Genomic DNA, 143375 nt, shown 5'->3' with positions numbered 1-143375 from the left:
AATGACAACGCCCGATATTTTTGGTATCACCACAGTGACGGTGATACTTTAAATGTCCAAAACATAAATGACGTCATTCATTGTGCAGCCTTTTGGACGGCAGCATCTTACGTTATTGCTGATATTTCGAAAGATCTACCTCGAGATTAAATAGTTAATAAATTGTTTAAAAAAATATCTATATGTTTGTTAAAATAGTTCGCTTAGTGATAGAATTGAGATTCAAATAATGACAGGTTGCTAGTCCATCGCCTAAAAAAGAATCCCATGTCCTTTTCCTTTTTAGACAAGGGATACTGACTTATTTTAATAAATAAATTACAATATTTTATTTTTATCGTTATATTTGAAAATATATATCTACCTTTTTATAATATGTAGTGTAAACAAAGACAAGATTATCCTTGAAAAAAAATTTAAAGCAAATTTATGAGAATTACTTAACCTTTGCCCGTGTAAAAGGTTAAACGAAAGAGGTGACTTTTCTTTGTCGCTGGATATCAAACATAAAGCCCCCGGCCTCCTGTGTTTTGTGTCGCCAGTAAATAAATCGAGCTTTCACTATGCCACTTGAGATTTGAAATACAGAAGTTGCTCATTCCACACATTGAATCATTTATAGTTGTTGTATTATTTTAACTACCTAAATTCAGACATTTTTAAATGATAAGTTAATTTTAATTGTGTACATTAATGAAGATAGAGATTTATTTGTAAAACATTTGATAAAGTAACAATACAAAACAAGTGCTTTTATAGTGCCGTGTGGTTCCCGGCACCAATACAAAAAAGAATAGGACCACTCCATCTCTTTCCCATGGATGTCGTTAAAGGCGACTAAGGGATAGGCTTACAAACTTGAGATTCTTTTTTAGGCGATGGGCTAGCAACCTGTCACTATTTGAATCTCAATTCTATCATTAAGCCAAATAGCTGAACGTGGCCATTCAGTCCTTTCAAGACTGTTGGCTCTGTCTACCCCGCAAGGGATATAGACGTGAACATATGTATGTATGTATGTCTGTCCTTTTATAATATATATTTTGTTTTATTTGACATACAAGATCTGAATGATTCCTGTTAATGTAGTTCTCTTTATCGATGGCAACAAACTTACTAAACTACACTAAAAGTGACCTTAAATGCTGTTCAATGACTTGCTAAATTTTATATGATCAATTGTCTGACCTGAATTAATCTTGGAAATGATATCTTAGCTTTTCCTTTGATGCATGAAAGGTGGCCATATCGCATTTTCACGCATTAGTGTCTGTTCTATAGTCGTCTACTACATTATGCACAGAATTGAATGGAATAATTCTATGTTCCTGATAACCAACTGTGCATATTTAACAAAAAGTAAAATTTTGTGAGATATCTGAAGCCCACAAAATTCCATTTATTATTCCTATAATTCGTTTATCGGAAAGTTTCCCCGTAATCCTTTCCATATTTATTATTCGCTGAAATTCGTAAATGTTATAAGACTGTTTCGCAGTTTGTCAATGTGTTCCCCTCTCAAGGTATAACTTAGTTTTCTGAGGGTTGTGGTTGTTTGAAGGAGTTTTTTTTACATATTTGGAGTAATATGTAAGTATATCACATCTTTATCCATTACGAGATGGATAGTACTAAAAAGGCTATGTTTACGCTTCGGCAGCATTGAGATCAACATTGAGATTTATATAGTGACAGTATGAACAGTATGAACCCTTTTGAACCCTAAAAATAAAATAGCCATTTTATAAGACTTTCACTTTACAAACCATGTCATGTAGGTATAATTTTTATAAAGTAGAATAGAATAGATTTATTTTCAAAATTGGATACTAGGTATCACTTATTGACGTCACATAACTTAAATCTAATAATAACTACTACAAGAAGCGGCGGAAAAAACTACGTCAATTTACAACTATAGATCTCTTAAATCTAAATCGTGGACGAATGCACATTGTCTACATTAAAAAACATGTATGAATGTAGAACTGATTATGTCAATACGAATATTTCGTCAAATAAAATAAATATAAAATAAAATATGTACATACTGTACAAATTATGTCAAGATCATGTCAAAAATACACAAGCATTTAAGAGGCCATTATGTCCAGCTCGGGCCACACATGTTTATCATTAATATAATCATCCGTGCTGTAATAGGCTTTCCTACAAAGCTCAACTTTAATATACTTTTTGAATTTTCTATCATTCATTTCAAGAACACTTTTTGGTAATTTATAAAGTGTATCTTCAACTTTAAAGTGAAAATACAAAATAAGAATGGGTAGAATTCTAAAGGGTGAAGGCAAATAAATAAGACGTTTAATTTCTCTGGCAAAGAATTATCTTTCTTTATGAGTAAATTGTATAAAAGTATTACATAACATAATTAGGAACACATAAACATTATCCGACAGTATCAAAACAACCACAACCTGGCCTGCGATCAAAATCCTCAGCAATGAATGAACGGCTTGAAGAAGACCTCCGAGTCAGTTTAACAAAGAATTTGAAGTTAGCAGTGATTTTTATTCGCTCCTGTTTGTCAGATGCGATCTGAATTGTAAATGCAGTGCAGACTTGGCTGCTTGCTCGACAAACAAGCTTTGTGCCGGCTCCTGGCGACTTGGCCTCCGCATTGCATCTCATGCATAATCATTTTTATTCAACTCCCATATTAAAAAAACTACAGAGCTATACCATATCCCATTTTATCAGGGGTCGCCCCATTAAACCAACGAGCTTGCATGAAGGGGTTAAGAATATGGATGTAGCCAAAGAAGTGTGCAGGAAGTAGCAAGTGTAGTCTTTGCCTACCCCTCCAGGTAAAAGGCATGTTTTTATGTATCTATATGGCCCCTGGCATGTAAGTTTTTGCCTCTTTCTCATTATAGTTGCAAAATTAATGTACACCCTATGTTTAATAGTCTTGACTACTATTTAAATGGAAGGCTTATTTTTTTTTTTTTTTGTTACGAATCTATTAAACCATGTTAAGTAATTATTCAAATTTAAGAAAACTAGTCCAGTAATAAATTACCTATTTTATTTTTATTACTTCAGTAAATGGAGCAATGAAAAAACTATCATATGTATCAAAAAATAAATCAAGAATCGCGAGACTAACCCAATCCTATTTTACACTCTCTACATTTTGTGATACTGACAATAAATTAATTACGACATTGTCCTAAAATGTTAATAAAATGTATTTGATTTAACAAAGCAATTATTGAGTAAAAATTAAAAAGAAAATTATATTGCATAGTTTTTCTTTTTAATACAATGATGTAAAAAATTACTTCTTGTAGGAATTGAACTAGCAAAGATACGCATACTTGTATGCAGCCAACGTAGTGAGCATATAATTTACTTCTACATGTAAGGTCGTTTAACGAGGATTTACACTTGTGTATAAAATATTACAATCTACGTCCCTAAGTCTCCAAGCAATTCCGCCGGAACCAAGATAGTACGAGTATTCGCCTTGGTCCTGTCGATTTGAAAGTTTTCAAATAAGGTTTGATTTTGTCGCTGCCCAGTGGGACGCGGCCATTTCTCTCTGCCAATCATCCTGCCACAGAGAGTAAAAATATTGGCAAGTGTGGCCGATCCATTTTTCATTTAACACGAAACACATAGGGAAAGAATTCTTAATGGTATGTGAATGTGATTGAAATGAAAAGTAAAAAAAAAAGAAAAAATATATCGTTACCAAACCAACTTTTCCTTTCCAATAGAATTTCGTTTGATAAGAAACCTGCGAAATAATTTTCTGCGGGGTAGACAAAGCCAGCAGTCTTGGAAAGACTAAAAGGCTACGTTCAGCTGTATGGCTTAATGATCACAACAGATTGCTAGCCTTTAACAGCTAGTTTATGAGCCTTTCACATTTAAAATTGTATATTTTTTATTTACTTTTTAAAAAAGCAAAACGTTTTCCATAATTTCATTGCGTCCTATAGATGTATGTGAAAGCCTGGGCTTTCAGACAACAAACATATAAACAATCGCATTCACTTTATTGTAATAGATTGAAAATGGGTTCCTATCTCTGTACTCTGAATCCACTTACACGTTCAATAGCTATAATGGTTATAAAATATCCGCAAAGTTTCTCTTAAATTCGAGGTTACGAGGATTGGTTGCCAATTCCGAAATTGCTCTTAAACTTAGAAGCATCTGTGTATCTTGAAACAACGTGTAGCTTGAAACTAAAGTAGTTGATGTATCTAAAAGCATTACACTTTGTCTACTTATAATTACAACTTTTTTGGAGAAAAATTTGGTTATTATATTCATTACATTCAAAATCATTTATGATTTATTACACGTAAAATATTATAAACAGCAATAATAAATTATTAGTTATGTAATCTCTTCTATATAGCCTTCTATATACTATTTATATATAGAAGGCTATATATATATATTCTCGTATATACTTCGTTAATACATATACGGATTTTCTTATAAAAATCAAAACAAAGTAAAAATATCGTCTTTATTTTAATGTAAGTGCAAACTTGTGAACTTGATGGTGTCTTATAAGAATTTGTATTGTTATCAACAATGCCTAGTTATTTGTTCAAGACAAAACAACATATCTTTCACTTTGTAATTTAATTAAGTTGAAAGCCTATTTAGTAGACTGCATGGTGTCTGGGCACATAAATCGGACGCCTGGTCCCTCACGGCCGGAAGATTAAAGATCTCGTGGAAGCCTTCTCTCGGTCTAATACTGGAGAAAAATTATCGTCGTTTTATTTAAGAAGTACTTTGAGAGAATGGCGTTATCTGCGAGATAATGAAAATTTAGAGCGCAATGTATCTTACTATAATGCTAAATGAATCTGATGCCAGTTTGTATAAATATACCTCAGTATTGTGCACAAGTACTTCGGTGAACGAATCGGTGAGGGCTGTTAAAATCTATTATGCGCAGGTTCAAATCCCACAGCGGTCCAATGACTATTCTCTTAGCCATTACTTTGAACAATAATCAATGCTCTTACGGTGAGGAAAAACATAGCGAGGAAACCTGCACATTCAGGCGACTGGATATGTTTACTAAGATCCAATACGTGTTTAGGTTACCCTGCAAAGGCTGCAGATGCCAGATGAGGGTAGCTCTTGACTCACTCAATCCAAGATTCACATGTTCCAACACCTATCCAGAGTGATGAAGAGATAAACGAGACTGTAGCCAGGAGCAAGAAGTATATAAAAAAAAATAGCAAGGAAGGTAAACTATTTCGGAAATTAAAATGTCAATTAATTAGTAATTTAAAAGCTTGGGTAATACACTGCATTGATGCCTCTGTGCCTGACATAATGTAACATACCCACTTTTAGTCGCTCCTACGAGTATGCGAATTCTTACAATTAAAATCACGCCTATTTCCTGGAAAAGTAGGCAGAGACAAAATCTTTCTACTTGTTACGTTAAATTGCAAATTAAAATATCGTTAATTATGTTATTACTATATTTTTTACATATATGCCAAAACCTTGTTAAAACACTGTCCTTATTTAATTATCCATTGAGAAAAAATAGTTAGGATACCTTAAAAAATACATTATGATCCAAATTCTGAGGAAACAATAAATGCGAAGCATTTAATAACACAAATTACTGCGTAAAGAAATTTGCATAAAATTGCATCAAAAGTTAATTGTAAAATAGAAATGCCCTTATGAATAAACAAGATGGGTTGGGAATGGGCATGAAAAAATGCCTCTTTGTGTAGTGTTAATAACGGTAAAAGCCGGTAGTAAAAGCTATAACGGCAAAGGTTGCTCACGTGGAGGACATACCCGATGGAGGGCACATGTGTGGTAGTTGTGAGCTACGTGGATTCCATTAGAAAAGGAGAGTACCAATGCACAGACTACTTATGCCATACTAGATTTCGCCCGCAGTTTCACTTGCGTCTACATACATACATACATATAATCACGTCTATATCCCTTGCCGGGTAGACAGAGCCAACAGTCCTGAGCGGACTGATAGGCCACGTTCAGCTATTTGGCTTTAAGATAGAATTGAGATTCGAATAGTGACAAGTTGCTAGCCTATCGCCTAAAAAAAGAATCTCAAGTTTGTAAGCCTATCCCTTAGTCGCCTTTTACGACATCCATGGGAAAGAGATGGAGTGGTCCTATTCTTTTTTGTATTGGTGCCGGGAACCACACGGCACTTGCGTCTAATGTACCCTATTTTCTTTTCCGTACTTCACACTACATGTACTACGTGTAATTTCATGGAAATCGGTTCAGTGGTTCGACGTGAAAGACGAATAAACAAACACGCTTGCAGTTTTATAGTTTTAGTATATTTATTCCTTGAATCTCTCTATTGAATATTATTTAAGATATCTTTCTGTGAAGATCGAAAGTAGAAGGATGATAGCGTCTCAGAGTCTAGTGAGGCCGTTAGAGTGACCGCTAAAATTATGTGAACCTATTTCGTAGATTAAAGATAAATGTGAAGTGAAACCTTTCACCACAAATCAATATCTAACCGTAGAATTTGCAGCTGAGAAACGTAATAAACGCATAGGTATACTACTACTTAACAAAGAGTTAAGAGAGAATTTTTTAAAATTAAAACAGCAAACGTAGGACAATCTCAACCAATACTGAGCACAAATTCCTCATTCATAAAATTCACTGATTTTTATGTAAAAATTGCTTATGCCTTCTCCAATGAGTAGTATACTCCAAGTGTGCTTTCCATTTTGCTGAGTAGCGCTCTAGCAACGGTCCATTGGAATTTTTGCGACCCACGTTCTCTGGAGCGTTTAGTTCGGGCTTTTATAAATGACTACACTCTTCTAAATTCTGCCCTCTTAATGTTGATAGAACCTCATCCCAAAACGTACGACGCAAATTGACACAACACAACCTTGAAGGTTGACGTCTACGCAACCTCCAAAAGAAATAAGTAACGTTTTTTTTTCAGGTATTTCCTTCTCTTTCACATTTGCCACCCCAGATTCAAAGCCTGGGACGGTACCGTATCACCTAAAAAAATTTCAGCGTACAAAAAAGTATTTTTGTTCTAAATAAACAGCACAAAATGGACTTATCCATAAATGGGATCTCTTCCAGTCAAGTTTTAGTCAGTATAGTGAAAGTGTGTTGTAATTTTGGCTAATTTCGGTTCCAAACTCCCAATATCAGTAATGGGGGCTAGCGTGCGTCCAGCACTTAGCCTTGACATCGCCTGTCAATGTCAACAGGCATTAACCGCACTAAATTCTATTTGATTTGCTTTGTTAAGGTGACAATCCATTGCTGGTTATGTGTTGTACGTTGTTAAATGCGATCTTTTCAGATTTGTCATTGGTTTTACAACTTGACACAACTCTTGCGAAGCAAGCCAGAAGCTTGGACCCCGGGCCCAGAAGCGTAGAAGTGAAGGGTGCAACCATAAACACACATATATGAGAGCGAGTCAGCGCCGGTGTCGTGTTAAATCCCAGAAGGTTGTACTTTTCTTTCATCGATTAATCTAGTATCTTCTTCTATTATCTTATTATTTCTATCGAACCGTCTCGTTGACGAACAATATGCAGTTTCTTAGCGTGAATAAGTAATATTTAATACAAGTAGGAAACACAGGTGTAACTGATCATACAAATCATAGGCGTACGTACATGTTATACACGACCATATGTTTAAGTAATATCTTTACTGTTTTATAGAGCACGTAAAAATATATAACTGTGGAACTGCTGCCTACATTCTATTTGATTTGTCTTATTACCGTAATGGCCGATCGAATGGCCGCCGTCGAAGCCTCAGATGGCTTGGCCGTGGTCTTCTTTATTTATGGGGTGTAATTAGGGCACTTCGAAAGCTTAATTAATTGGGGACATCTGCTGTGAATGGCTGAATTGGCTTGGTGAGATAAGGGCATTAATTTTCACCACATACGTTTTACATCGATGATACAAACATAAACCTTAGACCTATGTATACATGATCCTTTATCCTAGATACGTAAACTGAATCAACAACTTCTACAAACCTGGCATCCTACTTAGTTGGGTACTCCTCACCTTATATACAAGTTGTAAGTATCTTGCACGATGTATTTGTCTAATTACCAGTAACCTACCCGCCACTAACCTGATATACCATTTTCTGATCCACAAATTTTTTTGTTAACTAACTTTTTCTATTTAGCAGTTTCCTTTGACGTCTACATGAGTAAATAAATGGTTCATTAGGCACCAATAGAAAAAGAATAGGACCACTCCCTCTCTCTCCCATGGATGTCGTAAAAGGCGATCAAGGGGTAGGATTATAAACTTGGGATTCTTCTTTTAGGCTAGCAACTTGTCACTATTTGAATCTCAATTCTATCTTAAAGCCAAATAGCTGAACGTGACCTATTAGTCTTTTCAAAACTGTTGGCTCTGTCTACCCCGCAAGGGATATAGGCGTGATTATATGTATACGCCAACATCCAGAAGCCAGCCACCTAAAAATAAATTTTATCATAAGAATGTCTTTATTGAAATCGTATTAAAGCTTCGATGTTTATAAGCAATTTGACAAGTTATTAAGGGAGCTTTTGCCATAAATACGGCATTATTTTCTGGAGTGTTCTGCGGAGTGCCACTTAATGTGATGACGTCAAACTGTATGGGGTTAATATACAAGGGCCTGCTGAGATGATGACAAACAATAATAATATATTTATTTATTCCAAGTCTACTTAGTGACCGGTCTATGAACTTTGGATATTTTTGTTGTTACCTTCGATCGATTTAAGTTTTGGAATATTTTTCTTTTTCTGTTTTCTTTATCTTTCATATTTGTAACCGCAGTAGATCTTAATTTTTATAATAAAAAACTTATTAGACTAGGAAAATATCGTAAGGAAATCTACTCTGAATGTTGATACAAGCTGGCTCAGGTTTCTCGTAATTAAAATTTAATAGGTAAATGTAGAACTGAAAAATACTATAATCGAAAATAAATATAAACATGACTAATTTTTATCTATAATATAGATCGTTTGACATGATTACGTAACACTATCGCTCATTGCTAGAAACAAGTAGTAACGAAGAGGTCTTAATGCACAAACATTAAGACCTCGTAAACTTCTTAATAACTTTAACTTTTTGATGCTCCGATAGAACACGACGGACAAATAGGATTTAGCTTTCTAAATAATTTCGGCTAGCAAAACAAACAATGGGGTTTTATCTGCAGCAACGCTATACTACCTAGTAAGTCATTTGTTGCTAGAGTAAGTATTAATAGTACAAAGTTTTGACTTCCTTTGCTTTATCCACATTCAGGAATCTTTTCATGCATGATCGTATTTTTAGGTTATTTACTGCTGAATTTACCTATCACCAGCGTGTCCCTAATTTGATCAATATACGTTCGTCTTGCTCTGTGGTACTGACCATCAATATTCATTCGCTACTTTCATTCATCTTCTCAACATGACGAAACCATCATACATTTCCTTTTAAATCGCTGTTACTATATTATTTCTATTCCTATATTGCCTTTGGGAAAGGCGCGTGTTTAATCAATGTTACCACTTTACTGTAAAATAATATATAGAAATACCAATGTACAAGGTTGTACATAGGTATTTCTTTCTATTATCTAAAAAAAGTCCGGTACATAGGTATGTACTCTATAAAATCTCGGACTTTCTTTGTGGCTATCTCAATCTGTGTTCAATAACCGGCGTAATTATGAGATTTCAATTGTTTCCGAAGGAAAACAGTAAATACTACATGCATTCGATGGCAAGAGTGAAGGCAGAAAATTGAATAACCCGAGATTGAGAGCACGTCGCGCCCAGCGTTGTCTTAGAAGGCGCTTGCTTGATGTATATCGGAGTTCGTTTACTTAGATATTTCGAACACAGCATTATACAGAAATCTTATAAGTATTTTCAATAACTTCAATAAAGAATTCTCAGTTCCCTATATACATACATACATAAAATCGCGCCTCTTTTCCAGAGAGGTAGGCACAGACTACATTTTTCCACTTGCCATTGCCACTCTGCGTACTTCTTTTGCGTCATCCACATTCATAACTCTTCATGCAAGTTCGTCAGTTTTTTTTTTGTTTATACGAACATTTAAATTGAAATGGTTTAATTATGTACTTATATACCTACTTTACCCTAATTTCTGTTATTCGTTAAAATAAGTGATACCAGAAACTTCGTGTATTTACCAATGAAGGCAGGTAGATAAGGAACGATGTAAAGAACAACGCAGAGAACACATTTGCGTTATAATTATCCATTTGTGTATTATGCTAAAGTAGAAACCTCTGTACCTACTCCATGATTTCACCCGCCCCAAGCAGCACTTTTCGCTGCAAATTAGTTATTGTGGTTTGTTTAACCGGTACCAACTAGAATTAACTGCTTTTATCCAACACTTTCCTGATAAAACCGCTTAGCGAATTGCGTTCACATTAAATATACATTTTCCTGTTCATCCCCGCCCGTTATTTGATATTGTATATGACATGTATGGAAACCTTATACGATTTCAATTTGGAGGACGCGTGAAGCTTTTATTTTTTATCGAAAAATAAGAAAGACCCTTTTTATGATTTTATATTTTTCTTATCATAACGCTTTTGTACAAGGAAACCATAGTAAAAATATTGTTCAAATATAGAAGGTTAATCAAAAATTAAGAATAACAAACTTAAATTATTCAGGAGACGCACGAGAAACTTTCTTTGTTTAAAGCTTAAAATCTGTGTGATAGACAAAAATGAAGGTACCTACCTACATTTTACATACATAGAATTGATGAAACTAAAAATTTCTTTCTAACTAAGGTTGACTCTTGGATTAATTTTTAAATCAATTCTATTATATATAAAAATATTTTTTACGCAAAGTCACAGATATTTTTTTATTGTTTCAAAGTAGTTTCTTACGGTAAGTTCTTATTTACAGCAACGTAAATTTCATCTTTAAAAAAATATCTATCAGATTCACAAGGTCCGCAGTTTCTTTGTTCGCTTTACTTTTCCACTGAATTGCTTTTTAGTTACGTCGTACATCATCCTTAATCATTATACGGAACTTTGAAAAAGCGAAGCTTAAAGTTGGCTACGAAAGCCTGATATAAGGCGGAAGTTAACATTGGCTTTTAAGCCAATTACCGCCACCTCGGTGGAGATCTGGAGTAAAGCTGCAGAGGAAATATTGTTGCTACACTAATATAATTACTGATGTTTTGTTAAGAATTTGTCTGAAAAGAGCAAAATTTAGATGAAATTCAACACTTACCGACTAAATTGACGTGCGTAATGGTGTCGTAATGGTAGAGTTACACGTTAAATTTAGGTATATACTCTTATCATTTGTTTTTTTATAATTAATTTCTAAAATAACTCATATTTATATATTTATTCGGATGACGAGCGAAGATGCATCTACGCATTTTCTTTTTATGGGAGTTGAAACATATTTTTTATATTACTTATTCTCTGGGCTTATAAATCTAGATCTCGCCCGCGGCCCAGCCCGCGTAAAACTATTCTCATTCTCACTAGTGTTTTAAGTCGCGACTCAGCAGTTCGGGCTATGCGTTGATATATCAGCATGTCAGTCAGACATTCACTTTCTTCTTTTATATATTTCACATCAACGATAGATATACTCGTATTAAGCGATTCAAAGAAATAGTTCAAATCAATTAGCAAACTTTAACCTGGTAAACGTACTTAACCTTTAATTTGCATTCCAGATTGTGTCAATATAACACGTGAATTTAGCTCCCACAGGAAACATTAACAGTCCATCTAACAGCGAGTAACGGGTTAACAATTGAGATCTTGCACTACCCAGTAAGGAGTTCCAAACTAAGTGCTGACTGTGGTTTAGACAGGTGAATGTTAGGTAAAACATTTCTTTAATTTCGGCTTTTTATGAATATTTAATAGCTTGGCAATAAAAAAGGGACATGTCATATTTCATGTGACAGAATATGTTTATGTAAAATAGCTATTTATACGAGTATGTAATGACGTTCGCCTATTTTGAACTTCAGAATTATCACTATAAATCTTTATTGTCTCACCATAATCACAAAAAAGTTTACAAAAAAACTTACAAAAATAACTTAATTGGTAGGTATTACGAAAGAGGATTATGGTGGGTTGATACCTAAACTAGGAAGTATCCTGTATCTTAGGATATCAACCCTCACCTAAGACACTACAATAAATTTAGTACCTATTTTTCTAAATTTCTTATAAATGGTACGTATTTACTCTCAGTTTTCAGTCAGCCAAACATAATAGTGCAAAATAATGTTCCAGATTTTTATTTTACTTTCTTTTTCTTCTGTTACGTATAGTAATTAATTGGTCTAATATCTTCTATTGATTATTGAGAGTATGTTAACCGATAAATATATTTATCACTCTTATAATAATGAAAACGACAAAATTGTTTACATTTGCAAACGCTACTAGCAACTCTAGATGGAAGCCGGAACCAGCAACTCCATAAGCCGCTTAATAAATCATCGAGACCGAGACTTATTATTATATTTCGTAACTTAGATTTATTGTTTAATTTAATCCAGAACGCGGCACTATGTATAGATAGTTTAATACATACATACATAAAATCACGCCTCTTTCCCGGAGGGGTAGGCAGAGACTACCTCTTTCCACTTGCCACGATGCCTGCATACTTCCTTTGCTTCATCCACATTCATAACTCTCTTCATGCAAGCTCGGCGGTTTCGGGTACTTTTGACCTGACCCTTTACCAGGACGTCCTTAATTTGATCAAGATAGTTTAAACAAGTTATTATTATTTCTTCGTACCGTAGCGACGTTGAAATTTCTAGAAAAAATGCACTTGTTACCTTAAAAAAAATCGTTTAAGACTATTGTAATATTTATTCTACGTGTTTTTGCTTCATTTTCCAAAAGTTTTTTGGATGATAACTATATCTATCTTATTGTTATTGGTTTCTGCACTAAAAGATTAAGAGTTAACTATAGTATAATAAAAGTACATCTGGAGAAATTGGAAAAAATAGTAAAATTACTTACATACATGGTATGGAGTCGTTACGAGTCGATATAAGATGAACAATGTTTGAGCATGCTGTCATGTTTATCGGCAGGTGACTGTACTTTATACGTATGAAGAAGTGGTGTCGCTTAGTTCACGGCTTTGCCTAAAGCTACCGGCGTTAAGATTTTCATTAAACTGTATCGTTACCGCGCCGCTAACGGGCGAAGCGGCCAGTAAGACCCATCCGACCATGAATATTCAAAGCCTATAATACTGTATTATCCAGACTTTGGGACAGTAAGCCGCATTTATCCACAAAATGTAGACATATCACATAATAAAGTCTGAATATAGGAGTAGTTTTGAAACCGAAATTTTGACTCATATAAAATACGCATTTACAAGTTTGAACCAGCTTTGTCAATAAAAGATAGTGAAGTAACAGTGGCAAGTACAGAAATCCGAACAATATGAGACCATTTGTTGAAAGTGGAAAGATGTAGTCTCTACCCACCCCTCTAGGCAAGAGGTATGATTTAATGTATATACGAGTAATAACCATTTCTATGTATCCATAATATTTTTTGAATATTACAAAAAAAAAAACAAATTATCCATCGAAGTGAAATTCATTCCTTTCATTTTTCATTCATTCCAATTTATCATCGACGAAATGACCAATCGTAGATTGAAAGAGCGGCCATTTTGTTGGATTGAACTCTATGCCGTAACGTATCATGTTTTCATTAGGGTAAGTGACGGATGCCTGCCTTAATGTAGTGAGAACCAGGACAATACTACGCATCAGCAACAGGATTACGTGGGATAATCTTGTGCACAGGAAATTACGGCTGACTAATATACTAATATAATCTTGTACAGGGAAACATAGTGTGTGCGATAAGGAAACAAAAGCAAACCTCATTATTAACATAGGCGAGATTTCTTCGTAAGAACGCACTATTAAGCTCTGTACTCGGCGTTCTTTGATTTGTGCGTGATATATAAAAGATTGTCTATTTTACTCTTATATACTCCATACTCCATAATTTTACTTATATGTACTCCATAATTATTTATATGTCAATAGTTTAAGTCATAATTAATTGTATTTTTTTAAATTGCATAAAAATATCATTGTGTATTCATGTGATTTATAATTTATCATTTATGTAATCATATATAATTTAATTGATTCTTTTTATTAAAAGTAATTTCAGTTTTTTGAGGAATAATTTGTAATTGTCTTCGTCTTTTAGTTCTTTAGGCAGTTAATTGTTAATTTTAATAAACAATTAAATCACTATTTGAATTTAATTGGAGTTTGCAATTATAATAAAATAATAATAAATTATAATCAGTAATTATAAATTATTTTTATTTTCATGTGTACCTAAACATTAAAAAATCAGCTGCATATGTATAAAAAGTACACCAAAAATTTATTATTATTATAGTCTTGAAATCTTGCACACAAAATAATTAATTTGTCAGAGGTATCTACAAATAATTTTAGTAAAAGCCTTAGCCTCTGGCAAACCTTAATATATACGTAATATTTCTGTTTCTCCTCTTAGATTTCACGGGTCTATACACCCCGGATTTTTGAGAGGCTTGCGTGGGGATATAAATCCAACACGTAGAGGCCCTTTGGAGAAGTTGATGTTATGTTGTTCTCCTGCCAAAACCCGTTCTCGGGCATATCAATAGATGATATGTCCATGAACAGGTCTCGGCAGGAGGTAAAGCTATTACAAAATAAGGAAAAGGATTATGGGTTATGGAGTTGACATTTGGATGGATTTAAACTGGGCTATTGCTGAAGAAGTTCGGACACCTGCCATAATCATGAATACGTGACTATTACGACGGCCTCTGTGGCTCAGCGGTACTACGCTTGTCTGTGACACCGGAGGTCCCGGGTTCGAATCCCGGTCAAGGCATGATGAGAAAAGAACTTTTTCTGATTGTCCTGGGTCTTGGATGTTTATCTATATAAGTATTTATTATAAAATATAGTATCGTTGAGTTAGTATCTCGTAACACAAGTTTCGAACTTACTTCGAGGCTAACTCAATCAGTGTAATTTGTCCCGTATATATTTATTTATTATGTGGCAGGTGGTGACTCGCCACTCACTAAATGGGCCCCTCAAATCAGTCACCATAATTGGCAACAAAGGGGCAACATCGGCGTGGGTGGCTAAGGATGTCGAGAGGTGAGACTGCGGGGCGTGAAATCGTGGTGATCCAGTCAGGCACCCCCGGCGTTATGACATTTTACACTTCCATCCTTCGAGTGTATAGCTCTCGCGACTCCACTCTGACCGGCCGGTTATGGCAAGCCAGAGGTAGGGGTCCTATCCCTCATCGGTTTCCACTCCGACCTTGGCGAAGGAAGATCGGAGGCGAGGAACAGGGGCCTCCCCTGGGAGCACTCAGGTCCGTGGGGTCGCTACTCCCCAACAGCTCGCCACAAGCTGCCCTGCGGAGATATTTCTGTTATTATTAAGATAATCCAATTATTTTCTTCTGTAGTTTCTACTACAGAAGACACAATACAACTAACAACTCATGTATAACAATAGTTCCTAGCCACAAACTCCAACATTTTCTTAATAAAGTGTGCCTCAGCTGTATTGGATAAACTTTTTCTAAGTAAAAGTGGTTAGGAAAGATTACTTCATGTTCAAGACTCGTTCACAACTTTAGGTATTTACCAAGTTCGACAATACTTACTATAATTGCATAGAAGAAACTACAGCTTTAATGAAATCTCTGATAACCGGCGAGACGTATTATTCACTTAATTTAAGTGAAGATATTATAAACAATAAATGATATAATATGACAACATACATACATACATATCATCACGTCTATATCCTTTGCGGGCTAAACAGAGCCAACAGTCTTGAAATCAATGTGACAAAGATTCGAAAAAAGAATGATCATATTTATACATATGACATCTATTACAGAGATAAGGCTATATTTTACACAGAGAACTTGCTTGCAGTTCACAAGACTACCATTAGTATTTAGAACTTAAATTCTTAGCCATCAATACGAAGTATTTGAATATAGCTAATGCATTAAAATACGTAACCAACTGTAAGTTCCTCGTAGCTCGTAGCGCTGTCGTAGCAAGTCTACGAGTTCAAGGCTTCGAATGCTCTAGGAAAGTTTTGATGTAAGTTTGGTTGAGCTTATTCTTAGTCATATGGCCTTAATTTATATATTTTCAAAGTAGTCTTCTTCTTGCGTCGTATTCCTCATTACTGAGGGTCGTGAACTCCCCGGAGACAAGTCAGTTTAGAGCGCACTACGTCTCTCCACCTTGCCCGGTCCTTAGCGGTGTGGAGCGCCTCATGTAGGTCCTTATCCAGCGTCGAACGTATCTGGTCAGTCCATCTAAGTTCAAAGTAGTATATGTATTTGCATATAGCGATAGTTTCTCGCGCGATACAAACGGCGTCGCACTTTCCATGCTACGGGGGCAGAATCAGAATAAATAATAGTGGTGATTGAGCATAGAAAATGTATATTGAACGTTTTTTATTTATAGTATTAAACCCCGATAAACCCGAGTTGGAGAGATACTCTTTTGTGACGTCATGAGTAAGTAACCCTATTTCAGTCTCTTTAAAATCTTGGAGGATAAGCCACCTTATTCGTTCCTTTTCATGGGTTTATCAGCTTAGTCGGTGTTAGGCCGAATGTGGGATGGAGCCATCAACCGACGCCTCCGTCAGATTTGCTCCTTACCCATTATCGGCTAGAAAATAGGATCCCGAATCGAATACGTGGAAGTGAAAAGATCAATACGGTGTATGATAATATACGCGAGATAACAATCAATTCAAATTTTCATCGGCTCGTGTATTTGACGTCATTACGAGTACATGCGTATATTTTATATACATCGGGATTAGTCGTATTCGTAGGATTAGTCATAGACAAAGAAAATAGGTCCTCTTCGTTAACAAAGAAGGCGATATCCCCAGATTGCAAAAGTAGGGGTAGGCAATTCTAGTAGTGGATTTCCGAAATAAGTGATGCTAATCAAATATAGAATGTCTATATCACCCTTAAGCGGTAGACAGAGCCACTATCAGCTGGGTTATAGTTGGAATTGATATTGAAATACTGAAAATTGCTAGCCTAAACCAAGTTCATTAGCTGAAACATTCAAATGAAACATACTCCGCAATCAAGTTAAACGACTAAGGGATATTTTTTTTTTTCAAAAATATTGCATACTTGACTTCTGAGAAGTTGATTGCTACCAAACTCTGGCCCACCTACACTCTGCGATCCAAGAGCTATAGAACTTAAACGTGATTTAATGAAACTTGTCAGGAACACGTCCTTGCTTGCGTCGCCGACAGGATTTCATGCTATGATTAATGGAGCCTCCGTGGAGTTCGCGATTTGTATGCATATTATGTGTATATATGTTAAGTGATAGTACTCGTGAACGCATACGCTCATTTACATAACAAAGATCCGAATTTGAATACCGGAATCCCGACTATTATTGTATTCTAGGGAAAGAGTATGTAACGGACATTAATCTTGTAATTTAAGATATCTGGGTACACTGTGTTAGTGGGACTTTTTTATTTATTATCTTTATTTTTTAAAGGTCAGTGAATCCCATAACTCGATAAGTTTTTCAACGGTAACAACCCAGAATGTATTCTCTTTTTTCTTTCTTTTTTATAACTAGTTTTAGCTTTAGTTTTAATTTGAGTTCATTTTAATTATTAATTGTTATGATTACTTGATTAATACAAAATTTAAGCAATAAATGTATCTACAAACTTATTTGGGTTATAATATAAACGATTTTATTCCTTAAAACAATATAATAGAGCTACTGTAACATGAGCCACATGTGACATGCATACATAAAATCACGTCAATATCACTTGCGGGTTAGACAAAGTCAACAGTCTTGATAAGACTGTAAGGACGCGTTTAGCTGTATGGCTCAATGACAGAATCGAGATTCAAATAGGTAGTAGGTAGCAAATAGCGTACAAGAAGAATCCCAAGTTTATTAGCCATTCCCTTAGTCCCCTTTTACAACATATATATGAATCATTCGGAATGGCCCTATTCTAAAGCCCCGGGAACCATACGGATATTATACCTGTATACCGGATTTATTATGTCGGGAAGATAGCTAATGTTCCACATTTTGAAATAATTGTCCTTATCATCAATCTTCGTCTAGCAAGTAATAAAAAAAACAAAGGGAATTCAGATTTCTGTTCTAGAAGGAAAACATCATAAATTTTAATGTGGCCTTAAGAGATTAATTTCAATATCTGAATACTTTTACCCCAACTTTGATATAAAACATTAGGAGTAACTTGGACAAAACGGGTGCTTTCTGAAAGTTATACAATCCTTATCGTTTGGTCCCAGATGAAACGCTAAAATTATTATTTTAGTTATTCGTGGGATTAGCATTTTCCTCCTAAGTGAAATTAAAGTAAGGAAATAAAATGCAAAATGTATGCTGAGATTAATATTCAAACATATTACCACTATAATGCCGGTCATGTAGAAATAAAGGTGCCATGTGGTTCCCGGCACCTATAAAAAAGAATAGGACCACTCCGTTTCGTTCCCGTGGATGTCGTAAAAGGCGACTGAGGGATTTAAACATGGGATTTTTCTTTAAGGCGATGGGCTGATAAGTAACCTGTCACTATTTGAATCTCAATTCCATCATAGAACAATACAGCTGAACGTGGTTTTCAGTCTTTTCAAGACTATTGGCTCTGCCTACCCTGCAAGGGATTTAGACGTGACTATATGTATGTATAAATTATATTTTACAGTCACTGTGCATTTAAAGTTTTTCCACTACGAAATATATAATTTTACAGTCACTGTATTATAGGTACTTAACCATTTACTTTTGGACGAAACCACTATGATTTTCAATTTATTAATTTCATTATTGAATGAAAAAAAAAACGATTTAATTAATAAATTTAATAATTTATACATTTCTACTATTCTGACCAATTGCTAGTAAAAATCTGAGACTTTAAATGAACGGGAACGGCGCCAATCTCATATTCCTGGGAGAAAGCGGGTGTTTATGGAACTAATTTACAAAATGGAATAAAAAATAACTTGGCCGAGGATGCCCTTCACAACTGCTAAGCATCAATTACGCCATCTTGTGCGATTAATGAGAAGTTGTTTAGAAACAGCATTTAAACTGCACAAATGTCTTCGTCTTCAAATTATCATAAACTTTCTCAGGTTTAAAGATTTAGGATAAAACAGCGATTCTGGTGGCAGACCCCTGGGTAATCTGTGCCTGTGTATCGGTAAAACGATAATCTGGGTAAATTTTTTATCGTTCGTATTTCCCAACTAAGTTAAATGTTCATACTTCATTGTTCATCACGTTTTTGAAGATTTCCATTAAATACAAGCATATACTAATAATCAGAGGTAAACATGTTTTACTTATAAAGCTGCGTACACACCGGGCCAACGAAAGTTGGCAGGTCCTCTCGAATGTAGGCATTCGCGTTCGCCAAAACTTTCGGACAGAACCAACAAAAGATTAGCGAAACCCATTCGTCGATCTTCCTTGATATACGGTGTGAACTCGGCTTAACACTAGCATCACAAAACTTACTCCAAATCCATTGTAATATTAGTCGTTCAGCCGAAATCAGACGTCGGCTCAGTGGAGCCCGGAGGCATTATGCAAATGCGATTAATAAATTAAAGAAAAGTTTCAAAGTAATTTAAACTTTGATTCCTTCTCTCAGGTGCCGTTGAATGGAGCTGATATTACAATAAATACCCTTGTTATAGTGTAGCCACTCACTGAGAGAATTTTGCCGTCCTTTTTTTCGATTCTTTACTCGTTTTAAGGTAGGAAGTTGAAAAGGAAACTTTGAAATTACCTAGTCCATCTATGTGACTTTCCGTTCACGCCTAAGCTTAGAAACACATGATACCTGTAATTAGGCATAAATAAAAATATTTATACCGTTAAAACATATTTGGTTAGCATATATTTTTTTAAAAGCATGGGGAGGTACTCCTACACGCTCTCAGTTAAAGTCTCAACCCAATCTTGTCATTTGAAAACTTCTTCAGAATACAGTTTTCCCAAAAATATATATTTGGTCAGTTGGAAGCAGCCTGCTTCCATCGACTTCCCACCAACTACAGTCAATTCGAGTATCCAACTACATGTTAATTTGTCATAAGCCACCCTCGACAATGCGTACTTAATTGGGTCATCATTTTAAAATTCCTCAAACTAAACTCGACCTAAATTACCTGTAAAGTAGAATTTCGGATGGCCTGGAATTCTTAATTACTGGAAAATTCCACAAACGTTCTTTAATTAAGAAATATCCGAAATCCTATGACTTTCGATTCAGAGGTGACCAGCCAAACATTAAGCCGAAACAGGGTGTCAAAATGTCTCCGATGAGTTGCCGCGCTGGAGAAGGAAAACTAGGTCCAACTACTATTTGGAAAAGAAAAATTAGGACGATAATGTGCTTACATACATAAACATATAATTTATCCCTTACGGGGTAAACAGAGTCAACAGTTTTATAAAGACTGAAAGTCTACGTTCAACTGTATGCCTTAATAGTAGTTTAACGTTCAATTGCCGTGTGGCTCCCGGCACCAATACATTGCCGTGTGGCTCCCAGCACCAATACAAAAAAAATAGGCCCACTCCATCTCTTTCCCATGGATGTCGTAAAAGGCGACCAAGGGATAGGCTTACAAACTTGGGATTCTTTTTTAGGCGATAGGCTAGCAACCTGTCACTAGTTGAATCTCAATTCTATCGTTAAGCCAAATAGCTGAACGTGGCCATTCAGTCTTTTTAAGACTGTTGGCTCTGTCTACCCCGCAAGGGATATAGACGTGACCATATGTATGTATGTATGTTTAACATTCAAATAGAGACAGGTGGCTATCTTTTGCAATGTGCACGGGAATATAAGCAGTTGGCACACATTTTTTCGTCGCTGCCAGACCTGAATGGAAAAGGGAGGTTTTGAAGTATAACCCCGCTTTGAGCAATATTAACAAGGAACTGAGCTCTGTCCCGATATTTCAAGTATTTGCGATCAAGAGCACAATACCGTTCTCAATATCTTATATTACGTTGTAATATGATATTTTCCTCCCGTTCAAGGGAGGAGGAATTTTAATAGTCATTGGTTTGAGTGAATATTTTCTGTTCGACAATAACGTTTATTTATTTTTTCTTCTATCAACATTTTTGCATATGATTAGAAAAGAATTTGTAAATATACCGCCTCATGTAAGAAAATACTCTAATTAAAATTTCCGAAATATGCACGTTTGTACCCATTTTCGTAGGTCTTTGAAGATAGCCCAGAGCCGCTTCACTCGAGGAAATTAACAGATTCGTTATTTGTTGTTGTTATTTCACTGCGGGAATCTTAAAACATACATACATATAATAGAACTATATCCCTTGCATGGTCGTCAGTGCCAACACTCTTAAAAAGACTGAAAGGCCGCGTTCACCTGTATGGCTTAGTGATGGAATTGAAGTTCAAAAGTGACAGTTCGCAATTGCCTACGAGAGGAATCCCAAGTTTATATGCTTCTCTCTTAGTTCCGGGAACAGTACGGCACAGAATCGTAAAAATGGATGAAAATTATTAGCATAATCCAATGTGAACCTAACCCTGACAAATGCATACGAATGTGCAGCGAATACATGTGGGTCTGACTCGCTTGATTAAATGCAAATAATATGAACCCAGATACCAAAGCTAGTGTGGCCATAATAGTCCAGAACATTCTATGTGGAATCTCTGTCTACACCGTAGGATGAAGACGTGGTATTCATGTGTAAACATTATTTAATGATTAAAATCACTTACTATTCACATTTCGCGTATAAAATAGGTAACAATTTATTTTCTGAGACTCGCGCTTTTACAATTATTCGTATTGTATAAGTAAATATTTTATGACAAGAAAAGGAAATTTTTAATAAACAAACGAATATTTCAGTCTTAATAACATTAATAATGGGACGTTGAATTAGACTATTTAGGTTTCCCATGGACATTTATTCCCATGTCAATTTCGAAATATCTTTTCTTTAGCGAATGCCTATATAAATCTGTTTCAATCTGTATTTTATAAGATCAGTTAATATAACTTACCAGTAAGATTCCAATACGTACTCGTAAAAGATGTTTCATAATCCCATACTACGCATTTTACTAGTTTCTCAGTTCAAACAAAACGCATGGTAACCCTACTATATTATGACGATGAGAATGCATACAAGAGCTGTTTCTGAACTCATTTCTTTTTTATATTGAAATGCCATTTTACTCACATGAGGCTCTTATACTATCAAACGAATATATTAAACATGGAAAGATCTGTCTCTGCCTACCACCTAGAAAGACGCGTGATTTAATATATGTACAATATACAACCGGTATTAAACAATTGTGTCGAGCTGTACCTGACTAATCTCTGGATCCGGGGACTGACTTCGCTAACCTGGTGGATAGCCCGTGTAAATAGGGCCTATCCTGCGGGGAGCGTAACCGAAAAGAAAAGTATGAGAAAAAGGAAATGGAAAAATATGATATTATCCAAGGCTAGACGACCGTAACCTAGGCAGTTTAAAAGTACTCACCAACATCCACCGTGCAGAAGAAATCCTCGCAGTGAGGCTGACCAGGGCTCTGGGAGGCTTCTAGGTTTCTGCCGGCCGGCTATTTTAAGTCCTTGAATAACACTGATTACACCAAAAGTCTGTATGTTCACTTCACAAATCGAAGTAGTATAATGACTAACGACTAAATAAAACTCATAAATTAACAGTTCCAGTCGAAGATCAATTAAAAAAACGGAGAAGAGAAAAATTCGGAAGATTCCGACATTAGAGATTTTGACATAATGTTTTTTAAAAAGAAAAACAACACACTGTCGCTCATGTGGCCAGTCAGGCGCTAACCAAAGAGGCCTTCCGCATTAGGTTTTAGAAGGAGGTACCTCGCCACTACCTAGATGGTGCTAGCCTTGAATGAAAAACCTAAAGATATGGGTAAATAAAAATAAAAATTAAAAGATGGGACATATCGGTCCAACCATTCTCCCCGGCTTGGAAGTTCAAAGAACTTTCAAAGAAAATTAAGTTCGATTATAGGTATTAATTATTGAAATATATGTTAAGAGAGAACGTGGCTAAACCAAGAGACAATTAAACCATTAACGTAATTTAAAATGAAAGTATAATGCAAATGTATTTGAAGTGATTTATTGAGTTGGTAAAGGATATAATTTAACAACCGGTCTTTTATATACACCGTATTTTGTTTTAACTAAGGCAACTCTGACAATTCCATCATTGCCCGGATATACTTTTGTGATTAAACCTATAGGCCAAGTTAATGGAGCGGTTGCATCTTCGCCCATAAGAACTACCGTACCTACAGAGACAGGGTGACTAGGAGTTGCCCATTTTTGTCTTATTTGCAGTGTGTGTAAGTACTCCAAATGCCACTTTTTCCAGAAAGATTGTATCATGCTATCTAGTAAGAATTTACGATGGACAATACTAGTCTTTTCATTAGACAGATCTGGGGCAGGCAGATATTGCAATGGAGTTGACATTAAGAAATGAGCTGGAGCAACCACCTCAGGATATGGATCAGATGACACAACGTTCAGTGGTCTAGAATTCATAATACACTCAATCTGAACTAATACTGTCTGCAATTCCTCATAAGTGAGTAACTGAGTACCTATCACTCTATATAAATGAGTTTTTAAACTTTTTATGTTACTTTCCCATATTCCTCCATGATGTGGACTTTTCGGTGCTAGCATTTTCCACTCAATACGACGGGTGGAAAGCTCTGCCTTTAATGCATTTTGGAAATTAGAATCTAATAAAAAAGTGTATAAATCGTCCAATTGAGCTTTAGCTCCAATAAAGTTAGTGCCATTGTCTGAGTATAAATAGGACACTGGACCGCGACGGGAAATAAAACGCTTGAAAGCGGATAAAAATGATTCAGACGTCAAATCAGAGACTAGTTCGATATGAACTGCTTTCACAACAAGACAAACGAAAAGACATATATAAGCCTTCTGCGAATGTTGACCTCTACGACGAGTCAGAGTGATGCGGATAGGACCGGCATAGTCCACTCCGGTATGCACGAAAGCTTTCGCTTCAGCGATGCGAAAAGGGGGCAAATCTGCCATTTTAGGAGTTGGATGAATGGGATTCGACCTGAAACAGGTATTACATTCTCTAAGTCTAGATCTTACGACAGTTCTAGCATCTAATATCCAGAACTTTTGTCGTAGAATAGAAATAAGTAAACCAGGACCAGTATGACAATTGGTCTGATGGTAATGAGTAATAATAAGATCAACCACATGATCCTTTTTAGGCAAAAGCGCAGGATGCTTCACCTCAAAAGGCAAATCAGAATTCGTGAGTCTTCCTCCAATTCGAAGGACATCGTCCTCGTCAAGAAAAACTGATAAGTTTTGTAATTTTTTACAAGGAAGTTTATTAGATTTGATTAACTTTATGTCCTCTTGAAAATGAACACTTTGAACGGCACGTAATAAAAATGTTTCAGAAACTAAATATGCCTTAATATTTATAACTGGGATTTTCTTTATAAAACGCAATACATAAATCGTAGTACGCAAAAGTTTCTCCCAGGAAGAGAAACGTTTAGTTAACTCGTACAGTACGGGTGACTCAATTTGATAAGTTTTATTAGTAAAAACATTAACTTTGAGTTCAGGTAAAGAATCCATATTCATTAAAGAAAACGGTTTTATTGGCCATGTAGTTGGTGGGTTGATTAACCATGGAGGGCCATTCCACCACAGGCTATTAGAAAGCAGTTGCGAAGGTAACATACCACGTGACACACAGTCACTAGGATTCTCACTCCCACTGATATGATAGAAATGATGTGCTGGCAAATTCTCTTGGCACTGAGCGATACGATTACTGACAAAAACCGACCACCTGTGCGGTGAGGAATGTATCCAAGAAAGAGCAATAGTCGAATCTGAGAAAGCATAAATACCGTTGAGATGTATTCGAAGACTATAAGCATCGCGTACAATTTTTACCAGTTTAGACATCAAAACAGCAGCACATAATTCTAAACGAGCCAATGTAGTGACTTTGACAGGGGAGACCTTGGATTTCGCACATAGCAATCTAACCGTAATTAATTGATTTTGATCAGTGCAATGCAAATATATAACGCATCCATAACCATTCATACTTGCATCGCAGAAAGCCACAAGATTGACTTCACATACATCGGAAGCTCCAACATGACGTGGAATCTTCACGCCTCTCAATAAGGGAAGTTCCTGGGTGAGAAAGGCAAAACGACGGATTATACTCTCTGGAGGAGTTTCATCCCAATCTACTTTGCAGAGCCATAACTCTTTAATCAGTAATTTAGCATATAGTATGACTGGGGAAATTACACCCAGGACATCAAATAAGCGAGCTACAATAGAGAGGATGTTCCTCTTGGTACATTTATCATGTACATCGCAAATAGTAACAAACAATTTGTCATCAGTAGGCTCCCAGGCGAGACCTAACACCTTGGAAACATTACCCCCTTTGGAAATATCCACCGTGCTTCGATGAGACTCGGGTAACTGTGACAACACCTCAGAAGAGTTGCTAGTCCACTTGACAAGATCGAGAGATCCCGCCTTAAACAGGGAAACCAATTGCTTGGACAAAGAAACTGCAATTTTAGCATTAGGCACTGAATAAACTAAATCGTCCATATAAAGCCTACTTTTAGCGACAGTGGCTGCTTCAGGATACTCATGAGACATATCCTCAGCCAACTGCTTAACAGTTCTCATAGCGAGATAAGGGCTTGACTTCAGTCCAAAAGGTAAACGACTAAAATGAAAAGTACGAATAGGTTCGTTCTCATTGAATCGAAACAAAATACGCAAATATTTCCGATCATCTTCGGGAATACCAATTTGTAAATACATTTGTTTCACATCAGCCGTCATAGCTATTGGAAACAATCGAAAATCAATAAGTAGTAAAAATAAGTCCGCCTGCAAATTAGGGCCAACGTAAAGGATATCATTCAGAGAAAGACCAGTATGCGTTTTAACGGTTGGATCTAAAACGATACGAGGCATAGGCTTGTCTGCCCGAATAACTGCGTGGTGAGGAATGTAATAGCCCTCAACATTTAAAGAAGATTGGGGAACTTCAGATAAATAATCATTATTGATGTAATCATGAATTACAGAATTGTAATTTTCCCTCAACCCGGGAGTATGTTTAAATTTTCGCTCTAAAGCCATAAATCGACGAAGAGCAATAGCCCTTGAGTTACCTAATTCTGAAGGCGTGCGACAGAACGGCAGAGAAACGGAATAGCGACCACACTTGTCACGTGACACTGAAGATGTGAATAAATTCTCACATTCTGTTTCTTCCGGACTTAAATATTTCATCTGCGGTATCTCCTCTAACTCCCAGAATTTCTGAAGGACATCGTTTAGAGTGAACCCAGTGAACGGAGGAACAGAGGATGTTTTGGGTACATCACCCATCAAAACATAACCAAAGGTTGTCAATACAGCGGGTGGTGCGCTAGTGCCTGATTCAACTCTGTCACCTAGGTAAATATAGGGGAATAGCTGAGCGCCAAGGATTAAGTGTATATCCCCGGGAATGTTCCAGGTAAGGTCAGCCAAACAAATATTTTCTAAATGAGTAAAATCAGATTTATCAATAAAACAGGATGGCAATTCATCCGTAAGACAGTCAACCACTAATGCACTAATTCGGTATGACTGTTTGCTGTCTACACGAGACTCTATATTTAAAACAACATGCCCATGAATAGGACGTGTTGACATACCAATTCCCTTAACAAAAGAATTACTTAATGGAATTATTGGTAAGTTTAATAATTTGCAAGTGTCGATTGTTATAAGGTTATTCATTGAAGCATTATCAATCAAGCAACGAATCAACATCTTACTCGCATCCCTACCCTTGGCGTAGACCTGTGCCGTAGCTAGCAAAATAGCGCTCGAATGCACTTTAGCATTAAAAGACATCGAGGCGGCATCGGTAAACAAAGATGACGTCACAGGGGCGGGTTGATACGGCGGGTTCTGCGCGCCACTGGCGGAGTTCATACTCAGGTTCGAAACATTCTCTACGACCTGACAAGCGGGCCGCTGACTAGTACACGCGCACTCGACTCGAGATGAAGAATCAGTTTTACCGACTTGCGAAGTTTGGAAATGAGTTTTGCTTTTAATAGCATTTTGCTTAGAATTATGTACTCTATCGAAATGCAACAAAGTATGGTGTCGCTTGTTACATAATCCGCAAACAGCTGACGAATTACAATTGGAAACAGTGTGGTTTAATCCACAACAGTTAACACAACCGTTCTTAGATTTAATAAAATCATATCTACTTTTAGGTGAATCTAAGTTGCGGAAAGATGAACAGTGATACAACGCATGCTTATTGCCATGACAACAAGGGCATTTCTCAAGTGACACGGAATCAACAGTGTTGTCACTATGAGACAACAACGTGTACGTATTCTTCTTACGCGAGTTATTAGAAGACTGAGAAAGAGGTTTATTGACGTTCGAATTTTTAGAGCTTAAATTATTTGAACGTTGTAATATTTTAACTTGATCACGAATAAATGTAATTAAGTCGTCAGAGGACGGTATTTCTTTCTCACGTACCGATAACTCGAAAGCTTGTACAGATTGTGTGTCTAAATTACGTAATGCACAATTAAGGAAAATAAAATCAGACAATTCCGAAATCCCTAACTGTTTTAATGCTAAAATAGAAGCAGAGTATTTCTCAATGAATATCTCTAAGCTCTGTGCAGTATAAGAAGTATTTTTCAAATCAAAAATATTAGACAAATAATGTGCACCTAGCGTGCGTTTATCTTGGTATCGTTTAACTAAGCTATCCCATATTATTCTATAGGTTTCGCCAGTAGGTACGATTCCGGCCGTGATCTTGAGGGCGTTGTGCGTTAATTTACCTATTAAATATTGCACCCGCTGAGAATCTGACAATTGAGTATTATTATGTATGTTAGATTTGAATGACTCATAAAAAATAGGCCAGTTCTCAGTACGTCCATCGAAACTAGGGATCTCAACGGCAGGAAGTTTTATATGAGTTTTATAGTTACATTTTGATACCGTGGGCTCCTTAACCTTGACTTCGTCATTTACGTTATTACGAACACGTTTAATACGACAGTACAAATCGTCAAAGACGGCCAACTCTTGATAATTAGGAACAAATTTAGGGTTCTCTTCAAGCATTAGCAAATTGAGTCTATCGATTATTTTTTCAAAATCACTACGCATATCGTCAATTGTCTCTGACGTGGCCATGAAACTTTCACAGGATTTTAATGTGTAACTAGTAACCTTCTTTGAAAGTTCAAATATATCACTAATACGGGAAAAAAGCATTTGTTTTTTAGAATTCAAAAGGGAAATTTCGGGATTAATCTCCATTTCGTCGGATGAAGCCATTATATAGAAATAAATGAAGTCTTGCGGTATTTCACAAAACCAATAAATAATAATTATTGATTATTTCGGTATGAAATAATATCAGAAAACCGAAAATAACGTAAAAGGGAAATGCTAAAAATTATGCAATTATGACAAATTTTATAATATGGCGACAGGTGAAATCCCTTTGTCGAATTTCCGTACCAATAATTACGTACGAATACTCAACTAGGTATTTCCTACCTAATACGCATAAATTATCCTAATGAGAATAATATTAAGTAAAGATGGAATAGTATTAAAATGAGAAAATGCTAATAATTATGCACTTTCTTTGGAAAACAAAATGGCGGTCGCCCTAAGGAATTTACGTGCCAATTATAGTTACGCACTATATTTCAAAAGATTGACCTAAACCAGTTCGTATCCGTACTCGAATGGACCAAATAAAGTAATGGATAGCCCGTGTAAATAGGGCCTATCCTGCGGGGAGCGTAACCGAAAAGAAAAGTATGAGAAAAAGGAAATGGAAAAATATGATATTATCCAAGGCTAGACGACCGTAACCTAGGCAGTTTAAAAGTACTCACCAACATCCACCGTGCAGAAGAAATCCTCGCAGTGAGGCTGACCAGGGCTCTGGGAGGCTTCTAGGTTTCTGCCGGCCGGCTATTTTAAGTCCTTGAATAACACTGATTACACCAAAAGTCTGTATGTTCACTTCACAAATCGAAGTAGTATAATGACTAACGACTAAATAAAACTCATAAATTAACAGTTCCAGTCGAAGATCAATTAAAAAAACGGAGAAGAGAAAAATTCGGAAGATTCCGACATTAGAGATTTTGACATAATGTTTTTTAAAAAGAAAAACAACACACTGTCGCTCATGTGGCCAGTCAGGCGCTAACCAAAGAGGCCTTCCGCATTAGGTTTTAGAAGGAGGTACCTCGCCACTACCTAGATGGTGCTAGCCTTGAATGAAAAACCTAAAGATATGGGTAAATAAAAATAAAAATTAAAAGATGGGACATATCGGTCCAACCACCTGGTGAATATTCAACGAGATTGCGGTACCCACGCATTAATTGGGTAACTATTTCATTACAACCTAGAATAATTAATATCAATACATATAATAAAGTAGATATCGATGTGTACGAAGCGATTTATAAGATTCTCGTCTTTACGTCTATCTACCCCGTTAACGATTTGACGGGTTAGATAGAGCCAATAACAAAACTCGAAGGACATGTTAACAGCTGGAGGCTGTTAGTGAGATTCAGATATTAAGACAGCTTCCTAATATCACTTTATAAAATTCTCGTATCACAATGTTCGCTCCCGTACTCCTCCGAAACGGCTTGACCGATTTTCATGAAATTTTGTGAGCATATTGAGTAGGTCTTAGAATCGGCAAACATCTTTTTTCATACCCCTTAGTGATAAGGGTTGTCCACCCTTAACACTTTATTTTAACTAAAAATTATTTATATGGCAATACAACGTTTGCTGGGACAGCTAGTAGGTACTATATAATAATAGGATTAAAAAGTTTTTTAGTCTTATTCTTTTGTGTTATTATTCACATGCTTGTACCTGTATGTCTGTTCGTTGATTATCTTTCTTCAATACTCAACGAACAGAGGGGCACAAGCATGAGAATAATAATCCAAAAGGATTAGGCTTAAAAGTTACTATAGGTATCGCAAACAGTTATAAACTGAGAACGGTTACTAACAAAATGCTTTTGTTCATTGTTATCCAATCCATTCGGATTAAAATGTAAATATTTATCGGACCGTAATCCGAATAAGTGAAATTAAGCCGAACTTCTAATCCAGATTTCCTCGGACCAGATTATCCTTCCACACCATTTGAATAAGAGTCTGCAATTGGAGAGGAAAATAGTTAAAAAATATTTTTTATAAAACACTCATATTTTTCATTCTTTTACTTTTTATTTAATTTAAATTTATTTGTTAGGCGTCGTTTACTTTTAAGTTCTCTGTCAGACCCAATTCTTGTCTGGTAGATAAAACTTTTACCATTAGTCCGCCTTTTATGTTTTATTTTGTACAACAAAGTTTCAATATATAAATAAATAGTTTAGTTGGATTATGAAATATAACGAAGAAAAGATCACTTTTGCTTTCATCAAAGCCTTTATAAAATTTTATTTTTTTGTTCAGATAACCAAATAACATTTGATGGTTCAATTAGTAACGAATTTATAAAAAAAAAACTTTTAAATGTAATTTTACCAAATCTTGTGAACCGAAATCCCATAACTTTGCATGTTTGAATCTCGCACGCGCAATGTAACTCTCCGAGGATATGTGAATAGGTCACATGTTCCAATTATATATAAATTAGTTGGCAAGTTTGCGTCCGTGTACTTGAGCGTGTAGCCACGAACCAATCAAAGTTTGTCGAGATCCTGTCGGCCACCGTGACATCAGTTAACTCTCTGATAGCTACATTTACTGAAACATCATCCGGGATTTAACCTGCCCAAGTTTGAATTAGTAATCAATTTGAATAACTCAAATGTACATACATACATACGATTATACGTCTATATCCCTTGCGGGGCAGACAGAGCCAACAGTTTCGAAAAGACTGATAGGCCACGATCAGCTATTTGGTAATACAAAAGTGATAAACCCTTTAATACAGTAGTAGGTATACAGTTGAATGTGGCCTTGCAAAGACATTTACAAAGTTGTTGGTTCTATCTACCCCGCATGGGATATAAACGTCAATATATCAATGTATGTCATATATTAGGTAGTGGTAGTACTTAAGAATGTGGTAAACTACCTACTCTTGGTTCATTTTAATTAAATTTATGATAAATAATACAAACAATAATGACTTGTTTAACATCATCCCTCTATTTATCATATCATAGCTATCGTATCCCTACAAATTAATTAAATATACCGTTCCATTACAAAAGGATGATCAAAATATTTTTACACGTACACGTTAAACGGCGATAGACGAATAAAGTATTACGTGAAATTGTAAATTAAATTAATGTCTAGGGATGAACTTCCAAACTTTTGATCGCCCGTGGCAGTTTCTAAAACCTAAGGATGATTTGTTAATTTAATTACTTAGACTTTTTTTATGACTGGTTGTCATAAACTCTTTTTGTCTTTGCCTTGTTCGTCTTTTTAATACCTACCCTATGTTATGAAAAAAGTTTTTAATTTTAGTATAACTTGGTTGTATAAGTATATCGCTTACTTAAAATAAAAGACACTAACATATTATAACGTAAGCCATACAGCGTGACCTTGCAGTTTTTTGAAGACTGTTGGCTCTGTCTACCCCGCAAGGGATATTCACGTGACGTTATGTAGGTATGTAACATTTTATTTCAGGCGAACGCAGTTAACAATTATATCTAGTGAGACTATACCAAACGTAAAAACAGAGGTGAATGAAGCTGTACATTTTTTTAACAAGTTACCTAATGGCAGAAAAAGTGAGTGCCGCGTGCACGAAGTCAACTTTACGTCCCTAGGTCCAGCGGTGAAACTCAGGTTTGGGAGATAATAATGATTCTTTTATAACTAGTTGTTCACCGCAAACTTAGACCGCTCGAAAACTTTTACCTTTGCACAAATTTGTGAATACTTATCTCCAAAAGAAGCAAGAGAATAGACGTGATTATATGTATAAGTATGCATGTGTCTCTATAACGACTTAACCGATTTTAATGCCCCACAAACTTCTATTAATAAAAATAGAAATTCTATTAATAAATCCTATACGTCTTCAAAATTACATCAAAACCAGACCAGCGATTCGCTGTTGTATGTCATATAAATATTTTCTATTATTCTTACTTTTTATTAAAATAAACTTAACAACATTATATTAAACATTACTTGACTTACATAATGGATTCACTCGCAACATAAAATTCAGTTCCGACAGTTTTAATCTACATACAAAGCCTTAATTATAGTACATCTGATTCATGCTTACACACACATACCTCCTAAGTCGTAAACCTTAACGGGTGACACGTAAACTGGATAATGGGGGGAAAGCCTTTATTAAGACAACCATTTCAACGTGACTTTCACTTAACTACGCCACAGGCGGCATTCCTGAAATTTCTTTCACTTAACTACGCCACACGCAAGATGCCTGAAATTCTGAGGGAGCATTCAAATTCCGCTGTTATTTAAGTGTAGGATATTATTAAGAGTTTATTGATAAAGTACTTGTATCATGTTTGTATGCATTGCAGAGAACCAACTGTCGCGGTAAGGCAAGGCCACGTTCAACTGGATGGCTTAGTGAATAGATTCAGGTGACAAGAAGGTAAAAGTTAATTTTCATTATTATTTTGTATTAGAAGTGATTGGGTATACATACATAGTCACGTCTATAACCCTTGCGGGGTAGATAAAGCCAACAGTTTAAAAAAGACTGAAAGGCCACATTCAGCTGTATGATTTCATGATGGAATTGAGATTCAAACAGTGCCAGGTTGCTAGCCAGAATCCCAAGTTTATAAGCCTACCCCTTAGTCGCCTTTTACGACATCCATGGGAAAGATAAGCAGTGATTCTATTTTAAATTGCCAGAAACCACACAGCATTGTAAAAGTCAATTTTCATTATTATTTTTTATTTGAAGTAATTGGGCATAATTTATGCGTAGATTCCAAAGAGAATGGAACAATGTTGTTCTGGAATCATCGTCCTTCTGGCGTTAGTCCCGGTTGCGTCCTCACCTCTCTGGAGAGAAGCCGAGGTCTATTATTCCATTTTCTATGACAGGATCATATTAATTAATGCTTAAGAGCTATAAACAGATGACAACTATAACGCCGGTCGCAACACTACTTTATTATTACTGCACGAGAACAAAATTTTCACAATAAAGCCTACCTATCCCAAAAGTTTGAGTTGTTATGAAATTCGGGGAGATATTTTAATGTTATCCCTGACTAACGGGAGTTTTATTAAGGTCAAAAGTTAGTTACGGATTCACACAGTTGCTACAAAATTTCATATTTTAAACTCGTGCATATGTTTTGCGTAACGGCTTTTTGTATACGTTCATGTAGGCTATATTACCCGAGTAAATGAAAGAGACTAGATTACGCCCGCGGGTCCAATCGCGTTAAAAGATAAATTCCGTTAATCTCCGTTTCTGCGGAAATGTCGGCAAATTACTCGTATCTTTTAGTGCACGCCTGGAACAAATAAGGAACCCTGCATCCCAATTTTAAAAAAACAAAACCCAGCGGTATAGTGAATAAATGCAACTTTTTTTTAATGTATGTATGTATTAAAAGGGCGTAATTTGTCGTTTCATGTAGCCGCATTACCAGTTTTACCAGCGCATAAACTTGGAGCAATTCAAAGGTAAATACCGTGTCGTGTAGCAGACGGCTAGACAATAAGACGTGTTGTGTAAAACAAGACTTAAGTCGCTTTATGTTCGGTCTGAAGGCACTCAACAATGTTACGGCAGGTATCCTATGCATTCTACCTATAATCAATTGTAGGTACTGTAAGCAACATAAAAATAGGAAGAAAATATTTTTTTTGTCAATGAAAACTTATCAAATAGCAATACGTCGTGAATTCACCATTCAAATCTCAATACAGCTGAACATGGACTTTCTTTTTTTACTGTAGGCTCTGTCTACCCCGTAGGAGAATAAATAAAAATAAACGTTTCTATCTTAATACCACGGTTCACAACATCTTTAATAAGGAAAATAGGTATATTTTGTTAAAAATATCAAAGTCGCCGCCATTTCCCGGCCGCTCCAAACGACAGCCGATACACGCTCCACTGAAGTGTAAGAAATTAAATAAAGTGAACAATGAAATTCATGGCCAATACGTCCTGTTTTTTATTCTTTTATTTTCTTTTGTTCCTACTAAATGAATTGAAAAGTTTTATAGGCGTTTTGTTGTTTATTTAAGAGCTCGTCTTTGATAAAAATAAATGGCGGAAAAATATAAGTCAATCGCGGTAAATATTTCTTTATAACTTTTGTTTCCAATATAGTGGCAAAAACTCATATTTAACATTAAAATTTGCTTTCCATGTATCAACTAAACTACATTACCCTACAATCAAATTTGTAATGAAAATGTATGCAAATATTTTGATATAGATACTAAGTAAACGAAATCAACGAGTATTCCCTTACATTTCCCAAAGCTCTCACATCACCTACATTAGAATCTACGATATACATATCCTTGACATTACAGGATTAGGCTCTAAAAGCTTCCCCAAGGCTCATTCTGATGAGATAAACAGAAATCATTCTATCGCAGGTAACTTAATATAAACATGTTAGTGATTAAAAACCTTATTAATAACATTACTAGTTTTCACCCGCAGTTTTGCTTACGCGAATTTAGCGCCACCTACAGGAAAATACAGGATTTGCGCTAATCTCACGAGAACTAAATTTTTTATCGGGATGAAAAGTACCCAAGTCTTTCTCCAGACTCTTAATTAATCTATATATATAAAACTCTTCCGTTACTGAGTGACTGACTGACAGACAACGCACAGTCGAAACTACTGGTCGTAGACAGCTGAAATTTGGAATGTAGGTTCCTTGGGATATGTAGGGGAGCACTAAGAAAGGATTTTTGGAAATTCAACCCCCAAGGGGGGGAAAAGGGGTAACAACGTTTCTATGAAAAATCTTATTCCTTGGGTTTATAAACTTGAAACTTGGCATGAACACGTACATAGGCAAGTAAATATGTTTGACATTATAAGTTTTTTCAAACTACCCTCCAATCGTGATTTAGGGGGTGCGATTGGGTGACTGATTTATTAACGCACAGCCGAAACCGCTCGGTATAGGAGTCTGAGATTTTGAACAGAGGTTCCTTTAGTAACATAAGTGAGCACTAAGAAGGGATTTTTGAAATGTCAACCCCCCAGGGGGGGAAACGGGATAAACTGAGCCGGGGCTGCGGGAAAGTTCTAACGAAATACCGTGGCCCCGGAACGCAAAGGGCAACTGAAGGAACGAGGTGGGTTTTAGTCAGTAAAAGTCTGACACTCCCTTCCGTTCCACCCAGAGCGGGAGAGGTCATTTGATGATTTCCCATCCTTAAAAAAAAGACTTTGTATGACAACTTTCAGTCGTCTCTTTAACATACATAATAACATACATAATTATGTACATACATGCATAACATTAATAACATCACGCCTTTAAATCCCTATTTTGTGTTAACACTACCCATACAAACAGCTAAAAGGAAACAAGTGAAGAGACGAAATTTGTCCGCATCCATTTTCACTTAAATTCTTAACGTTAATGAGATTTACTTTTTATTATTAGGTCAACCTAATAGCCTCACATGTACGTATAACTTCGTAAGAATTTTCTTTCAACTCCTAACCGTTGAGGAGTTGTACCTTCCATCATCAGCTCATTCACATGGGATGATGACTATCAGACGCAAATACTTAAACAGAAGGAAATCCTGTAAGGCCTCTTCGTCCTATAAATCCTGTTTTTTTTTTCTTTTGAGACGATGATTTTGTCTCGCTTTACTTTTTCTATATAGATTTGTATGTATACTAATATTATAAAGAGGAACAATCTATTTTTTTATATGTTTGTTTGTTTACACATGTAATCGATAAACTCCGAAACTACTGAATCGATTTCAAACATTCACCATTAGAAAGCTACATCATCCCTGAGTAACACAGGCTATATTTAATTCCAGTTGTAACAAGATTTCAGCCTGTGGAAGACAAAGCCCTGTCGAGATCATTAAAAAACGCTATATATAACCGAATTACACGTGGGCGAAGCCGCGGGCGGAAAGCTAGTATATACATAAAGCATTAAGAAGATTGGTTCAATAGATAACGCGTGCACAGATAACAAATAAACTTACTTTCGCATTTATGATATCAGTTGGGAAGTTGGGATCAGAATTCTTTGCCTTTCACATGTTGCCTTTAAAATGTCGAATTGAAACCAAACATTTCTAAAATGTGACAGATAGTCTCTAAAAGACTAAAAACCTTAATTAAGTCTTATCGTTATCGTATTATGCAAATAAAAAAAAATTAATTAATAAAAAAAATAATTTGTATTGTGACCTTGCTGGTCAATGTGCTTTATAAATAAAACACAGTCTCACCGGACTATCAATTATTCAGACTGGGATCTTATATCCAGCGACCACACGTCCCGATTTAGAAACCTGCCGTAACCATAATTAAAAGCACCGATTTCCTAAATCGGTTGCTTAAAATTTGATAGAATTAAAAACAAAGATTGTTTTTCAATCTGACTTTCATTAACTTACTTAACTTTTGACGGCCTCTGTGGCGCAGCGGTAATACGCTTGTCTGTGACACCGGGGGTCCCGGGTTCGAATCCCGGCCAGGGCATGATGAGAAAAGAACTTTTTCTGATTGGCCTGGGTCTTGGATGTTTATCTATATAAGTATTTATTATAAAATATAGTATCGTTGAGTTAGTATCTCGTAACACAAGTCTCGAACTTACTTCGAGGCTAACTCAATCTGTGTAATTTGTCCCGTATATATTAAAATATTAATATTATTAAAATTATTAAATATTAAAAATATTAACTGAACCAGGACTCCTCCCCAAAGAGGTAAGGATGCAATCACGACTTACATAAAGAGGGTGATGAAAGATAATATATTACTCGTACTAATAAGATAGTTCTTACATATTACTCCAGCATTTGGCGCACGTTATCAGATTTTGAAGATCGTCGTTTGTTTGTTATAAAAAAGATAAGAAATATAAAAAAATATATAGAAAACAGTCATCGTTATTTGTTCTATCTCAGGTGTCAAACGATCTTTACAATCCAATTATAATAATACTTATTTTAATTTATAACTAGTTTCAATTTATGATTATTCTTTTGATGTTACCTCTTAACATAAACAAAACAGAAGCCTTATCGTTTGACGTTTCAAAAGCAAACAACTTTTAACAAAAGGCAGCCTTTTCGGACTAGGTCGACTTTTTCAATTATCGCTTATTTGTTTGGTGACCTTACCGTTTCCGGATGCCGTGTGGTTTTCGGCACTTTGTAATAAGATCACTCCATCTATTTCTCATGGATGTTGTAAAAGGCAACAAAGGGAAGGCGCACATCATCTAGTGCAAGGTTTCATGCTGGCCTAGTAGCGAGGGAAAACATAGTGTGTACCAGCTACTTCTGTAAAGGCTAATAAACTTGGGATTACTTTTCTTTGGGCGATGGACTAGCGATTTGTCACTATTTAAATCTCAGTTCTATCATTAACCAATCTACCCTGTAAGAGAAAAACGTGATTATATGTGTGTATAATACGAAAAAGCTGTATCGTGGGAGATATTTCCAATAAACTCTTGTTTATTTGGTGACCCTACCTGTAAGTTTAAAAGTGCAGCAATTTGTATGCGGTGATATATCACTGTCATACTCCACGCGGGCTGCAGAAGCAACTGCTTGCTCCACTTATTGGGTCCCAGCTGGTTTATTCAACGGAAATGTAAATGTTTTCTTCATTTTTTTGTGACCGTGTGGTTCCCGGCATTTTTAGAATAGGACCACTCCATCTCTTTTCGATAGTGCGTTAAAAGACGGCTAAGGGATATGCTCATAAATTTGCGATTCTTCTTTTAGGCGTTGGGCTAGCAACCAGTCAACCTATCACTATTATATTGAATTTCAATTCCATCACTAAACTATGGCCAGCTGAACGTAGCCTTACAATTTCGGGACTGTTGGCTCTGTCTACCCTGTAAGTAGTTATGACGTCATGATACGAATGTACATGTATATTTTATATAATTTCCATCGTTACAGAACTTGCTGATGATGAGAATGATGCAGAGCAGCTGGCAAACAACCTGTTTTTCTGCCCGTGTAGATTGCAAAAATACGGAAAAATCCCGTGGTAAGTACTCCCGAATGCTATTTGAATAACCTACTAAAAAATATTACACGAACCTACTAAACGCTTATAGACAGATGTCTATAACATGTTCTTTCACTAAAGCAGTGCACAGTAATTACTATTTCATATTACACCTGCAGCCCCAAAACTTTGTAGGTAAATATTATGCTGTTTCCAAATGAGAAATTCATATAGCTCTAAATGTTAACCCTAACTTGCAAACGTGAATATTGGTTTCACCAATTGCAAAACAAACAACAAACATACCTTAATTTCGTAGACTCCTACGGAAGATCCTAACTATACTCACCCCAGGTAGATTTTAGCTCGTATATTACAACGCCAAATCTTTTGGCCAGCCACGCGTGAACAGGGACAACAGACGGACATATTTTCCTTGGCGAATGAAATTTCCATAATTCCGGAGAAATTCATTGTGCCGAAAAATTCAGGGTTGCTATTTCTGAATCTGGTGACTGGATTGAATGAAATAGGTTTTTATGTGTATAATAATTAAGTATATATTAAAAAATAATAATTTCTTTGACGCTACGTGAAACTTACATTTATTCCATCTGTTCTTTACACCCTTTTGGTGTAAAGAACAGATGAAATAAGGTTAGACTAAATTCGTTCAATAACACTGGAGTCGATTTAATCCGATTTAGAATGTTAATCGAATCCTCTGTTTTAATGACAAGCTCAATTCAGCAACGACCCTTACCTTTGGAATGAATAAAATTTAATTCATGAACTAAGTAAATCCTCACTAAAGTATGGTCGGTACGGCATAGCCCGGGGGCTTATTGTTATTTTATGTAGGACAGCGCAATTAGATGTTTTCTCTTCCTTCCAAATAAGTTTAATAAAGGCGACCTTTTATCCCAGTTCAGGTAAGCGTCTAAATACAACGCATTGTTTCAAACAAATTCCGACTGGTCAGTATAACACACATTAATTAGAAGATCCCTGGTAGGGATTATGAAGTATATTTAATACTGCCTGATCCTGAAATGAAGCATATTAATTTACAACTCTTAATGAGGAAAAAGAAACCTAAAATAATGAAATACTATCAATAATTATGTTCCATTAATAAGTAAGTATACATTGTTATAGGAAGGCATACTTTTATAAGTAGGTATTGAGATTACTTAAAAATTATTTACATTATAAAATTACCATAACTTCACGATGGAATAAAGGCTAGCGTTTGGTTACCCCACATGTATTACTAACCTAACTTCATTCATGCCTATCAATTAGCCACTTGATTCTTCAACGGCTTAAGTTTATCAGGCTTTAAATACTGTGTTTAGTGAAACTTTAATTAATCCCACTGGACCCTAATAACTTCTAACTGGCTGGATTCATTTTCACCCATTTCCCTTGAGAATCAGGCCTGGTTTATGGTAGCGATCCAACACAATGTCGGTTAATTTGTTTTCGTTTTGTTTTGATTGGCTCGATTGCCTTCCCTTCTAAAACATAATATTTAAACTAAGAAATTTACCTTAAATCATTCACATCACAATATGGGTTAGCACTCAAACTAATTTACATAACTCTGAAAAAAGGTTTTGGCCAACAAGCTTTTACATGGCCGAGGTAGGTTTTGAACCTGTGCCTCCTCGCGCATTACTTGCGCATTATGGTCAGGCATCTTACCTAATTGACCACCAATGCTCTCGAATTGAATTTTAACTATTTTTTCCAAATTATACGCACATTACCTATTTCGTAGTATTACCATACTTCGCCTGGCATAGTTTAGTAAATTCAACCATTGATATTTTATATTTTTCTAGCTGTCCCGGCAAACGTTGTTTTGCTATATAAATAATTCTTAAGTAATTTCTAGTTAAAAAAAAATGTTAAGGGTGGACAACCCTATCATTAAGGGGTATGAAAAATAGGTGTTGGCCGATTCTCAAACCTACTCAATATTATGTCAAGCCGTTTCGGCCGAGCCGAGGAGTACAGGAACGAACATTGTGACACGAGAATATAATATAAAAGATTTTTACCCTTTAATTTTTAAACTACCTATCTCATACTGTGATTTCTCTACATTAGGTACATTAATTTGACTTTTTTGCCACCGCGCCACATGCGAATGCATTTACTAAAGACTTATACTTAGGTTATTTTAGAATTAACTTATTTTTAGGAAAATTTCAGTGTTCCAATATCCATGAACGAAAATAATATTGCATAAATATCTAATTTTCATAACTAATGAGAAAGCTCTTGAACACACATGGCGAATGTTATTAGAGATTCTGTTTTCAGCTCAAAGCTTCAAAGTTTAATCGAGTGTAGCAGACCCAGGCACTAAAATATAATAAAAATCCCGGACACAGCTGTGTTTTTATTAACATAAACTCCTTTATATAAGTATATTTTTATTAATTAATTTTAAAATTTTTTACGTTTAAAGGCCACATTTAGCTATATATAACTTAATGATGGAACTCAGTTTCAAATATTAGGTAACTAGTTGCTAGCCCATCACCTATTAAAATCCCAAGTTTATTAGGCTTTCCCTTGACCGACTTTTACTATCTGCTTGGGAAGAGAAGCTGGTGGCACACACTATGTTTTTCTACGTTACAAGGCAAACATGAAATCTTGCATCTTTGCAAAACTATTATCAAAGATGGTTGCCAATTTAAAGGCAGTAAAAAAAGCCCTTTGAAGTCACTAGGTATTTGCTCCCAACGTGCAGTATTACGAATACGCTTTAGTTCTTATCCGTCGTGTTCTTTACAAAGCATTTGTCTAAAAGCAAAAAGCGGCTAAATACTGGGATAATGCAGTTGTAAAAAGGAAAAACCATTAGGCAAGTTTTTAAGAACCAGTGGAGCAATTTACGAACTTGAGGGTCGATAGTTTATAGCCATGAGAAAAAATAAAAGTATGGATATGAAAAAAGAACACTGTGCTCCTACTACGTGCAAAGTACTTATCAAAAGTACGTCAGGCAAGCAATAGTGCCTATGACTATATATAATAACGAACGATTTGTTACTTTTGTCTGCCAGTCGCTAACAAACAAAGTTTACTTGAATAAAGCAAACACATTTGCAAATCCGCTCTAGTTGTTTACTTAGCTAATGACATGGCATTGCTGCGAGCTGTGAGTAGTGATGCGTGATAACCTAGTGGAAATGTCGATAAGAATATGCCGATGCCAGGCGTATTGCCCCTTTGAAAATTTCCATAAAAATATTAGTACTTCTTCTTCCTTCCTTGGTGTTAGTCCCCGGCTGTCCCGGTCACATCATCACCTCTCTAAAGAGCAACCCGTAGTTGGTATGCCTTTGACTATAATCCTGGATAGGACAAGTCCGGTCATATCAAGGTCACGTCTTGTAGAAGCCAGCAGGTTCTAGGGAACGAATTGCCTTTGTCGGCTTAGCTGAATCCTAGGTCGATAACAAGTCGAAAATATATCCGAATCGGGACTTATAACTAAAGATACTGTACAGCGGATGAAGTTAAGTTTAAGAAAAACATCTTAGAAAGCTGACCCCATCCCGAAGAGCGTCAAAGCAGAGGGTGCAACACAAATATTTAATAAATCAAGAGATGAACAGAAAATCAGCTACTAAGTATTCCTTTTACAGTTTTTATTGCTGGTTTTCTACGGGCAACTACCAATAATTTGACATCGATAATTCGACATCACTACAGCGCTATGAGACACTGCGAGTTAATCCCGTGCCAGCGCTAGCTATCACGAACAAAGCTTAAAAAAGAAAAAAATCAACAAAGGCGGTAAGTCTCTTTGTGCCAATCCTGTTGCGGCAATGAATGAAAAAGCAATGAAATCAACTGTGATATAAAACGGCTTGTGTTTGAAAACCGAGTTTGCATCAGGAAGCTTCTTAATATGCTCTTTGATAACGTAAGCCTTTATGCATTACAAAATTTTTTCACATTACATAATTTCCGATGTGAAAAGTTTGTTTGTAATAAAACTAGTTTACGTCAAGTCTGGCAAAGTACTTATGACGAATATTTGTCAATATAATTCTATACCTGTTACCCTAAATTCTAGTCAGTATCTTAAGCAGGTATAATACTCGTATCGGAGCTGGCATAAATTGTCATAAGAGTGCTCTCATCAGGCTGTGCCGCCCACAAAGTTTAATTTATGCGAATACACATCACTCCGAAGCTGCTGGGAACACAATGATGAGATAAATTCCTGCTCGAGACAAGGGATACAAAGAGAATCACTTTGGCTGAAGCATTTCATTAAAAGTTAACGACATATTGCGGTCGGCACCTTTGCAGTCAATAATAATGTGGATTAATAAAACAATTAACCTGCATAAGTGTTATCTATTTAATGGGTTATGAAACTAATAAGATTCCATCCCGCAATTATACTTATTCGCGTTTCTTTTTTCGTTCGTTATTTCAACCTCCCGTTGGGATTTATGAGACCTGCTTCAGAAATTGCATCTAGAAAAGCAAAACAGTCTCGGCACTTTAATTGTAAAGGTACTCCACTCTTTACGACGACGACTATGGGAGGCACATCTAATGCAGCTTTTACCGGGATCCAAAGCAAAGTTCCCCTGCAAAGGTTGCGGAGGCCAGTCTGGAGTCCCGTCATTTAAAAACTGAATAACCCAATTATAATGCAAAATAAAAAAAAACGCACACCGGGCCCAGAGAAGTAAGGATGAACGTGCTTTTGATAGCTTGAAACTCGTGAGAAGACGTCTATGAAAATAAATATTTGTTCAATAATCTTCATTCATTAAAATAAAACTACCTACAAGAAGTAGAAACACGACTATCTTAAAAGACATGTTGACATTATGTTCTTTGACAGAATTCTTGGTAATAATTTAAAAAATGTATCCTTCATTGTCACCTGTGTAGAACTGCCAAATTGTCACTGTCAATATTGTCATTATTATTGTGAATGACAGTTACTGATCTCTATTTAGTTGTGATTTGTGACCCAACTCGATAAACTTATTCGTAAACATAACCTCTATCTACCTTGTGTACACTTGAAAAAGATTTGTTCATCTATTTTTATGTGTGTACATAAGTAGTATTGATATACAATAACTCATAAGTTTTTTACGGTGTACTAGGTTAAAATCTATTTCAGAAACAAAACAAATATGAAAATTTCAGAGGTAAGTTTTACAAAAATTATTACAATTACCTATACAACTTCTCTAGTACATACATACACAAAATTACGCCTCTTTTCCGGAGGGGTAGGCAGAGACTACCTCTTTCCACTTGCCACGATCTCTGCATACTTCCTTCCCTTCATTCTCTAGTATGGTAGTATAAATTGGTTATTTTCTAGCGATGATCTCATAAACAACTTCCTTATTATCTAATCTCTTATTTCTCAAAATTTCTTATTTTATTTTTCAGTTACCAGGAGATGAAGACTCCGGTCTAACATGCCGCACATATGTTTTCCAAAATGAAAGTCACACTTTAGGCAATGCATTAAAATGTATAATTTCAAGATAGTAAGTACATAGATAAAACTTTATTGCACAATATGAATAAAACATACAAAACAGCACAAAGCAGGCAGAGAAAAAGGTGGACTTATCACTAATCCAATCTCTTCCAGTCAACCTTTGGGTGGAAGGAAACCAAACAGGAGATTGGCATTTGCATTATATACAACAATGTTTATTTATACTTAATTGTAACATTAACAATTTGTACAGCATAATAGGCCAACTTAGTGCTTAGCCCTTGACTCTGTCTATCCCCATAAGAGACTCTCGGCCTTTTGTTAAAAATGTATTTTTATATACACTTTTTCAGTGAAGATGTCCAGTTCTGCGGATACACAGTCCCTCACCCTGCAGAAGCCAAGATGCACTTTAGGATACAGTCAAAAAACACACCAGCATTAGAGATATTGAAACGAGGACTAAAAGACCTTGAGAAACTGTGCACACATACTATAGACTTGTTTGAAAATAAAGTAAAAGAGTTTCATAAAAGTTAATACTGAGTTTTTATTTTAGCCTATTGATGATCTTTTGTTTATAAAGCTAGGGTCTAACAGGATATTATAAAGAAGCACAACCCCAAGCACAAGTGAATTAATGTAGGTAGGTACTTTTAATAGTAGGCTAGCTTTTGTGCAGGGGAAAAAGTTGCCTATGTAACTCATAAAGCATTCTATGTGCCAAATTTCGTCCAAATTTGTTGAGTACTTTTGAGTTTATTTGTTATAAACACAACTCTTTAGTTATTAGTCAGGCAAAAGGTCAGGTCAAGAGTATCCAAAACCGACGAGCTCACACATAGTTTGAATGTGGATGAAGCTAAAGAAGTCAAAGTGTCAATGATAAAAAATATCAGGATACACTGTGAAATTTAATTGATTGTTGCAATTCATTGACTATTTTCCTCACAAAAATTATCGACGTGTTTACGGAAGCAAGCGACCTATTGCCCCTATTACACTTTTCGTTTTTCAGCAAGTGATATTTGCAGGGAACATGACAAGTGGAAAGCAGTAGTATATGCCTACCCTTCCTGGAAAGAGGCGGGATTTATGTATGTATGATATGAATTATTAGTGTGGATGTATGTGTCACTTAACAGCAACATGACTACATAATATAGCGTAGAAATACATAGATACAATAAGCCAGTCTGAAAAAAGTTCACTTCACGTTGACCTTTTTTCTTCCCTTCATTTACATGTAAAATATCCAATGTATCTATAGTACGTACTTATTAAGTACCTGCCTTATTTAATAAAAAACATGAGTTTGCGTAGATCTCTAAGTGTAGGGGCTTAAACATCCTAGGTGGTAGGCTTATAAATAGAATGAGAAAATAAAGTAAATGTGGCATTATTGTAGTAATCTATTAATTTATTCAATCAAATCAAGTTTCTGCCTACCCCACCGGAAAAGAGATCATGTACATTGAAAGTGCTTAGGCATTTTGAAAAATAAAATGTTATATGTACATAGTGCATTAACAATTTGAGCATCTTGAATCGTGACGTTGCCTGAATGCAAAAGTGCATAAATTCACTTCACATTCACAAGGTTTATTGTCAGCTTGAAACTTTTACCTACAGAGCTTGGCTTAATTTATAAGATTGAGACCATGGTATGAAAAGGAACATAAAAAACAAAAAATAATTTGCAAAGATGTTTTATTTAAGTTGTCTTAAAACACTTAAACCTTGAACTCAGAGTAAGGGGACTTCGTCAGAGGGATATCACGCCACAAGTCCGGAGTCAGGTAGGCATACGTTTTGGCAATAGCAGCATAAGTAGCCTTGGCAAAGTTGCCGAGTGTGCCAGTGGAACCACGGGCAGATGTGTAGCAATCCTGGACACCAGCCATCTGTAGCAGCTTTTTGGGGACTGGTGCAGACACAATACCAGTACCACGAGGTGCAGGAATCAGCCTCACGGTGACAGAACCGCACTTGCCAGTGACCTGAAATTCAAAAAGAAATTAATAAACATTGGGCCTACTAATATTAATGAAGCTGTAGGGTTTGTAAAATCAGACGCGTTAAAGAGTTTCACTGGATTTACCTCAAGAGGATACCACAAATGAATTGTTATCAGTTTTCATCATGAAAGAAACAAATATTATTTATCATGAATTAAGTAAAAGATAAGTGTACAAAACATGTTTACTACAACACATATAAATAAAATCAGTCTCACCTTGCATGGTACAGTATGGGGTTTGCCAATCTTGTTACCCCAGTAGCCTCTGCGCACAGGCAATACGGACAGTTTAGCCAGGATAATAGCTCCACGGATAGCAGTAGCAACTTCTTTACTGCACTTAACACCAAGCCCAATGTGACCATTGTTGTCTCCGATAGCTACAAACGCCTTGAAACGCGTACGCTGACCGGCACGCGTCTGTTTCTGCACAGGCATGATCTTCAAAACCTCATCATTCAAAGATGGCCCAAGGAAGAAATCAATGATCTCAAACTCTTTGATGGGCAGAGAAAACAAGTAAATGCTCTCGAGTTTGTCGATTTTGCCTTCGCGAACCAGGCGGCCCAGTTTAGTTACTGGAACCCATTCTTTCTGATCTTCTTTCCCGCGACCACGGCCGCGTCCACGACCGCGTCCACGGCCTCGTGGGCCACCACGGCCTCTATCGCCCCCACGAGAACCAAAACCACCGCGAAAACCACCACGTCCACCGGCTGGAGCAGCGTCCGCCATTCTGAAAATATGTTAAGAGGGAAACATGTAAGTTACACAGCTAAAATATTTATTTATAGAACTAATCAATTACATAAATATCAGACGCATTAAGGCCATCATTGTATACATACTATGGAGGATACCACAAATGAATTTAATTAAGTCTCATCATTTAAATTGAAATAGAACCACGTGGACATAGGTTACCAAACGGGAGAAACTCCAAGAAACTTGATGTAAAGACAAGTTCATAATGATTATTCAAAAAATTAGAAGCAATAGATTTAATTTGTATTTTTTTCTTTGCTTTTAAATAAATGAATTATTACTTCAAGTAAAAATTATCAAACTACTTACGTTGAACAGTGGCAACGACGAAAGTCAAACACAAAATGGCCGAACGAGTAGAGCTGTAACAAACTGTATGTATTCGGTACTGAGTAACGGGTATGCGCTCTGGTACCGAGTAACGAAACGTTACTCTCGAATGTATTTCGTTAATCGCACGATTTCGTTACTCGCATTTATTGTATAATGGGTTCATTTCACGCATGCGCACATTACGCACGTTTATTCAAAACCGTACGTTACAATAACAAAATACAAAAGAACAATGACTGTTAATGAAAGGGAACGATATTATAATAAGGGATGAAGCTTAAAAAATAGTTTTTGATTTGTTTAACGTTATGTTTTTATTTAATACGTCAAATTTTAGTTCAAGAACAAAAGATTCTGTTGTTTAAAATATGGTTTTATTTAATATGTTTAAATTCAGTTTAAGAACAAATGATTCTGTTGTTTAGAATATGTTTTTGTTAAATATGTCTAATTTCAGTTTAAAAATAAAAGATTTTTGTTCTCGAAATGTTTTTGTCATTAAATAAGTTTGACAGTGTTGCTTTTTCATTATAATTTAGAGATTCTGTCAATACTATTTACTCAATACTTCATTTGCAGTTCGACACCCGTATCAAACTATACAAAATACGAATCGATTCGTTTTGTTGGGTTATACTGAGGTATCAAAAGTAACGAGTAACGTAACGATACGATAGTAACGAGTACTCATTTTAAAAGTAACGAATACATACGGGTTTGCTTTTTCTCGTTACTTTTACACCTCTACGAACGAGGCCGAACCGAATTAAGTGAATGAATGAAGTGAGGTGTGGAATGATGTGGTGAATGATTACAATTACAAAAAGTTACAACAAAAATCTCGTTCATTATGTTTCTTTTATTGGCTATTCTGTCATAGGGATGTGCCATGTATGAAATGAACATATGACGAACGTAGATCGATTATGATTTAAAAAAATTGAGTTCTTTTTTAATCATAATCGATTTACGATCTACTCAATATATTTATTGCATAACTGTGTAGACATGTAGATGGTCAACAGTATCAACAGTTTGCCTCTTCAGACATGCAGTATTTTTATATCTTGAAAATACTAACGCATATAAATATAATACAAAAATAAGAAAATATTGAAACATAACATTACATACATAGAATATTGCTAAGTTTTTATGCTTAATTTGTGCAGTGATCAAAATATTCAACCAAATTATAAAAAAAATATATTAAATATAGGCCGTGTGATTCCCGGATCTAGGTAATACAAAAATAATAGGACCACTCCATCTCTTTCCAATGGATGTCGTAAAAGGCGACTAAGGGATAGGCTTACAAACTTGGGATTCTTTTAGGCGATGGGCTAGCAACCTGTAACTATTTGAATCTCAATTCTATCATTAAGCCAATAGCTGAACGTAGCCATTCAGTCTTTTTAAAACTGTTGGCTCTGTCTACCCCGCAAGGGGTATAGACGTAACCATATGTATGTATGTATGTTACAGTATAAAGATATATCCCAATTTCAATCCGCGCTATTATTAACCTTTTAAGCGCTTGGCTAAATATCAATTGTCGTGCCCCTAGCGCGCCGCTACAAATTGATAAAATAATACCTACAATAAATAAGGAGGAGTAATCGTTGTATCGATAAAAAAAAGTCAAAAAGTTTTTTATGTTTTTATTTAAAATCAGCCTTCTTGTATCACAATCATTCATCTTTAAGGTGAAAGCTTATCTCTAAGTGAAAATTAGTAAAATTTCCGAAATCTAACTTATTTTGACTAATTCTTTGTGACAGCCGCGCTGGACTAACTAGAGAAATGTGTTGCAAGCATAGCCGTCTAGGGATGGGAACTAACGTCAAATGTTGGCGTTATACAAAGATTCTGAGGGATACTTTTCTTATGAATAATAAGGGAAAAAAATAGTAACACAAGACAATATGTTAAATTTAACTTTATTTCGTATGACACTGTTTATTTCATGCTGAATGATGCATTATACCTGATTATTTAACTGTTTGTTATTTTGTTTTTAAAATGCGCATTGCATTGTATCCCATCCCTATGGTCATATTTATGCGACACGCGCGATAGACACCGAAGAAAAGTCCGAGCTGCCAATTACTTATTTTTGTTTAAGTTTTTTCAATGCTTAGAGCTATGAAACATAATTTTAAGTAATTGTTGTAATAAATAGCTCTATTCAATAATAGTTTTAGTTATACCACGAAGTTAATAGAACGATAATAGAACGAAAAAATCATGGATATTCTCTGTCGCAGAAATACGACACGGGCGGTAGGGGCACGGCAATATTTGTCGCATATATGCGACTCGCGCGGTTAAAAGGTTAAATGCTTTTCTTTATTCAGATTGGAGTCGCTTTATGTGAAAAAACGCTGACTTATATGTAAAAAAATGCTGACTTTTTCTAAGGTTTGGGTAACATCGGAATTAACGCTAGGGTGAAAAAGTAATGGGACTCGAAAACAATGAAATTTATATGTAACACAAATGATAAAACTTCTTAGAAACTTACCAGGTTATTGTCAGCTTGAATCTTTTTTTTTAGGTAGATTTACCTTCGCTTAATTTATTAAATTGAGACCATGGTATGAATAGAAACGAAAAAAGAAAAACAAAAACTAAATAGAATTGTTTTATTTCAGTTATTCAGAAAGACTTAAACCTTGAACTCAGAGTAAGTCCCCCTACTCTATGTCAAAGGGATATCAAGCCACAGGTCCGCAGTTAGGCAGGCACATCTTGGCAATAGCATTGGCGGAGTTGCCGAGCATGCCAGTGGAACCACGGGTAGATGTGTAGCAATTCTGGACACTAGCTATCTGCTAGCTAATGCTGCTAATCATGTAGAATCATGCATGATTAAGCATCACGGTGACAGAACCGCACTTGCAGTAACCTGAAATTCGAAAAGTAATTAATGAAAATTGGGCCTCCTAATATTTATGAATATGTAAGGTTTGTAAAATCAGACGTGTAAAGAGTATCACTGGATTTACCTCAAGATACCACAAATGAAATGTTATCAGTTTTCATCATGAATTAGGTAAGGCTAGAAATAAAACATAAATAAAATCAGTATCTCACCTTGCAGGTACTGTATGGGGCTTGCCAATCTTGTTACTTGGTAGCATCTGCGCATACACAATACGGACTCGTGCATGATTAAGCATCACGGTGACAGAACCGCACTTGCCAGTAACCTGAAATTCGAAAAGTAATTAATGAACATTGGGCCTCCTAATATTTATGAATATGTAAGGTTTGTAAAATCAGACGTGTTAAGAGTATCACTGGATTTACCTCAAGATACCACAAATGAAATGTTATCAGTTTTCATCATGAATTAGGTAGGCTAGAAATAAAACATAAATAAAATCAGTATCTCACCTTGCAGGTACTGTATGGGGCTTGCCAATCTTGTTACTTGGTAGCATCTGCGCATACGCAATACGGACTCGTGCATGATTAAGCATCACGGTGACAGAACCGCACTTGCCAGTAACCTGAAATTCGAAAAGTAATTAATGAACATTGGGCCTCCTAATATTTATGAATATGTAAGGTTTGTAAAATCAGACGTGTTAAGAGTATCACTGGATTTACCTCAAGATACCACAAATGAAATGTTATCAGTTTTCATCATGAATTAGGTAGGCTAGAAATAAAACATAAATAAAATCAGTAATCTCACCTTGCAGGTACTGTATGGGGCTTGCCAATCTTGTTACTTGGTAGCATCTGCGCATACGCAATACGGACTTGTGCCTGATTAAGCATCACGGTGACAGAACCGCACTTGCCAGTAACCTGAAATTCGAAAAGTAATTAATGAACATTGGGCCTCCTAATATTTATGAATATGTAAGGTTTGTAAAATCAGACGTGTTAAGAGTATCACTGGATTTACCTCAAGATACCACAAATGAAATGTTATCAGTTTTCATCATGAATTAGGTAGGCTAGAAATAAAACATAAATAAAATCAGTAATCTCACCTTGCAGGTACTGTATGGGGCTTGCCAATCTTGTTACTTGGTAGCATCTGCGCATACGCAATACGGACTCGTGCATGATTAAGCATCACGGTGACAGAACCGCACTTGCCAGTAACCTGAAATTCGAAAAGTAATTAATGAACATTGGGCCTCCTAATATTTATGAATATGTAAGGTTTGTAAAATCAGACGTGTTAAGAGTATCACTGGATTTACCTCAAGATACCACAAATGAAATGTTATCAGTTTTCATCATGAATTAGGTAGGCTAGAAATAAAACATAAATAAAATCAGTATCTCACCTTGCAGGTACTGTATGGGGCTTGCCAATCTTGTTACTTGGTAGCATCTGCGCATACGCAATACGGACTCGTGCATGATTAAGCATCACGGTGACAGAACCGCACTTGCCAGTAACCTGAAATTCGAAAAGTAATTAATGAACATTGGGCCTCCTAATATTTATGAATATGTAAGGTTTGTAAAATCAGACGTGTTAAGAGTATCACTGGATTTACCTCAAGATACCACAAATGAAATGTTATCAGTTTTCATCATGAATTAGGTAGGCTAGAAATAAAACATAAATAAAATCAGTAATCTCACCTTGCAGGTACTGTATGGGGCTTGCCAATCTTGTTACTTGGTAGCATCTGCGCATACGCAATACGGACGGTTTAGCCGCCGGAATAATAGCTCCACGGATAGAAAAAACTTATTTTCTGCACTGTAACTGAATCCAATGTGACCATTGTTGTCACCAATAGCTACAAAGGCGTCTATTTCTGTACAGGCCCGAACTTCAAAACCTCGTCATTCAAACTCTTTGACGGGCAGAGAAAACAAGTTAATGCTCTCGAGTTTATCGTTTTTGACTTTTAGAGCCGGGCGGTTTTGTCAGATATCTAGATCACAATCTTTCTGATCTGCCTTCCCGCGACCACGGCCTCGTTCATGACCGCGTCCACGGCCACGTTGAGGCACCATGGCCTGTATCGCCCCCAGACGAACCATAACCACCGCAAAAACAGCAATGGTTGAAGCACCGTCTGCCATTCTGAAAATATTTCAAGAGGGAAACATAAATATTTCAAGAGGGAAACATAAATATTTCAAGAGGGAAACATATTAGTTAACGCAACTTACATATTTAATGTAGAACTAAACAATTAAATATCAGACGCATTAAGGCCATCATTGTATACATACATACTATGGAGGATACCACAAATGAATTTAATTAAGTCTCATCATTTGAATTGAAATAGTACCACGTGGACATAGGTTACCAAACGGGAGAAACTCCAACAAACTTGAAGTAAAGATGGATTATAAAAATTATTTTAAAAAATTTAGAGCAATAGATTTAATTTGTATTTTTTTCTTTGCTTAAACGTTAATGGATTATTACGTTAAGTAAAAATTATCAAATTACTCACGTTGAACAGTTGCGACGACGAAAGTCAAACACAAAATGACCGAAGCTGAACCGAATATTAGGCGAATGAATGAAGTGAAATATGGAATGAAGTAAAAGATTACAATGACAAAGAATTACAACAAAAATGTCGATTAAAATGTTTCTTTTGTTGGCGATTCTGTCATAGGGATGTGCCACGTATGAAATGAACATATATGGCGAACGTGGATGCTCACTATTATTAATAAAGAGAAGATCTATTTTTGAATCTTTTTATTTCTGTATGGATATGTACCTCCAATGAAAAAAATTTTAATTTTTACAGGTGATTTTTAAAAGAAGACTTTTTATAGATAAAAAATATTGTGATAAAACTTCTCCTCGGCCCTAAAAAAGAAATGCATGTGCCCGCGGGACTGTCTATGGATGACAATGTTCCGGCCGAACAAAACCGCGGGAAATACAATTTATTTAAAATATTTTATTTTGGCATGTTTGTTTCTTTTTCCCGAAATTCCCACGGAAGCGAAAATACCGGCCATTGTACGTACGAATTCGCTGGCCTAAATTATTTCGGGAATTATCCAAAACACGCCTATGCCTCTAGGAGTGATGAGAAGAACTGATGTATCTTATAGGTACCTTTCATCCAAGAAAAAAAGAAGACTGTTTAGGTAGGATTTGCGTTAAACGTGTCAAAGGGCGTCAGTGATTTTATTTGTTACATGTTCGTTCATGGATTATCTACTAAATTAATCTTCTTGATATAGGTGTCACGTAATTTGGTACAGTGATAGAGTTGACCCTAATGAAGAACATAGCATATCCAGTTTTAGATTATATTGCGAAAAAAAACCACGCGTAAGATGTCGCGTGCAAAAGCTAATTGCTACCCTCCAGCCAGTTGCCTTATTGTACAGGTTTCCTCACGATGTTTCCCTCGCGGTAAGAGCATCAGTTAGTATTCAAACTAATGTTCATAACTTCGAAATAGTCATTGGTATACGGCCGGGATAGATTCGAACCCTTTTTAAATAAAAAAAAAACCGTCTACGATTAATAATTTATAAGTACATATTTAAATATTTAAACAGTAACAAATTATAAACAATCAATAACGTTCACTTTATATGTCTCATGCGATCCATCTTGAACAACAAAAGGAAATTCTGGTATTCCGTTACAGGCAGCGGCGTAGTCCCCATTTTTCGAGACGGCTATGACAGCGCCCATGAATGAAGGATAGTGTTCAGCTATCCTTTTGATAGCGGTAAGTGCTGCGTCGCGGGGTGACGAACCACGACGCATTTCCTCTACAGCTAGAAAACTAAAAAATGTGCAATTCATTAAACAAATTTGTGTATGTAAAACTGTTATTTTGATTTGTGTTTATCTGAAGGTATATATTCTATGTCCACCTCTAACTACATCACGTCGACCGCCAGAAAGTCCATAGGCGAAAAAAACACCTTTAGCAATTGGGAACCACATAACTATTAGGATACTGCATACTTCTTTCGTTTCATCTACATGCATAACTCTCTGCATGCAATTTCGGCCGTTAAGAGGACTCTCGACCTATTTAAGTAACTAATTTAAAAAGTATATAAGACATACATACATATTTACATCTTTATCCCTTACGGGGTAGGCAGAGCTATCAGTCTTGCAAAGACTGAAAACCACTTAGGTAAATGATGGTATTGAGATTCAAATAGTGCTGGCCTAAATATAAAAGAATAATACCAAGTTTATTAACTATTTCTTAGTCGTCTTTTACGACATCCATGGGAAAGAAAGGGAGTGGTCATATTCTTAAGTGCCGGGAACCATACGACACGAAAGTATATCCACCTAGGTAAGAATCGCAGCATCACGTCTCCATCACCAGTAGCAGCGGCGCCACCCACGTTATTATCAGCGTATGCCCCGGCGCCCGGGATAGGAGAATCTCCAATTCTTCTGAAAACATACGGACTCCATCATCAGATGATAGAAACAGAATGTCAAAATATGATACTAAGTATACTTTTACTAATGACGTCAACACAACTGAGGCTAGTTTCAGAGTCACGCGTTTGATCAGCGCCGGCCACCCTTTCATTGTAACCCAATTCAAAGCGCGTACATTGTAACAAATTACTCGTTTCCCAGCGTTCCAACGGTCAAGCGCGCGGTTTTTAACTTTTTATTAAATCTACTGATGTTGTGATCATTAAGCCATACCTACACCATAACATCGCCTATTATTCTACTGTTGGCTCTGTCTTCACCGCAAGGGTGTCATGTCACGTCATACCTACATACACATAATCACGTCATGGAAAATGAAGATATGGGCAAAAGCAAGGAAAAACCAATCAGTTTAGCCCATAACTGGAGATTTATTTAATTTTCATTTGGTGTGACCCTTACACTCCTCACATAAGTTGACCACTCTAGGCCATACCAGTATGAAATCAGGGTCAGTTTTAAAGTAATATTGTTGCAATTAAAAAATATACCCTGGCATTTTGAACTTTGCCCCATTGGTTGAAGTGCCTGCAGCTATGTTGCCAGTCTGATCAATAGCCACAATCCCAATTGTATCATGATTATTCTCGTCTATCATTCTATGTTCCTTTCTTCTTCTCATATAATTTTTATGTTTGTTAGTTTTAAACTCGCTGTATGGACCACAGTACTTTGTTGGATCGGGTTGCACGTTCTGAAAAAATAATTATCATTATTATTGAAAATTACTATTGAAACAAACATGTAGAGTACATTTATTTGGTGCTACAATGACATGATGCCAATTTTACATAGGCAGACAATCACATATCTCATGACTTTCCTCTTTAACTGCCTTTGTGGCGCAGAGGCAGTACGCTTGTTTGTGACACCGTGGCTCCCGGGTGCGAATCCCGGCCAGGGCATTATGAGAAACATTCTTTCTCTGACTGGCTTGGGTCTTGGATGTTTATCTATATAAGTATTTATTATGAAATATAGCATCGTTGGGTTAGTATCTAGCAACAAGTTTTGAGCTTACTTTGAGGCTGACTCAATCTGTGTAACTGTATATATTTACTTATTTCTACATAGTTGGTGCAAACAATTTCATGATAAGAAAGAATGTTTGTATGTTATCACTGTCTTAAAATAATAACACAAGGAATACAACCTTTATTTTATTTCTAGTAAAGTCAAAAATTACCATCCAGAAATTAGGTTGACAATTATGTTCATTTCTCCATTTCATCCACATTTGTTTAGATACTGGTGTGGTCAAACTCTCTTCTGTAAACCCCATTTGTAATGCGAACTGTGTTGCCAGTTCTCCAACTAGAATAGAGTGCTTGGAGTGTTCTAGAACATGTCGGGCTACAGATATCACATTTTTTATCCTACGCAGTGCACCAACTGAACCAACATTCATGGTTTTTCTGAAGTAGAATTTTTTTAAACTTATGAGTAATTTATTCATACAGATAAAAAGAAAAGGTTGTAAATAATTACTTTTGGCAATTTTAAAAATAGTACATTCAAAGCAATTTTCTGGGACATGCAGACCCAAGTAAATGGTATAAGGGTTCCATTTTAGGATTTGATATTTTTTAGGGCTGTGGTAGTGTATTTGCTCTAAAACTCATGGTCCTGGTTTCGAACCCCTGCCCAAGTAAGATAAAATACAGTTTTTCTGACTGGCTTCCTGGATAGTCATCCTTACCCTTATCCTTGTATATAATAGTTTATCTTTGAGTTATTATCCTATAATAAACCTATAATATGTCTTGCACTTAAATTGTGGTTAGCACAATCTGTGTTATTAGACCTATTCATACATATTTATTGATTTGCAAATAAATAATATTTAATACTGCTTACCCATCCATAATCATTGCATCAAGTGTAGTTTCACCATTTTCATCTGGGCTACCCCCATAGCCTACTGTAAGGTCACATTGCATTTCTTCACATACTGAGGCTCCTTTCTCAACGGCATTCAATGAAACCCCACCTTGTTTTAGCACATCCCATGCTAAAAATGTTAAATAAGTATAGTATAATTTTTTTCAAAAATATGTAAACTGTAAAGAAGTATTAAGTGTACATAACAAGGGTGGAGCAATTTATAATTTTCATAACAATGTGATCTTTTTCCTAAAATTCAAAATACAAATAAACAAGATGCAATCATCATATGTTTTTTTGTTATTTCAGTTAAAATTACTGGAAGTAAGCAATATGTAAAAATAAATTACCAGCAGCTGTAGAATTGGTGAACCTCCAAGTTGTTATCACTATAGGAATATTTCTACTGGCATTTAATGAATTAAAAGAAATTAATAAAAACAAATATAATTTCTTCATCTTGTACCTAGCCCACAAGCGTGAACAAAAAGATGGTACCTAGATATATTTATTTTTATTGTTCTAGCATGGCAAAACTCAAGTACTTTATCAAAATAGATAGTGGGTAAGTAAACCGTTATCGAGCTGCTTCAAACTTAATTCAAGGCTCAGAACTGATTAGCGATTCTCAGTAGAAGTTTAAATACTGTAAAAATCATAATCTGGGTTTTGAAAGCAGATGTTTAAATTTCACTATGTTTTTACAATAATTGAAGTTACCAGCTATGCATGGGTATAGTAAAAACCACTGAAACCAATAACATTCAAATTCATAATTTTATTTATAACACAAACGCAACTTTAATTTTCAACTCAGTTTTGTTTGTTTCTTTTTTTTTCAAATGAAATGTCAATATGGCTTATGCCTCTATTAGACTATTCAATTTATAGACTGTCTCAGTCATAAAACGAATAGTGTAATAAGAATTAGACAGACCGTTAGGTCTGCGCTCGTTCAGCTGTACGTACTGTATGGCTTAATGATTGAGATTCAAATATTGACAGATTCCTAGCCTATCGCCTGAAATAATCTCAAGTCTATTTGCTTATCCATTAGTCGCCTCTAAAGACATTCGTGCGAAAGAGATGGAGTGGCCCTATTCTAGTGTGCTGAGACCACACGGCATAAGCATAATTAAGAAATGAGATAGCACGGGATAACAGTTTTCTAATACAACTTATCTTTTTAATATTGAATAAATTTAAGATGAAATCGAGGTCATCAGCTTCTATTCACAGGTAGTTCCATAAATCTTATGGTTCTGATCCTATTATTATTAGTCAAACTCATTGCAGCAAGTGGTACGGGTGCTACGACAATTTTTTTGGCTTCGAAAGTACAGGTGGCATACAACCGCCTACGGCGAAATATTGCGTGCGACCGAGTAAGCTTTCGTTTTTCAGGCTTGTGTAAGAGCAGCCAGTTTCGTTAGACTTTCAGACAGTCACAATATCCCGTGCTGAAAAACGAATAATAGAAATAAGAAGGGGCTTTAGTGTGTAAGTGTGTAAAAAAATAATTAAAATAGCGACATTTCCTGTTTAGCGGTGTTTAGTTCAAATGTTGATTATCGAGGTTGACTGTAATAATTCATCTGAGTTGACACCACAAGGCCATTTTAAATAATTTATCATGTTCTGGGTCACAGATATATCTGGGTTTTAGGGGAAATATTGTACAATGTTATAGAAAACTTGATTACACTAGAGATTTTAATGTTCTAGACCAGTGATTCCCAAAGTGGTCTATATCGACCCCTAGGGGTTTATGACACAAAAAAGTTTGGGGAACTCTATTCTAGACCCACGCCAAAAAAAAACAAACCTCTAGATTCAATGTCAGAAAATGTCACTCAATAAATTTATCAAAACAAACAAAACGGGAAAACGGAATATACGGAAATAAAAATAAAAAAAGACGACTAAAAATTTAATATTTTTCATGTTACTTTTACAATAAGCTATTCTCTTAGTAGACACGTTGATGTGAAAAGAAGAATTATGGAACTTTTCAACTTCTGCCGAGAACTGCCCAAAGTTGTAAGTAACTTGACGGGTCTTATATGTTATTACAGACTGATACTCGAGAGACTCTTACTTATATAATGAACATATCTGACTGAACTTTTGTTTACAGGAGCTTCACGCCCATTTAAATGGCTCTTTAAGCAAGTCTACTATGCTTCAACTTAAAAGACTAAATGCAGATTCTGGTGTTAAAGATGAAACTAATACCTTTATGGATGAATTTGTTATGGGCGCAGGTGATACCAGAAATCTTGCAGAGTATGTATCTCAAGAAAACTTTGTAACATTCTACCATTTTATTTAAATTAAGAATGCATTTAATATACCTCAATTAAATAACCCATGAAATAAACCTCCATTTTATTTGGTTTCAGTTGTTTTCAAATATTTAGCATTGCACACGCTTTGACAATTACGCCGCAAGCATTGCAAATAGCCACAATTCTTACCCTGCAAGAGTTCCAAGACGATGGTTGTTGTTACATTGAATTGAGAAGCACACCCCGAGATACTCCATATATGAACAAGAGACAGTATATTGATGCAATCCTTGAAGGTATAAGGTATGTAAGTATTACAGTGAACAACAACATGAGCAATATTATAAACGAAATATTTTGAAGTATTCAATAATGTGGTATATTTATTTTCTTATTTTTAGAAATCATGATGCATCTAATATTATATCAAGATTAATTATTTCAATAAACAGAAATATGTTACAAAAGGAGTCTGATGAAATAGCAGATCTAGCAATAGAGTATTTCCAAAAGCATCCAGAGCTAGTTGTTGGAGTAGAACTTAGTGGCAACCCAACAGTTGGAGATTTTCAAAGTTTTGTACCCGCATTAACTAGAGCAAGAGATGCTGGATTAAAGGTATAAAACATTTTTCATTTAATTTACTGTTGATTCTGATACACTTAATTGGACTTTAACTGTATGTTTTATTTATGTGTATAACAGTCAATATGAATCTTTTTTCCAGATAGCCTTGCACTGTGGTGAAATATGTAATCCTGGAGAAATACTAGAAATGATCAATTTCAAACCAGATAGACTGGGTCATGGTATATGTATCCATCCCAAATCCGGTGGCACAGAAGAAACATGGCAAGCTTTATGTAGATCATTGATACCAGTTGGTAAGCTTATTATCTTGTAAAATCAGTGTCATTACATAGATATCATTCATCCTTTTTATTAAATCAACCAAAAAATTTAATAGAAACCATTGTCATATTGCTACAAAGAGGAAATATGAATTATATTAAATAAACTAGCGACCCGCCCTGGCTTCGCACGGGTCCAAAATTATAAATGTTATTATACATAAAAACCTTCCTCTTGAATCACTCTACCTTTTACAAAAAACCGCATCAAAATCCGTTGCGTAATTTTAAAGATTTAAGCATACAGACAAACAGACTAAAATAGCGACTTTGTTTTATACTATGTAGTGATATATCTGTTCTGTCATAAAGTATGGAGAAAGTATTCAGGAAGTATGCAGAGATCATGGCAAGTGGAAAGAGGTAGTCTCTGCCTACCCCTCCGGGAAAGAGGCGTGATTTTATGTATGTATGTATGTTCTGTCATTAAGCGATAAGAATGCTGAATCTGTGGTTTCTGAATCTGAATAATGTGGCCTACCAGTCGTTTCGAGATTGAAGGCTCTGTCTACTCCATAAGAGATAAAGATGTTATTGTATGTATGCCACTTTTATTTTGTGTATACAACTTTTTTTTTATTAACTATCAAAACATTTGTTTCAGAACTTTGCTTGACTAGTAATGTTAATACAAAAAGTGTACCAGGGTATGATTTGCATCACTTTAAAGAATTTTATGAGGCTGGTATACCTATTATCATTAATGTAAGTTTAAGGTTCCATTACAATTTTATGTACTTAGTAAAGTTTTTTAACTTGGCATCACTCAACAGTTATAGGTCTCAATTAATGAACTAAACCCAAAAAGTTTGTACTTTTTTTCAGACTGATGATAAAGGCGTTTTTGCAACATCACTTTCTCAAGAATACATGTTATGTGCGGAAACTTTCCAATTGGATAAAACGCAGCTAGCTCGTTTAGCAGTGGGTGCATGTCAGCATGTTTTTGACGTAAAATCTCGTGACACTGTAAAATCTAAAGTATTAGAATTTGTTAATAAACATGGTTTATGTTTATAATTCATTGTTTTATTCAAGCTTAGTCTGATTGCTAAAAGAGATAGTGTAATATAGATTAGGTCCCTGTGCAAGGTTGCGGTAGGTAGGTCAAACTGTATTTGCTTCATATAAAAATATGATTAAGTAACCCTATCAACCAAGACTGACGCCAGGCAGATGATGATATTTTATTAAAACTGTCTTCAATATCTCATGATAATGATAATGTTCAATAAATTAAATAGGTCGACTCAGTAAGTAAACTGTTTGAACGTCAAACAATTATTTGTGAAAATGAGTACTTATAAATGGTGAGTCTTGGGCCAAGAATGTCTACAAAACATTTTATTCTTAGTAACTAAATCAACTAAAAGTAATAAACCCATGTTAACTAAACCTTGTTTAGTAACTAGTCTAAAGGTGCCTTTAAATCAACAGTGACATTTTGCAATCGACATTTCGTGAACTGTCAAAGTCAAGTGAAACGAAAAAAGAACAGCAGCAGAACAGAAATACCTAACCTAAAACCAGTAGAAGATTGATAAAATATTGTGAGAAATAGTGAATTAAACGACAATATGAGTGATTTATCAGATTTTTCAAGTCCAAAAGCTTCAGACTCAGAATTGCAAGACTTTTTGATGGCCGAAAAGCAAAAAGCCCAATTTCATGCGCAAGTAATAAAAGTTTTACATCATCTAAATACTACATTCGTAATGATTTTATAAACACAGTATCCATCTAAAAATCTAAAGCTCTAGCTGTGAGGGAAAACATGTATGTAATATGTAACTATGATACAACACCATTTGATGATTGCTTTGTAGCAAGGTTACAGAGGGGAGTCCCTCCGTGTAAAATGCTGACTTCCAAGATCATGGTCAAATATCAAACCAAAGCTCCATTCCAAACAGGGTATGAGGATGCAATCGCAACTTACGCCAAGAGGATATTGATGATTTATTAAAAGCAATATAAGTCAAATGTATGACTAAATAAAACTTCTTTTTCAGATCCATGAATTCAATGATTTCTGTTGGGACAAGTGTGTGGATAAACCAGGGGCTAAGCTTGATTCTCGCACGGAGACCTGTATCACTAACTGTGTAGAAAGATTTATAGATGTCTCTCTTCTCATCACAAACAGATTTGCTCAAATGCTTGAAAAAGGAGGTGGCATGCACTGACTTTTTATGCAACTATTTCTTAAGATTAAAAGCGGAGGTTAAGTTCATTTACTTTCATTCACCTATTGCAAGTTCTATGATTTGAATGGAAATAATTCATAATTAACGCAGCAGTAGGTAGCTTATAAGAGCATTTTTGTTTAGTTATGTATAAATTATACATTATGTAGTTTTAGAACTATATATGACTGTATTTAAAAAGTGATATTCCATATTATTTCAATAAATGTTTTACCACAGATTTTTTTAAAATATTTTTATCCCTTATAACACTTTATTTATCATGTGGTGAAATAAATGTGTGCAATGAAGGATCATTAAATTATTCTGTGGATACATGAATAATCTTCAGAGATATTCATGTATCCATAATATTATATACATATAATTAGTAGACATTCCTGGGGTTTCACTTCTGTGGAATTTCCAGATGAGAAGTATGAACTTGTTATGTAATTCCATGTTATATTCCATTTGTATACAAAATCACATCAAAACCAGTCCAGTGGATTTTGTGTGAAAGTGTAACAAAAACACATCTTTACAAACTTTCTCATTTACAGTATTAGTAGGATTTTTGGTCCTGAGGACTCTTCGAGTGGCCTAATGACTGGGAAGCCCAGAGATAATGCACAGGCAAAATCATAACACTTGAAATTTCATGTTCAGGTTCTTTGTGTGGCACTAAGAGAATTTCCCAAAATTCCCCTGGGTAACTAATGGGATATTTCATCCTCTTGTTAATTAGTAGTACAGCTTTACTAAAAACAAAGTTCAATAGTAAAATAAAATTAAAAGAGAGATTTTGGTACTTAATAATTATATTTATAAAATAAATATCAGTTACTTATATAATAAAAACACTAATGCAGCTTTTTGATTCATATTAAAACCTAAACCAATAGTTGCAATAGAGGTTTTTATGTTAGAATTTACACAGATTTATTACAGTATTGTTACCAATAAGGGTCAAATCATCTATCAAGAGATGAGAAACTTGTCATGCCACATCAATCAAGGAACAGCCATTATTATACCCAGCCATATTAACCTAAAGGACTTGAAATCTCTCAACAATTAATTTATACAGGTGAAGTGCAATTTTAAAATATTTTTTAACTCCGTAGATGGCAATGTTAAGACAGACATAAGTTTGTAAATAAAGACCCCCTTTGATAACAATATTGTAATAATAACCCATAGAAACAATTATCTGCCTACTCTGCCAAGCTTAGTGTCAGTGCGTGGATCTGCTGTGACAGTTTGAACTGCCACTAAAGCTTCATTAATTTTAGTCTGCAACTCCCGAAGGTCTTGAACGAATAGAAGTTTCAATACATCAGATGGTTGTTGGACAATGTTGCCCTCAGTTTTAGGTGGATCTGGATGCGGAGATGACTTGAGAATTTTAGCAATTGCTGATAATCTAAACTTAGGGTCTGGATGTGGTCCTACACCAGTAAGAGTAGCAACTCTGTCCACTCCTGTTTTGAATGCTGGGCTTGAAACTGGAACAATTAAATAGGTTAGATACTTTATAAACTTTGTAATACCATTGAAGTAATGAAAAACTAAACCTGATTTTTATGAAATGTGGAATGGAGTCATAAAAAACAATTTCAAAGCTAGTTCTATTTAAGACACTATCATTAGTCAGTTTTAAATGTTTAGATTTAGTAGATAAAAGTCTTTACTTACAATCAAGATTGTCCAATGGATTTGATGAAACCACATTTGGAGTTGCCTGCTTTGTTTCTTCCACCTTTGCATCCTTGTATTTTTCCACTGAAATAAAATTTTAATCATTAAAATTAGTGTGATTATAATAATATGTAGACAGAATAAGATCTATAGTTGTTTAATATTAACCAAGATGTTTTGCTCACCATTGTCTGCATATTCTAATCTAACAGCATATGAGAGCAGCCAGTTTAGTTGTTCATTTGGCTGCCCATCTACAGTAGGGCTCACCAGATCTCTTTGATATACATCATATGCCTCATTCCAACTATCCGAGTCAATATTTCTAAGCCCTTCTCGCTCTTCGATCTTATAATGCCTTATTTTTTGATCCTCCAACCAGAGAACTACACTTCTATACTCCTTTTCATCTATCAAGAATAAAAAGAATGCATTACATACGAAAAGCTTTGAAACAAAATTTGGAAATTACTGATTTATATCTAAAGAAAAAAAAAATATTGGCTACATTACCTTCGCAATTGAAACTTTCTGGGTTCGGATGTCCAAGGGCTGTTAACTTTAGTTTGAACATAGTATTCATTTTTAGTAAAACTAAGTCTCAATCCCAAAAAAATACCGCAAGTGTAATGCAGTAAACAGCAAAGCAACAGCAGTGAGCAGCGGAGCGGATGCCCGTACAGGCAGATTAATGACTGTCAATGTCAGATTGACAAATGAGAGCAATTTCATAGCAGGCAAACAAAACATACTTAGGGGGCTTTCATATCACCGAAAGTCCGCTGGAAGCTATCTCTCTTAGCCTAGATGGCTTTTATCTCGCTTTCTAGCTTTGTGGTAAACCGAATCGAACAAGAGAGAAGGAAATACATAGGTCTTGTCAAAGATCGTGATCGTCAAGTGTCAATGCCAATGCCAAGTCAGAATAAAAGTTATCAGCTGCTGTTATGTCTTAAGCTATTCTGTTTATATCGTTATCGTGTCTTCAGTAAATTAATGCAAATATTATAAATAACAGCAGCAGCGAAATAAAAATCTTTCAAGACATTGGCTGGAGTCTTATTAAAACAATTTTAGAAAATGTCGTGGGTGAAGGAGAATTGTGTTTCTTTCTTCCAGCTCCTTTGCATAAAAGTGGTTAATACAGGTCGTATACCACAACATATAGCATTTATAATGGACGGTAACCGTCGCTATGCAAAGAAACATAGCGTAAATAGTTCCGAGGGACATTACAAAGGATTTGATAAGCTTTCAGAGACTTTAAAGGTTAGTTTTATATACATGCTTTATTACCAACGACTTGCAGTACATACAATTCTGCGATTTGATGTTATATCACGTCCATATCCCTTGCGAGGTAAACAGAGCCAACAGTCTTGAATAAATAATAAACTATAACTTACTTTTAAGTATCACTATGTAATTGCAAAATATACCAAAAGCCTTCTGTGTGATGAAATAAATCTTTAAAATTGTTCAAAGTTCAGTGTTGTTCAGTGTGAACACTGGAAAATATACTCATAATGGCTGTATGGCTGACTTAAACATAACTTGATAAAAGTATCATCAAATTCCATATTTACTTCCAGTGGTGTCTAGACATTGGAGTTCCAGAGGTGACAGTTTACGCATTCAGTATAGAGAACTTCAAGAGAAAGGAAGAAGAAGTTTCTGCTCTTATGAATTTAGCCCGGGATAAATTCAAGAGACTCTTGGACGAAATGTATGTTGCTTGCCTTTTGCACATTTTTTATTGAAGTACTGCTTTCTCAATATTTTTCTACTGTAACAACTTTGTGACTTAAAATAAGGAATACTTTGTTTTGGCATAATTATAAATGCGAAAGTATGTTTCTTTGTTAGGACACTGAAATTTTCCAAATTTTATTTTTTGTGTGTGTAGTATGTAAAAATACAGGATAGTCTACTCACATGCCTTAACAAAATTACCAGTTCAAATTATTATTTTTTTATTTGCAGGGACCAATTGAATGAATGGGGAATGAGAGTCCATGTTGCTGGTAGGCTGTCTTTACTGCCTGATGATTTGAGAAGCCTTGTCTCCGAAGCCATGTTAGCGACCAAAGACAACAATAAGCTTAGGTTGAATATAGCTTATGCATATACTGGTAAGGTGTTATTACTGTGTAGAATACCAAACCATTTCTCATTAGGCCCACTCTTTGATTAATGTTACCATAAAGACTTTGGAAGACTGAAAACCACTATTTATCCTATCAGATTTCCTTTGCTTCTCCAGATTGCATGTGGAAGAATTTTTTTGGTAACATGTGCAAGCCTCACATACATACATACATATGGTCACGTCTATATCCCTTGCGGGGTAGACAGAGCCAACAGGCTTGAAAAGACTGAATGGCCACGTTCAGCTATTTTGCTTAATGATGGAATTGAAATTCAAATAGTGACAGGTTGCTAGCCCATCGCCTAACTAAGAATCCCAAGTTTGTAAGCCTATCCCTTAGTCGTCTTTTACGACATCCATTACAAAGAGATGGAGTGGTCGTATTCTTTTTGTATTGGTGCCGGGAACCACACGGCAAGCCTCACAAGTGCCTAAAAGCCAAAATTTTTAAAGTAAAGCTCTAAATGTGATGGATGTGCTCTTTTTTTTTAAACATACAGGTAGAGATGAAATCAGTCGGGCGGCATCACACATAGTTGATGGTGTTAGAAATAACGAACTGGCCCCAGAAGATATTGATGAAGAACTAGTTTCACAGACGCTAGAACTCAGTGAGCCAGATTTACTAGTCAGAACTTCCGGAGAAGTGAGACTGTCCGATTTCATGCTATGGCAGGTTAGTAGGACTTTTTAATTTGAGCCATTCATATCAAAGAAGTATATTTCCATGAAGATAAAACAAGTGTTTTAGGCTGGAATAGAGGTAGTATATGAGATATTGAGTTATGAAATTTTTCTTCTTATTTATATCTTTTAGTTTGAATTAACAACTACTAACTAAAGCTAAAAACTTGTATTTTAATCTTTGGTGGTTATACTGGTGACATGTTTATACTGTTGGTGTGTCAAGAAAATAAATAAATACTGTTCAGGAATACTTCTTGAGGTGCAGCTCAGTGGTTTATTATGGCAGGCACCTTAATGGTTTGACTGTAATTACATACATACATATAATGAGGTCTGTCCCGTGTGAGGCAGATAGAGCCAGCAGTCTTGAAAAGACTGGTGGTAGGCCATGTTCAGCTATTTGGCTCAATGATAGAATTGAGTATAATTTTGAATAAATTTAGTTTACAAAAAAATATCGGCGGCGTTCTGGCAAAAGGTCAAGTCAAGAGTACCCGAAACAAACGAGCTTGCATGAAGACAGTCATGAATGTGTATGAAGCGAAAAAAGAATGCTTGGGTTGTAACAAATAAAAAGATCTAAAAAATCTCTGCCTACCCCTCCAAGAAAGAGGCGTGATTTTATGTATGTATTTGCTCTTTGCAAACTTTTAAATTTGGTTTCTGTTTTTTTTTTACCCACTAGAATTTTTTTTCAGGTATCCAATTCAGTTGTTTATTTCACTGATGTTTTGTGGCCTGATTTCACAATATGGAACTTGTTAGCTGCCATTATACACTTTCAAAGGCATGCTGCTTTACCAAAGGCAGGGGAAAACACTACTAGTGACAGAAAACAACAGTTTTTAAGACAATTAGAAAGCCGAAGGCTTCAGGAGTTACAAAAATACGTAAACTGCTGACATTTTATGTTATTAATTTGTTGAAGCTGAAAGTAGGATAAGTTAATTTTGTTGTGTAAAAATAGGGATTTTATGGTATGGATAATCACATTCCAAACTTGTATGAAGTACGTAGGGGAGTATGCTAAACTTATATTGTGTCCTATTATTGAAAGAAGGTAAATCTGATAGCAATAATACAAGGTGTTTCTTATTTAATAAATTATTTATTTACTATTATTGCCTATTATTTTATAGCCATAAGATTGCTTTATAAAAGTAATCATGATTGTATTGTCACATTTTATTTACCTTTGATGGTATATTTGGAATATGTCTTGGTGGGATCGTAGGGCTCCCATCTTGACGCAGGGAAGATATGTTTATTCCGTTCATACCAAGATCTGAAAAAGAAATATGATAAAATAAAAATAAACAAAAAACAAATTGTTCCTAATATTGGGAATGGACAATGACTTATTGTGCACTACACAAAATTTCAATTAATTTATTATTGGAAAATCTTGCAGCTTGAATGAGGCATTCACATTGTTGGACCACCTTAACAGTTATGTGATAATGTAGAAATATGCAGAAACACGCTATTTTTAATAAAAAATATTTGTATCTTTCATTCAATAGAAAAAGTCATTAAATAAAAATTGATAAGACACCTTAGTAACACTTTTCCTGCGTGCGAGTCTTGCTTTTCTTGTGTCGCGTCATTCACCAATCTGACGTCATCTGATGCATCGAATTGAAACAGAGGACCACTTTTGCCACGAGCCTGAAATATATTATTGCTATTTAAAGCCTTTGCTTGCTTATAAAAAACTTCATTAGAAAGTTTATAATTTTTGGAATTTTTTATTGGACAGGATTAAAGTCGGAAATATTTGATGAATAAATACCTTTGTAACAATGAAGTCATAAAAAGTGTAGTGGTGGGGAAGTATCAGATCTTCTTTGACGTACATCAGCTGATCTGCTGAGACTGTCTTCAATTCACTGAATTCCGGCCTCAGTGTGTCCAGGCATCGTTGAAGAAACTGGTAGATAGAATTTCCTGAAACAAAAAATAGATTTGCATAGGTACAGTACACCTGCAAGTCCAAGTATAATTTTAGAAACTTGCTATGAAATATTATATAATAGTGGATGCACATATGTATGTGTTTATGGGATATAATATATGTATATATCCCATGCGGGGTAGAAAGAGCCAAGTTTTAAAAAAGACTAATTGCCCACTTTCAGCTTCCGTTTGGCTTAATGATAGTATGAGATTAAAATAGTTACAGGTTGCTAGCCCATCACTTCAGAGAAGAATCCCAAGTTTAAAAGACTATCCATTACTATGGAGGTGATGGATAGGAGATGGAGTGGTACTACTCTTTATTTCTATTTGTGCCAAGAACCACAATGCATTTAATGAAAAAGCTCAATAATTGTTGTTGCGGCGGGAGTTGACATAAATCCATTTTTTTAAATACCTACATAATCTGAGTGTTATTTCTTGGCAAAGGTCTCTTGTACACTACCTAAGAATATTACAAATGGTCAACATAAGAGAGTTAAGCTTCTTTATTCCAAAGGACATTTCTCACGTAAGTGATCAATTATCACATTGAATGGGCAATACTTATATTTAACCTAAGATATTTCCAGCCCTATGTTTGTCTATCAATTTCAATTGCTATTGAAGACTACATACCTTTCTTCAATGTTACATTCCTCCTATGACCTGAACCATCCCAGTAACTGAATGTGACTGTGATAGGCTCATCCTTCAAACTGGCCTGCGTCATCACCCACTCCAAACGCAGTTGTTCCCGTAATTTCAGATCAGCTTCCTCACGTTCCCGATCCGGTAGAAATGACGTGTCCACATCTGGATTCTTTCTTACTTTTTTTAATGTCTGTAAATGTAATCCATATTTCATTATTACCATCTCTAAGCAATACCTTCCCTTGTGCCATGTGGTTTCTGGCACTTTGGAATAGAACCACTCCATGGCTGGTGTAAAAGGTGACATGGATAGGCTTATAAACTAGGAATTCCTCTTGTAAGCAATGAGCTAGCAGCTTGTAACTATTTGAATCTAAATTCCAGCATAAAGCCTGTTGGCTATGTCTACCCCCTAAGAGGTGAAGATGTGATTATATGTCTGTATGTATGTAGGTTGCAAGGCCACCATCTAAAATAAGCCTTTTTTTCGATTGACTTTACACTCTTCACAGGACATTTTTCGACCTGACCAGTATAAACAAGCTCCATTTTTCTCTTATACTTACGGGTTCCTCTTTGTCCCTCCAAGACTTTTCCTCTGGCTTTTCTTTTTCATTATCAGAATCATCATCATCATCTTCTGCATCTTCGTCAGGATCAAATGATAATGCTTGTATCTGTAACAAGTTAAATGTTGATAAGCATAGAGATGCAGAACATATTTTCTAACAATAAATGAAACATAGTTAATAAAATATACATATTGTATGATGCTGATTAAATTATTGAATACCTACCTGGCGTTTCTGTTTGTTCTTCTGAGCTTGTTTCGCTTCAATTTCTTTCTGTCTCTCTTTCTCTTTTTCTGCTTTCTTTTGTGCCAACTTTTTTTCCCTTTCCCGTACTATGTGTTCTTGTTTAGCTTTCATCTCATCAAGAGTCACCAGGCCTATAGTAGAACTCTTCAACTGCTGCTCCACAGCATCATAATGTGTAGCAAACTTGTTTTCTATGTTGTCTATCTTTAGATCTTCTTCAATCTTTTTCTTCCTCAGTTCTATTTCTTGTTGTGCTTTTTCTCTCTTCTTCATAAGGTGCATTGCTCTGCCTGCCTCTGAGGCAGCACCCTTGTAGTGTGCCATTTTTATTTGAAATACTAATAACAAAATTACAAACAATAGATAATTTATATAGATTTGCAAGGATGAATCAAGTTCCAATCACAACGTTTATATATTTATAATATATAATATACACAATAGTACACACACACGCTAGGATAATTAAAAATTCTGATGAAAAATACACATGGATACAATGAAGTTCTTTGATTGTATTTTAAAAAAGTTAAAATGATATTTTACAATCTTCCAGAAAAGTAACATCAACACAAATTCAATCAACAAACTGAACTGAAATGAACATAAAGGATACTTATAATGACTTTGACATATATCTTTTTTTAATGAGTACTGGGTTAGGACTGAGTGAAATACCTACTTGTGATTGTAATATATGTGTGTAGGATGCGACGCAATAAGTTAAAATTTTTAAAATTCAAGCATAATGGCCTCAAAAGTGCAATATCCGTTTTGAAATAAATGCAAAAACTTGATGAATTTGAAGATCAAATGCACTGTTAATCATTAAAACTGGCAGAGTCCACCTGTTGTTCAATTTACATGTTTTACTATAAAGTTTGTTATTAATATTGTTTGTTATATTACTATAAATAAATAAATGAATAAAACTAAGTCGACAACCAATACTATTCGTTTATTCTGTCATCACTACAGCTGTTATGCCAACATTATAAATCGAAAGGAGAAAGGAAAAGGAAATGAAAGTGAATGAGTGAACATTTGCGCGCTTCTTGACTCGAATTTTTTTGTTTTGTTTGATCACTGCGCTGGTTGTCAAAAAAAAATAAAGTTGTAAAGACCGGTGTCGGTTTAGGTTAAATTTGTTATTTCAGAAAAAAAGATAAGTACTGTAACCATGGAAGAAACCATTTTATTTCCATCACCTAATTGGTATCAAGCAAGTTCTTTGGCAGTCGCTCAGGATGGATGGCTTATATACGGCGGTCCAAGTAAAAGCCTTTGTGTTTTGGAGCCCCTACCGGCAGATCGGGATGGTGTTTTACTTGGAAACCACAATTTTAGAGCACATGTACTGAACAGAGCACATAATGATAAGTAAGTACTTAGATGAATACGTAGATCGTAGGTTAGGTAAGGTGCTCTACTGTTTTAAGTAGCTACCCACACCACACTTCTCAGTTAAAATAAACACATCACATATATCATTAAATTTTAAGGATTATTGTTTGCACTGTGATGTTTTTTAGAATTTGCTGTGTTGACATATCTCCTGAATGGCCAGAAAAGAGAGATTTTCTGGCAGGCAGTTCCGATGGTTTGGTCAAACAGTGGTCCTTGGAGCAAGTTGATTCTAAGTGGAAACTGAAACCAACTCAAAGTCATGATAAACATCACCATGATAAAGAGGTAACAATATTGCTAAAAACTACTAAACAAGCCATATCTTTCCGTGATCTTTGCCAATGGAATAAACGCATCTAGTGCAGCTTGTACCATGATCTAATATAAGTTAGATTCCTCTGTCAAGGTCACAGAAGTCGGACAGAAGTCCCTTTGTGTAAGAACATGACTTACCCAATCCAGGATCATGGTTTAAAGGTCCAGTACCCAGGGCTCCAGAGGTTAGGATGTAACTACTATTAACAGGAAAAGGAAAATGACATTTAATTATTGATTAAATTTATAAAATAACTATGGGCGATGGAGTTTGCTCTCTTTAAGAACCACTATTGATTAAATAGTAGTTGACCTTGCTTTTCTGTTCATGGGCCCTGGTTTACCCATGCCATATGGCATTAAGTCCATCTGTTGCACATTTTACATGCACAAATTTTAAATATTAAAAGAAATTAATACCATTTTTTTTATTCTACAGGAGGTGGCAGGAGTAGCATATTCCCATGATTCGTACGCCATTACTGTGGGATCTTTTGGCAACCTTGTGAAGTGGGACATCAAATCCAATGTGGTGAAGACATTCAAAAATCTAAAGGGCTTCAAACCTACTTGCTTGGCGTGTTCTCCGCATATTGCTCTACATGCTGCTGTTGGAACAAAGCAAGGAGTTATCTTTGTTGTAGATTTAACTGGTGAGGGATATTAGTTTTATTAGAAATTTGTTATTTTTGTTTTTGTTTCAAACAGGTTTAAAATGTTGGTTTTCTAATAATAAGTAACTAGTTTCTATCCGCAGATTCTATACTACTCTAATACAATCACATTCCAATACTAATTTATAATATTAGTATTGGAATGTGATTGTATTGAGAACAAGTTGTAACTTAAACTTTTATAATACCATTTTTTAAATGATCCAAGATATGTTATATGTTCTTAGATCACTTACAAATTGTTCTTTTAGGTTGATATTAGCATAATTTTTACAAGTGTATGTTTTTTGTATAGGTGCTGGTAAAACACTGTACAAAGTAAGGGGACAAGATGATGAGATAACTCACATAAGCTGGTGTCCTCAGTTTGAAGTTCTAGTCAAGAAATCACTCAGTGAATCTGACAAAAAGGAAAAAATCTCAGTTGCAACACAGAGAATGATGAAGATCAGACATTTAACTGATGAAGAAAAACAACAGTTATCTGAAGGAGAAAGAAATGTGGAAACAATTGAAAATGAGGTAAAAGATACAAAAATTGAAAGTGTTAAAAATGAGGATGTTAAAAGAGCAAATGGGAAGACAGAAGACAAAGCAAAGCTAGAAGAATCTGGAATCATCAAAAGTCTTCCTGAAGACAGTTTCGATGACTCAGTGGTCCCTGAAGATGATATGTTTGATATTTACAAGGACCATGAAGCTGATGAGTTTGGCCACAAGAAGTATCAACCAGAAGATATTTATGTTAAAGTTAAAGAGGAAAAATTACCTACCGATTACTTATCTGAATGTTTGAAGTTGAAGGAAGAGATTTTGATGAGGAAGAATCAACAAGAGCAGACGTTGGAGTCTCTTGTCCAAGCTTTAGACGATGCTCATATAAATAATGAAAAACATGAGGCTTCAACCAGTGACAGTCAAGTTTCTGAAGATCAGGCACAGTCTGTGGAAGCTGATAAAGTGGAAATTGATACACAAATTGTTAAGGATAGTGAGGGAAGGGTGGATTGTAGTGTTCATGTGCATAAACATTTGCTAGCCACTGTCAGTAAATTTGGGTAAGTGTTAAGCGCAAAGCATTTTTTGAAATGTTGTATTAATTTGTATTAGTCTATTAAATTTGTAATTTTATATTAGAATGCTTTACAAAGTACCTACTTTCTTTTTTCAGGAGTGTCAGGATCTGGTCAAAGTCAGGAAAATTGGTCGGTTCCTGTGCAGTTCAGTCTTCTACGTACAACAGGAATGCTAGGTCGAAATGCCCCGCGTGGGCGACCGTCTTGTGGTACAAGCCGGATTGCTTGCTCATCGCCGATGGAAAGAGCCAGTTGCTTGAATGCAATCCGCTTCAAATTGATTGGTAAGTTATTAGAGAAGGCAAGTAAGAGAATCTATTTTATAGTTGTAAGACTATTGGACACTTGTACTTGAAACTGTAAAGGAGATATTTTCTTAAATCATTATGGCTGGCTGTCGAAGATACATAATTATTTATGTTTGGAAATGGTATGTTCGTTTTAATTCCCAGTATGTTTGTACAATCCAATACTTAGCTTTGAGACGCTAGTCCCTCTGATGTCGAAATAAAACAACCAGTGATATTGGATCGAGAATATATTGCATGAAAAAACACTTAAGTATAGTAAATAATTAAAGAGAAACCATAGCGCAATCTAAATAAAACTAATAACGAACAACGCCATCTAATGACAGGTTGATGAACTAAACTTCTAAGGAACAATATTCAAAACTTATACATTCCGCCCACCAAGGACAATATTTGTCCTTTTTACTCAACGCCGCCCACCATGACATAACATTTCAATTGTATGGTGAATGGTTTGATTAATTTATAAACTATACGACTAATCTATTTAAAACAGTAAACAAGTTTGTCCTATTAGTTAGCCACACTTTTCACCAATAGGCAGTATGCACAATTTGGAAGTTGGTCGTTTAATTTGCGAATATTGCGTTTTAACTGTTACGACTCGAGTAATTCTATCGTCGCCCGGATGTTTAGCAACCACACGTCCTAACAGCCATCGACACGGAGGTAAGTCATCTTCTTTTATTAAAACTATAGTGCCAATTTCAGGTTCCGGAGTCTGATATGACCACCGATATCGATGAAGGAAGCGCGTCAAATATTCTTGAGACCAACGTCTCCAAAAATTTTGTGTCAGCCTTTGTGTAAGCTGCCATCTTCGAAGACAATTTATATTTGACTGTTCAAAATTAAAGTCTGGAACAGCTAGCAAAGGTCCACCGACTAAAAAATGGCCTGGTGTTAATACATCAATTGCATCTCCATCTGAATCTATTCTTGATAAGGGGCGAGAGTTAAGGCACGCTTCTATTTGAGCCAACACAGTTGTCAATTCCTCATAGGTTAAAGTCGACTCACCGATAACACGTTTCAAATGAAATTTTGTTGATTTGATGCCCGACTCCCATAGACCTCCAAAATTGGGAGAATGAGGCGGAATAAAATGCCAAGTTGTCCCATTATTAGCTAAACATTCCGCGATTTCTTTTGAAAAGTTAGAGTTCTGTGCTATTAAAAGATTCTTTAATTCACGAGATGCGCCGACAAAATTTGTGCCATTATCACTCCAAAGATCTGTGCACAAACCTCGACGTGCCACAAATCTTCTAAATGAGGCTAAAAATCCGCTAGTGGTAAGATCACTAACCACTTCCAAGTGGACAGCTCTTGTTGCCATGCATATAAACAGGCAAATGTACCCCTTTGTTGAGTGATGTCCACGGCCCTTTGTGGTTCTTACACTTATGGGGCCAGCATAATCAACTCCACTGCACTGAAATGGTTTTCCTGGCGAAACTCTTACTGAAGGGAGTTGTCCCATCAGTTGTGTAGAATTAGATGCTGAATAGCGAATACATTTAACACATTTCCGTACAAAGGACTTAACTAAAGATTTGCATCGTATAATATAATACTTAGAACTAAGGAAAACCAGCATCAACTGAGGACCACCATGAAGAGTCCTGCAGTGAGCATCAGCAATAATTAGTTCTGTTAACTTTGAGTCTTTAGGCAATAATATAGGGTGCTTTGCATTATCGCTCAATTGTGATTTTTCAAGTCGTCCACCCACTCTTAAGATGCCCGAATGGTCAAAAAATGGATTTAAAGATTTTAATGGACTCTTTAATGAAGTGTAGTTACTAAACTTCTTAATATGGTTGATTTCCTCTTTAAAATGAAAACTCTGACAAAGTTTAATACATGTATTCAAGGCTTCTGACAATTCTTTGACTGAGAGATGCAACGTGGTAGCTCTTTGATGATCATGTTTCAGTGAAAGGAAACGTCTACAGTACGCCGTTACTCTAATTACTTTATTCAAAGAAGAATATCTATCATAAATAATATCTTCCTGTACTGACATATGCACCTTACTTTCTTCTAAATGTGTATGTAAATCTTTAGGTCTTTTAATTTGAATTAAGGGTTCATGTAAAAATGGTGGCCCGTTAAACCACATCTGATGTTTTATTAATTCGGAAGGATCTACCCCCCGTGATGCACAATCTGCTGGATTTTGAGCGGATGCTACGTGTGACCATTGATCAGCCTCTAAAGTCGTAAGAATTTCCGAGACTCTGTTAGCCACGAAAGTTTGCCATTTACTTGGGTGTTGGTTCAGCCAAGCTAAAACTACCATTGAATCGGTCCACGCTCTTATATTAGTTTTGGAAATACCTAACACCTCTGCCACTTCTACTAAAAGCCGAGTAACAAGTACAGCACCACACAGCTCCAGCCTTGGTATGGAGACTTGTTTAATTGGTGCCACTTTAGTTTTGGCAGTGACGAGTGTGACGCATATATTGCCATTACTATCTATCAAACGAATATAAACTGCTGCTGCGTATGCAGTTTTTGATGCATCTGAAAATCCGTGTAATTCTGCATTACATACTTTCATGTTCATACCAAACCACCTAGGTATATTTATGTCAGCTAGTTTCGGCAAGTTTCTTCGGTAAGTGTTCCATTCTATTATTAAATTGCTTGGTACATCGTCATCCCATCCTACACCTGATATCCAAAGCTTTTGAATTAATCCCTTTGATATAATTACACTTGGGGCTAGCCAGCCTAAGGGGTCATATAATTTTGCTATTTCGGAAATAATTTTTCTTTTTGTTACAGGTCCAGATTCCAGCGGCAGAGCTACCGTGTAACGGAAAACATCCATGGAACGAATCCAAGTAAGTCCTAACAACTTTACTACTTCATCTAATCTTAAGTATAATTCTTCTTTAACTTCTTCCTTGATTCTGCTTAATAACTCTTTGCTATTACTCATCCATTTCTGCAACTGAAAACCTCCACGTTTTAACAGTTCATTCATTTCCTTGTATATAATAATTCCTTCTTCTACAGAGTCACAAGACGTCAACAAATCATCCATGTAGAAGTCTTTTTTTACAATTTCAGCTGCTATAGGAAAATTTTTCCCTTCATCAATAGAAACCTGTTGCAATGTCTTCACCGCTAGATATGGGGCAGCGGCAGTTCCAAAGGTAAGTCTCTTTAATCTATAATCTTGTATCTCATTACTTGAACTGTCTAACCAAACCAGACGTTGGAAATCAGCATCTTGTTCCGTTACTTTAACCTGGCGATACATTTTTACGATGTCAGCAGCTAAACATATTTTAGATACTCTCCATCGCATTAACAAATGTCTTAAATCTGATTGAATTGTTGGACCAATCATTAAAGAATCGTTCAAAGACACTCCATGTTCATTTTTTGCAGAAGCATCAAATACAACACGAACTTGCGTTGTCTTTCTATCATTTTTTACAACTGCGTGATGAGGTAAGTAACAATTTATTTTATTATCTATTTCCTCCTTAGGTACTATTTCCATGTGATCTAATTGTAAATATTCTTGAATAACTTCTGTATATTTTTGTTTTAAATTTTCATCTCTTTTTAATTTTATTAGTAATCTTTTCAATCTTCTTACAGCTATATCCCTTGAGTTTCCTTCGGCACATTTAGGTTGTTCGTCTTTAAAAGGAAGTTTGACTACATATCTTCCCGTATCATCGCGGTAAGTAGTTTCCTTATAAAAATTCTCACATAACAATTCTTCTGCTGATAATATTTTTTTTGTGGGTTTAGGATCAGTTTCTATTTCCCAAAACTTTTTGAGAAGATCATTATCATTAGCACACACATGCATTGTCACCACATTTCTGCTTTTCACTGGTAAGTTATTAACTGTACCTGAAAGAATCCATCCTAAAGATGTAGCTTGAGCTACTAGAGTCCCAGATGGTCCTCTTTTTACTCCGGTCTCAATAATTTGCCCATAAACGTCTGCTCCTAATAATACATCTATTTTATTCGGTATGTTATAATGAGGATCTGCTAACTCTATTTGGTTTGAGCCTACCCAATCCACCGGAAGAATTCTTTTGCTTGGAAGAAATGTGGTAATATTCTTCAGTACATAAGCTTGCACTTTAATAATTACATTTGGCTTAATCCTTGAATGAATTTTAAATTCGACCATGTACTTTGCAGTCACGTTTTTGTTACCTTCTAGACCTGAAATTATACCCTTCACAGCAATCTTTTTAACTCCTAGATTCTGTGCTGTTGCTTCGGTGACAAATGATGCCTGAGATCCTTGATCTAAAAGTGCTCTGATTGTAAACCGACTATTACTAGTTGTTTCTGCATCCACGAGCGCTGTCGCAAGCAAAATATGGTTATGGACTGAGACATGATCAGATGAATGACATGAAATAATTGGATCGTTTTCTGTAGCATTATTTGATTCATCTACCTCCTGTGTCTCAACATCTTCACAATTTACAAATGTTGCTGCGTTTGCCGTTTCAGACCCACCAGAACCTGGACCCTCTGAGCTACCAGATGGATGTAATAAAGAATGATGTTTCCTTTTACATATTCTACAAGTGACAGGACTCTGGCATGCCTTGACAGTGTGATTGCTACCCAAACAATTATAGCACAGACGATTATTGGCAACGAAATTATGACGATTATTATAATTCATCTGTGCAAATTTCTTGCAAAAACATATTTTGTGGTTCTCAGAACACAACTCACAAATCACATTCGCATGTTTTCGTTTTATTTGCTACATTGGGATTTGAGTTTCTCTGCTTGGGTTCAATACATTCAAGAGCTAGAAATCTACTTTGCAAAAACCTTGTAAATTGCTTATAAGTAGGAAGCTCATTAGACTCATCAGCAGATACACTTAACTCCCACTGCTTACGGGTTTCAACATCAAGTTTATAATTAACAATATGTATTATTATGATATCCCATGAACTCACATCTATGTCAAGATTTTTTAAACCATTAATACAATCAGTAGTTGTGCTCAACAAATCCTTTAAAGCTGATGCAGATTCAATATTACTACCTTTCTGGCTAAATAACCTTTTTAGTATACAATTAGCAATATACTTTTTGTTGTTAAATCTATTTTCTAATTGCTGCCAACATTGCATATAGTTAGCCGCCGTAACCGGTATTTGCCTTATAAGAAGCTCCGCTTCACCAGTCAAGTGTCCCTTCAAGTAATGCATCTTTTGGACGTCATCAAGATTGTTATTGGAATGAATTAAAGACACGTATAAATCACGAAAAGACATCCAGTCATTATAATTACCTGAAAACGTGGGGATGGTAATTTTTGGCAACTTGACTGAAGAAGAAGAAGCATGACCTGAAGAACATGAAGAGGTTGAACCTTTTTCATTTTTAGTAGCCTTAATTTCATTAAGTGAATTTAAATACCGTTTAAGTAAACATTTGTACTCAATATATATTTCTTCCGTACTATCATAAATATTTTCTTGACCGTAAACACTGTTCTGAATATCTTCCCACTTAAAACCCTTAATCAATTGTTGATGGGTGTTCATAAATTCAACCCATAGTTGCTCAATGTTATCAAGTCTAGTTTCTAAATATGGTTCAATTATTCGTTCCTTTGGCGATTTCTTAAAGTTAATATAAGCTTTGTTAATTCTAGTAAATATATCTCTTTGATAGTTAATTAAACCATCCATCTTTCTGTTCTATAGGTACAAATTTAACTCATTAAAAATATTTAAAATTTTTACAAGTGTTTGAGTTCTAACGAACTTTTTAAAATTTGGGCATAGGTTCCCCGTCTCAACCTTTTTCAACAAATTATTCAAAGTGTAAGATATGATAAATTATTCTAAGTTAATATTATTAAGGAAAAATTACAAGTTAATAGAGTCCATATAATAATGTTCAAATTAGCTTGAATGTCTAGCAATTTTCCAAGTTTCTTTTTCCTTGAACATAAGATTTAAATTTGCTTGAATAATAGTATGAATAAATGTACTCACAGTAAACCGCGGATTCACTCACACCGCTTTACACAACACTTGAAGACACAGATGACAGGTATTCCACCTGCACACTCTTTGCCTGCACTCCTGACGTCACTGGATTCTCGTTTCAGTTCCGTCTTCAGGTCTGCTATCTCGCTCACTCCTTGAGGATCAGCAGCACCCTGATGAATACCCGAGCAGCGATCCACTGCCCCTACTGGGTTTTTTCTTCACCGGCTTGGTATCCACTGAAGATCACTTCGTCCGTCTCGAATGGACCAAATGTACAATCCAATACTTAGCTTTGAGACGCTAGTCCCTCTGATGTCGAAATAAAACAACCAGTGATATTGGATCGAGAATATATTGCATGAAAAAACACTTAAGTATAGTAAATAATTAAAGAGAAACCATAGCGCAATCTAAATAAAACTAATAACGAACAACGCCATCTAATGACAGGTTGATGAACTAAACTTCTAAGGAACAATATTTAAAACTTATACAATGTTAATGTTAATTCCCGGTATGTTTGTGTTAATTCCCGTTTGCATACAAGAAGTTTTTATTTTTAAAATATTTTATTTTCTGACATACACCTACTAGAGTTATAAAAGAGATACAATAAAAAGTAACACCTTTTATTACAGTCGGAACAAACTAGCTTGGCATGTGGTCCACACGTTCCACAGGCGAGGTTTGTTCTGCATAGCGACCAATGCGCCGCGCGTGCAGTCGGCCGATCAATCGCTCGACCAGTCGGACGACCGGTCCGTCGTGTGGACGGCGGCGCAGGACCGCAATATTGTCTGCTATTCCTTGGAGAAGAAACAGAAGCTAGCGTCTATAGCCAGTTGCGGGGGATTTGTTTATAGTGTCGAGGCGTGTCCCTATGATGCTGGAAAGTGAGTGTTAACGTTTGCAAAAGGTTTTCAGATTTCAGATGATTTAGGTGCAGCAACCGAAATGTGTAGGAATCATGTTCGATGGAAAGATGTAGTCCCTGGCTACCCATCTGAGAAAGAAGCTATGTACATTTATGACAAATTATATTGTTGGGAACTTCTGTGAAAGCTATTAGCTATATAGCCTTTGTCCTTAAATCGCCTCATAGATCTTCTTCTATTATATAAAGTACAAGGCTCAGTAATGCCCGTCCTAAACCATAGAAACTACAAACTTGAAATTTGGACATAAGCTTTATATTACCACATAGTACTGAGATAAGAAGAGTTTTTTGAAATTTGCCCCTGAAGGTAATAAAATAAGTATGTATGAAAAAATTAAAATTTTGGTTGATCGACTTGAATTCTATTCTATTCTAATTTGCTCTTTGGCAAAAATAATCTTAGGGGTGTCTCGTCAATTATAGGAAGATATCATGGTTGTCCTACGCCTTTATAATATGATAAATAAAAAAAAAGAGTTAAAAAGGCGAATTCTTTCAGAGGCAAAATTCTCTCTGCCTCTGAGACGCCAATAAGATATTTAAAAAAGTTGAAATAGTAACTATGTATATAAAATTTTGCAGGATAGCAGTGAGCGTCGGCGACGGCGCGGTTCGCGTTTGGGAAACTGAAACCGCTGAGGACGAGTGCAAGCTGGCCCCGGGGAAAGTTACCATGTACTGGCAGAACGTACAGGGCAAAGTGTTGTGTGTGGCCTGGCATCCGCGCACTGAGAACCTCTTGGCCTTCTCCACTGCTGAATCTCGAGTAAGATCGTATTATTAATTACTCATTTCGGTAATTATAAAAAAATATATTTTCATAAGCAGAACCCGGCTGGAAGAAGCTAACGCCAATAGAATGAATATATATCGTATATATTGTATGTATTACGTCTTTATTCATTCCGGAATAGACGGAGCCAACAGTCCAGAAAATGCTCCGAAGCCATGTTTAACAAGATGACTTAATAATCAAGAAAATTGATTAATATATAGTGTATAAACTGTATTCCTTAAAAAATATGCAAATTTTACATTCCCCTTGGCACTTGACTTGACTTGACTTTGATTGGTTTAAAAAATATGCTACTTTAAATTTGTAATTGTTTAAAACAAGAGCAATTTTAAAATGTAACTCCATTCCAGGTTGGTCTAATCGATACAAACTCCAAATCGGACAAGTCCACCCGCAATCTGCAATCCGCTCTCAACGGAGGTATTTACTCTCTATGTTGGGGCAACGAAAACGATCTGTACGCGTGCGGAGGAGGCAACCTCGTCGTTTACAACGCGAAAAGAGTGGACGAGGGTGAGTACTCTCATTAGAAAGAGGGTTTGTTTGTATATATGTAGATATACAAATAAGTCTTACCTCTTCCCACAAATACAGAGACTTCATCTTTCCACTTGTCACAACCCCCGTATACTATACACTAACGCCCCTTTCCACGGGTAGCATTTTAAAGATATATATACCTTCCTTAGAAATCCCTCTTTACAACATTTCAAAATCCACAATTTCCAATCTAGTGATGTGTATCTACACTATTTTCTATTTCAAGGTATCATATGACCTTCTCCAGACTCTTAATTATATATACATGCTATTTCAAGAAGATTTATTATATACACATGCTATTTCAAGAAGATTCATTCAGTAGATTATAATAAATAATTATTTGAAATTTCTTACACAAATTAATATTTATCACAGCTCCGACCCCAATCTCAGTGGAATGGGAGGGTCAGAAATGGGAACTGAGCGCGGTCGTGTGGCGGCCGGGCGGCGTGCTCTGCGGCTCTCTGAGCGGCGCTGTGGCCTTACTGTCGCCTGAACAACCGCATACAGTGCTTGCTGCTACTTTTGTTTTCAGGTATTTAAAATGTAAAATGTGTGAAACTCTAGAGTAGTATTAGTGTCACATTGGCCTCAGTGAGATTCTTGATGGGTATGTCATTGAAAAATAACAAGAACCAAGTAAAATTTGACACATCGAGCTTTGCCTTATATATATATGTATATATACATATATATAATTATGTATGGGATAAATAACACAGAATCTTTTGTAATAACTTCGAGACTTACGAGATACTAACTCGACAATACTATATTTTATAATGAATACTTATATAGATTATAATAACAAAAACCCGTGCCAATAAGAAAAACCCGGGCCAGTCACTAGCGTCACAGAGGCCGTCGATCGATTTTTATTTAAAGTAACTGTCGACAGACCTCAAGAACCTAATGGCTAGAGTCTATCCTAGGCCATGTTATAGTCTAGCCGCTAGACTATAACATGGTCTAGGATAGGTTTTTTATTATTTGTTGTTATGTTTCTTTGTATAAAATTGGAGTGGTTTTTATGGCAGTGAGATGATTGTGTGTTTGTTTTCAGCAAAATGATACACACGATAGACTGGCACCCGCTGCAAACGTCGAGTTCCTCCGACGACTCCCCTCTGAAGAATCTCATAGCTGTGTGCTCTCTAGATAAGCAGAACACTATTGTGATATTGGAATATGTTGAAAATGAAGGTAAATTTTTATATGATTAATATTAACGATTGATAGATTAAGTTTACATTGATAAACCAAGTTTACAGTCATGCTTGATAGACATCGGTTTTTATTTAAGTACCTACATATTGTTTGTTATCACTGGTAGTAAAAAAATAAAACAGTTTACACACATTTAATGGGTAACAGTGGCGGAAGATAAATGTGATTATTCATTTTGAATATTTTATAACTACATATTAAAAAAAATACCACTAAACATCAAATATTTACATAAAACGTAACTGTAGCGCTACAGTTATAAAAAACAAAATAAATGAATGGATAACTTATAGCCTATATAATGGATTCTATAAAAACCTATTACGAATGCTTGTGAAAATGTTCAGTCTCCTCATTCATTTAACATTTCAGATGGTGTAAAGCTGTTGAATAACTGGAAGACTTTGTCGGGACACAAAGGTGTCGTGTACCAAGTGTGCTGGAGTCCACATATCGACGAATTGTTGCTGTCCACATCACAGGACACCACCGTCAGGGTAAAGTATTGAAAGACAACTATTTTCAACCCGTTCAAAGTAAAATAAGAGTAATAAAAAATTAAGCTAGATATGTGTATGCACATACACATAATTTGTCGTTGTAATTTTTGTTATAATATTTCCTACACTATCTAAACATACAAAACAATAATGACGGTAACATTATACGATTATATTTTATATACGTATATTTTATATTATTCACGAAATATGACATACAGATCGGTTCTTCAGTAGCCAACTTGTACCCCTGCAGTGTTGAATTAAATCATTTCACTGTTAAAAAAGTGAACGACTAGTATGAATAAGCTTTTTATTATGACGTTAAACGGGACGGCGATAGTGTTTCGCGCGATAAAATTTACCAGTTGGCAAAATCTTCAAATTCTTTAAGTACTTATACTTTCTAATAGAATGTAATTTCCATAGGTATGGGATGTGGTGTCGGGTGTGAACACTCACATTTTCCCCGGCCATGGGTTCTGTGGCTCCATCGGTGCTTGCTGGAGTCCGTACCCACAACTATCGCACACGGTGCTGTCTGGAGGCAGCGATGGCTGTCTGCGGATGTGGGACGCTAGGAAATATCCGGCTGAGGCTTATGTTGGTAAGGTCATACTGTTTTATTGAGCTGATAAAGATATTAGACTTATATTCAGTGAACTCAGGTTCTATGGCAATATAAGCATTTCTCTTGTAACAGGGTGTGTGGTATGGTTTCAAATTGGAGTTGGCAGTATAAGTTTTGTCCATAATTTTTAATCAGATCAACTCAATATACCAGCTAGTTGTTTCTAAAGGTCTATTATTTTAAAGAGATACAAATTGCAATTAAAAAAATTAAGTATATTGCCTTTTCACTCTTGCCTTAAAATCGAATCTCAAGGTGTAAAGGGTGGTGATATCGACCATGTATTTAGCATTTAACAACAGCAATTTACTTCCATTTCAGAAGCTTCAAACGAAACGAATAAAAAGAAGAAGCGAGACAAGAAAACGGTAACCAAAACTGAAGAAATCGAACAAGACGAAAGTTCAGTTGCAGCCACGCAGGACTCCAAAATTAAGGCATGCAAAAAGTTCTTATTACCAGTATTGACTAAACAAATGTCTCCCTGCAGCATACAAGGTTTTAAAAAGATGTTGAAGAAATATATAGAAAAGAATAACGGTGAAATCCCTAGTGCGGTGGAAGAAGATATGGAACAGAGCTACAATGTGAATTATATCAAAATATTCGGCAGTGTAAAGGAGGTCAATGAACTGCTCGATGAGGAATGTAAGTATTATTCTCAGTTGTTTTTATGTAAAAATAAGTTTTGGCATGAAAATTTGGTTATGGAACCAGTGGCATTCTTAAATAAATTGAATTAGTTTGACATTAATCTAAAGGTTTAGAACGGACAATAGTTTCCTTGTAGAGATTAAGTTTAAAAAAATTACAATTTACAGATAAAGCAGACTAAGGGCGGAATAAATACTTAGGGCTGGTTATTTAACGTGTAACGATGATTATAAAGTTTCAATATGATTAATTACAAATGTATTTTCAGTGGAACGTCACGAAGATACCGGTCACACGGATTCTTGGATAATGCTCTCCATATTCCGGGGTCACATCGACGCCATGATACAATTCGCGAGCCAACGCGATATACTTTGTCCATTCCTGATTAGCATGGCGGCCTGTGTATCGCTAAAGTAAGAATTATTTACAATACAGTCAAATTATTGACCACATTATTATATAATTTAAAATAACAAGGCATACGGCCACCTCATCACTAAGATAAAATCAAATAGATTTAACTTTGAACCTTAGATAGCACACTTCAGATAGTCTTTGCAGTAAGGATAAAACTTAGGTAAGGTTCCCCTGCAAAGATTGCGGTGGTCAGGTAGGAGTAGCTTTGGACATTATATAGTCATTCAACCAGGATCATGTTCAAAGGCGCACCCTGGGCTCTCTCTTCAGAGGGGTGAGCATATTACCTTGTCTAACGCCAGGCAGAAAGCATAACTTTAACGTGGCGCTGAGTAAAGTTTAGTTTTCCTGGTAGATACTGGTACTCACGTTCCAAAGGCAAGCATAACAATGCTCTGATATTTCGTGAGTAAACTTAGTCGGCAAATATATGAATATGAAATAATAACAAGTGAATACGTAACGATGATGGAGAAAACTGTCTTAATTATTTTACAGTATGTCTCTTGATGAGTTTAGTTGTAATATGAATTATTATGATTTTCAGGTATTGGAAAGATGCATCGCAGTTGTATTTGGCACAAATTGATAGATTGGTAGCTAAAGGGGAAGAGCATAAGTTGTTTGGTGAGTTTTTGCTTTTGATTTTTAACTCTTTTTCTCAGAAAGGACGATGGTTTAGTATGATTCAGCGGCTATTGTGTTTATCATAAATTGTGTCTAATGCAGAGAACCGCAGCTACGGCGGCGCGACGTTCCGCAAGGCGGCCACGCTGCTGGCCGTGCACGACGTGAAGGCGGCCGTGGGCGCGCTCGCCGGCGGCGGGCTTTACAAGGAGGCCTACATTCTGTGCAGAACTAGGTGTGTATAGCCTTTAGGATTTAATTATAATAATTTGTCGTGTTTTGGGCTATTCATATTATTGTTACATTCAATTAAAAAGAATATGTATAGACATTATTATTTTCTCAGATTAGTCTTATGATTTATCGGACGGAACCGGACCCCTGGCCCCGAAACAGGATGGAGGGTGCAACCGGGAACACGCAGAGATGAGAGAGAGTTATTCTTATAAAAAATATTATTAACTTTATGTTAGTGTATTAAAGAACAGATAAAATGATTGCATTTCAAAGTTTGTCATTGTAATGGAATGAGCAAAATGATTATATTCTTCCAGGTATATGGACAGTATTGCCCAACAAGTGTTGCGCTTGTGGGCTGAAGATTGCTCCAGATCGGGACAGTTCATAACTGCTGCTGTTTGGTAAGTTTGTGATCACAACCAACATGGCTTCACATGTCCATATCGGATCAACCTTGAATCAAGACAATTCTTCATTTTTCAACATGTAACGCACAAAGCAGGTTTCTATCCTCATTCAAACAAAAAGAATATTCAATTAGACTCAGTTCAGGGTGTTCGATATAAATAATTTACACATTTATTAAAATTATCTTTCACATCTTACAGTCACGTCGCCCTCGGCAACTTGTCAGAAGCGGCCAACATTCTTAGCAAGTCCAAAGACGAGAACTGGTTGAGTTTGGCCGCGGAGATGGCGAAAATTGTCGGCCAAACAACATTCGCTGATCACATATCACAGAAACAAGAGCAGATTAAAAACAGTGTTGTGGAATCTTTAGAAGAAGAAATCGAAAAACTACCTTCGAGGGTAGAGCTACTAATGAAAGAAATTGCGAATAAAGATGGAGGACAAGGTGACGCGCAAGATATAAAGGATATAATTGAAAACAGCGCTAATGTAACTGAAGAAAGCGAAAAAAATATTGTTATGAAAGAATCCGGACAAGGTGACGTTAAAGATGTTGTATCTACTGTCGATAGTGTTGTGGAAAGTGGTACGAAAGAAGGTAGTGTGATTCATGTTAAAGAAAACTGTAATGAAAAAGTGGAGGTTTTAAATGGTAATCATGAGGCTGTGAATGGTAATTAATTAGTCATAAGTTTTGTAATGTTACAGGGCCGGATGGTCAGCATTGTTTCTTTTTGTATTCCTAAATCGTATTTTTTGTATATGACTCAAATGCACTAATACAGTAATGTTGGTCTAGAATGTAAACAACTAATAAATTCATATTGTACCTTTTGTTTGAAAAATTTCGATTATTCAGGTGCTATTTCTGTAGACCTAAAATCCGGCCCAATCTTGTTAAGTGTCGTTCATTCGATATTATACTGTACTGATTAGTTATTTGTTAACACTTTGATAGTGTTGTGATAATCTTTTTTTTATGATTACAGATACATTTACAATATGATTTAATTAATTAAATCGGGCATAAGCCCGAGCCGTGTGATTGGTTAGGTTAGCAGTTTTAATTTTTTTGTTTGTCTGTAGTCTCCCGGTCGTACATTGTTGTTAAATTTTTGTTATATTTTTTCTGACGCAAACATTTTGCAATTACTGTGTTGTCTACATTCACAATTTATGTTCCTTTTCTAATAACGTGTTCGCAAGATATCCCACATGGATTAATATTTTTAAGTTCTGTTTCATTTTTAATAAAGTTGTTCGTTGAGAATCTTATTTAATTATGTCCTTAAGAGTATCAACTCAATTTTAATGGTTATAACTACCTAGGTATATGACCATGTACTATTGAACATGACCACTATAATCATCCTCAAAGTTTTAAGGTAAAAAAAAACAAAACATTTAAAACAAATCAATTTTTATTCCATAGACACCATATTATGACCATACTCGTAATAGGCACTTAGAAATATCAAATGAAATTATTATTGTGTTTGTCATTTGAAATAGAAGAATAATTGTGCGTTATTTTACATTTACAGAAAAATTATATCTCTCATTTGCACTAATAATTAAAGTTATTGTTTTCGGCACCATTTTGTTAAGTACTAATAATTATAATCTAATAATACTAAACACACGCTCACAAAAACGATTATGGCACCAATCACAACAATTTGTTCAGCAGGTATCACAAACCTTACAAATTTGAATCTTATAAATGCTTCAGGAATGTAATAAGCATTCAGTCTTAATTTTGGACTTTGATAAATTGATCAACATGTTTGATTATAAGTTTAAAAAGGTTTCATTTTCATGTAAAATTAAGTCCAGCTTAATCAACAGCTTTGCAGGGTGAAATTCAATTCGAAATTCTTTTTTATAGGTATAGGCTCCGTTTACCCCCTTAGCTAAGATATAAAGATAAGCTAAGTTATATGGTGTGTTCAGTAGATAACGCCTTGGTGATTCGAAGTATTTCAAATCAAAGATAACTCATTGAAATTGAAATCTTCAGTAAAAATATAATTATTTTTTAAAATATTAGTGAAGGACAATCTTTTGTCTTATACAGATCTATTGTTACAAGTTTTCGAAAAAGCGAATTTGATGAAAATATAAATCACGAGTGTTTTAGTAAATAATGAACTAAATTTCAGCCTGTTTCAGATACACATTCAATTTATCCCATGCCAGTGTTCTTGTTTCAACCCTGTTGTTCGGTATCCTCATTCTCCCGGTTATCTTTCCCTCGTTTCTTACAAATCTGGACCAGCTTTGCGTTGATTTTCTTAAGTTTCTGATTCTCCTTCATAACGTCGGTCAACTGCTGATTCTGGAATTGAACATGAGAAAAAAATTGAAACACGGAAAGCGGCAGTTTTCTGTTTCAACGTGTGTCAAATTTTTGTGTCTTTTCTACAGGATATACCTATTAGTCTGAATTAAAACTTGACAGCTTACTGTCAAGTTAGTTTTGTTGCGACAAAATAGAAATTTCATCTGAATTTAGGCTCTGATGCATCCTTATACAGTGTCGATTCAAAATGCGGACACCGCTTCTAAACCTAGGTGATTTGAAGTGATCCTACTTATTTTTATAATTATGTTACCTGTACGATAGCGCTTCCGGTAGCGACGTACATGGGATGGCTTGCTGATATCGTCAACAGTTGATGTTCCAGCGCTGTTTTCTGCTGGGAAAGCTTTTCTATAATCTGTAAACAAATGACAAATAATTCATGTATAAGGAATATGGCGATTGAAAAATACAAACAATATAATCACGTCTCTATCTCTTATTCGCCTTTTTCGACATCCATGGGAGAGAAGCAAAACCACAAGGCAGCAAAAAAGTGCAGTAATACAATAGCTCACCATGCTTCTATGAACGTCTGTCTTGTAAGGTACCTAACTAGGCATGCGTTTGATTATAATATTAAAATTTGCAAATAACTAACCAATTTAAGACGTTTCAATTCCCGTTGCGTTTGTTCCGAATGCCGGCTGTCGTCGCGCTCTACTTGATAACTCAGTAAATCTGAAATGAAAAGCATAATTTTACAATGGTATACAGTATTACTAGTTTTGTTAGTTATAACCGATGTACCTGCGCAGAAGTCTAATTATTGAGCCTAATGGAACCCGCTGAGTGAATTTTCCGCTACTATGTAGGAGCAGGCAACATTTCATTTTTGGTTTTATGTACTTTTAATAAAAATATTATTTAATAATAATATTATTTTATTTAAATATTATTTAACAAAAATGAAAGAACCACCCATGGATCTCCCAATCTTCCGGTTACCGTCGTCGAATCTTGTTCGGAGTGCGCTGCTCTCGCGTTTCCTCTCTAACAGCGCACCCTTTCTTAAACTCCCTACAATATCTTACTAGTGTGTGCGTTACTCTACCATGGCGTGGCTACCCCCTATTTTAGGGTCGCCCCGTGATGAGACTAACAAAAGTGGTTGTATTGTAATAGTTTTATATTATTAATAATATAAAACTATTACAATACAACCACTTTTGTTAGTCTCATCACGGGGCGACAGCTAGTGCTGTGCCCGCGACTTCGTCCGCGTGAAATACTTATTTTGGGCATCATTGAAGCGCTCAACGATGAATAATTTTCCAGGTATTTTACTTTATTTCTTCGCTCCTAAAAGTTGCAGCGTGATGTTATATAGCCTAAAGCCTTCCTCGATAAATGGTCTATTCAACACAAAAATAATTTTTCAATTCGAACCAGCAGTTCCTGAAATTATCGCGTTCAAACAAACTCTTCAGCTTTATAATATTAGTACAGATTATGGGGGTACTAGCTTTTGCCCGCGGCTTCGCCCGCGCAAATGTATTTTAGATTATAAGGATACGACATAAAATTTCACCCATGTTTTAATCCCGTATCGTGCGGGACTGTTTTAAGTTTATATTTGATTTAAATTCATATGGCTTCTCCCGTCTCTTCTCGTTCTGTTCCGTCCCGTCACAACCTGTTGTGTCCCGTCCGGCTCCATCCAGTCCTCCTATCCTGTCCCATCCCATCCTATTTAGTGCCATCCCGCTTTCCGCAACTGACACGTATTTTTTACTAACCAATATATTTTAAATACAAATGAACAAAACACAACGAAACGTCTTCAAGCATGAATACGAAACGACCAACAACTTATTAACTGAGGGTAAAAATGCTTTCAAAATCATAGAAGTCTTATTGATTGTCGAACGACAAACGATAGCGACTTTTACATTACATGGTGACGCCATCTATTGCTACATTATCAAACAAATTATTCATTGAAGGAATAAATTTTCTAATCTTTTGCATATCAAAAATTAACACTTATTAGGGTTCCGTCGTACCTTAAGGGTAAAAATGGGACCCTATTACTCGACTTCGGTGTCCGTCTGTCTGTTAGTTCGTCTGTCCGCTCACCCATCCTCCTGTCACCAGGCGTGTCTCATGATCCGTATTAGCTAGACAGGTGACATTTTCACAGATTATAAATTTCTGTTGACGTTAAAATAAAAATACTAAAACTGTATACATACCAAATTTCATCAAAATCGGCCTAGCGGTTAGGCCGTAAAATCGGAACGATGATTCACCCCCCCCCCCCCCCCTTTCACTGTTTTGGGGGTTGTTTTTTGAAAAAAAAAGTAGCCTATGTTTGAACTCGTATCTCAATCTATATGCATTTCAAATTTCATCAAAATCGGTTCAGCGGTTCAGGCGTGAAAGCGGAACGATGATTTTCATACAAACTTTCACCCCCCCATTTGACTATTTTGGGGGTCGAATTTTGAAAAAAAAAACGTAGCCTATGTTTGAACGCGGATCTTAAACTATATACATACCAAATTTCATCAAAATCGGTTCAGCGGGTCAGGCGTGAAAGCGGAACGATGATTTTCATACAAACTTTCACCGCCCCATTTGACTATTTTGCGGGTCGATTTTTGAAAAAAATATTGCCTATGTTTGAACGCGTCTTTTAAACTATATACATACCAAATTTCATCAAAATCGGATCAGCGGGTCAGGCGTGAAAGCGGAACGATGATTTTCATACAAACTTTCAACCCCCCATTTTACTATTTAGGGGGTCGATTTTTGAAAAAAAAATAGCCTATGTTTGAACGCGGGTCTCAAACTATATACATACCAAATTTCATCAAAATCGGTTCAGTGGTTCGGCCGTGAAAGAGGAACAGACAGACAGACAGACAGACAGACTTTCGCATTTATAATATTAGTACGGAAGTACGGATAGTATAGTATTTTCATACGAACTTTCACCCCCCCATTTGAGTATATAGGGGGTCGATTTTTGAAAACAAACGTAGCCTATGTTTGAACGCGGGTTTTAAACTACATATATACATACCAAATTTCATTAAAATCGATTCAGCGGGTCAGGCTTGAAAGCGGAACGATGATTTTCATTCAAACTTTCAACCCCTAATTTGACTATTTTGGGGGGTCGATTTTTGAAAAAAAAAGTAGCCTATGTTTGAACGCGGGTCTTAAATTATATACATATCAAATTTCATTAAAATCGGTTCAGCGGTTCGGGCGTGAAAGCGGAAAGATGATTTTCATACAAACTTTCACCCCCCCATTTGACTATTTTGCGGGTCGATTTTTGAAAAAAATATTGCCTATGTTTGAACGCGTGTTTTAAACTATATACATACCAAATTTCATCAAAATCGGATCAGCGGGTCAGGCGTGAAAGCGGAACGATGATTTTCATACAAACTTTCAACCCCCCATTTGACCATTTAGGGGGTCGATTTTTGAAAAAAAAATAGCCTATGTTTGAACGCGGGTCTTAAACTATATACATACCAAATTTCATCAAAATCGGTTCAGTGGTTCGGCCGTGAAAGAGGAACAGACAGACAGACAGACAGACAGACTTTCGCATTTATAATATTAGTACGGAAGTACGGATAGTATAGTATTTTCATACGAACTTTCACCCCCCCATTTGAGTATTTAGGGGGTCGATTTTTGAAAAAAAACGTAGCCTATGTTTGAACGCGGGTTTTAAACTATATACATACCAAATTTCATTAAAATCGGTTCAGCGGGTCAGGCTTGAAAGCGGAACGATGATTTTCATTCAAACTTTCAACCCCTAATTTGACTATTTTGGGGGGTCGATTTTTGAAAAAAAAAGTAGCCTATGTTTGAACGCGGGTCTTAAATTATATACATATCAAATTTCATTAAAATCGGTTCAGCGGTTCGGGCGTGAAAGCGGAAAGATGATTTTCATACAAACTTTCACCCCCCCATTTGACTATTTTGCGGGTCGATTTTTGAAAAAAATATTGCCTATGTTTGAACGCGTCTTTTAAACTATATACATACCAAATTTCATCAAAATCGGATCAGCGGGTCAGGCGTGAAAGCGGAACGATGATTTTCATACAAACTTTCAACCCCCCATTTGACTATTTAGGGGGTCGATTTTTGAAAAAAAAATAGCCTATGTTTGAACGCGGGTCTTAAACTATATACATACCAAATTTCATCAAAATCGGTTCAGTGGTTCGGCCGTGAAAGAGGAACAGACAGACAGACAGACTTTCGCATTTATAATATTAGTACGGAAGTACGGATAGTATAGTATTTTCATACGAACTTTCACCCCCCCATTTGAGTATTTAGGGGGTCGATTTTTGAAAAAAAACGTAGCCTATGTTTGAACGCGGGTTTTAAACTATATACATACCAAATTTCATTAAAATCGGTTCAGCGGGTCAGGCTTGAAAGCGGAACGATGATTTTCATTCAAACTTTCAACCCCTAATTTGACTATTTTGGGGGGTCGATTTTTGAAAAAAAAAGTAGCCTATGTTTGAACGCGGGTCTTAAATTATATACATATCAAATTTCATTAAAATCGGTTCAGCGGTTCGGGCGTGAAAGCGGAAAGATGATTTTCATACAAACTTTCACCCCCCCATTTGACTATTTTGCGGGTCGATTTTTGAAAAAAATATTGCCTATGTTTGAACGCGTCTTTTAAACTATATACATACCAAATTTCATCAAAATCGGATCAGCGGGTCAGGCGTGAAAGCGGAACGATGATTTTCATACAAACTTTCAACCCCCCATTTGACCATTTAGGGGGTCGATTTTTGAAAAAAAAATAGCCTATGTTTGAACGCGGGTCTTAAACTATATACATACCAAATTTCATCAAAATCGGTTCAGTGGTTCGGCCGTGAAAGAGGAACAGACAGACAGACAGACAGACAGACTTTCGCATTTATAATATTAGTACGGAAGTACGGATAGTATAGTATTTTCATACGAACTTTCACCCCCCCATTTGAGTATTTAGGGGGTCGATTTTTGAAAAAAAACGTAGCCTATGTTTGAACGCGGGTTTTAAACTATATACATACCAAATTTCATTAAAATCGGTTCAGCGGGTCAGGCTTGAAAGCGGAACGATGATTTTCATTCAAACTTTCAACCCCTAATTTGACTATTTTGGGGGGTCGATTTTTGAAAAAAAAAGTAGCCTATGTTTGAACGCGGGTCTTAAATTATATACATATCAAATTTCATTAAAATCGGTTCAGCGGTTCGGGCGTGAAAGCGGAAAGATGATTTTCATACAAACTTTCACCCCCCCATTTGACTATTTTGCGGGTCGATTTTTGAAAAAAATATTGCCTATGTTTGAACGCGTCTTTTAAACTATATACATACCAAATTTCATCAAAATCGGATCAGCGGGTCAGGCGTGAAAGCGGAACGATGATTTTCATACAAACTTTCAACCCCCCATTTGACTATTTAGGGGGTCGATTTTTGAAAAAAAAATAGCCTATGTTTGAACGCGGGTCTTAAACTATATACATACCAAATTTCATCAAAATCGGTTCAGTGGTTCGGCCGTGAAAGAGGAACAGACAGACAGACAGACAGACAGACTTTCGCATTTATAATATTAGTACGGAAGTACGGATAGTATAGTATTTTCATACGAACTTTCACCCCCCCATTTGAGTATTTAGGGGGTCGATTTTTGAAAAAAAACGTAGCCTATGTTTGAACGCGGGTTTTAAACTATATACATACCAAATTTCATTAAAATCGGTTCAGCGGGTCAGGCTTGAAAGCGGAACGATGATTTTCATTCAAACTTTCAACCCCTAATTTGACTATTTTGGGGGGTCGATTTTTGAAAAAAAAAGTAGCCTATGTTTGAACGCGGGTCTTAAATTATATACATATCAAATTTCATTAAAATCGGTTCAGCGGTTCGGGCGTGAAAGCGGAAAGATGATTTTCATACAAACTTTCACCCCCCCATTTGACTATTTTGCGGGTCGATTTTTGAAAAAAATATTGCCTATGTTTGAACGCGTCTTTTAAACTATATACATACCAAATTTCATCAAAATCGGATCAGCGGGTCAGGCGTGAAAGCGGAACGATGATTTTCATACAAACTTTCAACCCCCCATTTGACTATTTAGGGGGTCGATTTTTGAAAAAAAAATAGCCTATGTTTGAACGCGGGTCTTAAACTATATACATACCAAATTTCATCAAAATCGGTTCAGTGGTTCGGCCGTGAAAGAGGAACAGACAGACAGACAGACAGACAGACTTTCGCATTTATAATATTAGTACGGAAGTACGGATAGTATAGTAGTTTCATACGAACTTTCACCCCCCCATTTGAGTATTTAGGGGGTCGATTTTTGAAAAAAAACGTAGCCTATGTTTGAACGCGGGTTTTAAACTATATACATACCAAATTTCATTAAAATCGGTTCAGCGGGTCAGGCTTGAAAGCGGAACGATGATTTTCATTCAAACTTTCAACCCCTAATTTGACTATTTTGGGGGGTCGATTTTTGAAAAAAAAAGTAGCCTATGTTTGAACGCGGGTCTTAAATTATATACATATCAAATTTCATTAAAATCGGTTCAGCGGTTCGGGCGTGAAAGCGGAAAGATGATTTTCATACAAACTTTCACCCCCCCATTTGACTATTTTGCGGGTCGATTTTTGAAAAAAATATTGCCTATGTTTGAACGCGTGTTTTAAACTATATACATACCAAATTTCATCAAAATCGGATCAGCGGGTCAGGCGTGAAAGCGGAACGATGATTTTCATACAAACTTTCAACCCCCCATTTGACTATTTAGGGGGTCGATTTTTGAAAAAAAAATAGCCTATGTTTGAACGCGGGTCTTAAACTATATACATACCAAATTTCATCAAAATCGGTTCAGTGGTTCGGCCGTGAAAGAGGAACAGACAGACAGACAGACTTTCGCATTTATAATATTAGTACGGAAGTACGGATAGTATAGTATTTTCATACGAACTTTCACCCCCCCATTTGAGTATTTAGGGGGTCGATTTTTGAAAAAAAACGTAGCCTATGTTTGAACGCGGGTTTTAAACTATATACATACCAAATTTCATTAAAATCGGTTCAGCGGGTCAGGCTTGAAAGCGGAACGATGATTTTCATTCAAACTTTCAACCCCTAATTTGACTATTTTGGGGGGTCGATTTTTGAAAAAAAAAGTAGCCTATGTTTGAACGCGGGTCTTAAATTATATACATATCAAATTTCATTAAAATCGGTTCAGCGGTTCGGGCGTGAAAGCGGAAAGATGATTTTCATACAAACTTTCACCCCCCCATTTGACTATTTTGCGGGTCGATTTTTGAAAAAAATATTGCCTATGTTTGAACGCGTGTTTTAAACTATATACATACCAAATTTCATCAAAATCGGATCAGCGGGTCAGGCGTGAAAGCGGAACGATGATTTTCATACAAACTTTCAACCCCCTATTTGACTATTTAGGGGGTCGATTTTTGAAAAAAAAAATAGCCTATGTTTGAACGCGGGTCTTAAACTATATACATACCAAATTTCATCAAAATCGGTTCAGTGGTTCGGCCGTGAAAGAGGAACAGACAGACAGACAGACAGACAGACAGACAGACTTTCGCATTTATAATATTAGTACGGATGTTACCATCGCTAGTGTCTGTGGTGGCCTCGTGCACGGCGCCGCGGTTGTGGTCGTGCAGCGACTGCCGCTTCCGCCGGGCGCTCTGCGACAGCGAGCCCGACTCCGCCTGCTGTTGATCCAGTTTGGCCTGAAATAAACGAATTTACGTTATAACACGTCCTTGTACAGAGAAAAAAATGCAGTTTATTTCATTAAAATGGTATAGAATGCCCCCGAACGTGGCGCGCGCGACGCTGTTTTTATCGGACGAAAAACTATCGCTGTCCCGTTTCACGTCATAATAAAAAGCGAAACAGCGATTGTTTTTCGCGCCATTAAAACAGCGCCGGGCGTGCCAAGCTTTGGAGGCTGGTGTCCTCTTTACGATGGAAATGAAGAACCACTGAATATTAGAAGTTGCAATGTTTTATTACCAGTGAATATTGCAATTCTTTGTGACTTGTGTATCTTTCCAGCTAAATGATAATTATGATTGCAGTATTCGTAAACTTTTTTTACATTAAAGAACAAAGATACAGTGAGAAGACTTAGGTCGAATAGTTAACTGATTCAGACTTAAACTCATTCATTGAAATAATCTGACGACAATAAGATCCGCCAGATTCGACACGCTTAGACAAATTATAAAGCTCTCATTATATAGATTATATTCTAACCAACCTGAAGCGCTGCTTTATCCTCCTTCAATTTCCGGCATTGTTCGTCTCTTTCTCGCAGATACTGTGCGCAAGTTTCGCACTCTTCATCCAACTCTTTGTATTTCTCTCTGAGTTCTTCCAACTCTTTTCTGCACGCTTGTAGAGATGCTTTTATTGTTTCGACATTTCTGAAATACATTTATTTATTTGAAATTTTATTAAGCCTAAGTTGAAATAGGCAAATTTACAGGTATCTATATATACCAGATACACAAAACAAAGCAAATAAAAAAAATGTTCTCACTTTTACATGTACCTTACTGATATATACATTATATAGCATCCAAATCCTTAAATTTAACGTGAATGCTCGGACCTTTTTTTTGAGTATTGTGTACTTTATTGTAATACATTAAGATCCATTTTTCAACGGACGGAAACATTATTTTATTTTGGACACTTTTTCGAAGAGATTGTGAGACTACGTTTCTACATAAATACTTATAAAAAATGGCGATTTCTAGTGTTATGATTGATTTGTAGCTATGTAACACTCACCTGTCGTCCTTTCTAGTGTTCTTATCGTTGTTGACGACTGCATTTTCGAATGTGTTAGATTCAGATCCAGTATTATTTGCACTTGCAGTAGTCAACTTTTCTCTCAATTCGGTTAGCATATTCTGAAAATGAAACATGTGATTGAGACGAAAAATTTGTGTCAAATACTTTATATGTGTGATTATGACGGGAGCCGCTTCGTGTGAAAACCTGAGTAATCCACTTAGGATTCTATTATTGTTGGCTATCAACCTTTAGTCAGAGGGTTAAATATATTGTCTTCATACTGGCTTATATATTAAATATATTATTTACTTGTACTAGCTTTTATTATTAGTTTAGCCCGCGCGAATTTGACGCTTCCTATAAAAGAATACAGGTTTCTTCATATCCCACGGGAGCTATAGTTTGTACCGGGATGAAAGGTACCCATAGCTGGGCATTAACTCGTTAATCCGTTAATCGTTAATTAACGAAGTTAACATTTTGATTAACGAATTAACTTTTAAGTTAACTTTTAAAAATGTTAACGGACACGTTAACTTTCGTTAATATGCAGTAGTCCGTTAATCGTTAATCTAATGCCTGCCTGAATGATGAACAGTGCCTACTTGCCGCGGCATTTCACCCAAAGTTCCGGTTGATATGGCTGGAAACGTATGACAGCAGTAGAGTGGATGCAGTAAGAAAGGGTATGGAAAAAAAGGTAGAAGATGCTTTAAGACAAGAAGCAGCGGAAAATTCGAAGGACAGAGATAGTTTAACTGGCGGAGGGAGCAATGCGAGTAACAACGATGATGACGAGGAGGAAGACTTTTCAATTCTGTGACTCAGTCTATAGAAAAACCAAAGAGCTCCAACTCTTTAAAGAGTAAAGCGCAAAGTCTCGTTAAAATGTGGCTGGACATGAAATCAGTAGACTCGTTCAACGATGCTGCATTCCTCGGGGAACAGATATTTATAAATCTATTTATTAAATACAATACTGCTATACCCTCAAGCGCTGCAGTTGAACGTCTGTTTTCCACGGGTCACACCAAAACGAGCGTCGCTTTCAGACGAGAACTTCAACATGTTAATGTTCATGAAGGGGAATATGCACCTTATGCCCGACAATTAAATTACACATTTGAATTATACAAGTATTTTGTTTTATTCCTAACCTGTTAACTTCCAGAACCTAAACCAACAAGTTTTATAAGTTCACTAACGCAACGATATAAAAATGCAATTTTACACATATTAACGGATTAACGATTAACGTTAACTTGCGTTAATTCTTCCGAAATGTAACGCTTTAACGTTTAACGAAGCTAACTTTTTTTGTAGCGGATTAACGATTAACGAAGTTAACTATTTGATTAACGGTGCCCAGCTATGAAGGTACCCTATGCCCTTCTTCAGACCCTTAATTATGTTCAGTAGATAATGCATAAAGTGTTAACAAACAAACAAGTATGGCAGTATAGCAAATCTTACCTGAAGCGTCGTTCTTTCCTCCTTCAGTTTCCGACATTGCTCATCTCTTTCTCGCAGGTACTGCGCGCACGTGTCGCACTCTTCATCCAATTCTCTATATCTCTCTCTCAGTTCCTCCAACTCTTGTCTGCACGCTTCTAGAGCAGACTTAGTAACTTCCAATTCCCTGTTTGAATATATATATTTGTAAATATGGATACAGAACTAATAATAGTAGAAACATACAGATAGTAAGTGATTTCTTTCAAATGTTAAAACGGTAAACATTAAAAGCAAATTTAACCTGTGGGTTGTGCTAATTGGGTGAAATGTGCTGAAATTACAACTACAATCATAGCGAAAGAATGCGACGCGCTCAGCCAATAGCAGCGAAGAGTCTAAATCGCGCAAACAAAGATTTCGTGGATTTGAACATCAATACAATTTGGGATTCTACTAAACATACCTGGTTGAAAGCACTGAAATGTTAAAAGATTTGTACTTGATAAAATTTCACCCATGTGAAACATTCACAGATGTGACATAATCAAATAATTCGACACAAGTGAAAACCTTTCTTACTAGTGAATGAGAACGGCGCGGGAAACCTGCTTAAAACTCACCTGTCTTCCTTCCCCGAGGTCGTCTTCTCCATCAATTTTTGCTGCATCTTGGCCACCGTGTTCTTGAGGTCTTGCTTCTTGAACCTGAGCTCCTCAATGAGCTTGGTTAACCTCTTGTTCTTCTCCACTTCAGCGTCGTACGACATCCGGTCCACTACTATAGAGTGGAGGTTTGCCCAGTCTGCGATAGTAATCATATGTTTACAAAAGTATTCAGAAAAATATATATTACTGTAATAAGCACCTCCAATTTCAAAAGATATACATAGAATTCCTTTTTTTCCATGTTTTTAAATTTGAGTTGATTCAACAAGCGATATTTCTTACTTAAACCATAAACAAACTGCAGTAGGCAAAAGATAGTTCTTTTTATATATACTATACGTTATTTTATCTCTATTGATTTATTCATTTTTAAACTAAGGAGGAAAAGGAGGTTCTCAATTCAACTGTATTTATATTAAATTAATAATTTTTATTTAAATATATAATGAATCAAGTACCTTTATCGGTGTTAACGGCAGCATCGATTAATGTCTTAGATTCCAATTCACTTTTTATTGAATTCATACCCTTCATCTTTTCTTTCAATTCGGTGACCACATTCTGGGAATAAAAAAATAAAAAGAAATAGAGAATAATAGAAAAAAAAAAACAAATAAACGATAAGATTTCGCTAGAGATCATTATGATTTAAATATATATAGCCGTTCAGAGAGTACCTAATTATCTTATTATAGCTATATCTGTGTGTAAGAGAGTAAAGTATACCTCGAGAGCAGCCTTCTCCCTCCTCAGGCGGGCACACTGGGCGTCCCTCTCTCGCAAGTACTCCGCGCATGTCTCACACTCGTCGTCCAGCTCCCGGTAGCGCTCCTTTAGCTCTTTAAGCTCTTCCCGACAAGCTGCGAGCTGTTCGCGGAGAGCGGCTGCATCGCTGGGAATATAATAATATGGTCAATATCAATATATACGGTTTCCATACATACATATTATCAAGTCTATATAGACTCCGTTCGACTCGAGACCGTTGGCTCTGTGTACCTCGCAAGGAATATTCCTTGCTCTTGGTCTCGAAAAGACTGATACGCTCAGCTGTCTGGCTTAATGATAGAATTGAGATTCAAATATGTATGAGCCATATTTGAATTTCCATTGTTTTTTTCTTAACCAATACCACAGAAATAGGTAGATACATAAAATCATGCATCTTTATCTTACTAACTACGATAACAGCCAACTTTTGTCGTAGAAGCAAAAGAAGGAAAAGACATGATGTCGGATTTTTTGTGCACCGCACTTTTTGCGTGTAGTATGCGTGTACATAAGTTTTATTTTCCCATAATAAAAAGTCATGGATGGTCTGTCGTCTGTACAGCACCTTATTGACGAAGATTAAATACCTTTAAAAAAAAAAATAACAAGGCATTTTTTTGCACCTTTGTTCCGCTTCAGGCAAGACGGAAGTCCTCGGCGAGGGCGTGTGCGTGGGCACAGAGCGGTGCAGATCGTGCGAGCTCTGCCGGCGGCGGCGAGTGCTCGCCACGCTGCTCGGCCGAGACGACTCATCCTCTTTTTCGGTCTGATGTTAAAATTATAAGATAATCTTACTAATATTAAAAATACTTAAGTATTTTTTTTTTACATTTCACGAAAAACTTTTCAAAGATATTGTGTCAAATTTTACAGTAATACAGTTTTTGACATCAGAATAACAGAAATCACGCTAAGAATAATTAACAGTTGTATCTATGCAAGATATTTACACATAATGATCGGATTCACGACTGATCTTGTTCTTATTTTATTTGTGCGTTTGAAATATTTTTCCTTTACGAAACGTAGATATAAAACATAAAGAGCTACTAGCAACAAAGGACGAACAAATAATTTGGGAAGTTTAAAAAATACTGTCAGGTTAAAAAGAGAAACATACCGGATCACCACGGGATAGGAGGCTTTCACGTCTGAAAAAAAGAAAACATTTTGTTACAACTTGACCCCAAAAAAAAATGAAATATAGAATGCAATGTTTTTATTCACAGATATTTTTTCCATGTTCGTAACGAGTAAACTCAAAAACTACGTGACTGATTTTCACGAAATTAAAAAATTATAAAATAGACCTTCAGGGAGTAACATAAGCTCATTTTTTTCTAAACGTAAACGGGAATCTCTTTGTGGAAAAACCTGACTCACCCAATCATTTCATGGTCATTGATTCATGGTCAAAGGCATACCCATACACCGGGCCCCTATCTAGATTGGTGAGAATACAACCGGAACTAAAAAGCCAGGAGAAAGCAGAGCAAGAGTATTAACAAAAAATCTTACGATATTTATCGTTAAACGGTGGTTTACAAACTTACCCCCTACTAAGCCTTAGCGGTGTACTTCTATTCGAACTGTCATCATCAACTTCCATGAAAAGGTCATCAGGCTTACCACGAGACTCGAATACAGCTTCTATCTTCGTGTGATCTGAAATACTTTCTTGTTTTAGTAGTGACGACACGTAGAACTAGGCCACATAAACAGAGACGTAAGCAGAGAAATAAGCAGATACTACATCTTTCCACTTGCCACGATCTTTGCAAACATCTTTCGCTTCATTTACATTCTTAACTCTGTTCATGTAAGCTACAAAACTAATTATGCCACCATCAAGATATTCTATCAAGACCTAAGCCGCCGTGTTTGACTGAAGATGTTGATAACTTGTAGTTATAGCAAAATAAGTATCTGGAAATTGTGGCAATTGGAAGTAGTCTCTGCCAATCGCTCCGGTAAAAACGACGTGATGTGCTTATGTTATAGGATACTAGCTCAACGATACTATATTTTATACATAGATACTATATTTCACTTACATAGACAAATATTCAAGACTCAGGACAATTATAATAAGTTTGTCAATCATTTTCATCTTGACCAGGCCAGTAATCGAACCCAGTACCACTGGTTAGAGGCAAAATGAAGAAGAAGTAAAGAGAAATTCACCTCCAGAGTCATGTTTGTTCTCAGTGAAGGCCCGTTGGGAGTCGTGTAGGCTCTGCCTACGCCGTCGCGACGCCTCCAGTACGCTTTCATTCGGCGTGTGGCGCTTTAAAGCTTCGATTTCACTCTCGAGTTCGGAAACTCTTGACTGTAACAAGGAAGTTATTGTAACAATAACTTTATTACATTTGTACTTCTTGGAAAGTATAAATAGACTATGACGTCGATATAGGAATAAACAAATACCACCCCAACTTAGTATAACACTACATAGTATAAAGCAAACTCGCTTTTCGCTTCCCGCGTCTGTATGTATGTTTATTATATTATATCTTTAAAACTACGCAACGGATTTTGGTGCGGTTTTTAATAGATAGAGTGATTCAGATGGAAGGTTTATATGTATAATAACGTGCTTAATATATTAGAGAACCACTAATAATTTAAAGATTTCTAATATGAAGTCGTAAATAATAAACACATTTTTTTTTCACGCTTACATTGTATGGAGGAGAGGATGAATGAAAGCAGGTTGACTAAGCAGATATACAAGGAGAGTGTGGAGGGAAAGGTCGGAGTGGGAAGACCTAGACGAACGTATCTTGATCAAATTAAGGACGTCCTGGTAAAGGGTCAGGTCAAAAGTACCCGAAACCGCCGAGCTTGTATGAAGAGAGTTATGAATGTGGACGAAGCGAAAGAAGTATGCAGAGATCGTGGCAAGTGGAAAGAGGTAGTCTCTGCCTACCCCTCCGGGAAAGAGGCGTGATTTTATGTATGTATGTATGTACTTACATTGTAAATGCTGGCTGAACTCTACTTATTTACGAAGCGATTTTAAGCAATTTACAGCAGGTAACATGAATATTTTTGATGTATGTAGGCGCTAATCTCGGGAAGTTTGGACGGATAATTGACGATAGGCTAGCAGCAACCAGTCACTATTTGAATCTAAATTCCATCTATAAGCCATACAGCTCAGTTAGGCCTTTCAGTTTTTGCGAGACTGTTGGCTCTATCTAGCCTGTAGTGGATAAAGATGTTATTATATGTATGTTATAACAAAAAACATACCTCTAACAATTGGTTCGCATTTTTCAATAGCTGCACCTCATCATTTTCTTTCTGCAGAAGTGTACATTTAGCAGTCAATTCCTCTAACTTTGAATCTTTCTCCTTGATACTGTTATCACATTCTTCTTTTTGTTTCTGAAGCCTAAAATATATAAAAAAAAATAGTAATTATAATATATGTGTTTATAAATTTTCAATTTATTATATAGAAAATTCATGACATTATGAATAAAAGAAAACAAAACTTGCCTGAAGATCATCTTGCTTTGAATCTCTGCAGATTTTTCATGAGTCTTAATATTCGTCTCAACTCGATAAAGGTCTTTACATTTCTCGTCAAATTGTTGTTTCAGTTGTACATTTTGCTCGAGTAGACATTTCGCTTCAACCTTCAGACTATCTATCACAGCAACATTGTCCTTCACAGACTCTTTTAATATCAAAATATCTGTCGTCATTTTTTCTAGCTCTAATTTGTTCATTTTAATAATATCCTTACATTTCAACAACTCTGCTGCAGCAGCTTCTTTTTCCTTTGTTATAATTTCATTTGCAGCTTTTAAGCCAGACACATCCTTTTCTAAACTAGCAATTGTGTTCATTAGTTCAACAATTTTACTTTCTTCTCTTTCTTCATCACTTTTTTGGCTATTTATTGCGGTTCTCAAACTATCTACTGTGTCTTGTTTTTTATGAAGTTCTTCTTTCAGAATATTTATCTCTTCAGTAAGTTTTTTAACCAAACAAACATTAACTTGGTTCTCTTGAACTTTGCTTTCATAAATTTTGTTCAAATCTTCGTATAATATTTTCTGATTTTCTAGTAAATCAGTCTTTTCCATTAATTCTAATTTTAGATTATCACCTTCGTTACGGAGTTCTTCATTATCTACTTTGAGTAATTGTAATTCCTTCTCTTTTGATTGTAATAGTGTTGTAGATCTTTTAACTTCGATTAGTAAATTTTCTGAATCACTTTTCTTTAATCTATACTGGTTAATGAAACGATCAAATACAAAATTTATATTATTAGTGAGCGGAATCGACCAATCAATATCTTCCATACTAATTACATCATTTTCAATTAGTTTTTTGCAACCATCACGAATGGTTTCGCTCAATTCGCGCTCTTTTTTGACAATATCGAGTGTAACTGCGTTACTAATTTCGTGAATTCTTTCCTTTTGTGCTTTTAATAAATCAAATTCTTCTTCTTTATTTGTAAGTTGGTCTTTCATCTGCAATAAACTGTCGTTAACTCTGGCTAGTTCTGAAGTCAGGCTTTCCATATGTTGTTGTAATTTTATATATCGATCCATAATATCACTCAAATCGTTCTCATGTTTTCTAACAATGCTGTCTATAAGCTTTTCGAAAACAATAGCAGACGAGAGACCTAATCCTGAATCGATATGTTTTAAGAGATTTTCTTTGAAAGTTTCAACGGCATTGGCATTATGGTCTCTGTCTATTAAATGTGTCATTTCATCTTTTACAAAATTCATTTTTTCCTTTAGTCCCGTCAAAACATCTACAACGGCTTGGAATTTTTCATTTTTCTTATTAAACTCTTCATTAACTTTAGAATATTCAGTCTTTAGGTTATCAACATGTGATTCCAGCTCTTTTCTAGAATCTTCGTAGCATTTTAATTTATTTTTCAGGTTCTCGACCTCATTGTTGTGTTTCGCAACGAAATTATTGTAAAACATTTTCATAATGTCAATGATTTTTAAATCGCCACTAATATTTTCTTTGTCAGTACCAGTTACTTCTAAGTAATATTTTATACAGTCATTTTTGTCAATAACATAAATCTCACTAACACGTTCTTCTGGGATATTGGGCATGGGTAAATTACTTAAAAGGTCTGCGGCCTGAAACTCTTTTGAATAAGTGAAAACATTAGATTCGCCCATGCTATCATCTAAATCCATATTCTGAGATAAATTACTACGCTCTAAATGGATCTTTATCGAGGTTACGTCCTCTCTTAACTCCTTACAATCTTGTTTGCTAGCATGCAATTGATTTTGTAAAGTGGAAATTTTATTAAATCTTGATGATGTGTCTGATTCACTAAGACTTCTGTTTAATTTTGAATGTGGTTGACATGTCAAATCATCTTTTATCTCACAATGTGGACAAGGATTATTTTTGACCATGCTGCAATTTCCTTCTATAATATTTTGCAATTCTGAACACTTTTTCATAAGTTCCGCTTTAGTATCTGTTAGTGTTTGCACCTGCTTATTTAAATCATCAGCTTCATCAATACTTTCCATAACTTGCGTCGAAAGAATATCATTTTCATCTTGCAATCTTTTCAATTCTTCGTTTTTATTATTAATAGTTTGCATTAATATTCCGATTTCTTTATTTTTTTCTTTTTCTAGAATATTTAGTTTACGAACAAGTGCATCAGCAGATGGGATTTCTAATGTCAAATTTTTATACTTGATTTCAATTTTATCTTTTTCATTTTTAAGGTCAGCTAATTCACCTACCAATTTTTCGTGTTGTTCTCTAAATTCTTTCTCTGCACGTCCATATTTTTCACACATTTGACAGTTATAAGATGTTATTTCAGTCAATGTATTCATTGCTGGAGTACATTTAACAAAGGGATCGGAACCTTTGAGTTTTGTGTATTTGTCTATTTGTCCTCTTAATTTTATATTTTCATCTTTTAAGCTTTCAAGTGTCTCCATCATTTTTATGTTATCATTTGATAAAATCGCTACCTGAGCATTAATTTCACTAAACTCTGAATTTTCAGCAGTTTCACTGGTTTGACATGCAACTTCACTATATAAGAAGCCTTGAGATATATCTAAGCAAGTCTGGTCATTGACCAGAAGAGTAGTATTATCCGCCGAAGTAGCCAAAGTGACGTTTGTATCTAACATCAAAAGATCGCCATCTAATATGGTTTCATCGTTCTTAAAGCTAGAGATTGTTGTATTGTTTTCTAAGGTATCCGGCAAAGAAAATCTTTTAAAACTGATATTTGACTTGTCCATAAACGAAGTGTCATTTTTCAAGATCGCCATTAGTTCAGACAGCTGTTTCTTTACAGCAGGTATATCCCTTTGACATAGCATATGAAATCGAGTGTGGTGATGTTGCAAAGCGGTCACTTGAGATTTAAGAGATTTGTTTTCTGCATAAGTAGTAGCTGTCAAGGTAGACAGATTAGTCCTATGGTTAACTATTTTCTTTTGCAGTTCATTCGCTGGTTCCAAAAGAAGCTGTACTTCTTTTCGAATTTCTTCTTGCTCATCCCGTAGTTGTTCAATTATTGTTTCAAGTTCTACATTGTATTTTTTTGTGAGATTCAATTCTAAAAGCAATTTTTCACAATGGCAAATTATGGTTTGCGTTGCTTTATCTACAGAAGTTACACTTGCATCAGAGTTTGAGGACGATACAGGTTTATCATTAGATTGTATGCATTCTTCGATTCTCTTACAACATATTGTTACGAGGCTAGACGGTTTATATTCATTAATTTCGTTTAAGGTACAAAGAGACTTTCGTGGCGGTATATCAGGATTACTTTCTTCATCTTCATAGTCTGAATTATCAATATTACTTTGCCTATAGGATATAGTCTCCAATGTCTGACATTTTGATTTAAGCTGTTCATTTTCCTTTTGCAATTCTCCAATTTTTTGGTTAGACGAAATATTAAGGAATTCTATGTTTTCTTTTAATTCTAACATCTTTGATTGATTAGCTTCTATTTCTGTTAATTTATTCTTTAGTTCATTTTGAAGGGTTTCTATTAACTCATTACCCTGCATCAAGTCTCGTTGTATATTGTTATAATTTGTTCGGATTACTTCTAATTCAGTCATTAGAGTTTCATTTTTATGTTCCAAAATAGAAATATTTTCCATGAGTGTAACATTTTGTTGTGTCAACACCATAATTTCTTGTTTAGTCTCTTCCAGATGTTGGTTGCGATTATTCAAAGTTGTGTCATTTTTCATGGCAGTTAAATAACATGAGAGACTATCTAATGCGACAGATATTTGGTTATAAGTATTATTATCGTCCTCTTTTAAGCAGGAGAAATCAGTTTGTATATTAAAGGTATTTGTAATATTGCATGTTTTTCTAAACAATTCTAACATCAATTCATCTCTTTTTTCTAAAGATTTATTAAACTCTTTGGTATTTTTAATTAATTCAATTTTTTTTTCTTCCAGACTTTTTTCAACACTTTTTAACTTGTTCTCTAAATCCACTATATTACTATCTTTGTTGATAATGATATTTTCAACATGTAGTTTATCTTGTTCAATTTTATAAATATCTTCATTAAGGCAATTTATTTTTTCTTGAAGAGAAAATATCATGCCATCTTTCAAACTAATTTGTTCATTGCTGTCGTTATATTTCTTGTTGAGAAGTTCCAATTCGTTGCGATGCCCTTCCAATTCCTGGGAAACTCGCGTAAGTAGCTTTTGCAAGTCACAATTTTGAATCGCATAATCGGTATGCTGAGCATTAAGTGTCTGAATTTTGGATAATAGATCTTTTGTCTCTTGGTCATACTTTTGTTTTAAATTTGTAAGTTCTTTACGAAGTTCGTTTCCAATATCGTTCTCTGCTTTTATTTGCTCCATTACACCAGCTACTGTACTTTCTAGTATATTTAAATTATTATTTAGAATGTTCACAATGACAACAAAGTTATCAACAATTTCTGGTACTTCTTGGATATTTCCAGTTAAACTGCATAAAATACCTTGTAATTTAGATATCGCCGCCTTGGCTTTTTTAATATTTTCTTGTGTTTCACTGTCTTCTTTTCTTAATGATTCAATAATAACATTCTTTTCTTTGATATCATCTTCCAATTTGTCAATTCTTTTTTCTAAGTCACCTTTTTGTGTATTCAGGATATCATTAATTTTTTCAAGTTCGTGCTCCTTTTGATTTTGTTCAGAAACAACTCGAGCTAATTCATCATTATTAGCTTGCAATTTTAACAAAATACTTTTGTTTTCTTCACTTCTTTGTTCCATATGCAGCTGGGTCTCTTCTATAGCTTGCAATTTTTCCGAAAGTTCTTGTTCAGAACTTAATAGTGCCTTTCGCTCAGATTGGAGTTTATCAATCATTGATATATTCTCAGCTACTTCACTTTTTAGCCTTTGTATTTCTTCATATAGAGAATTTATTTGGGTTTCTTTAGAATCGAGTTCTAGCTTGAAATGATTATCTGTTATTTTTAATTTGTCTGGTTTATTTGATTTGAGTATTTCGATTTCTTTATTACGAGATTCAAGAGCTAACTTAAACGAATGAATTATATTCTGTACATTTTCATTATTAGCTATAAATTTTTCTTCGTTTTCAATCATTTTCTCTAAAATACTTTCATTAATATTGACATCTACAATGTTCTCCTTTTGCTGTAATTTGATGTTTAATTCCTGGATTAAACTATTATAAGAGACTATATCAGTACGTGCTATTTCTAAATTCGAGTTTTGACTACATATTGTCGAGTTTAATGTATCTATTGTTGATTTTAGTATATGATTTTCATTTTCAGACTGAGAAAGTTTGTTTTTAAAACTGTCAAGCATTGATTGGAGTTCTTTACAAGACAGTTCTAACGATTCTATTTTTTGGTTATGCGTAAAGAGATTATTTTCTAATTCTAAAATTGTCTGAGTTTTCATGGTGAGTTGTGCCTGCATTTCCGAAACAAGGTCTTGTATTTGCAAAGAGCCGTCATCGTCGTTTGTGTTTGCTATACTGCTTTCATTATCACTGTTAACGAGAGATATGTCCCTCGACATATCCATGAAATGGGAGAGTTCTCTGTCGATGGTTCTTGAGAGTGATTTACCTAAAAATATTTAACTTTTAATAAACTTCTTATTTTTTAATTTAACAGACAATATTGAATGAATAGTTTTGCCAAATTGAGTCTACATTAATGTAAATAACTGCAGGAATGCTCCAAGTGATGTATCTTACCAATGTCATCGGTCCTTTTATGAAATTTTTGTTGTTCTTCTAGGAGCGATAACAATTCTTGCTCTCGCCTCTTCGTCTTTTGTTTTAAGGTTTCGTAACTTACTTCCCAGTCGGTAAGTTTCGTGGTGTACTCTTTACATAATGTTTCCATGTTGGTCTAAAACACAGCAGCAAAATATAATTTAATGCAACTTAAAGTCACGGGGTAACAGCAGTGCTTTATATAAAAAGGTCAAAAGCAATGATAATGACAATTTGTCTGGAACAGAAATCAAGTGAATATAAAAAGTATGTGGAACACAGTATTGTATGTATTGCTCCCTTCAGTTAGTTTGATATTTGACATTGTTGCAGTAAGGTTCAAAATTGCATTAACCAGTCTTTTGATATGACTTTACTGAATCTTATAATCAACACGAAGGATAAAATTCTTACCTTGTCAAATATAACAGATTTTATCTCCTCGGCAGACTCCGTGATTTTCACCTTGAGTTTATCTATTTCTAAATCTTTTTCTGAACTAAGTTTACTTAAAGAATCTACTTCCTCTTCTAATTTTGCTATCACTGCTGTGTTTTGCTCCAATTTTTTCATAAGTTCTTCCTGGTAATTTATGAATATTAATTTAAGATTAAATCTAATACTTAGTACAAAATGTAATGCTAATTCTTAAAACATTATGCAATGGAATTTTGTAAGAGTTTATCAATTTTATATTATACCTGTGTATTATTGTACATATTATTACATATTATTAAGTCTTATTTCCCACGGTGTAGAGGCATACTTTATAATATATATAATTTTATTGAATTCGTGTTGTATAAATTATATAATGAACAGTTACATATTGATTATATATTTACCACTGCAGGCGTGTATATTTTCTCCCTTTCCGTCAGCTCCACAATATCTTTAAGATCTTTTTCCGCAATTTTGGCCTTTTTTCGTAAGACACAAGGTGGGGTTTTTGATGATACTAGAATATAAAATATAAGTTAAATACTGTTATACCTATACCACCTCGCCTTGATAAGAGTATATAGTAGAGGGAATAGGTGAAAATTCGATTGTAGAAAATGTTTCCTTACATTATGTTTTGTGTATAAACATAACATATAATCACGTCTATATTCCTGGCGGGGTAGGCAGAGCTAACAGACTTCAAAAGACTGAAAGGCCACATTCAGCTTAGTTAATGATGGATTGAGATTCAAATAAAGACAGGCTGCCAGCCCGTCGCCTAATAAAAGAATCCCAAATATAGATAGATAGATAGATAAAAACGTTTATTCAGTTGCTACAGACACAAAATACAGAGTTAAACAAAACATTATAAAAACACAGTTGAGATGCATTTACATATACAGGGTGACTTTTAATTCAACTGCATAAATTTAACTGTTAAGTGTAATCATCTAAAGGATATTTAAAAACGTTAAAAGAAAAATATCGGTTCATATTTCAGAAAGTACAAAAAAAAATCTACGATCCAAAATACGTCATATCACTCCAGCCGGCGGAAAAGCGACACGTAAGATTCAGAGGTCAACGACAAAATTCATTCAGCTGAGCGATCGCGACAACTCTTTACTTAACTTGATCTTGATACTAGAAAATTAATTTATTTTTCAGATATTTATTTACATGTTTAGTTTTAATTTCTTTTTGTAGTATTGGTCTTTATTAAAGCGTGTGACGTAGTTTTTGAGTATTTTTCAAATGTGATAATGATGACGTTTAATTTAAACACAAATAGGCTCAAACGGTTTAAAAGCATGGGTATAGTCTATGTTTAAAAGGATGCAGTTGTTTTAAATGTCATCCTGTATATAGCCTATCCGTTAGTCGCCTTTTACGACATCCAATGGGAAAGAGATGAACTGGTCCTATTCTTTTTTCTTTTGTTGCCAAGAACTACATGGCACTTGTGTATAAACAATTACATATTTACAATTGATTGTAAACAATATTTTTCAAGACCCAATCATAAAGTTCCTCCTCATAACCTCAACCAGTACATAAGACAAAAGTGCCAAAAGACGAAAAGCGAAATGATGTAAAAATGATGAATGACAAAATGAGATATTACCATAGCATTTGTGATATGGAGAGCAAGTTATGTCCGAAGGTTCATCGTCGCTGTCTGCAAGAAAAATAAGCATGTTGCAGATTTAAGGTTATAGGTATGTTAAACAGAAATATACCCAATGCCAGAGTTTAAGCACCAGTAGTTATTACAAAGAAAAGGAAATTTGCATAAATAAACCATATAAGTTCCCGATAACTAAAAAAAACCATTCACGAAAACCATGTCCCCAATTATTAATATGCTTATTTTCAAAGAATTCGTTATGCTAACTGATAACAGTTAGCATAACGAATTCTTTGAAAATAAGCATGGCATTCGCATATTACGCTCGAAAATATAAATTTTCGAGCGTAATATGCGAATGCCAATTTAGCTATTTCATAAATAGAACCTAGGATTCATAATCATATCCTTTTATTAGGTCCATTTTGTAAAGGCTTATAAATGATTAACGGAAGTTTACCTTCACCATAAATTTCATTTGCTTAGCTTCAAAAGCTTCAAAGCTTGAGAAGATGAAATAAGCAACTCACCAAGGGAAATAACATCTTCGTTATTAACCCCCCTCACAACAGGAGGAGGTGTGACGAGTCTCACTTCCTCGGGGACGCTGCTTAACTTGCTTCCGTCTTGAATGGGAACGAAGTCGGGGGCGCCAGGCATTAACATTGAACTGTAACGGTTGACAAAAAAAAAAACAGTGATAGTGCTAGCCCATTGCCAAAAGGAAGAATTCGAAAAACTAACATAAAAAGAATAGAACTACTCCATTTCTTTACCATACATACATACATTATAGTTACGTTTATATCCCTTGGGGTAGCCAAAAGTCTTCAAAAGACTGATAGGCCATGTTCAGCTCTTTGGCTTGATGATAGAATTGAGATTCTTTCCGATGCATGTTGTAAAAGGCGACTAAGAGATCGGCTTTTTAAGTAATTTATTTGACGTCAACCAATGTTGTTAAACCATACGACAATTATTAAGCGATATATAGTATCCTATAATAATGAATAAAAATTTTGAATTTTGAATTTTTTTGAGTCTTTTTAAGAATGTTGGCTCTGGCCACCCCACAAGGGATATGGACGTGAGTGTTGATATAACATAAAAACTCACTTGTACTTCAAACTGGGCGTACAAAACTTTTGTATATTCGGCACGGGGTCCTCCTCTATAGAATGTAATGTTGATATCGTGACTCTCCTTTGTTGTGCGATCTTGCGCCGATTGCCGACTATCTCGGCACTGCTCCGTTGACCGAACCCGTTCAATATCAGTTTTTGGAGTGCCGCTATTTGGTTTTTCAAGTTTGCCTGATAAAAAGTATATACATCTTATATATAAAATTCTCATATCACAATGTTTGTTCCCATACTCTGAAACGGCTTGACCGATTCTCATGAAATTTTGTGAGCATATTGGTAAATCTTAGCATCGGCCAACATCTATTTTTCATACCCCTTAGTGATAAGGGTTGACCACCCTAACATTTTTTTGTGACTAGAAATTACTTAAAAATCTATATATATAAAACTCTTCCGTTACTGAGTGACTGACTGACAGACAACGCACAGTCGAAACTACTGGTCGTAGACAGCTGAAATTTGGAATGTAGGTTTCTTGGGATATGTAGGGGAGCACTAAGAAAGGATTTTTGGAAATTCAACCCCCAAGGGGGGGAAAAGGGGTAAAAACGTTTCCATGAAAAATCTTATTCCTTGGGTTTCTAAACTTGAAACTTGGCATGAACACGTACATAGGCAAGTAAATATGTTTGACAATATAAGTTTTTCAAACTACCCTCCAATCGTGATTTAGGGGGTGCGATTGGGTGACTGATTTATTAACGCACAGCCGAAACCGCTCGGTATAGGAGTCTGAGATTTTGAACAGAGGTTCCTTTAGTAACATAAGTGAGCACTAAGAAGGGATTTTTGAAATGTCAACCCCCAAGGGGGGGAAACGGGATAAACTGAGCCGGGGCTGCGGGAAAGTTCTAACGAGATACCGTGGCCCCGGAACGCAAAGGGCAACTGAAGGAACGAGGTGGGTTTTAGTCAGTAAAAGTCTGACACTCCCTTCCGTTCCACCCAGAGCGGGAGAGGTCATTTGATGATTTCCCATCCTTAAAAAAAAGACTTTGTATGACAACTTTCAGTCGTCTCTTTAACATACATAATAACATACATAATTATGTACATACATGCATAACATTAATAACATCACGCCTTTAAATCCCTATTTTGTGTTAACACTACCCATACAAACAGCTAAAAGGAAACAAGTGAAGAGACGAAATTTGTCCGCATCCATTTTCACCTAAATTCTTAACGTTAATGAGATTTACTTTTTATTATCAGGTCAACCTAATAGCCTCACATGTACGTATAACTTCGTAAGAATTTTCTTTCAACTCCTAACCGTTGAGGAGTTGTACCTTCCATCATCAGCTCATTCACATGGGATGATGACTATCAGACGCAAATACTTAAACAGATCTATGAAATTGTCAAAAACGTAATTAGCCTGTAAATTTTTTGTATGTATACTAATATTATAAAGAGGAACAATCTATTTTTTTATATGTTTGTTTGTTTACACATGTAATCGATAAACTCCGAAACTACTGAATCGATTTCAAACATTCACCATTAGAAAGCTACATCATCCCTGAGTAACACAGGCTATATTTAATTCCAGTTGTAACAAGATTTCAGCCTGTGGAAGAAAAAGCCCTGTCGAGATCATTAAAAAACGCTATATATAACCGAATTACACGTGGGCGAAGCCGCGGGCGGAAAGCTAGTTATCCATATGACAAAACAATGTTTGCCGGGACAGCTAGTACATATACATACATATGTATATATTTTTTCGAAAATAGCCCTATCATGCATTTAGCAAATATATAGACCTTTTCCATTTTGTTTCTAGTTTTTGTACCGTGTGGTTATCGATTTTGAGAAGCAGCCAAGTTACGCCTACGACTACTACTACTATCAGGTAATTATTATACTCCAGGAGTATATTATGGGAGTACTTACTTAGCGGAGTGACTCCCGTCTGAAAGTGTTTGTATAAATTACTTTAAATATAGGTTTTAATGCTGGTTGCATTCACACTCTGGAAGACCTGGGGTCAATTTGTGACCAGAAATTCGGATTAGAAGAGTCGTGTTTCCACATGAAGTAAGCCCCGTCTGACTATCGCAATATTTGCAAGGGAAACCCAAGCCATATTGGAATATACTTCCACATCCAGTTGCTCTATTCCTATTACAAGGCATTTATACTGACCACAACATTCTTCTTATAAGGTCATCAATTCTATTCCTTTTGCAATCATCTGTCACGGATCATGGCAAGAAGAAAGAACATGCATAATAACTCCTTGTTCAAATCTTCCCTGCAAAAGTCTCTGTCTGTTTATGTATGTATATATAAGACGCTGACCTCAACATTCTTCTTGCTCTCCAGCATGACCTCGAGGTTCCTCTTGGTCTCGAGCTGAGACTGCAGCCTGGACAGCTGTTTGGTGAGGCTCTGTATCATGGTGGCGTCTGTCGCGACCGCGTTCACCTCCGGCTTGTTCTTTATTGCTTTAGCTCGGTTTGCGAATCTGAACAAATTTTATTAATGTTCAACTTGAGTTGCGCCCCTAAAGATTTATTAAACACTATTGCAACATATGAGTAAAACATACAATAAAAGCACATGAGATAGAGATGGTACGAAGGCAGACTTATCTCTAACGCAATATCTTCCACGTAAAAGATCTAAAAGATCGTGACGTGAAAAACTCGTTAATTTTCCTTTTATTAATTTAATTTTAAAAAGAACAAAATTTCCAAATCTAAAAGTACCTTGACCATATAAGTGGGATTTTTACACCAAGCTAAAAGATCGTGACGTGAAAAACTCGTTAATTTTCCTTTTATTAATTTAATTTTAAAAAGAACAAAATTTCCAAATCTAAAAGTACCTTGACCATATAAGTGGGATTTTTACACCAAGCTAAAAGATCGTGACGTGAAAAACTCGTTAATTTTCCTTTTATTAATTGATTTTTAAAAAGAACAAAATTTCCAAATCTAAAAGTACCTTGACCATATAAGTGGGATTTTTACACCAAGCTAAAAGATCGTGACGTGAAAAACTCGTTAATTTTCCTTTTATTAATTTAATTTTAAAAAGAACAAAATTTCCAAATCTAAAAGTACCTTGACCATATAAGTGGGATTTTTACACCAAGCTAAAAGATCGTGACGTGAAAAATTCGTTAATTTTCCTTTTATTAATTTAATTTTAAAAAGAACAAAATTTCCAAATCTAAAAGTACCTTGACCATATAAGTGGGATTTTTACACCAAGCTACATCTGTCTGAGCTACGCAACCTCTAATTCAACTTGAGCTGCAACTGCTTTAACTAAACACAAATTTAAAAAAAATTATAGGGCCTTACTGCAATGTGGAGATGGTTTCTTCAACGGCAGCAGGTGTGACAGCACATATTATACTGGTCTTGGCATTGCCGCCCAGAGAATTTTGTAGGATGCGAGTCAACTTGCTGTCTCGATAGTTGGCAAATCTGCAGACATTGTTTATTATGTTATCAATTGCATGGACACATTATTAGATGGCGATTGTGTAGCATTCATTATGTAACTACAATATATTTGTACATTTTAAAACAATAAAAAACTTAATTACAAGGAATGACAAATAAGATTCAATCATAATATGAACCGAATATCCATATCTGGACAGTCTTTATACTATACACCTCCGCTGTTTACTTAGATACAATAACTTTTTTTTATATATATAATAGGTAGGAGTGCGCTTGATCTCTATCTGCCTGGTGCTAAGTAAGATGAGGCCTAAGGCCTATATCAGGACAACACCAGGAAGCCAAAAATTTATGAACATATTTCCCAAGTAATGAATAGATCTTTTTTTAAAATTGGATACAAGGTACCTATCACTTAATCACGTCAACATAACTTGAAGTATATTACATACTGCTGCTTCTAATGAGCATGTGTAGAATTTAAAATTAATGATTTCAATATAAATATTATAAGATATGCACATATTACCGTACGTACTGTACAAATTATGTCAATGATGAATGATTCAGACAACTGCTTAATAATGAGTGCAAGAGCAATGACAACGGCTTCTTTGTGATATGTGAAAGGAATCGAAAGGCCCAACTAGGCAACTAATTAACTAAAAACACACATTTCTTAGGCAACATTAGATATACACTAACTTGTTTGGATCTTCAGATAGCTGTTTAATGACAAGAGCAAGGGCAGACAATGACTTGTTGATATGCGTGCCCTCTTTGAAGCGAATGCCCGTTGCTCCTGTCTGTCCCGCACGCTCCGAACCTGCCAGATCCACTAGATTCAACTGGGACACGTTGACGCAACCAGCCGCTTCGGCCTCGCCTTCTATATGCTCTCTAGATTCAATTGTCTGGTAGGCAAAAAAAATATGTTTATTGCATTAAAAACATCATTACAGAAATAGCACAACAAAACGAAAACAAAATGTTTCACACGTGCAGACTTTTTTTCAATTATAGTCTAGACATAAACAGTTAAGTAAAATTAAGTAACCATAGCCTTTTCATCTTTTAGACTGTCAGCTCTGTCTACTCTGCAGTGGGAATAAAAACGAGATTATACGTATGTTTTTTTTTGCTTTATTAGGCGTCAAATTCTATGCTCTTATTATGATGTACATTTTTCAAAGGTCTGTACCAAAAACTTTCTGTTAATCAAAATCGTAAACTGTCACAATAAGTACAAGTATACTTACAATTTGAAATATTGAATGTGATCTGCTACTGATTTCATTCATGTTTGTAGCGCCGGTCTGTCTATTAGCTTCTCCCTGGAAAATAAAAAGAAAGGTTACAGGCAAGTTTTATGACACCTGGAATAAAAAGATATTTATTCAGTTGGAACTATTCTTAGAGAATGTAGACCCAAAAATTGTGACTTTTTAGATTATATTAGAGTATTTTAAATCTGGTCTCTGTTATAAATATCACAATTCTAGGTAATAAATTTGCATTTTCATTAACAGAAAAACTAGCTAAATGGAGATGCAAGATGACCAATCACTACTTTATCACATACAAGTGAATAATACAAAAAAATATTAGATGAATGAAAAGCATCAATTTACACAACAGAGTAACCCACCTCTTTTAAGTATTTCAGAACTTCCTCTGGGGATGCAGTGACATGTTCTGTGGCATCAACCCTTACACCTTGAAAAGTCTCGTGGACTTTGACATTTTTCTTTTCAATATTCAGCAAGTCTTTCAAGGCTTCATTGTATATTTCAATGTATGAAACTCTGTAAATTAAGTTACAGTAAACATTGTTCATACAATAAAGTTAATGTTATAGCTATGAAAAAACTAAAGTTTAATTTATTGCATGTAAACATTTTAAGCATGTGAATATTCTAAAAGCTCCTTAGTATTATGCTTGCTTCAGAAGTCTCAAGACATTTTAAGCATGATGATATAATCTGACAAAAACGTGATTGCACAATGCAACACCCACACAAACACAATTCAATTTAGATTGCCATATTTGTCTGCTTGTTTAAATACCTGAGGCAACAGCTTCAAAAACATTTCATAAGAATAATTGCATCAAAAAATTATTAGTTTGTAACCTTCACATTTTTTCTCTAGTTTTACTACATATCAATAATATGTTTTATGTATAGAATTACAAATGTTATTGGGTGCCTAAACACAGATACCTATATAAAATGTTTTAATGTCTATTCCACTGACCTGGTAGTGAATAAAGAAAACAAAAATACCTTACTAAAAAATCTCTGTCCGGGATATTTTTGATAATCTCAAACAGATTGTACACAGCAAGGGGTATGATACCAGGGGAATCTTCTGTGCCCGACATTGTATATGTTTTCCCTGAGGAGGTTTGACCATAAGCGAATATAGTTCCGTTGAAGCCAGCGGTAGCGGCCTCAACTATCGGCTTAGCTACATCTTGGAACACGTCAGAAGTCTTCGTTTCCACACCGTAAACTTTGTCTGTAACAACATAACGTCTTCGTGACCTCGAACTAATGACAAGATTCTAGCGTTCATCGCAAATGCGTAGCGCAAAGGTGATGGTAACCTAAAAATAAGGTGCACTTACCAAATGTGTAACAGGGACCAAAGTCTTTTCCATTCTCATCTAACTGATAGAGTGAATTGTTTTTTACACGCCATTGGCACACAGCTTTCCCTTCTATTTCACGAGAAATTAGAGGTCTAACTTTGACAACTACTTTTATATTATCACTCATTTTTCTTCATATTTTATTTCCAATTCAAATAACGAGACACGATGTTTCTCTATGAATTTTTCGTATTCAGCATTTTTGCAATAAATACTACCACGAAATTAACGAAATAAAACGTAAACAAAATTCACAGTGCACTGACACAACATAAGTTAAACGAAAATAACCGACAGTTTTAAAAAAATGAAGTAATGAAGTCAATTGTCGGTGAAGTGAAAATAGCAGTGGAAAATAGGGTTGGCAAAAGTTAGAAATAGTTTACGCTTATTATTATTTGCCAAATACTAAAAAAAGGTTTTAATATATAAATATATTGGGTGGTGCGGCTAAATGTTTTTTTTCGTTATTTTTATTTTTTAATCCGTCCAATTTGTCCAAAAAGATATTTGAACCTGACGTGTATATTTTACCTAACCTGATCAATTGACCATCCGTCGTTAACAGTGACTAAGGGTTCTTTCTTTGTATATTTAGCTAGTTCAGCTTTTACCATTGTTATGGATCCGTTTTGCCCGGTAGACCCGCAGTTCTCCTTGTTCCAGAGATGCCCCTAACTAGCGGCAGGAATAAATAAAATAAAGAGATTGCAAAAACACGGTCTTTACTTTTCCACTGACAAAACGGGAACCAACAAAACACTACTCAAAAAATAACCTTAAAAATAAAGAAATATTCTGAAACCCAACCCCAACAACCATGGTCCAAGCTTTTATACCAGGAAGAAGTATGTACCTACCTACTTAATTTTGAATCATATACTCCACTTGAACAATTTCAGACGTTCTAAATGATTCAGTAGCCAATTTATCACTAAAAAACATTATCAGCTTGCGAGCGATAAAGAAAATAATAAAAATAAATTAACAATTGTATATTTTTAACACTGAGAACTAAACAATATTTCTTTTTCAAATTTCCTTGCCCGTAAGACATGTGAAATCATCTATTATAATTTTTCGTGATTGTGATTTTCGGTAATGGGAAACGGTACATAAAAGTACAATTATTATGTAGTATAAGTAGTAAAGTAACATGTAATATTAACATATTATCCGCATCTCTAACATGTACTAGGTTGTTAAATTTTGTTGTCGTTGGCACGCAACTATTTTTCTTTGTAGCTTGATGTTGTCATTGTCAGTTAGTTGTCATTATTATATATCCATTCTATTTGTCAACTGTATCTGTCAGCCGCACTGTTGCACGTGTGAAAGATCTAATTTGATTTTGATTGAATTTATCAAGTAATTTGAATACATTTATTTAATAGTATCAATATATTGCTATCATGCAGCACGATGATGTAAGTTATTTTGCCCGCAATAGATTTACTATTTAATACATTTACAATTATTTTGATTATTGTACGTATATTTTTAGGTGGTTTGGGCTATCATCAACAAGAAGCATTGTTCACACAAAGTAACGTAAGTAGTAATAAATAAACTGTGAAAATCTGTCTGTTACTCAATAAAAGTCTGACATAATTATGCTTTTTTTATTTCCAGTACGAAGACTCAACAATTTTGCCGTAATGAATATAACCTCACAGGTCTTTGTAGTAGGGCATCATGTCCACTCGCAAACAGTAGATATGCTACAATCAGAGAAGAAAATGGTATTATTTATTTGTACATGAGGACTGCAGAAAGGTATTGTTAAGATTTAACTTTCGGAAGTCAGTTTTGCATGCATCGGTACATCTAACTGTAACATCTAAATGCTCTGTATTAAGAATCAGTGTCGGTCTGTATGTAGGCAAATAAGGCAACTGTTTAGAGTGCTCATATTTGGGTGCAATCCACTCAATTGGAAGTGATTAAGTGAATAAATGTCCATGGTATTGAAAATTAAAAATTTTTAGACTAGCAGTACCTAAGAAGTGTCATTTATCATGGGTGTGTACCATATTTTTGCACTGTTAAGAATATCAAAGCTCAAGTAGAAATAACTTTGACTTTTACTCAGATGACTGCCTACTGCCTGTTATAAGAATCAAATCAATAATGGTTTTGAAGATATTTATATAATCCTTCTTTCAGGATTATGTTTCCAGCAAAGCAATGGGAGAAAGTGAAACTTTCTCGCAATTTTGAGAAAGCCATATATCAGATCAATGAAAACCTTTTGTACTGGCCAGCATTTATCAAGGCAAAATGCAAACAGCGGTTTGTAAAAATAACACAATATCTTATACGTATGAGAAAACTGAAACTAAGGAGAGTGTAAGTATTCCATTATGTTTATCTAAAATCTATTACATCATCTCTCTATAACACAAGTTTTTGAAACTGAAATGTTTGTCATGGTTAAGGGAATGTTAAAGGGTGATATAAAGTCAATCTGGCCATCTAGTTAAAATAATAATGGGAATTATAAATTATGGATGAATTGGGATAATACTTCACAGTCACATTCATTAATTTAATCATGTAGATGACAGAGACAACAGTCTTTAAACTTTTCAACGGAAAGACTGTTTGTTGGCCATGTTCAGCTGTTAGGCTTAATTATAGAATTGAGATTTGAATAGTAACAGTTGCTAGCCCATTGCCTAAAAGAAGATTCCTAAATTTATTAGCCTATCCCTATGCCGCATTTATAGCAAATAAAGTATTTGTATTTATTTGTATTTGTAAGTCAATTTAACAATATCCATGGAAAGAGATGGAGTGGCCCTTCATTTTTATATTTGTGCCGGGAATCACACCGCACTGCTGGGAACCACACAACACTTTAAAACGAAAATTAAAAAAATATTTGGATAATGATGACATCTGCAGAAGTTATTTAACTGTGTCGCAGAAACCAAACTTCATTTTGTACTTTATAAAAAATATTTTTTGTGACTACTTAAGTAAATAGCTTATGTAAAATCTGTATTTCAGGAAAGAGTTAGTTCCAATACAGAGAAAGATAGAAAGAAGAGAGAGGAGGAGGGAAGAGAAGGCTCTGGTTGCGGCTAGAATAGACAATGCTATTGAGAAACAACTGCTGGAGAGGCTGAAGAAAGGAACTGTAAGTATAAATTTAAAAAAAAACTTTTGAAACGGGCTAAGTATGGTTAGACTACCAAGTGGAGGGTTCCATACCATTTATTGTACATTGTCTGATTGTTTGTAAACTCTTTATTACAAAAAGAAATATTACAAAGTATAAAAAAAGTCATTTGGATTTAGAAGAATGTGTACAACGGCCGACTTATCTTTGTCGGGATTTCTTACAGTCAACCAAAATATAAAGGAAAATTCAGAATAAATAAGGCAACGCACATTAAAAGCATTGAGGATGCGTATGCGTGACTATATTTTATTTGTTTATACTTTATTCTATTGGTTATTTCGAAACCAATAGAATTTTAAATAAAACTAATAAAATACATGCTCCCATCACACACATTTGATGTGGTATGAGAGCAAAGTGTTTTCAGCTGACCCTGGGCTAGTTAGTATAGCAGCTGCTACCATTGGATATATCATTTATGTTTTATATTTCAAATATCAACGTAATTTCAGACACTATAGAGGTTATAGGCATATTTTTATATATAGATATAAATTGAGAAAAAATTATAATGTATTTATTACCTATTATTATTTTCAGTATAACGACATTTACAATTTCCCACAAATGGCTTTCGACGCGGCGCTGAAAGCGGAAGAGGTTTCAGGGGAAAGTGAGAGCGAGAGGGAAGATGAGGAGGAGAGGGAGATGGAGATAGAACCGGAGTTAGAAAAGGAGTTGGAGAAAACCATGGAGGAAACGGACGAGTTTGTTGAAGCCGAGAGTGATCAGGACAGTGATGAGGTATTAATACTAGTGTAGAAAAAAGATAAATGTTTGTATCTTGCTTAATATTAATTGTGCATGACTGTATGCATTTGTGATTTGACTTTATGAGATCGAGACAAGCCACGCGACTTAAATGCGTGTCAATCATAATGCATTGGTTTCTTCCTCCTGGCGTCCATCCTGGTTATATCCTAACCTCCAGAGTGGAGCCCAGGGTGCGCCTATTGACCATTTTCATAGGTACATTTATTTTTCTAAAACTTTATTGCACAAAAGAAAAATATACAATGGGTGTACTTAATGCAGTTTGGCATTCTCTACCAGTCTATCAGCTGACCAAACAGAAAAAACTTTAAGTTGGTGGTGCGATAAATTGCACATGCATATTACAAAATACATACATTATAACAATAAATAAATACATTGCATTTGTCCTAAAAGAGTCCTGCTTTGGCTATCTTTTAAATTTTAAATGCAGTTATTCCAGACACGTCGTCGTTTGCATACTCGTATTTTGCCGAAGCGACTTTATAACAGTGGTAGTACTGTATGTTGGTGCTATAATTAAAATGTGTTAAAAATACTTGCTTTTAATTATTAATGATTTTTTAATATGATTTCAGGAAAGCGATTCAGGAAGGAGGGAAGATGCTGATGTTGGCAGCGGTTTCGAGTCTGAAACTTCTGATATTGAGGTTGGTTTTTATTTTTGGTTTTGTAAACTAAACGTCATCATTTTTTTCTTACGCCAGGTTAACCCCTAAGGAATGAGATATAATATTAAAGTAATGCGTTATACAATTCAGCTTGCATGGAGAGACGTATGAATGTGGATGAAGCGAAAGAAGTATGCAGGGATCGTGGCAAGTGGAAAGATGGTAGTCTCTGCCTACTCCTTCGGGAAAGAGGCGTGATTTATGTATGTATAATTATTAGCATTGGTTTAAGAAGTTCAGATTGAATTTTTTTGTCAAAACTTACTGATGATTTTTATGCAATATTATTTGATTTACAGGATGTCGCTGAGAAAGTAAGCAGAAAGAAGCCTCGCGTTGAAATAGAATATGAAACAGAACCAGTTGTTAATGTGTCTAGAAAGAAAATAAAACATTGATTTTATATTGAAAGCATTGTTTCATTAAAATGTACCAATATGTAAGTAGTATGCCTTAAAAATTTTGGCTCTGTCTACCCTGTAAGGAATATAGCATGATGTATGTCTGTAGGTATGTAAAAACGGTGTACAGAGGGCTACATAGAAAGGTATATAACCTTAGAGTATCGTATGTATATTTTGTTAATCTGAATAGCAAGAGTAATTTAGCAAGAGAATAATTTAGCAAGAGTGGACAAATGAATTGGGATGTAACGGACGACTGATTACAATTTTTGTGGATTTATATTACCTTATTACAAACTAAACTTTGTACTTTTGCATCTGTTAATAAAAAGAGCCCGCAGATTTTTTTTACTGATTCAAAAGATTTAGCTACCATAAACAATTCAATTTTACTTGCGAACATTAAAGATCTCGTCTTAATTGCGGATAGAATTACAATCAGCAAGAAAGTTGTCGAACTCCAAAATTATGCGCCGTAACGTTGTTAACGTTAGTTATCAATGTTATTCCGAGCGCAGGCTCTACTGAATGTCCAATTTAGACTTTCCGTTCCATTAGCTAAATATTGCCATGATACCGTCACAATATAAATTAGTGGACAATGCGATGATTAAAGCGAAAATTCGTCAACGTTCATTATAGCGTAATTTGATCATCCTCGGCGAACGCCGAAAATGGACATTTGTAGCGTTTGTTTGATGGGTATTAACTTAGAATAATAAAAATTATTTCTCATAGAAACGTTTTTACTCTGATTCTTTTCGTTCCGGTTATATTATTATATAAATAAAAAAAAAAACATCTAAACTTGTGCTCGTGACTCATTTGTAAACAAAATATTGATAGTTTGATATTTGTTATTCCTTCGGAGCGGCTTTCAGAGAGGTAACGAAAGAAATTTCATAATCCAAGATGGTGTCTTGGATTTTTATTTTTAAAATAAGAAAATCAGGTCTAGTAAAGGTCTTCAGGTTACCAGATCAGGGCGACCATTCGACGATAACGTGTATCGATTTATACGGAACTAAAAGGCACTAAGTATAAAGATTTTGTAGGGAGTCAAGAAAGGGTGCGCTGTCAAGAGCAGCGAACTAGTCCCAGGATTCTGCTCGTATAGCCGTAAGGTTGGTAGACCCATGGGCGGTGGTGGGATAGATTTCTTCACCAATTTTGTCTAAAAGAATCATCTTCTGCTCTGAAAGAAAATCGCGGGCAATATGTTTTTTCGCTCAGACAATTTTGTAAGCATAATGTATCAGTGAATAAGCCAGTGTATCGTTCTGTATGTATACCTATAACAACCGCTGCATAGTTTTTGATAACTTTTGGCAGCGAGATATTATAGTAATGTTTTCGGCTAAGCAAGCTCAGTCATACTTTAGACTTCGTAGAAAGTACTTGTTTTACTTTAAAAGATTATATTCAGACCTCTAACATGAAGTTCCTGATAATTTTTGTTCTTGTATTAGCCCTTGCCGGGGCTAGTATTTTTCTCAATAAGTCAAGGTACCAATATACCATAATCGTAGTTGATGACTTGGGAGACAATCAAGGTAAGTTATTCAGATTGTTTTTAACTCAATTCTCTTGGCGTTTGTTCCGGATGATGCTGCACTAGATGAATGTGCCTATACCATTAATAACCTTTTACGCCATCAATGGAAAATAATAATACGGCACGTTTCTTATTAATTTTGACAGCATTATTTGAAAATTATGATGAAACTGAGGGGGTTTCCATAAAAACATATATACATAAAGTAAAAAGCGAAGCAAAATTATCTATACTTTTCCATACTAAGACTGATCAATTTATCAAGGAGTTTGCATGAGAAAAAACAAGCTAGGAAAATTTCCTTTTCGAATCACTTGTATATAAACTAGCTGTTGCTCGCGGCTCCGCCCGCGTGTACGTCGCATTTGGCGTAAACTGTGGAAATTATAATTGTCCTGATCTATTTCAGATCAAATTCATTTTCCGTGCCATTTATAAATACTTATCCAAAACAAAGTAGAAATTTTAGCTATGTGTAAATTAAATACGTTTATGTAAACCGCATTCAACTCAGTTTAAAAGTTTAAGCAGTGCTTGAAGTAAATTAAATTTAACCGAAACTTCTTTTTCCCTTAACCGATTTTGACGAAACATTTAACAACAATGTTCCTAATTATATGTTAATCACCTGTGAAAACCGCGTCCAAATCCGTTGAGTAGTTTCGAAGTTATATCATACAGAAAAAAATCCAAATATATATTTTTGTATTCTGTTACTCCTCTTAATGTACAGATACTCAATTTTTACTGTCTTACATGTATTGACAAAACCTCTTTGAATTAGAAAAAAATCTAAAATCCCCACACCCTTCATACATGTATTGTGCACTCTCAAATATAACGCAGTATTTTTTTTTAATTTCAGCCAATACTTTGGATAACCTAATTACAGCCACGGGTGTGGTGGCCCTTGAGAGTTGCGCCAACGGCTTGTGTGATTTTCTTTGCAAGTTATACGGATGGCTGCACGGACGGTGCATTTCAGGGAGCGAGTGTCAATGTTATAATTAAAAATTGAACTTGAAAATAACACACCAAGTTCGGTAATTTTACGTTAACGAGAGCAAAATCTTTGTCAATAAAATTATGAATAATAAGTATTTTTTATTTGTCTTACCTGACTTCCTAAACCCTTTTTACGAGTGCAAAGTAGCTACGAGTCTATAATTATGCTTTGAAAGAAAGAAAGAAAACATGTGTATTTGGTACATTAGAATATAACAAGAAGAGAAATATTAACCTATAACAACTTTTGTACCAAAATGGCCCGCCTCAGCATTTGTCGTGGTATATATTAAAAATAAAATCTATACTTATAATAAATCTGTAGAGAGGTCAATTCTGTACATGGAATATATTTTCAAAATAACTATCAGGGGGTGATTAGTGATCGATACTGATGCCAAAAATGCAATCAGTAAATTTTTTGTCTGTCTGTCTGTCTGTCTGTCTGTCTGTCTGTATGTTCTTTATAGAAACAAAAACTACTTGACGGATTTTAACGAAACTTGGTAAAGTTATTCTTCATACTCCTGAGCAGGTTATAGTATACTTTTCATTACGCTACAATCACTAGGAGAAGAGCAGTGAAAGGAAATGTTGGGAAAACGGGAGAAGTTACTTGATTTTTTAAGCTGCCGTCGCGTGTGCAGCCTTAATGGTTAAAGATACAGCAAAACCATGTATAACGGAAACATACTACATAAAATTATTAAAAAAATATCCCAAGACAGCATAAGTCTATCTTTTATGGTTGACTCACAACGACACGTGTAATGCCTAATAGCTTACTCTGATGTTTATAATACCAATAACACTCACAGTCATTCGTAATTCTTAAAAGTTTATATAAGTACCTATTCAATAAAAAAAGAATCATCGAAATCGGTATAGAAACACCAAACTTATACATGAAATAAAATACCCTAACAAGCCATCGCGCGTAAATACTGAATCATGCTATAAGGATTATTTTTGCGTAACGGTTGCCGCGCTCGACGCGGCTAGCGGCGGCAGGGTAGAAAAGGGGCGGGAGGCGAGCGCAAGCTTCATGACCAAGGCAGCCAGGGGGAGACTTCACGCAGGTCTCTCTTCCAGCCTCCCCCTGAGGATGAAGCTCGGGATCTACCAAACGTACGTCAGATCCCGCCTCACGCACGCGGCCCCGGCGTGGTACGCATTCTGCTCTGAGAGCAACAGGAGAAGACTCAGAGCCCAAGAGAACCAAAGTCTCAGAGCAGTCGTCGGAGCCCCGCGCTACGTGCGGAACTCGACGATGCTCAGGGACTTGAAGTGGGAGAACCTAGATATTCATGAGGGCAGACGCGTCATCACACAGCCACCTGCGCGGCATCGCGCCGCTCCACTCCGCTCCCTCCGGGACGTCGGGTGAAACCCTCCCCTCGCTGCCTTGCGGCTGACGTCGTCAACCAGTGACGACGCCGCCGCTGATGGGAACTCCCAGTGTATGAAGACGTGAAGACCCAGGCCGTCACGGCCGCCCCATCGACCTGCCTACAGTCGTAGGCAGCGATGATGCCATTGAAGAGGGCCAAAAGCCCTGACCAATCTACTCCGACTCCACTAAGGGAGTATGGGAAGACCCGATGACGGCAAGACAGTATTGCACAGGCGTTTCAACTTTATTTTCATATCTATTTCTTTTGTAAGTTGTAGGTACATATTTCTGGTTATAATTCTATTAGAATATTTTTTTTAGTTTAAATAGGCACTTAGATTTATCTATACCTACTAATATTATAAAACTGAAGAGTTTGTTTGTTTTTTTTTAATGTGCTAATCTCAAGAACTACTGGTTCGATTTGAAAGATTATTTTTGTATTGAATAGACCATTTATCGAGGAAGGCTTTAAGCTATATAACGTCTAGATGCAACTATTAAACTATTAGGAGCGAAGAAATAATGGAAAATGTGAAAAAAATCGTGGAAGGAGCATCCTTGAGGGCTTCAATGATGCCCTAAATAACTATTCCACGCGGACGAAGTCGCAGGCACAGCTAGTAAATAATAAAGTGAAGTATGGCTGCTCTCTCGCTACACTTACTACTGCTAGTTTGTTTGACAATAAAAAATATCACATAAAACTAATACATTGCAGCTGATTTTGAATTTTCGGTATCCAAAGTATGACATTTTAATTTTAAAATATTGAGATAGTTGAGATTTTCTGAATACACATACATAGATACCGCATATAATTACGTTTATATCTATTGCGGGGTTGACAAAATATCTCCATATTTAATACGCTTTATAATTACCAATTACTAATCTAAGTAAAAAGTTTATAGTTTTTGTTTATTGAGGTAGTCTCTGCCTACCCCTCCGGGAAAGAGGCGTGAGTTTATGTATGTATGTATGTACTAATCTAATAATACCTACAGTACGAAAAAGTAAATTAAAACCCACCTTTCCATAGTTATTCCACTTCAGAAATTTGGTATTATTTGATAAAATTATAAGGGAGGTTCATAATATATTTTATTACAATCCACGCGAGTGAACTCACGTGTTACCTAAAGCTAGCTTTAATATACCGCACCGAGATTATAAGACGGAATCAGTCCGCTAGGGCCTGACAAATGATAATACCTAATAGAGGTAGAAAAAGTGTTGGTAATCTTTCTTACTTTGCCCAAGGCTGGGAGAGTACCTGCGGGCGACAGTCACCATTAATCTGGTCTGTCAAGGTGAGTACTTGGTGATGTTCCGATACTGTAACGTGTCTTAACGACTGATATTTGTTTTTGAATTTGAATAAAAGGAGGAGAATCGCTCCGAAATTCGGTTTTGTAAATTGGAGGCAATGGAAATTGGTTCCGCCGCCGCGCTCTCTCAGTCAATTGATATATTTAATATTTTTATTAATTCAATCATTCATATAATCACGTCTATATCCTTTGCGGGGTAGACAGTGCCAGCGGTCCTAAAAAGACTAATATGCCACGTTCAGCTGTTAGGCTTAATGATAGAATTGAGATTCATATAGTGACAAACCTGTCATCTTTCTAGCTAGTCCATCTCCTAAAAAAAGAATCCCAAGGGCTATCTCTTAGTCGCCCTTTACGACATCCATGGGAAAGAGATGGAGTGGTCCTATTTTTTATATTGGGACCGGGAACCACATGGCATATTACTTTAGTCAATTGAACCAATAGGTATTTAAAAAGGCGAAGTCTTCTCCGAAATATGACGTAAGAATGTGTAGGTTATAGATGTATGAAACTAGGGTTGTTCAAATTAATGCTTACAACAAGCGTCCCCGTGCTCAGGTGGCGTTATTTACCGCGTTCTCGGTGTAGCTATGAGAACCTCGTAAAACGTGCGCGGTTGACTAATGAGCAACAGGAGAGGAACGCGGTGCGGCCGGAATTGTTTTTATTATACCTACATACAGTACAATAAAAAATAATAATGGAAATCTGAATTTTTCTAATTTATTTATTTAAAAGTTTATTGCACAAAAAAAAGAAATGTTAAAAAGAAAAAATAATGTAAATTCACGCAGTAATAAGAACGGTTTTGTATACTAATGTACTGTAAAGTTTCATGAAAATACGTTCAGTAGTTTTTGCGGGAAAGGGTAATGAACAGACATCCTTATAAACTTTCGCATTTATAATACTTATATATTAGTAGAGGTAGGAAGGATAGTTTGTATAGGAACACTAAGAAGCATAATTATTTAAAAAACCACAATACATTTGAAAATAAAGACTAACTCGAACTCAACGGTATAAGTAGCTTGACACAATAATTTAAAGTCGGTAAGGTTATATGGCGGACAGGTTCAAAGAGGTCAGAGTTTCTTTCTGCACCTGGTTTATATAATCCTGGATTGCAGGGAACAGACAAGCTCTTCTCCAGCGAATTCCACGTAAGGACACAATTCAGCAAGGTATTTAAAACAGAAAAAGCTATTATTACAACCGCAGATTGAACCCAAATACAAAAGGGAGGCTGTTGCCAAAAAAGACGTGAAACACAGTCAGAAACCGCGGGATGAAGCTAGTATCCCGATAAGCGGATCTTTGAAGCGTTTTCACCTAGATGCGATTTTGTTTTTGTTTGTGTTTACTCTCGGCATGAAAGTTCGACTCGAGTTGGTAAAGTTTAGCTACTTACGAGCGAAAAGTCTAAATTACTTTTAGACTTTTATTACGTACGTTTACATTTAAGGGAAGTTTGATTTTGTGTCATCAGTCCCACTGAAATGAAATTAAAAAATATATATAAATTTTTCTCTCACTTATTAGATGTTTGCGTGTCATATGTTTAGGGATTTCATAAAGATAAAAAAAACGTTAATGGTTTTTGTCGGAATATTATTCCCGCAGCTCTTCCTGCGGCACCTGTTTAGAAAATCCTATTTCTTCTGTTCCTGAAGGAATAACAAATAAAAATGAAGCATATTTTTCCATTGTATAAACTATATTTGTACAAAACAAAAAAGTTTACTTTCGCATTTGTAATACTTATTGTTTATTCTGAGTGAGTGAGTGTGTGAGATGAGTTTAGGTGTAGTATAAATAACTCAAGGAACATCTTTATTTTCGCATACTGATAAAATTATAGAACAAGACACATTTTGTAAAAAAAATTAAAGATAACTGAACAATAAAGAGATATTCATTTAGCAATGTAATCCCTACTGCCTACATTTACATTGTGTATGAATATACCTATTGAACCCGGTCTTCCTGTGTGTTTATTTGGGTTATCATTCGCCATTGTTTATTGGTTTCAATAACAAGAAACCTTAGATAGCTTAACCGCTAAAAATAAGATGGGCACTTTTAATGTAAGTCTATACTTATTGAAACGACATGAAGGATTTATTTGTTGATGAAGTGAAAGAAGTGTGCAGGGATCGTTACAAGTGGAAAGGCGTAGTTTCTGTCTATATATCCAGGAAAGAGGATTGGTTTTATGTATGTATACTTATTGGCATTGGTTAAAGAATTCCAGTTTCAATTATTTCTGCAACGGTTGTTCTAGTCAAAACCTACTAAACTAGGAACGTATGTGAAATTGAGTGCCTTAACTAAAAGTATGAAAAAATATTTTGAAGCTAGGCACAGCATTCTCTTATAAATCATCCTTTTTTCGGAAGGGTAAGCAAATACACCATCATTTCATGAGCTCTGCATACTCCGTTCAAACTATATATGTATAAAACTCCAATAAATAACTAGACTTTTGCCTGGGCTCAGCTTCAGATAAACGAGACGGACAAGATTTAACCTCATTCGTTTCGGCGGCTTTCCTTCTTCTTTTTAACTCTTATACTTTAAATAATGTACCTACCTGGGATCTGTTGTTCACAGGCAAGAACATAACCACTGCAGGATAGGCAGAGACTAAACAAGTCTTCTTTTTCATTTGCCTTGATCTCTGCATACCTCTTTCCTTTTATCCACATTTATAAGTCTCTTCATAGTTCGGCGGTTTTTATTAGTCAGGATTATACGGACTGTTCGTAGGTTACTGACATAAGTATTAATGAACCTTCCTATTTTCCGGAAATTAGTGAAGATATCATTCATAAGTATTGATATAGGCTGTAATTAAGGAGGATATTAATACAGAACTATTGAGAGATGCCGGCGCGTCGGTATTCCGATATTGAGCCGCCACAGGGCCGCTCCAGTGATACGGAATATTCCAGATACCTTGGGAATCTTACGTGAGCGATTCTTCTATTCATTTTTGTTTATTTGTGGCGCGAAGTCTTAAGATCTCGGTTTGGTATAAATTGGAAACAATGTGTATATCATTGGTTTTTAAAAACAATTAGAAAAGGGGTGCTACGATACGATTCAGTCTGGACTGCAAGTAATGCATTGGATATCTATTCAATTAATTTTATGTATAAATGTTTAAACATTAAATTCTCCAGCTGGTTTTAAGGTAAATTTATCGTCTTGCGTTCTGTTGGGAATTTAAAAAAAATTACCACTGTTTGTTTGACGTTGCATAAATTCAAACAAATTTTTTTCAAAATTGCAGCAGTGTAACCGTGAAAAAGTAAAAGTTTATAAATATATGAATGTCTATGATGCTTTTCTCTTTTAATTAAGTTTTCATTAAAAACATTTTAAGTATTAGTAAGTTGATATATCGGTACTTCATCAAATCGCAATTAAGGCGAGGAAAATAATTAATTTTCAAGATGGCGCGAGGTGGCGGCGGGTCGGAGATAGACTTCGATTAGGTCTTAATGGGCGTCAAATAACTGAACATTTACCAGCTCAGGTGACGAATCTTGACAAAATTCTATTAATGCAAGCTACAAAACTTCTTCATCATTAAGTTCTTGGCCGTGATTTACTGTTCGTAATGTAAATTAATTGTAAATTAGCCATGTAAGTCATCTATCACAAGATCTTTGATTAGGATTATACAGTTGAACGTGGTCTTTCAGTTTTTAGAGCCAACAGGCTCTGTCTACCTCGCAAGTGATAAAGACGTGATTAAAATATGATAATGATGATAATAAAAAGTTAATAATTAAAACGATCAAAAAATTGATCCTTGAAAAGGTCAAATACCGGCCTGCAAAAATTTTTCATAAAGATGTCAAGTTATAGATTCTGTGATAGTAGGTATACTAAATACACACGTGTTATGTATGTATATGTAATATCGATATATAAAAATCAAATAATACTTAAAGCTAATCTGCCAGGCATATCAGGAAGAGAAACAAGTCTTGATTTTAATAATCATACCACCTCAAAACAGAGCCCACAACGCAGGATCGTTCAAAGAAATTGACTACTTCAATCTTAAATAAAAACGAGGAGCGCTTGGCAGTAGTACACTGGGTACCGTAATAAATAAAACGGGAGGAATCGCTGGCCAGCCGAACGTTCATCCCGGGGGAGTGCAGCGGGGAATACGCATTCATAATGATGTCCTCGACGGGCCCCGGGGAAACTGCCCTCCAGGGCTCAGTGGCATTAATAACAGTAATGATGTTACAGAATAGACACTCAAAATCCTCTGCTCGTTTATTTAGATTTTTGTACCCTGTAATAAAAATTATATAAGTATAGTCCATTTCGTGTATTGAAATTAAGGTTGACAATCTTCTATTTTTTTAATAAAAAAATATATTTCTAAATTAAAAAAGGCTTAAAAGCAAAAGTGATTCATTATGATAACTGTTTTTCATTGCGTTTGTCTTCTCATATTATCATTTTGGCTATAAATAAATTACTTTTTTCAATAAAAAGATACGAATTTTATACTTTAATTTCAGTAACAAAACTAAAGACATGGATTAAGGACTACTAACTGCCTCCCGAGGTTTTCAGGTGGGGATATCGGGATAAAAAGTACTATGAATGTTATTCCATTATATTCTACCCGTGTGCCAAGAGTGTGTCGCGGCAAGCAAAGTCTTAATCGCTATATTTATTTATAGGTATGAAGGTACGGCTATATTCAGCGAAATATTTCTACCTGTCTGTCGGTTGTTCAGTAACATACATACATATAGACACGTTTATATCCCTTGCGGCGTAGACAGAACCAACAGTCTTGAAAAGACTGATAGGCCACGTTCAGCTTTTTGGCTTGATGATAGAATTGAGATTCAAATAATTTTTTTTTAATTGGTGCCGGGAACTACCCTGTACCAATAAAATAAAGAAGTTTTTCGGTAACCTCGTAACCTTCGGTAATCTAATATATTCAAAACATAAATGCTTCAGTTGTTTTCTCGGATTGAATCAGCAAAGGATTAGTTTCAGCACGATTAAACGTTTGCGTAATTTGTTGCCTGTGCAATTTGCAGTAGATTCCCAGAATTGCATTCAGCGCAGTGAAGTGTGGGACAAGGCGTTTGTCGAAAAGCAGATAATTAAGCCTGCTGTTACCTGCAATATGCCTGGCATTAACTAAGTGTGACTTAGACCCATAAATAGTATATATAAGCTTGATATCTGCCGATAAACAAGATTCAGAAGTGGGTTGTTTCTGTTATTCTTTCACACAAAGAAGTAATTAATGAATCTATACTATATTATATATTATATATATATTAGAAATTTGTTTTATTTTCTCGACTTCCGAGTCGGTTTCTTGTCGAATTCCCGTCCTGAAGCCTTCAGGAAGAGGGAGATTCGACGTCCCCTTCAATAAACATAGTGTTCCCTAAACCTAAGCATGGCGTGGGTAGACTATCAGAAGGCATTCGACAGCATATCTCACGAGTGGTTACTACACACTATTATATATTATATATATATTATATATAATATTATAAAGCTGAAGAGTTTGTTTTGTTATTATAGAATAATTCTTTCACTGTTAGATAGTCTATTTATCGAGGAAGGCTATAGGCTACATTTTATCCCGAATTTCCTACGGGAAACGTCGACAATGCAGGTGAAAGTTGAATGAGTCGGCCATCTGCGAGCTTTCCACGCGAACGCTGCGCAAACCAACAAAGATATAGTAAAACAATGTACTAAAGATGTGAAGTACTCATTTTTTGCCACAAAAAAGTCCGCGAGAGCATATATCTATCTCTTAAGGTTTACTTACAATAACCACTTTTATGTTCATTCTTTAAGATTATTTTTTCATTATAAACATAAGTTATTTTGAAACCAATTTTCTTTAATTCAGTATTAATCCTTATCCAAATAAATATGTTTATTACTTTCGGCTTTTCATGTAGACTAAAATTGTCATTTACAGTATATAAATCAGACGAATAGGTTTTGAGATATAGTCGTTATAAGCAATTTGCAGCGAAACATTTAATACGGCGAACCAGCGTTCTTTCTAATACGCGTGACCGCCTGACCGCTATAATTGAAAAAGCCGAGCAGGATGTTTGCAAAAATAAATATGATGCCCAAAATAACTATTCCACGCGGACGAAGTCGCGGGCACAGCTAGTTTAAAATAAACTTAACAGTAATTCAGATTTTATTTTAGAATAAACATATGTATATGCATAGGCAAGTAAAGCGACCGAAAACCCGACACCAACAAAGAATCACTAACAAAAAAACTAATATAAATAATAAATATATATATATATAGGGTCGAATTACACTGATTGAGTTAGCCTCGAAGTAAGTTCGAGACTTGTGTTACGAGATACTAACTCAACGATACTATATTTTATAATAAATACTTATATAAATAAACATCCAAGACACAGGCCAATCAGAAAAAGTTCTTTTCTCATCATGCCCTGGCCGGGATTCGAACCCGAGACCTCCGATGTCACAGACAAGCGTACTACCGCTGCGCCACAGAGGCCGTCATAATATGCAATTTTTGACCATGCTAACTATCAGGCAGATAAAAGTCCTGAAATCTATTTTAATAGACATTATTTGAAAAATATAATTAGTTATTTAACCCTTCATTGCATGATTTTTCCTATTTCTAAAAAAAAAATACAGGTTGATGTAATTAATGCTCGTGATTAAAGGAAAAATATTTAAAAAAATCCTAGTATAAATAAGAATTTGAATTATTTAAAAAACAGGGATGAAAATTTACATCATTATGCATTGTTACATATATAGCTCAGTACTAAATAAGTCAAAAGATATTGTTTACTTATTCTCCTTTATTCTAAATGATAATTTAAAAAACAACTATTATTTTTATTCAATCACAAATGAACTCCACATTGATTACACGAAATTGTGGAATAGCCTTTACATTTGGGAAATTTACACCGAAGTGATCTTTCTTTTTATTTATTGTAATTCTTCTTCTGGTAGACTGGTACTAGGGTTTTGTTGTACGCAATAGTCATTTATAAAGTTGCCAGCAACAACAAATTTAAAGTTTACAGTTTTTGAGTACCTTTTTTTCTTCACTAAATGTTATGATTGAAATTTCCATCATCATGCAAAGAAGGGTTAAATCTATTGGAGAGGTTGAAAACAGTATACTAATACTCATTGTATAATGAACAGTATTTATTTTACAGTGTACCTTTTATTAATCTGTTATTAAGACGGCCATCATTATGGATTCAAACAAGTGTCAAACTCCCAGTTTCGGTGGAAAGATTGAAATAACTTGTCTAAATTAATTAAAATTGAACGGGAGGGCCTTCAAAACCCAACGGACGGATGTTAATTTACCTTTTGGGCTTGTTTATTTGCAATATTTGTGGGAAAATTGTGTTAAACCGTACCGGTGGTTGTATAACGCTTATGTTTTACAAAAAAGTAGACTTTTTCTGAAAAGCCTGCGGTTTGAAGTATTTATTTATTACAAAATTTCCCGCGACTTCTTCCGAATGGTTTCTTTTTTCGCAATAAAAAGTAGATTATGTTCTTCCTCAGGCCTAACTCTATCTCTACAAAATTTCATCAAAATCGATTCAGTTGTTTATGCGTGATAGCGTAACAGAGTTACTTTCGCAAGTATAATATTAGTATGGATTGAGTGTATCCCATAACAAACAGTCTTGAACTGACTTTCGGTCTAGTTCAATCTGTTGATTTGGTTTGTACATATTCAATTATTATTATAACATATTTCTCATCTTCGTGTGTACTTAGTACGAAGGTAGGTAGTTTTGGCAAAAATGTGAAGTCACAATGTGGTCTAGGATAAGTGTTCTTATTTAGGACATACGCCTTACTACTGTCAGTTGCTATTCTGTGCGTTTATTAAATTATGAATTAATGTTAAATTGCCAAAAAGTTTGAGTCTCAAACGGTTGAAATGTACCTGCTATGTATGGTTTCTGCATGTCTTTGTTAGTTTTCTAACTGGGAGGTGGTCAATTTGAGGCAATCTGAATTGAGCACACGTCCTGGAATCGGTCCAACACCGTGCCGTTGCAGTCATGTTGTTTCACGAATATTTATGTTATCTTCCTTTCTAGTAAACGTTTTGTAACTTCGGGTGTGCGATGATTTAGTGCATGATTCTCTTGTTTGAAATTTGAAAAATGTTTCTTTGTAGCAACAAAAAACTAGCTATTTGCAGTTAGTTTTTTGTTAGATCTGTCTCTCAATTTGATGTGAACACCGACTTATATGATCGTATATTGGTTAGTTTGGTCTATGCAAAAATTGCGGTAGTTAGAAGAGAGTCGTATCGCGTAAAAAGCCTGACTTATCTCTGATTTTTGTGCTGCATTATACTATTTGTAAATACTACTGGTATTAAACGCGCATGTAACATACCTTTATTTTATCTCAGATGTTTCGAATCATGTTACAATGATCCGTGGTCACCGAGCGACTAAAAACCATTTTAATCGTCGTGAGATAAAATAGAAGTAGCTACGTTACCTGCGTATTTAATACCTGTAGTATTTATGAATAATATTAAAATAGACGCTCTTTGTTTGGCCCGTGGTGTAAAAAGGCACGAATTAAAGTGCATAAATAAAAGTATCAATAGAATTAGTTGCACCTGTTTGCTCCCACAGGCTGGAGAGGAGGCTAACGTCGCGGCGAGAATGTAGGTCAAGCGAGCGTCTTCAAACCAACCATTATCGCTGATGAATGACTATAGATTTGTTTAATTTACTTGAAAAAAGATTTTTGCCCCCGTTGGCGATTTAAAGGGACATCCAGTGATTTCGCCGTGGATACTTAAATTGGATCCTTTATAACTTAGTAGCTTCTGTCCGCGGTTTGGACGTAAGCAACTTTTATAATGTATTCAAGCTATGTTACAGCAAATTTTCATCTAAATACATTTTGTAGTTTTTTTCGAGAAAGATTAATAAACATACATACTTATGCATACAAACATTCCCACTTGTTGGTATTAAGAAGTTAGGTTGAAATGTAGGTAATGTACACACCAACTTGATCATCTTCTTTTTATTGTTGTGTAAGTAATGAGAGATTATTAAAGTACCTAAGAAAATATGAATGAAAGCATAAATAAATACAAGCACGAAAAAATTGAAATGTGAAAAGAAGTGTTTTTGCACTGCCATGTTAACTGCAAGTGCTTATCACAGCAAAAGTTCATTTAAAAGTCTATATACCCACTATAATTCAGCTGTCATTTTCTTCGTAGATGGGTGCGCACCTAAGTTTAAATCATAAAAATTACAGAAAAGATCATGGGACCAGAAAGCAGCCATTTGTATACAAAATATGAGCGAATGTGGTGTTTGTGGCGTCCCTTAACCCCGTTCGCTTCATCTCTCTGGTGGGGAATTGGGGGTGGCCTCTGACAACTATCACGTATTGGGTATTTCAGGTTTTTACATGAAGCAACTCTCGTCTGACTACCGTAATTATATTTTCCTTACGATGTTTTTTCTCACAGTAAGAACATTAACACACAGACGACTTTAACCCTTACGGAGTAGATAGTGCCAACAGTCTTAGAAAGCCCACGTCCAGTTGTTCAGCAGTATTACATTATAAAGAGGACTTACACTATATAGGTATACAAAAACGGTAGAGCCGACCTCAAAAACATTGGGTACAAAGCATATAAGATCAAATGTCACCTTATCGTTTCCTTTTGTTGATACAACTTCGAATTTGCCAGCTGGGAAGGCAAACCGGATAATGCTGATGAGTGAGAATGTAATTATAGTACCTACGTAACGTCCCATCTAAAATTTCCTTAATTTGTGCCCTTAGTGTGGGTTCGTTTCTCGTATTGTCTGTAAACACAGTCCTATGGCGAACTTAATTAACTTAGTTGCTAGCACTTGGGACCTCTAATTAAAACTTAAATTAATATACGTCACGTGCGAATGTTTGCCGTAGGTTTTTGAGAGCCACGAAGAAACTCAATATTAAGTACTTACTTATTGAAATTGAAATGCGTATGTTTGCACAATGGATGTTATATTTTAGGAGAGAAAGGGACCTACTATAGGGTTGTCTTTGTATAAGATTTTCAAAGAAAATAAAAAGTAACAATTTCAATAATGAATTAATGTGTTAGTTATCTATACTAATATTATAAAGCTGAAGAGTTTGTTTGTTTGTTTGAAATCGCTAATCTCAGGAACTACTGGTTCGAATTGCAAAATTCTTATTGCGTCAAATAGACCATGTATTGAGGAAGGCTTTAGGCTATATAACATCACGCTGCAACTATAAGGAGCAAAGAAATAATGAAAAATGTGAAAAAAAAAAAACGGGGAAAATTATTCATCCTTGAGGGCTTCAATGATGTCCATAATAACTATTCCATGCGGACGAAGTCGCGGGCACAGCTAGTTAAAAATAAAGTTAGATTATTTAAGGCATTTATGGGCATATATATATTATATAGGCATTATTATGCAACAATTTGGAGATAGAATAAGTGTAGAAAACACTTATTCTATCTCCAAATTGTTGCATAGCTGTGCAGCGGTGGAAGTATAAGTAAATACCTAATATGTTTCAATTGTCATCATAAAATGTACTTCGTAGGTATTTTATTTAACGGCCAACAGAGTTTGAGCAGTCGGCTTGTACTTGTTCGAAATAGGTTTAGAAATATCGATTGGAACGAAACAAACATCTGTATCACAATATAAATCATTCCGTTATTTACACAAATACAGGAGATTACACGAGGGACGGCCGTCGGAACGTTTTTCCAATAATAAGTACCTGGAAATGAAAGCTTTTATGGATCATAAATAGAGTGTTATGGTCTCCGATGGGCCCAGGTCGTTTTCACTGGACATTTACTCTTAGTATCGCACAGGGAATGTGGCACACGTTGACTTGCCGAATACCAATGGGAGGGTTAAGTGTATGTCCAAATTGAAAGACCTGTATTAGTAATTTCTTTTGAGTATTATTATTATGAATATAGGCAATGATTTGGAGTTATTCTATCACGGTAGGGTTGGAGCAGTTTTACCCAGGAAGTTGTGAATTTTTTTCTTTAATCCGATGCTTATAAAAGGTAAAGATTCAAGTTCGTTCCTTCTTGGATTCTTTGCTTTGGTTATATTATGATACTTTGATATTTAGGGATACTTACATTTCCATTTATACAAGTTCATATAGTCAGTGATCCTGCTCATCATAACTCATCATAAGAGAAGACGTAACAGTAATGCCAAGAGGGTGAATAAACAAAGGCAGTCGCACTGTATAAATTTTCGTAAAAATCAATCAAATCACCCAGGTTTTGTAGTGGACAGAGCGAGCTATGACTACGATTACCAGTAAGAACCTAAAATATAGATCCAGATATGATGATGAAGACGGTAAAGACAAGAATTATTTGATCTTCAAAGAACATAATGTGAAAGAGTGAAAGCAGTGGTTATGACTTTCCTTTGTATGTTCCTCCTTCGCACTTTTCTCAATTGTCATTGCGAAGTTTGGGGTGGGTCCTGGACAGATCAAAGATCGCACAAACAAAACTGTACGGCCCGGCTTCCACTTAACTACCAAACTTGACACACACAAATATCACGTCTTTATCCCTCACGAGGTAGACAATAGCCACCTGACTCAAAGGCTTCATGTACGTTTTATAGTGATGGGATTGACATTCAGAGACCGCGAAGACCAAAAGAAGAAACCCCACGGACCATTCACGAAGCTCGACAAGGCACATATAACTTCTCTTTTCTTCCTCTTAGCTTAAAGTTTCCCCGGTTGCATTCTCACTAGCTGAGACGTGCCCGCGGTTAGCCTATGATCATGGATCCTAGATTGGGCGAGTCAGATTTTTACACAAAGCGACTCCCATTTGAACTCCGCAACCTTTGCAGGGAACCTAACTCGTATTCGATCGTTCATGGTTACAAACCCAGTTGCCTGAACGTGTAGGTTTCCTCACGATGTTTTCCCTCACCGTAAAAGCATCGGTGAGTATTCAAACTAGAGTATATAACTTCGAAAATAGTCGTACATGGCCGAGGTAGTACTACCTCCTTTCTTCTTCTTAAGATATAAAAAGGGAATTTTTATATCTTTAGATATTCAAAGTAAAAGAAGATAAAACATTTTCATTTCGAATATCTTCGCTTTGGTGGAGTTTGGGTTTTACAGTTACCCTCACTTGCGTAGTGACTGTGATGAGGAAAACGTTTAAGGATTGATACTATCTTCTTTAAGATGGTTAGGTTAATAAGAGTGTTCTTGAGAAGTTTTCTTGAGAAGAAACTACTTTGCAACTTTCATGTGGCGAACAATTAGGTAAGTAAAGCGGATTTATCTTTCGAATTAATAAAGACTTAAATTACTTTATTATTGAATGCTCAAAATTAAATTGACCCGTACCATATCTGGAAATTCCCAAGGTGAGCTTATTCGAGCGAAAAAGCTAGTCTAACCATAAACAAGATGATCAGCACTTTGACATCGCAAAATTTCTGACAACTTGACATATATTGTGGTGTGAGTGTAGTTTAGCCTGACGCTAGTGCGATAACCCGATCTGTGACAGCGAGTTCTAATGCTCTGTTTATTTCTGAGAATTGTCACAATGCAATAAAGGCCATAGATTTGAAAATATGAGTGAGTCGCATTCGCATTTTATTTTTCCATATGACAATAGCTTTTCAAGGCTGTTGACTCTGTCTACCCCGCAAGGGAAATACTTATACATGGCTATATGTATGATGAAAAAATAAAGAAATTATTAGTGGTATTTTTAATAAGGCAAAGTTAGTTAGTTGGTAATCGATAAAATATATCGTCTTAATACTAATATGATGGTCCATGAGGAAAACGAGACCAATTTTATTGCATCTTTTCCTTACATATGTAGGTATGGCAATGATACATGTATTACTATGTAGCTTTCATGTAAGACAAATCAATAAATCCTATACTCACCTCCAAAATATAGGTTATGCCAATTTGTGTTTGTTTAATTATAAATTTTAATAACGAGTAAAACCTTTCATTTGATTTTCCACTCGCGCATATTTGCGTACTTTGGCAAGCTTCCATAATTATTCCTTTTTCAACTTTCAAGTCGCTGATTTGATGTTATTATTTTTCAAAAGTAGCATCTCGACAAACAAGAAAAGCTCATCATTCTCGTAATCTATAGATCAATTCTTCTTCTACCAGAGGCTTAGCTCCCAGTTATATTCTCACCGCTCTGGAGAAGAGGGGTAAGCCTTTCATGGATTCCGATGGATCCTGGAATGGATGAGTCAGGTTTTTTTAACCCATCTGACCTCCGCAACTTTTTTACTGGGTAACCAAACCCGTATTGGATCGATCATGGTTTCACATACAGTTGCCTGAATTTGCAGGTTTCCTCACCGTAAGAACATCGGTTGTATTCAAACTAATGTACATAGTTTAAAAAACAGTCATTGGTACACGGTCGAGGTGGGATATTAACCTGTACCTTTATGCGCATCACGCATTTTAACTGAACACCTAACCGTTTCCCTCCTGATCAGAAAGTCTAAATAGAAAAATGTCAATCA

At 35.4% G+C, this 143375-nt stretch overlaps 13 protein-coding genes and 1 long non-coding RNA gene across 17 annotated transcripts in view; 8 read left to right on the top strand and 6 right to left on the bottom strand.

Annotated features, from left to right (window-relative positions):
- Positions 1 to 331, top strand: part of LOC106134563 (carboxypeptidase Q) — a 2943-nt gene extending 2612 nt beyond the window's left edge. Inside the window, exon 3 of the mRNA XM_013334650.2 lies at positions 1 to 331. This exon is cut by the window's left edge and continues 939 nt beyond it. Coding sequence (XP_013190104.2) covers positions 1 to 150 — 150 coding nt within the window. The 3' untranslated portion in view covers positions 151 to 331.
- A 43279-nt stretch (positions 332 to 43610) lies between these two features.
- LOC106134571 (probable DNA-directed RNA polymerases I and III subunit RPAC2) lies at positions 43611 to 44641 on the top strand. Its single transcript, XM_013334656.2, has 3 exons — positions 43611 to 43796; positions 44047 to 44147; positions 44455 to 44641. The coding sequence occupies exons 1-3, from the start codon at positions 43782 to 43784 to the stop codon at positions 44639 to 44641; spliced, it is 303 nt and encodes a 100-aa protein (XP_013190110.1). The 5' UTR covers positions 43611 to 43781.
- A 1153-nt stretch (positions 44642 to 45794) lies between these two features.
- Positions 45795 to 48041, bottom strand: LOC106134562 (small ribosomal subunit protein uS5). Its single transcript, XM_060944665.1, has 4 exons — positions 47975 to 48041; positions 47196 to 47243; positions 46338 to 46857; positions 45795 to 46101 (listed from the first exon to the last, which is right to left on the bottom strand). Exons 3-4 carry the CDS (start codon positions 46854 to 46856, stop codon positions 45835 to 45837), a joined length of 786 nt encoding a protein of 261 aa, XP_060800648.1. The 5' UTR covers position 46857; positions 47196 to 47243; positions 47975 to 48041; the 3' UTR covers positions 45795 to 45834.
- Positions 48042 to 49850: 1809 nt separating this feature from the next.
- On the bottom strand, positions 49851 to 52782 carry LOC106134564 (uncharacterized). 2 transcript variants are annotated; one of them, XR_009656926.1, is made up of 8 exons: positions 52667 to 52782; positions 51834 to 52284; positions 51530 to 51645; positions 51227 to 51342; positions 50923 to 51038; positions 50619 to 50734; positions 50316 to 50431; positions 49851 to 50127 (listed from the first exon to the last, which is right to left on the bottom strand). It is a non-coding gene; the product is annotated as an uncharacterized LOC106134564 (long non-coding RNA). The 2 variants fall into 2 exon arrangements; XR_009656927.1 differs by lacking the exon at positions 50316 to 50431.
- A 916-nt stretch (positions 52783 to 53698) lies between these two features.
- Positions 53699 to 57380, bottom strand: LOC106134586 (N(4)-(Beta-N-acetylglucosaminyl)-L-asparaginase). 2 transcript variants are annotated; one of them, XM_060944811.1, is made up of 6 exons: positions 56895 to 57380; positions 56518 to 56671; positions 55847 to 56075; positions 55152 to 55354; positions 54502 to 54606; positions 53699 to 53974 (listed from the first exon to the last, which is right to left on the bottom strand). In XM_060944811.1, the coding sequence occupies exons 1-6, from the start codon at positions 57001 to 57003 to the stop codon at positions 53749 to 53751; spliced, it is 1026 nt and encodes a 341-aa protein (XP_060800794.1). In that variant the 5' UTR covers positions 57004 to 57380; the 3' UTR covers positions 53699 to 53748. The 2 variants fall into 2 exon arrangements, with proteins under 2 accessions (XP_060800794.1, XP_013190135.1); XM_013334681.2 differs by having other exon boundaries at positions 54502 to 54609; positions 56895 to 57379.
- Positions 57381 to 58352: 972 nt separating this feature from the next.
- Positions 58353 to 60763, top strand: LOC106134556 (adenosine deaminase-like protein). The gene is made up of 7 exons (XM_013334641.2): positions 58353 to 58584; positions 58682 to 58830; positions 58947 to 59135; positions 59234 to 59450; positions 59560 to 59716; positions 60348 to 60448; positions 60569 to 60763. Exons 1-7 carry the CDS (start codon positions 58546 to 58548, stop codon positions 60761 to 60763), a joined length of 1047 nt encoding a protein of 348 aa, XP_013190095.2. The 5' UTR covers positions 58353 to 58545.
- Positions 60764 to 61203: 440 nt separating this feature from the next.
- LOC106134588 (mitochondrial import inner membrane translocase subunit Tim8) lies at positions 61204 to 62170 on the top strand. The gene is made up of 2 exons (XM_013334683.2): positions 61204 to 61419; positions 61756 to 62170. Exons 1-2 carry the CDS (start codon positions 61321 to 61323, stop codon positions 61927 to 61929), a joined length of 273 nt encoding a protein of 90 aa, XP_013190137.1. The 5' UTR covers positions 61204 to 61320; the 3' UTR covers positions 61930 to 62170.
- Positions 62171 to 62724: 554 nt separating this feature from the next.
- LOC106134587 (RNA transcription, translation and transport factor protein) lies at positions 62725 to 64285 on the bottom strand. Its single transcript, XM_013334682.2, has 4 exons — positions 64144 to 64285; positions 63816 to 64040; positions 63628 to 63714; positions 62725 to 63437 (listed from the first exon to the last, which is right to left on the bottom strand). Exons 1-4 carry the CDS (start codon positions 64211 to 64213, stop codon positions 63139 to 63141), a joined length of 681 nt encoding a protein of 226 aa, XP_013190136.2. The 5' UTR covers positions 64214 to 64285; the 3' UTR covers positions 62725 to 63138.
- Positions 64286 to 64583: 298 nt separating this feature from the next.
- On the top strand, positions 64584 to 67584 carry LOC106134598 (dehydrodolichyl diphosphate synthase complex subunit DHDDS). Its single transcript, XM_013334693.2, has 5 exons — positions 64584 to 64899; positions 65223 to 65356; positions 65614 to 65762; positions 66280 to 66455; positions 67165 to 67584. Exons 1-5 carry the CDS (start codon positions 64711 to 64713, stop codon positions 67366 to 67368), a joined length of 852 nt encoding a protein of 283 aa, XP_013190147.2. The 5' UTR covers positions 64584 to 64710; the 3' UTR covers positions 67369 to 67584.
- An 8-nt stretch (positions 67585 to 67592) lies between these two features.
- Positions 67593 to 70481, bottom strand: LOC106134597 (protein FAM50 homolog). Its single transcript, XM_060944810.1, has 6 exons — positions 69874 to 70481; positions 69643 to 69753; positions 69062 to 69266; positions 68259 to 68413; positions 68022 to 68134; positions 67593 to 67751 (listed from the first exon to the last, which is right to left on the bottom strand). Exons 1-6 carry the CDS (start codon positions 70216 to 70218, stop codon positions 67652 to 67654), a joined length of 1029 nt encoding a protein of 342 aa, XP_060800793.1. The 5' UTR covers positions 70219 to 70481; the 3' UTR covers positions 67593 to 67651.
- Positions 70482 to 70948: 467 nt separating this feature from the next.
- LOC106134573 (gem-associated protein 5) lies at positions 70949 to 87794 on the top strand. The gene is made up of 18 exons (XM_013334660.2): positions 70949 to 71274; positions 71427 to 71586; positions 72056 to 72269; positions 72586 to 73348; positions 73462 to 73650; positions 80333 to 80587; positions 81214 to 81397; positions 81778 to 81940; positions 82346 to 82505; positions 83034 to 83173; positions 83570 to 83694; positions 84127 to 84304; positions 84650 to 84976; positions 85251 to 85398; positions 85950 to 86029; positions 86132 to 86264; positions 86584 to 86670; positions 86878 to 87794. The coding sequence occupies exons 1-18, from the start codon at positions 71075 to 71077 to the stop codon at positions 87359 to 87361; spliced, it is 3990 nt and encodes a 1329-aa protein (XP_013190114.2). The 5' UTR covers positions 70949 to 71074; the 3' UTR covers positions 87362 to 87794.
- A 317-nt stretch (positions 87795 to 88111) lies between these two features.
- On the bottom strand, positions 88112 to 119669 carry LOC106134572 (centromere-associated protein E). Of its 2 annotated transcripts, XM_013334657.2 has the most exons (29): positions 119365 to 119669; positions 119021 to 119255; positions 118384 to 118540; positions 117995 to 118069; positions 117441 to 117649; positions 116628 to 116753; positions 115618 to 115783; positions 113282 to 113478; positions 112696 to 112835; positions 112163 to 112216; positions 110937 to 111049; positions 110506 to 110673; positions 110071 to 110227; positions 104320 to 109939; positions 104071 to 104212; positions 103000 to 103144; positions 102369 to 102480; positions 101936 to 101966; positions 101439 to 101581; positions 100771 to 100936; positions 100503 to 100605; positions 100000 to 100180; positions 99398 to 99563; positions 97919 to 98040; positions 97383 to 97548; positions 96726 to 96849; positions 89644 to 89723; positions 89296 to 89400; positions 88112 to 89018 (listed from the first exon to the last, which is right to left on the bottom strand). In XM_013334657.2, exons 1-29 carry the CDS (start codon positions 119513 to 119515, stop codon positions 88890 to 88892), a joined length of 9483 nt encoding a protein of 3160 aa, XP_013190111.2. In that variant the 5' UTR covers positions 119516 to 119669; the 3' UTR covers positions 88112 to 88889. The 2 variants fall into 2 exon arrangements, with proteins under 2 accessions (XP_013190111.2, XP_013190112.2); XM_013334658.2 differs by lacking the exon at positions 112163 to 112216.
- Positions 119670 to 120679: 1010 nt separating this feature from the next.
- On the top strand, positions 120680 to 124431 carry LOC106134567 (protein MAK16 homolog A). The gene is made up of 8 exons (XM_013334651.2): positions 120680 to 120815; positions 120893 to 120939; positions 121021 to 121164; positions 121555 to 121737; positions 122401 to 122530; positions 123116 to 123319; positions 123928 to 123999; positions 124320 to 124431. The coding sequence occupies exons 1-8, from the start codon at positions 120801 to 120803 to the stop codon at positions 124416 to 124418; spliced, it is 894 nt and encodes a 297-aa protein (XP_013190105.2). The 5' UTR covers positions 120680 to 120800; the 3' UTR covers positions 124419 to 124431.
- Positions 124432 to 125813: 1382 nt separating this feature from the next.
- Positions 125814 to 127031, top strand: LOC132901871 (uncharacterized). The gene is made up of 2 exons (XM_060944859.1): positions 125814 to 125977; positions 126845 to 127031. The coding sequence occupies exons 1-2, from the start codon at positions 125860 to 125862 to the stop codon at positions 126988 to 126990; spliced, it is 264 nt and encodes an 87-aa protein (XP_060800842.1). The 5' UTR covers positions 125814 to 125859; the 3' UTR covers positions 126991 to 127031.
- The last annotated feature ends 16344 nt before the right edge of the window (positions 127032 to 143375 follow it).

This window comes from Amyelois transitella, chromosome 6 (assembly GCF_032362555.1).
Source record: "Amyelois transitella isolate CPQ chromosome 6, ilAmyTran1.1, whole genome shotgun sequence".
Lineage (NCBI taxonomy): Eukaryota > Metazoa > Arthropoda > Insecta > Lepidoptera > Pyralidae > Amyelois > Amyelois transitella.
The sequence above is the reverse complement of the archived record's forward strand: the minus strand, read 5'-3'. Positions and strand labels throughout refer to the sequence as shown.

Bases quoted from the DNA above. Each gene is read 5' to 3' on its own strand.
- LOC106134556 (XM_013334641.2), top strand. From the start codon at position 58,546: ATGGAACTTTTCAACTTCTGCCGAGAACTGCCCAAAGTT. The intron at 58,831-58,946 runs GTATGTATCTCA...ATTTGGTTTCAG, and splicing joins GATACCAGAAATCTTGCAGA to TTGTTTTCAAATATTTAGCA. The intron at 59,717-60,347 runs GTAAGCTTATTA...CATTTGTTTCAG, and splicing joins TAGATCATTGATACCAGTTG to AACTTTGCTTGACTAGTAAT.
- LOC106134587 (XM_013334682.2), bottom strand. From the start codon at position 64,213: ATGAATACTATGTTCAAACTAAAGTTAACAGCCCTTGGACATCCGAAC. The intron at 64,041-64,143 runs GTAATGTAGCCA...TATTCTTGATAG, and splicing joins AGAAAGTTTCAATTGCGAAG to ATGAAAAGGAGTATAGAAGT. The intron at 63,438-63,627 runs GTAAGTAAAGAC...TAATTGTTCCAG, and splicing joins TCCATTGGACAATCTTGATT to TTTCAAGCCCAGCATTCAAA.
- LOC106134598 (XM_013334693.2), top strand. From the start codon at position 64,711: ATGTCGTGGGTGAAGGAGAATTGTGTTTCTTTCTTCCAGCTCCTTTGC. The intron at 65,357-65,613 runs GTATGTTGCTTG...TTTTATTTGCAG, and splicing joins AAGAGACTCTTGGACGAAAT to GGACCAATTGAATGAATGGG. The intron at 66,456-67,164 runs GTTAGTAGGACT...ATTTTTTTTCAG, and splicing joins CCGATTTCATGCTATGGCAG to GTATCCAATTCAGTTGTTTA.
- LOC106134572 (XM_013334657.2), bottom strand. From the start codon at position 119,515: ATGAGTGATAATATAAAAGTAGTTGTCAAAGTTAGACCTCTAATTTCT. The intron at 101,582-101,935 runs GTATGTTTCTCT...TTTTAACATCAG, and splicing joins TCCTATCCCGTGGTGATCCG to ACCGAAAAAGAGGATGAGTC. The intron at 89,019-89,295 runs GTAACATAATTA...GTTCAATTCCAG, and splicing joins CCGGAAGCGCTATCGTACAG to AATCAGCAGTTGACCGACGT.
- LOC106134573 (XM_013334660.2), top strand. From the start codon at position 71,075: ATGGAAGAAACCATTTTATTTCCATCACCTAATTGGTATCAAGCAAGT. The intron at 83,695-84,126 runs GTAAAGTATTGA...TAATTTCCATAG, and splicing joins CACAGGACACCACCGTCAGG to GTATGGGATGTGGTGTCGGG. The intron at 86,671-86,877 runs GTAAGTTTGTGA...CACATCTTACAG, and splicing joins TTCATAACTGCTGCTGTTTG to TCACGTCGCCCTCGGCAACT.
- LOC106134588 (XM_013334683.2), top strand. From the start codon at position 61,321: ATGAGTGATTTATCAGATTTTTCAAGTCCAAAAGCTTCAGACTCAGAA. The intron at 61,420-61,755 runs GTAATAAAAGTT...CTTCTTTTTCAG, and splicing joins AAGCCCAATTTCATGCGCAA to ATCCATGAATTCAATGATTT.
- LOC106134597 (XM_060944810.1), bottom strand. From the start codon at position 70,218: ATGGCACACTACAAGGGTGCTGCCTCAGAGGCAGGCAGAGCAATGCAC. The intron at 68,414-69,061 runs GTATGTAGTCTT...TTTTTGTTTCAG, and splicing joins GAATGTAACATTGAAGAAAG to GAAATTCTATCTACCAGTTT. The intron at 68,135-68,258 runs GTATTTATTCAT...AATATATTTCAG, and splicing joins ATGACTTCATTGTTACAAAG to GCTCGTGGCAAAAGTGGTCC.
- LOC132901871 (XM_060944859.1), top strand. From the start codon at position 125,860: ATGAAGTTCCTGATAATTTTTGTTCTTGTATTAGCCCTTGCCGGGGCT. The intron at 125,978-126,844 runs GTAAGTTATTCA...TTTTAATTTCAG, and splicing joins TGACTTGGGAGACAATCAAG to CCAATACTTTGGATAACCTA.
- LOC106134562 (XM_060944665.1), bottom strand. From the start codon at position 46,856: ATGGCGGACGCTGCTCCAGCCGGTGGACGTGGTGGTTTTCGCGGTGGT. The intron at 46,102-46,337 runs GTGAGACTGATT...TTTGAATTTCAG, and splicing joins CCCATACTGTACCATGCAAG to GTCACTGGCAAGTGCGGTTC.
- LOC106134586 (XM_013334681.2), bottom strand. From the start codon at position 57,003: ATGAAGAAATTATATTTGTTTTTATTAATTTCTTTTAATTCATTAAAT. The intron at 55,355-55,846 runs GTAATTTTTGAC...TTATTTTTTCAG, and splicing joins GTCAACCTAATTTCTGGATG to AACGTGCAACCCGATCCAAC. The intron at 54,610-55,151 runs GTATATTTTTTA...GTATGTTTTCAG, and splicing joins GCAAAGTTCAAAATGCCAGG to AAGAATTGGAGATTCTCCTA.
- LOC106134567 (XM_013334651.2), top strand. The intron at 121,165-121,554 runs GTATTGTTAAGA...TCCTTCTTTCAG, and splicing joins TACATGAGGACTGCAGAAAG to GATTATGTTTCCAGCAAAGC. The intron at 123,320-123,927 runs GTATTAATACTA...ATATGATTTCAG, and splicing joins GTGATCAGGACAGTGATGAG to GAAAGCGATTCAGGAAGGAG.
- LOC106134571 (XM_013334656.2), top strand. The intron at 44,148-44,454 runs GTAAGTACATAG...ACACTTTTTCAG, and splicing joins AAATGTATAATTTCAAGATA to TGAAGATGTCCAGTTCTGCG.